Source organism: Archocentrus centrarchus, chromosome 2, assembly GCF_007364275.1.
Source record: "Archocentrus centrarchus isolate MPI-CPG fArcCen1 chromosome 2, fArcCen1, whole genome shotgun sequence".
NCBI lineage: Eukaryota > Metazoa > Chordata > Actinopteri > Cichliformes > Cichlidae > Archocentrus > Archocentrus centrarchus.
Genome location: NC_044347.1, coordinates 16,834,974 through 16,944,069, shown reverse-complemented (window position 1 = coordinate 16,944,069; position 109,096 = coordinate 16,834,974). Strand labels below are relative to the sequence as shown.

The window sequence follows — 109,096 nt, the reverse complement described above, 5'->3', positions numbered from 1 at the left end:
ACGGGAATTTTTGGTCAAAACGAAGCCCAACTTCAGGGGCCTAGTGTGACAAGACCATTGAATTGAATACGAAGCCTTCGATAACTTTAGATGCCCTATGTCTCTAAATGATGCTGAGCCATTTTGGTGTTTGTGGGTCAAATGCTGTAGGAGAAGTTCGCGCAAATACAAGGTGAGCGAAATTGCTGACTCGGCGAAAGCCAAATTTCAAGTCAACCTGGTGGATTTCCTGTGGGTCATGGAGGGGTGCCTCAAGAGGATTTATTGTTTGTCCAGACATGCTCTATGTGTGACGAGAATTTCATGACTCTAGGGCAAACTTGAATGTGGCCTCTCGCATAAGGGCCCCGAAAAATGAAATTTCCAGGGGGCGCTGTGGAGCCGTGTTTTGGAGTTAGTTTGTGGCGACATTAAAATACGTAATTTTTCGCCAGAACTGACCACCATGCAAAAAATGGTGACTTTTCGCGGATGTTCAGGGGGTCAAATTTAGGTTCAAAGAGAGAGAAAGTATAATAATAATAAAGAAAAATAATAATAAAGAATAATGGAGAATTCGAGCAAAAACAATTAGGCGTTTTCCCAGTCACCCCGACGCATACCTTTTCGGAAACGTCTCGACCTGACCCACGTCCCTATGAGGTCGGGGGTCACTGGCGACCGCGTCCCATGCGACCGTGGGGATTTTAACGCATTTTGGGGTATGTGGCATAGTGAATCCAATAGGCTCCTCGCCGAGACTTCGTCGGCTCGGGCCTAATAATAATAAAGAATAATGGAGAATTCGAGCAAAAACAATTAGGCGTTTTCCCAGTCACCCGGACGCATACCTTTTCGGAAACGTCTCGACCTGACCCACGTCCCTATGAGGTCAGGGGTCACTGGCGACCGCGTCCCATGCGACCGTGGGGATTTTAACGCATTTTGGGGTATGTGGCATAGTGAATCCAATAGGCTCCTCGCCGAGACTTCGTCGGCTCGGGCCTAATAATAAAATTAAAACCGCAAGCGGTGATATCGGGCCCTCGCACTCCGCGCGCGTCGACCTGTGGCGCTCGTCGACCCGTGCCGCACTCGGAGGTTTTGTGATCGTGATGGGTCTCTAGAAAGTTGAATTCTTTTATAGGAAAAGGTATCTTTTGCTCTCGGCATAGACGCAATGGAATATTTGGGGGTGTGGTCACGGCTCCAGCATGCAAAATAGGGCATGGGTCTGATTGACTTTTTTGATGGGCTGTTTGTCTAGATGATGTGGAGCCAATTTGGTCTCACTGGGTGAAATGCCCTAGGAGGAGTTCATTCAAATAGCAGGCCTGAAAATGGCAAAAATTGACACTTTCAATTGAAGATGCTGGACTTCCTGTAGGGTTTGGAGTATGGCTCCAAGAGACTTTTTTGTATGTCTTAGGATGTTACATGAGTGTGCAAAATTTCAGAGCTGTAGATAAAATGTAACTCAGGGGCTAGCTAAAAAACATGGTATATTATGATATTTAAAGCTGCCAGTAGGGGGCGCTCTAACGTTTATGGACTTTATGCATATCAATGTGTTCAGGGCAGGAGGCTTATCAAATAGATGAGGATTTTGTAAGGAATGGTGAAAGATATTTCATGTATTTCAGAGCAAAACTAATTCTGTGGACGGTCATACAAATTTTCATTTGCTTCTGTAGGGGGCGCTATTGCGCCTACAGTCTTGAATCTGTAGTTATGGATTCAGCCTGGGTGTGTACATGAGTGATTAAATTTTCAGCCTGATCAGACAAAGCATGTGCGAACAAGTGCACAAACAATTTTGGTGGTGAGGGAGAAAAACAAAGGCCAAATTTAATGGCCTGGTGTGACAAGGCCGTTTAATATTTTGTAAAGATTTCCACAATATTTGATGGGCTACTTGTGTAGATGATCTGGAGCCAATTTGGTGTCAGTGGGTGAAATGCCCTAGGACGAGTTCGTTCAAATAGCAGGCGTGGAAATCGCAAAAATTGACACCTTCAATTGAAGATGGCCGACTTCCTGTAGGGTTTGGGGTATGGGTCCAAGAGACTTTTTTGTACGTCTTAGTATGTTACATGAGCCTGTACATTTTCATACATGTAGATAAAACGTAGCTCCGGGGCTACTCAAAAAACATGCTATTTTAAGATATTCCGAGCTGCCACTAGGCGGCGCTCTAACGTTTATGGACTTTATGCATATGAATGTGTTCAGGGCAGCATGCTTATCACACCACTGAAGTTTGAGCCAGATTGGGCAAGTTGGCTTTGAGTTACAGCCATTTTTGTGTTCATGGCGAATCATCGAACTTTGCCGTCCCATAAGGGTCACGCCCTTTTGTCAAAAAGTCACAGTTTTGAAAACACAGTAAGTCCAACTTCTTAAGGCTTTCCAGGTGAAATTTGAGATGGTTCTGCTAAACCACCTTGGAGCTGGACCTCCAAGTGTAAAATATGACATTTCCTGTTCCCACTAGGTGGCGCTGCGACTGATATTAAATATTGTCATATGTATGTGTTCAGGGGGGCACCCTCATCCTACTGGAGAAGTTTGATGCACATTGGATCATGTAGGTATGAATGAGAGGCAATCAAATTTCATGGCGAATGATCAAAGTTCAAAGGGGCATAAGGACCCCTCCCCCTTGGCAAAAACTCACCAATTTCGAGATTTAGATTCCCCTGGGGGTGTAGGTTAGACAAACCAAATATGAAGATGATAACGTCTAAAACCTCTGAGTTATTAGAAAAAGTGTGAGGGCTGCAAATCGCCAAATTTGCATAATTAATTCAAAATGGCGGACTTCCTGTTGGGTTTAGGGCATGGCTCCAAGAGGATTTTTTGTGCGCCTGGACATGATATACATGTGTATGAAGTTTCATTCATGTACGTGAAACACAGCGGTGGGGCTCCAGTTTAGGGGGCGCTAGCGAGCCATTTGGGCGCGCCCTTGCCCGAGCCCATTAAAATACTTAAATTTTCACCAGGTGTGACGCATGTGCAAAGTTTCATGAGTTTTTGAATATGATAAAGCCCCCAAAAAGCCAATTCATTTGCCTGAATAATAAAAATAATAATAATTAAAGCCGCAAGCGGCGATGAGCGGGCCCTCGCACCCGGCGCGCGTCGACCCCTGGCGCGCTCCAGCCAAGCCGCGCGTCGACCCGTGGCACGCTCCAGCCGAACCGCGCTCGGAGGTTCTCGCAGACGAGAGAGTAGCTGGCTCACCCGGCTGCTGACGGCTCAGCAGGCTAGCCGTACTTCGCGTCGATCGTCTCCCGCTTCCACTAGGTGGCGTCGGTGAGTGCCCACTAATTAATATGTCACAATGCTCTATGTAATGCCTGCAGCCATCAATGAAACTGTAATGACCATAGGATGATGAGTATCAGTGTCCTACTGATTTCCTGTTGCCACTAGGTGGCGTTATGAGTGTGAAACAAAGCTGATAGAGGGGTGTGTCCGGTCTCCCTTACCCTCCCATTAAGCCTGTGAAGTTTGAGGCAGATCGGACAATGTATGTCAGAGATGTAACAATTTGGTGCACTGTGGTATATGAGTAAAATCCCACATTTAGAGGGTTGCTACGGCAACACCGTTCAATATTCTACAAAACCATGAATATCTTTTGATGGGCTACTTGTGTAGATGATCTGGAGCCATTTTGGTGTGACTGGATGAAAAGCTGTAGTAGAAGATGATTCAAATAGCAGGCCTGAAAAATGTGAAAAATGCTGCAAAAATGACACCTTAATTAGAACATGTCAGGCTTCCTGTTGGATTTCGGCTATCGGTCCAAGAGACTTTTTTGTACGTCTTAGGATGTTACTTCAGCATGCACGATTTCAGGTACACAGACCAAGCACTGCCCTGGGGCTGATGTTTAGAACCTATCTGGGCCTGAAATGGAAAAAAAGTCCAAATTCAGAGGGTTGCTACGGCAACACCGTTCAATATTCTACAAAACCATGAATATCTTTTGATGGGCTACTTGTGTGGATGATCTGGAGCCATTTTGGTCTCACTGGGTCAAATGCCCTAGGAGGAGTTGAGGCAAAAAGGCCTGGAAAAGGCGAAAAATGCTGCAAAAATGACACTTTAAAGTGAACGTGGCTGACTTCCTGTTGTGTTTCGGCTATCGGTCCAAGAGACTTTTTTGTAGATGTTAGCATTTTACATCAGCAGGCACATTTTCAGGTACATAGAGAAAGCACAGCCCAGGGGCTGATGTTTAGAATCTCTGTGAATTTGAAATTGAAAAAAGTCCAAATTCAGAGGGTTGCCATGGCAACACCGTTCAATATTCTACAAAACCCTGAATAACTTTTGATGGGCTACTTGTGTAGATGATCTGGAGCCAATTTGGTGTCACTGGGTGAAATGCCCTAGGACAAGTTCGTTCAAATAGCAGGCGTGGAAATCGCAAAAATTGACACCTTCAATTGAAGATGGCCGACTTCCTGTAGGGTTTGGGGTATGGGTCCAAGAGACTTTTTTGTACGTCTTAGTATGTTACATGAGCATGTACATTTTCATACATGTAGATAAAACGTAGCTCCGGGGCTACTCAAAAAACTTGCTATTTTAAGATATTCCGAGCTGCCACTAGGCGGCGCTCTAACGTTTATGGACTTTATGCATATGAGTGTGTTCAGGGCAGCAGGCGTATCACACCACTGAAGTTTGAGCCAGATTGGGCAAGTTGGCTTTGAGTTACAGCCATTTTTGTGTTCATGGCGAATCATCGAACTTTGCCGTCCCATAAGGGTCACGCCCTTTTGTCAAAAACTCACAGTTTTGAAAACACAGTAAGTCCAACTTCTTAAGGCTTTCCAGGTGAAATTTGAGATGGTTCTGCTAAACCACCTTGGAGCTGGACCTCCAAGTGTAAAATATGACATTTCCTGTTCCCACTAGGTGGCGCTGCGACTGATATTAAATATTGTCATATGTATGTGTTCAGGGGGGCACCCTCATCCTACTGGAGAAGTTTGATGCACATTGGATCATGTAGGTATGAATGAGAGGCAATCAAAATTTCATGGCGAATGATCAAAGTTCAAAGGGGCATAAGGACCCCTCCCCCTTGGCAAAAACTCACCATTTTCGAGATTTAGATTCCCCTGGGGGTGTAGGTTAGACAAACCAAATATGAAGATGATAACGTCTAAAACCTCTGAGTTATTAGAAAAAGTGTGAGGGCTGCAAATCGCCAAATTTGCATAATTAATTCAAAATGGCGGACTTCCTGTTGGGTTTAGGGCATGGCTCCAAGAGGATTTTTTGTGCGCCTGGACATGATATACATGTGTATGAAGTTTCATTCATGTACGTGAAACACAGCGGTGGGGCTCCAGTTTAGGGGGCGCTAGCGAGCCATTTGGGCGCGCCCTTGCCCGAGCCCATTAAAATACTTAAATTTTCACCAGGTGTGACGCATGTGCAAAGTTTCATGAGTTTTTGAATATGATAAAGCCCCCAAAAAGCCAATTCATTTGCCTGAATAATAATAATAATAATAATAATAATAATAATAATAATAATAATAAACGAAGCAATTACAATAGGGCCTTCGCACAGTTCGTGCTCGGGCCCTAAAAATTAAAGCCGCAAGCGGCGTTTTACGGCCCTCGCTGCGTGCGCGACCGCCAAACCCAGCGCGAGCCGCAAGTGAGCCCCCGCGAACCCCCAGCGAGCCACCTACGAGCTCCGCAAATCTCCAGCCAGCCACCTGCGAGCCCCGCAAACCCCACTGCATGCCGCCTGAGAGCCGCTGCTCCTGCAACCTGCGACCTGCCTTCCCTGCGAACAACCTGCCCTGCAAACAGCCTGCAACCCACCTGCGAGCCACCTGAGATCCCCCTTCAAGCTGTCAGAGAGCCACCTGTTCTGCCAAATGTAATCCCCACTGGCAAAAGATGAAAATCTTGGCAAGGATGGACATGATAACACTGTTGAATCTATCTATTTGACTGTCGCGAAGTTGTCTACCTTTTTTCATGCATTTCAGAAAACCTAAATGTGATTCCCACCATCTAATGCTTTTGTTCCATCTGTAGGGGGCACTAGTGCACTTGTTGCTCTGAATCCACAAATCTAAATTAAGTCTTGTCCAGTACATAAGGGAAAGGAAATGGCAAGCAAAGTGCAGAAAGAGTGCGTGAGTGATTGCGCAATACGTGTGACAAGGTTGTGGTTTCTCCATAGTGACGTCATGTTGACATTGGGGTGGTGGTCACGGCTGCAGCGTGCAAAATAGGGCATAGGTCTGATTGACTTTTCTGATCAGGAGTATCTGACGAACATGTAAAAAAATTTTCATGCATTTCAAAGAAAGTAATGCGGTGGACCTCCATACAAAATTGCAGTTTCTTCTGCAGGGGGCGCTATTGCAGCAATCGCCATTGTTTCTCCACTTATGGATTCAGTGTAGGTGTGTTCATAAATGATTCCATTTTGGGGCAGATCGGGCAAAGCACGTGCGATTGATGGCAGGAAAGAGGACGGGAATTTTTGGTCAAACGAACGCCAAATTCAGGGGCCTCGTGTGACAAGCCCGTTGAATTGAATACGAAGCCTTCGATAACTTTGGATGCCCTATGTCTCTAGATGATGCTGAGCCATTTTGGTGTTAGCGCGTCAAATGCCCTAGGAGAAGTTCGAGCAAATATGAGGTGTCCAACAGTGCAAAATTGGCAAAAACAGAATTTCAAGCCAAGCTAGCGGATTTCCTGTGGGAATGTGGGCATGGGTCTCATTGACTTTTTTGATCGTGCTGGGGTACAGAATGTTTGTCTCGAATTGCATGCATGTCTGAGAAAGTAAATTGTTGGCTCCCCATATAAACGCAACGCACATTTGCGCTGTGGTGGCGCGTGTGGCGTGCAAAATTGGGCATAGGTCTGATTGCCTTTTCTGACCAGGAGGATCTGAAGATTGTGTAAAAAAATTTTCATGCATACCAGAGAAACTAATTTTGTGGACCCCCATACAAATTTTCATTTTGTTCTGTAGGGGGCGCTATGGCATCAATCGACGTGGTTTCTGCACTTATGGATTCAGTGTAGGTGTGTTCATAAATGATTCCATTTTGGGGCAGATCGGGCAAAGCATGTGCGATTGATGGCAGGAAAGAGGACCGGAATTTTTGGTCAAACGAAGGCCAACTTCAGGGGCCTAGTGTGACAAGACCATTGAATTGAATACGAAGCCTTCGATAACTTTAGATGCCCTATGTCTCTAAATGATGCTGAGCCATTTTGGTGTTTGTGGGTCAAATGCTCTAGGAGAAGTTCGCGCAAATACAAGGTGAGCGAAATTGCTGACTCGGCGAAAGCCAAATTTCAAGTCAACCTGGTGGATTTCCTGTGGGTCATGCAGGGGTGCCTCAAGAGGATTTTTTGTTTGTCCTGACATGATCTATGTGTGACGAGAATTTCATGAATCTAGGGCAAACTTGAATTTGGCCTCTCCCATAGGGGCCCGAAAAATGAAATTTCCAGGGGGCGCAGTGTAGCCGTGTTTTTGAGTTAGTTTGTGGCGACATTAAAATACGTAATTTTTCGCCAGACCTGACCACCATGCAAAAAATGGTGACTTTTCGCGCATGTTCAGGGGGTCAAAATTGGGTTCAAAGAGAGAGAAAGTATAATAATAATAATAAAGAATAATAATAAAGAATTAAAGCCGCAAGCGGCGTTTTACGGCCCTCGCTGCCTGCGCGACCGCCAAACCCAGCGCGAGCCGCAAGTGAGCCCCCGCGAACCCCCAGCGAGCCACCTACGAGCTCCGCAAATCTCCAGCCAGCCACCTGCGAGCCCCGCAAACCCCACTGCATGCCGCCTGAGAGCCGCTGCTCCTGCAACCTGCGACCTGCCTTCCCTGCGAACAACCTGCCCTGCAAACAGCCTGCAACCCACCTGCGAGCCACCTGAGATCCCCCTTCAAGCTGTCAGAGAGCCACCTGTTCTGCCAAATGTAATCCCCACTGGCAAAAGATGAAAATCTTGGCAAGGATGGACATGATAACACTGTTGAATCTATCTATTTGACTGTCGCGAAGTTGTCTACCTTTTTTCATGCATTTCAGAAAACCTAAATGTGATTCCCACCATCTAATGCTTTTGTTCCATCTGTAGGGGGCACTAGTGCACTTGTTGCTCTGAATCCACAAATCTAAATTAAGTCTTGTCCAGTACATAAGGGAAAGGAAATGGCAAGCAAAGTGCAGAAAGAGTGCGTGAGTGATTGCGCAATACGTGTGACAAGGTTGTGGTTTCTCCATAGTGACGTCATGTTGACATTGGGGTGGTGGTCACGGCTGCAGCGTGCAAAAAAGGGCATAGGTCTGATTGACTTTTCTGATCAGGAGTATCTGAAGAACATGTAAAAAAATTTTCATGCATTTCAAAGAAAGTAATGCGGTGGACCTCCATACAAAATTGCAGTTTCTTCTGTAGGGGGCGCTATTGCAGCAATCGCCATTGTTTCTCCACTTATGGATTCAGTGTAGGTGTGTTCATAAATGATTCCATTTTGGGGCAGATCGGGCAAAGCACGTGCGATTGATGGCAGGAAAGAGGACAGAAATTTTTGGTCAAACGAACGCCAAATTCAGGGGCCTCGTGTGACAAGCCCGTTGAATTGAATACGAAGCCTTCGATAACTTTGGATGCCCCATGTCTCTAGATAATGCTGAGCCATTTTGGGTTTAGTGGGTCAAATGCCCTAGGAGAAGTTCGCGCAAATACGAGGTGTCCAACAGTGCAAAATTGGCAAAAACAGAATTTCAAGCCAAGCTAGCGGATTTCCTGTGGGAATGTGGACATGGGTGTCATTGACTTTTTTGATCGTGCTGGGGTAAAGAATGTTTGTCTCGAATTGCATGCATGTCTGAGAAAGTAAATTGTTGGCTCCCCATATAAACGCAACGCACATTTGCGGTGTGGTGGCGCGTGTGGCGTGCAAAATTGGGCATAGGTCTGATTGCCTTTTCTGACCAGGAGGATCTGAGGATTGTGTACAAAAATTTTCATGCATACCAGAGAAACTAATTTTGTGGACCCCCATACAAATTTTCATTTTGTTCTGTAGGGGGCGCTATGGCATCAATCGACGTGGTTTCTGCACTTATGGATTCAGTGTAGGTGTGTTCATAAATGATTCCATTTTGGGGCAGATCGGGCAAAGCATGTGCGATTGATGGCAGGAAAGAGGACCGGAATTATTGGTCAAACGAAGGCCAACTTCAGGGGCCTAGTGTGACAAGACAATTGAAATGAATACGAAGCCTTCGATAACTTTAGATGCCCTATGTCTCTAAATGATGCTGAGCCATTTTGGTGTTTGTGGGTCAAATGCTGTAGGAGAAGTTCGCGCAAATACAAGGTGAGCGAAATTGCTGACTCGGCAAAAGCCAAATTTCAAGTGAACCTGGTGGATTTCCTGTGGGTCATGCAGGGGTGCCTCAAGAGGATTTTTTGTTTGTCCTGACATGATCTATGTGTGACGAGAATTTCATGAATCTAGGGCAAACTTGAATTTGGCCTCTCCCATAGGGGCCCGAAAAATGAAATTTCCAGGGGGCGCAGTGTAGCCGTGTTTTTGAGTTAGTTTGTGGCGACATTAAAATACGTAATTTTTCGCCAGACCTGACCACCATGCAAAAAATGGTGACTTTTCGCGCATGTTCAGGGGGTCAAAATTGGGTTCAAAGAGAGAGAAAGTATAATAATAATAAAAAAAATAATAATAATAAAGAATAATGGAGAATTCGAGCAAAAACAATTAGGCGTTTTCCCAGTCACCCCGACGCATACCTTTTCGGAAACGTCTCGACCTGACCCACGTCCCTATGAGGTCGGGGGTCACTGGCGACCGCGTCCCATGCGACCGTGGGGATTTTAACGCATTTTGGGGTATGTGGCATAGTGAATCCAATAGGCTCCTCGCCGAGACTTCGTCGGCTCGGGCCTAATAATAATAAAGAATAATGGAGAATTCGAGCAAAAACAATTAGGCGTTTTCCCAGTCACCCCGACGCATACCTTTTCGGAAACGTCTCGACCTGACCCACGTCCCTATGAGGTCAGGGGTCACTGGCGACCGCGTCCCATGCGACCGTGGGGATTTGAACGCATTTTGTGGTATGTGGCATAGTGAATCCAATAGGCTCCTCGCCGAGACTTCGTCGGCTCGGGCCTAATTAAAGCCGCAAGCGGCGATGAGCGGGCCCTCGCACCCGGCGCGCGTCGACCCGTGGCGCGCTCCAGCCAAGCCGCGCGTCGACCCGTGGCACGCTCCAGCCGAGCCGCGCTCGGAGGTTCTCGCAGACGAGAGAGTAGCGGGCTCACCCGGCTGCTGACAGCTCAGCAGGCTAGCCGTACTTCGCGTCGTTCCTCTCCCGCTTCCACTAGGTGGCATCGGTGAGTGCCCACTAATGAAAGTATCACAATGGTCTATGTAATGCCTGCAGCCATCAAATGAAATTGCTAATGATCATAGGATGAATATTATTAGCGTACTTCTGATTTCCTGTTGCCACTAGGTGGCGTTATGAGTGTGAAACAAAGCTGATAGATGGGTGTGTCCAGTCTCCCTTACCCTCCCATTAAGCCTGTGAAGTTTGAGGCACATCGGACAATGTATGTCAGAGATGTAACAATTTGGTGCACTGTGGTATATGAGTAAAATCCCACATTTAGAGGGTTGCTACGGCAACACCGTTCAATATTCTACAAAACCATGAATATCTTTTGATGGGCTACTTGTGTAGATGATCTGGAGCCATTTTGGTGTGACTGGATGAAAAGCTGTAGTAGAAGATGATTCAAATAGCAGGCCTGAAAAATGTGAAAAATGCTGCAAAAATGACACCTTAATTAGAACATGTCAGGCTTCCTGTTGGATTTCGGCTATCGGTCCAAGAGACTTTTTTGTACGTGTTAGGATGTTACTTCAGCATGCACGATTTCAGGTACACAGACCAAGCACTGCCCTGGGGCTGATGTTTAGAACCTATCTGGGCCTGAAATGGAAAAAAAGTCCAAATTCAGAGGGTTGCTACGGCAACACCGTTCAATATTCTACAAAACCATGAATATCTTTTGATGGGCTACTTGTGTGGATGATCTGGAGCCATTTTGGTCTCACTGGGTCAAATGCCCTAGGAGGAGTTGAGGCAAAAAGGCCTGAAAAAGGCGAAAAATGCTGCAAAAATGACACTTTAAAGTGAACGTGGCTGACTTCCTGTTGGGTTTCGGCTATCGGTCCAAGAGACTTTTTTGTAGATGTTAGCATCTTACATCAGCAGGCACATTTTCAGGTACATAGAGAAAGCACAGCCCAGGGGCTGATGTTTAGAATCTCTGTGAATTTGAAATTGAAAAAAGTCCAAATTCAGAGGGTTGCCATGGCAACACCGTTCAATATTCTACAAAACCCTGAATAACTTTTGATGGGCTACTTGTGTAGATGATCTGGAGCCAATTTGGTGTCACTGGGTGAAATGCCCTAGGACAAGTTCGTTCAAATAGCAGGCGTGGAAATCGCAAAAATTGACACCTTCAATTGAAGATGGCCGACTTCCTGTAGGGTTTAGGGTATGGGTCCAAGAGACTTTTTTGTACGTCTTAGTATGTTACATGAGCATGTACATTTTCATACATGTAGATAAAACGTAGCTCCGGGGCTACTCAAAAAACTTGCTATTTTAAGATATTCCGAGCTGCCACTAGGCGGCGCTCTAACGTTTATGGACTTTATGCATATGAGTGTGTTCAGGGCAGCATGCTTATCACACCACTGAAGTTTGAGCCAGATTGGGCAAGTTGGCTTTGAGTTACAGCCATTTTTGTGTTCATGGCGAATCATCGAACTTTGCCGTCCCATAAGGGTCACGCCCTTTTGTCAAAAACTCACAGTTTTGAAAACACAGTAAGTCCAACTTCTTAAGGCTTTCCAGGTGAAATTTGAGATGGTTCTGCTAAACCACCTTGGAGCTGGACCTCCAAGTGTAAAATATGACATTTCCTGTTCCCACTAGGTGGCGCTGCGACTGATATTAAATATTGTCATATGTATGTGTTCAGGGGGGCACCCTCATCCTACTGGAGAAGTTTGATGCACATTGGATCATGTAGGTATGAATGAGAGGCAATCAAAATTTCATGGCGAATGATCAAAGTTCAAAGGGGCATAAGGACCCCTCCCCCTTGGCAAAAACTCACCATTTTCGAGATTTAGATTCCCCTGGGGGTGTAGGTTAGACAAACCAAATATGAAGATGATAACGTCTAAAACCTCTGAGTTATTAGAAAAAGTGTGAGGGCTGCAAATCGCCAAATTTGCATAATTAATTCAAAATGGCGGACTTCCTGTTGGGTTTAGGGCATGGCTCCAAGAGGATTTTTTGTGCGCCTGGACATGATATACATGTGTATGAAGTTTCATTCATGTACGTGAAACACAGCGGTGGGGCTCCAGTTTAGGGGGCGCTAGCGAGCCATTTGGGCGCGCCCTTGCCCGAGCCCATTAAAATACTTAAATTTTCACCAGGTGTGACGCATGTGCAAAGTTTCATGAGTTTTTGAATATGATAAAGCCCCCAAAAAGCCAATTCATTTGCCTGAATAATAAAAAAAAAAAAAAAAAAAAAAATAATAATAATTAAAACCGCAAGCGGTGATATCGGGCCCTCGCACTCCGCGCGCGTCGACCTGTGGCGCTCGTCGACCCGTGCCGCACTCGGAGGTTTTGTGATCGTGATGGGTCTCTAGAAAGTTGAATTCTTTTATAGGAAAAGGTATCTTTTGCTCTCGGCATAGACGCAATGGAATATTTGGGGGTGTGGTCACGGCTCCAGCATGCAAAATAGGGCATGGGTCTGATTGACTTTTTTGATGGGCTGTTTGTCTAGATGATGTGGAGCCAATTTGGTCTCACTGGGTGAAATGCCCTAGGAAGAGTTCATTCAAATAGCAGGCCTGAAAATGGCAAAAATTGACACTTTCAATTGAAGATGCTGGACTTCCTGTAGGGTTTGGAGTATGGCTCCAAGAGACTTTTTTGTATGTCTTAGGATGTTACATGAGTGTGCAAAATTTCAGAGCTGTAGATATAATGTAGCTCTGGGGCTAGCTAAAAAACATGCTATTTTATGATATTTCAAGCTGCCAGTAGGTGGCGCTGTAACATTTATGGACTTTATGCATATCAATGTGTTCAGGGCAGGAGGCTTATCAAATTGATGAGGATTTCGTAAGGAATGGTGAAAGATAGTTTCATGCATTTCAGAGCAAAACTAATTCTGTGGACGGTCATACAAATTTTCATTTGCTTCTGTAGGGGGCGCTATTGCGCCTACAGTCTTGAATCTGTAGTTATGGATTCAGCCTGGGTGTGTACATGAGTGATTAAATTTTCAGCCTGATCAGACAAAGCATGTGCGAACAAGTGCACAAACAATTTTGGTGGTGAGGGAGAAAAACGAAGGCCAACTTCAATGGCCTGGTGTGATAAGGCCATTTAATATTTTGTAAAGATTTCCACAATATTTGATGGGCTCCTTGTCTAGATGATGTGGAGCAAATTTGGTCTCACTGGGTCAAATGCCCTAGGACAAGTTCGTTCAAATAGCAGGCGTGGAAATGGCAAAAATTGACACCTTCAATTGAAGATGGCCGACTTCCTGTAGGGTTTGGGGTATGGGTCCAAGAGACTTTTTTGTACGTCTTAGGATGTTACATGAGCCTGTACATTTTCATACATGTAGATAAAACGTAGCTCCGGGGCTACTCAAAAAACTTGCTATTTTAAGATATTCCGAGCTGCCACTAGGCGGCGCTCTACCGTTTATGGACTTTATGCATATGAGTGTGTTCAGGGCAGCATGCTTATCACACCACTGAAGTTTGAGCCAGATTGGGCAAGTTGGCTTTGAGTTACAGCCATTTTTGTGTTCATGGCGAATCATCGAACTTTGCCGTCCCATAAGGGTCACGCCCTTTTGTCAAAAAGTCACAGTTTTGAAAACACAGTAAGTCCAACTTCTTAAGGCTTTCCAGGTGAAATTTGAGATGGTTCTGCTAAACCACCTTGGAGCTGGACCTCCAAGTGTAAAATATGACATTTCCTGTTCCCACTAGGTGGCGCTGCGACTGATATTAAATATTGTCATATGTATGTGTTCAGGGGGGCACCCTCATCCTACTGGAGAAGTTTGATGCACATTGGATCATGTAGGTATGAATGAGAGGCAATCAAAATTTCATGGCGAATGATCAAAGTTCAAAGGGGCATAAGGACCCCTCCCCCTTGGCAAAAACTCACCATTTTCGAGATTTAGATTCCCCTGGGGGTGTAGGTTAGACAAACCAAATATGAAGATGATAACGTCTAAAACCTCTGAGTTATTAGAAAAAGTGTGAGGGCTGCAAATCGCCAAATTTGCATAATTAATTCAAAATGGCGGACTTCCTGTTGGGTTTAGGGCATGGCTCCAAGAGGATTTTTTGTGCGCCTGGACATGATATACATGTGTATGAAGTTTCATTCATGTACGTGAAACACAGCGGTGGGGCTCCAGTTTAGGGGGCGCTAGCGAGCCATTTGGGCGCGCCCTTGCCCGAGCCCATTAAAATACTTAAATTTTCACCAGGTGTGACGCATGTGCAAAGTTTCATGAGTTTTTGAATATGATAAAGCCCCCAAAAAGCCAATTCATTTGCCTGAATAATAATAATAATAAAAAAAAAAAAAAAAAAAAAAAAAAAAAAAAAAAAAATAATAATAAACGAAGCAATTACAATAGGGCCTTCGCACAGTTCGTGCTCGGGCCCTAATAATAAACGAAGCAATTACAATAGGGCCTTCGCACAGTTCGTGCTCGGGCCCTAATTAAAGCCGCAAGCGGCGATGAGCGGGCCCTCGCACCCGGCGCGCGTCGACCCCTGGCGCGCTCCAGCCAAGCCGCGCGTCGACCCGTGGCACGCTCCAGCCGAACCGCGCTCGGAGGTTCTCGCAGACGAGAGAGTAGCTGGCTCACCCGGCTGCTGACGGCTCAGCAGGCTAGCCGTACTTCGCGTCGATCGTCTCCCGCTCCCACTAGGTGGCGTCGGTGAGTGCCCACTAATTAATATGTCACAATGCTCTATGTAATGCCTGCAGCCATCAATGAAACTGTAATGACCATAGGATGATGAGTATCAGTGTCCTACTGATTTCCTGTTGCCACTAGGTGGCGTTATGAGTGTGAAACAAAGCTGATAGAGGGGTGTGTCCAGTCTCCCTTACCCTCCCATTAAGCCTGTGAAGTTTGAGGCACATCGGACAATGTATGTCAGAGATGTAACAATTTGGTGCACTGTGGTATATGAGTAAAATCCCACATTTAGAGGGTTGCTACGGCAACAGCGTTCAATATTCTACAAAACCATGAATATCTTTTGATGGGCTACTTGTGTAGATGATCTGGAGCCATTTTGGTGTGACTGGATGAAAAGCTGTAGTAGAAGATGATTCAAATAGCAGGCCTGAAAAATGTGAGAAATGCTGCAAAAATGAAACCTTAATTAGAACATGTCAGGCTTCCTGTTGGATTTCGGCTATCGGTCCAAGAGACTTTTTTGTACGTCTTAGGATGTTACTTCAGCATGCACGATTTCAGGTACACAGACCAAGCACTGCCCTGGGGCTGATGTTTAGAACCTATCTGGGCCTGAAATGGAAAAAAAGTCCAAATTCAGAGGGTTGCTACGGCAACACCGTTCAATATTCTACAAAATCATGAATATCTTTTGATGGGCTACTTGTGTGGATGATCTGGAGCCATTTTGGTCTCACTGGGTCAAATGCCCTAGGAGGAGTTGAGGCAAAAAGGCCTGGAAAAGGCGAAAAATGCTGCAAAAATGACACTTTAAAGTGAACGTGGCTGACTTCCTGTTGTGTTTCGGCTATCGGTCCAAGAGACTTTTTTGTAGATGTTAGCATTTTACATCAGCAGGCACATTTTCAGGTACATAGAGAAAGCACAGCCCAGGGGCTGATGTTTAGAATCTCTGTGAATTTGAAATTGAAAAAAGTCCAAATTCAGAGGGTTGCCATGGCAACACCGTTCAATATTCTACAAAACCCTGAATAACTTTTGATGGGCTACTTGTGTAGATGATCTGGAGCCAATTTGGTGTCACTGGGTAAAATGCCCTAGGACAAGTTCGTTCAAATAGCAGGCGTGGAAATCGCAAAAATTGACACCTTCAATTGAAGATGGCCGACTTCCTGTAGGGTTTGGGGTATGGGTCCAAGAGACTTTTTTGTACGTCTTAGTATGTTACACGAGCATGTACATTTTCATACATGTAGAGAAAACGTAGCTCCGGGGCTACTCAAAAAACTTGCTATTTTAAGATATTCCGAGCTGCCACTAGGCGGCGCTCTAACGTTTATGGACTTTATGCATATGAGTGTGTTCAGGGCAGCATGCTTATCACACCACTGAAGTTTGAGCCAGATTGGGCAAGTTGGCTTTGAGTTACAGCCATTTTTGTGTTCATGGCGAATCATCGAACTTTGCCGTCCCATAAGGGTCACGCCCTTTTGCCAAAAACTCACAGTTTTGAAAACACAGTAAGTCCAACTTCTTAAGGCTTTCCAGGTGAAATTTGAGATGGTTCTGCTAAACCACCTTGGAGCTGGACCTCCAAGTGTAAAATATGACATTTCCTGTTCCCACTAGGTGGCGCTGCGACTGATATTAAATATTGTCATATGTATGTGTTCAGGGGGGCACCCTCATCCTACTGGAGAAGTTTGATGCACATTGGATCATGTAGGTATGAATGAGAGGCAATCAAAATTTCATGGCGAATGATCAAAGTTCAAAGGGGCATAAGGACCCCTCCCCCTTGGCAAAAACTCACCATTTTCGAGATTTAGATTCCCCTGGGGGTGTAGGTTAGACAAACCAAATATGAAGATGATAACGTCTAAAAGCTCTGAGTTATTAGAAAAAGTGTGAGGGCTGCAAATCGCCAAATTTGCATAATTAATTCAAAATGGCGGACTTCCTGTTGGGTTTAGGGCATGGCTCCAAGAGGATTTTTTGTGCGCCTGGACATGATATACATGTGTATGAAGTTTCATTCATGTACGTGAAACACAGCGGTGGGGCTCCAGTTTAGGGGGCGCTAGCGAGCCATTTGGGCGCGCCCTTGCCCGAGCCCATTAAAATACTTAAATTTTCACCAGGTGTGATGCATGTGCAAAGTTTCATGAGTTTTTGAATATGATAAAGCCCCCAAAAAGCCAATTCATTTGCCTGAATAATAATAATAAAAATAATAAAAAAAAAAATAATAAAAAAAATAATAAACGAAGCAATTACAATAGGGCCTTCGCACAGTTCGTGCTCGGGCCCTAATAAACGAAGCAATTACAATAGGGCCTTCGCACAGTTCGTGCTCGGGCCCTAAAAAAAAAAAAAAAAAAAATAATAATAATAATAATAAACGAAGCAATTACAATAGGGCCTTCGCACAGTTCGTGCTCGGGCCCTAATAAACGAAGCAATTACAATAGGGCCTTCGCACAGTTCGTGCTCGGGCCCTAATAAGACAGCTTGAAAAAGACGAGGGATAAATAAAGCTTAAAGCCTGTTTGTGTTTGAACAGGAAGTATGTAGTATTTTTCATGTGTGCACTTCATTTTTATTGCCAATGTGAGAATGGATTGTAACATAACTTGAAAAAAATGAGACCCTCTCCGACTCTCGTCTCCTGCTGCCAGTAGACTGATTTCTACATGAGAGATTCGAGACAGATTTTCTACAGAAATCCCAAGGAGGTGATTCTTACAAGTATCTTGCGAGCCTTCCTCTCTTCCACTCCCTTAAAATGCTAAACCTTGACTATAGGGTTGTGCCATATCATATATCATCTGCAATAATATACTGTATAAGTTTTTACGTGATATACAAATGTCATATTGCAATATCTCAAGAACTTGAAAACAAGGCGACTGGACTTTAAGTTTTTGAAGATGTTTCACCTCTCATCCAAGAGGATTCTGCAGTTCTAAAACCAAAAAGGTGAAGAGTCCCAGATATTTAAACCCTAGTGAGGGTTGTCCCCTTTGTAGGTGATTGCTGACCCCACTATTAATCATGTGCATCGTCACATGAGCTGAGGTGTGAAAAAGGTGTGGGTCTTTACCACCAGGGGTTTCAAGTGAAACCACTGTGAGCCCTTGCCCCACCCTTTTCATGTGACCTCTTGAGGTCACCTGAAGTAAGATGTGAGTGGGGGTTGAGGCGCCTGGGAAGGGATCTCAAGACTGTATCGTAGGTGGCTGACAGCTGGTGTCGTAAGCCTCCACCTCTGCTCAGTGATGGTGATGGTTGTTCACAGTGGACGTAGATGGTCTCTTTCAATCCAATTCTATCTTCTTGGTCCAAAATGTGAACATTGGCATCCTCGAAAGAGTGTCCTTTATCCTTTAGGTGCAGACGTATAGCTGAGTCTTGTTCTATCGAGGTGGCTCTTCAGTGTTGTGCCATGCTTTTGTGGAGTGGAGTTGGGTTTCTCCAATGTAGAGGTCGAAGCGTTTGCATTGGCACAGTGTGCAACAAGATAAGCCCAGGCATGTCTGAGAGCTGCAAGAATCCACCCACATGTCCTCCTCCAAGGACAATTTAGTACCTAAAATGGGAGCTACTTTAACAACATCCAGGAAAACATAGTACTTAAAATATGCAAGAAAACTGTTCCTGCTGGAAGTGGAAACAAGTTTGTTTTGCCACTTGAAGTAAAAAACACAGCGTCCAACCAGGCTACGAAGGAGGACATGCTAGCAGCTGGTAAGTATGCGACCAAAACGTCAACAGATGACTTCACTGCACTACTGGAGCACTCGTTACTTGCACTCTATGTGGCAGGAAGAGCAAACAGTGGATGGAAATTACTGATGCAGTAACATGGTGGCAAAGCAGGACTTCAAGCAGCTGCATAAAAAAAGATCAATCCAAGATAAAACATCCCACTTTCATCCCACTTTGACTATACTTTCTGCATCAGCAAGTCAGCTAGGATCCACTTTGATCTGAGTAATGCCAATTTAGTCATCAGATACTAAGCGCAAGGGTTCATATAGATGTCTACATGTTGCTAACTAGGACCACGTGTTTGCAGAGAGTTTACAATAAACCAGCTGTACATGTGAATAGACAGAGGACTTGAAATAAGTCTAACAGAAACAGACTTCTCAGTCATTGTGCCTGTCCACGTCCACAGCACAGTATAATGAAGCCTTAAGAGAGAGCAAGAGTTGCTAACATTAAGTTAGAAATAAAGTTTCTTCATCAGTAATGACCAGCTCCTGGCACAACCATGGCTCCAAGACCAAAGAAGCAAGCTAAGGTTAGCCTGCCAGCTGCTACACTACGAAGTTAGCAATTCATCTTTGTTAGCAGTTAAAACAATGTTAGCTAACAAGCAGCATGTGATGCATCTATCATTGGTAGCTTTGTTATATCCAGTTGCCCAAAGAGGTTTTGGCCTTCCACTAAAGTAAAAACAAGTGGATTGTCAGGAAAAAAATTTAAGAATTGTTCTTTAGTCAAGCATGAAATACATTTATTTGTCAACAAATGGCCAAAAATGGCAGTAAAATGCACACATCTTTTTCAAGTAACAGCCTAATTTGCAGGACACTCTTGTATGTACCAAATGACTGTTTGAGTTCATGCTTAGGTGCATAAACACCAACAACATAATGCTGACCTGCTGTTCACCTACAGTAATGGTAGTGGCTGTCATTAATAATGGGTTTCTAGAGCTTAGGCAGGGAAGCTTTAAGTTTGTATTACCTCTTTTGGCACGTGCGATCTTATTGAGGCAGACTGAGGGGACATGCTGCTGTTAGACAGGATCTTACTGTGCTTCCTGAAAAAAGGAGGGGAAACAGATCATTTTAAATCATGTGCAACTATAATCAGCAAACCTATAAATCTGATTATGGTTTTTTTAACTACAGTAGCTTGCGTCAGTCTTGTAAAATGAGGAATCCAAACATGGACGGACACTTCACCTTTCAAACGGAACTTTCTTGGGCTCGGAGTCTTTAACATAATCAATGATTTGCTTCTGGGTTCGACCACTGCAGGTAGAGGACGCAGAGAGATGAGTACTTGATATCAAACCAACAGAATTGGAATGGAGAGGTTTACGCTCCTTTGCTTTTTTCCTCTTCTTACCTGAACCGGAATGAGGATCCCCGGGTGAAGAGGATGGGCTTGGGTTTGGGTTTGGGCTCCTCAAAGAGCCTAAAGAAGGCGTGATACTCGACGCAGATCTTCCAGAAAACCTTACAGCAATCCCTGCTGCCCATGGCAAACTCCAGTGTGTCATGGTGGGCATTCTGCTGGAGGACACAGCCGCAAATATAAGTATGGAAAGCAGAATGAAAAAAGGCAAGGGAAGAAAAAAAAAAATGAAGCATCACATGGACTTACAGTGGGGTCGGCTCTCAGCTTGATTAGGAACCTTTTACGTTTGAAGCTGAGCTTACGGATCTTAGACCAGTTGAATGAGTTAATTTTTGTGTGCCCCTGAATACAGAAAAATCAGAGTCAGATAAGACAGCACATTTGGACAGGGGGAAAAAAAACCCCAAAAAAAACCACCTAGCACAAGCAAAAAATACCATCCAGTGATTTCTTCCCTGGAAGAATTGGGTGGAGGGTTACAACAAAACCTCAGGAACCAATTAACCGATTTGTCATATCAGCTAAATTTTAAAGATCCCAGCACTCTTTGAAGATGTGGCAGAAAAATCAGGGCAGAGAAACAGTGCAGACTGGACTTAATTGGGGTCAGCTCGGTCAAAAGAGAGTGCATCTTCTGTTCTGTGGCATGTTTTGTGTGTTTCAGAGCGTCAGATCAGAGTGCCAGGAAGAAGGCACGGCCTTCATCAAACCATCAAGTGCTGGCTGAACTGAAGCTGAACAGCAGTAACCATCAGTCAAATACCTCTAAGTTATCTTGGTGTATTCACTGGAGAAAACCTTCCATCTTGATTTGGGGATACTAAGATAGTCGAAGACTCCCTTCCCCCTTTTTTCTAAAAAAAATATCTAAAGAAATTTACACCTCATACGTAACCTGTTTCTCAGCCTTGTTAATGCCTGTGGAAAAACCCACATTTCAGAAAAACAGTTGACAACAGATGAACACATGGTTTGTGTTCACCTAGAAAATACCCATTTTTAGCCAGAAAAAAAAACAAAAACAAAAACAAAAACTTGGTCCCAGTTATTGAAGGTTTTACCTGGAAAACAAGCACCCCACTGTGTGCCACAGCCAGGCTGAGTTTAGTACCCTCTCGGTCCTTCGCTGGGTGTAAGCGAACACCGTACATCTCCAACCGGCGTGCGATTTCAAGGAGCTGATAGTCTGACTCTGCTGGAGTCTGCCCGCTGTGGTGGGGAGACATACATCATGCTATCAGCAATCCATCAGCAGCTCATTTATGTCATTCATCTTAGTTAGCGTTCTCACACCAGATGTAGGCATGCGGTCAGCGTGCGAGAAAATCAATACCTCTAACCAAGAGGTTGTGAGTCATTGCTTTAACTGTGCATATCAGGAGTTAGACAAGTTTTTATTTCAGGTATACTGAGAATTTCAAAACACGAGTCAGTCTTAAAATAGACTGCGGTGCCCACAGTGGGGAGGAAGAAATCAGCCACAAAAGCCACAAGAAGTTTGTTTCCTCACAAAATCTGAAAATAACTTCCTGTTTCCTGTATAAGCCGCTGAATTGGCCACCTCCTTCCTGCGTCGGCTAAGGAGAGGTTGAGAGATTGAAGGAGAGGGGAGGGAAGAAGAGAACGGGTGTGTGGTTCATGGTGTGACCGTGACAGATAATAAACAAGTTTGTTTTTCAGCTCTTATCTGTGGTTAAGGGAGGGTTTTTGCATGTCCAGAAAATGAAGAAAAGCACTTCTAATTTATTTGCTACCAGCAGCAAGGAAAGCACAGCTGTACTGCAAATGACAAAAGAGACGCGCGTGCGTGTGTGTCTGCGTGTGTGTCGTCCCAGGGGCACATTAGGAGTGCCAAGTGGTATGTTTGCAGATAGCCAGCTCTGCAGGGGAGAGATTTAGAAGTGTGCGAATGCGAGTGTGTGCTGGCCGTTGTGGTTAAAAGATAAACCTCTCCGCAGGGGGGGGGGTCTTATGGGTTGGGCATAATTGTGTAATGGGTGTGCGTTTGGGGGTGCACATTTGACTAAACAGATAAATATCTTTGCGTTTCAGACTGGAATTACGTGTGTGCTCTGTGTGCGTGTTTATGTGACAAACAATGTCCTCTGACACCTCTGAGCTTGTCACCTAGAAACTGATCTCTAGTCAGACTAAAGCTCAGCTCAGTATTGTTTTCTAAGCAAGGATAATCTTGCTGTTTGCAGGTAAACAGTGTTGCTTCAGTATTTCTAGAATGACCTCAATTGTTAATACCCTCTTGACATTAATGCTAACATGCTGTGAAATCAGTGGAGTTTATATTTGTGATTACTAAAGACAACCTCCCCCCATGAATCATGTACGAGCTGTTTTCACTTAACCCAGCAAAGCTGTAGAGCAAATTTAAAGCCTGTATATTCATTACAGAAATTGCTACTAGTTTGGGAGCTGATTGTGATCTGATATAAAACTTACAGAAGTGTCAAAGGGAAATATTAAAGCACCATGGCAGCATGTTGTAACTCAAATAGTCTGATGTTCTAGACTCTGCTTTCAGGATCCAGTAAAATTAACGATTCATATGAAACCTGAACCTTAACCGGCTCCGGAGGAGGTTATGTTCCAGATAAGAGCTCATCAGGTATGAAATCACCACCTACTGACTAATCAGCTCACTCGAAAACAGCGTCACCATTCTTGGAAGATCCCTAAGACCTCTGGCATGGACAGGAGGAGGGTCTTAAGTTTTTCAGTAGTATCTAATGGCTTTGTGTTTCCCTGATGAGGAACAGCAGTAATAAATACAGATTCTTAGATGCAATTTTATTCCTAAAATGGGGCATCTATTTGTAGTTGTGGACCCAAATCTGCATGTAGGCTATGGTTGAATTCTGCTCGCAGATGCATGTTTGGGATTGGTCAGATTCTTATCCAGCTGATAACCACTTTTGTGTGTTTGCTTAGCCTGATTGCTGATAAGTGAAGCCACGTAACAGGAAGATATTTTGCATATGCTGAACTTCCTTCGTAGCACAGAGCCATACTATGATTTTGCCTGTGTGCGCTGCATGCCATGTGTTGGGCTCTCTCCTGACTCCAATCAACAATTAGGCAAGAGTACTTCAGACCAGGGAGAGCAGACCTCCAGTGCCAGACTTGCCTTCGTAGTGTGGTGGCTGCTTATTCCTGCTCTGACGAGAGAAGCGTGTTTGGAGTTCACCTTTTGAGATACTCTTTCATTGTTTTGACCCACTTCCAGGTTTTGTTGCATTTCTTTGTTTTTGTTGGTGACAGAAGCTTCTCTGCCAGTTTTAGTTTAATTGATACTTTTTTTTGGTTCCTAAGTTTAACTCCTTGTCTCCTTTTCAATTTGGGCACTTTTATAGTTACTTTCCTACATCTCCTGGACTTGTTGGGGAATATAACATGTATAGAGTGTGATTTAAGTAACACATGGGAGAGGGGTTTGAATTCTGTGTTAAGCTTAAAGTTAATGCAGATTTATTTTAAGTTAGTGAGAGGGGCTTAGAACAAGTAGATATGAAGATTTAATGGTTTTCCTTTATTTTATGATTTATGTGTATTAATATCATGAGCTTTTTGGCATGTTGGTCAAACAAAATTTGTAGTGCTCTGAAAAACTTTTTCTGACTCTTTGTAGACTAAAGCCTTGCTGCTTACCACAAAATAGAAAAATGAATTCATCTGAACCCACAACCACCATATGCATGTGTAGACACGCATAGGAGATAACTCACACATGCTCGCGGTGGCAGTCCATGATCTCGTCTCTAATGGCGTCCTGGTCGGGCAAGTACTTATTGTGAAGGAGGTGCTGCCAGCTCTGGGTCTCATCGAAGTCTCCGATCTCAGCTGGTGGAGGGAAAAAAAATGAATATTTGGAGTGAAGATACGGAAGGTTATGAGCTGATTAAATAAATACGCAGACTTTTGAGGCAAAAAGAGTTTAAAAAAATAAAATAGAAAAAGAGCAAGACACAAATGATGGGAATGCAGATAAAGGTAATTTCCTTGTTCACACACCATCCTTGTCCACTGTATTGTAGATTGAGTGTGCTGATGCATGTGTTTCCATCTGTTCTATACCAGCAACAATAACCACCACATACTGCACCACCCGCAGGTGCACATACAGGCTCAGTACTGGCAGTTGCTATGACAACTGAGTGATATCCTTCAGTATACAGCGCCGTATCTCTTGTGGCGGCTGAAAGACTGAGTCCAGATTCTATATCCTCCATATATGGTGCTGAATTACAATAGTCGCTGATGAAGCCGACAGTAAAGTCTGCGTGCTGTACAAGAGACACTCCCACACACTGCTCATTTCATTCAAATATAATGGATACAATGATAAATGACAGGTGATACAAATGTTTAGAGGGCAACTGGGATTATGATGCTATGCTGGCGAGTCCGTCTTCCCATTGGTATCACTGTAACTGTTGCAAGAGGCAGCTTCATATTGAATCGTTATTTTTGTCATTTGTTAGATACAAAACCACAATAAGTGATGCTGAAATACTGCCATAGGGAATATGTGTTTGTTGATTTATGGTCAGTCATCTACATAAGCAAAGCATTTACATTATAATAGTGCCCATGCAGAGACTAAAGACCTTTTCAGGCAAAGAAACTGTAATAACTATTAAAAGCTATCTGCATATGAATATGGAGAATCTGCAGGCATGTTTGTAGTCTGAGTTCAAATGACACATTAGATTTGAGTAAGCTTAGGCTGCATGCAGGTAAAGAGTCCATGAGAAGTGGAACAGAGGGGACATAATCTGCTGAAATGCAATCAGCTATTGTCTGATAAAGAGTTTGTTTTCCAGTGGGCAGAGCAGCAAGTCTTGAATTGAGCATCTGCTGACAAATGACAATGAAAGCCCCAAAATATCAGTCGCCCCAGAGGCTCAGTCAAAGGATGTCTGACTTCAGACATGGTGAAAAATCCAACATCCCTCAGACATGAAAGACATTTTACAGGGAGCCACAATGCCCTTTAGCCTGGCATTTGTCATGTGAAGCACAAAAGGAAGCTGTGAGCAAAAAAAGAAAGTTTTCTCCTCCCTTGAAAGGCTCCATCACTTATACCCACTTTGCTGCTGAAGCTTGAATGAATAACCAGAGAAACCAGTGTGTGGGAATCCAATAATTCAGGATCATTTTTCTCTTATATTAGAGATGTCTGCCTTCTTATGTCCGATAGCAATCAGACATAAAATTATGTTCAGACTCAAGTTGAATTTATTCTCATTTAATTTGCGCACACGTTTTATGCAGAGCAATTTTGTGGTTTATAATTTATTCATTCCTTTAGTGCTCCATACTGTTACAAATTAAAAGATACAAAGCGAGACAATTGGTGTGATTAATAACTATTTCCCTGTGAAGACAAAAAGGAACCTGCTCAACAATCTCTGCATATTTTCATGTATTTATACATTTATTTTTATCCACTGACTGCTGCTATAATCTGACGACATTCACGGCGTGTTAAAAACATCCAAAAAAAAAGGACTCATTTTGTGATTCACACCTCCTGCCACACAGCACCTTCCGAGCGTTGGATTCTTAAATACCTTACGTTAAAACTCACACTGAATAATGTGGGAAACCATGAGAGCAGCGCTGGTGTCGTTGCAGGTGAGTCGACCGCAGGCCAGGTCGCGTTTAATCTGCAGAGCAAACAGATACCTGGAGAAAGAAGAGCACAGAGAGAGGAAGGGGGAAAGGAAGTTGAAAAATGGAAGTCGGAAAGGGAGAGGTTACAGGGTTAATGCCCGCTCCATAAATGCAGCAGCCTTTAATGTTAGAGGCAATCCCATTACCATTAAAGTGTTGGCATTTATAGACACTGAACCCTGTGTATGGCTGCTGCTTTCCATCTGCCGCCTTCAAACTGACCCCTTATTGAGGGGTCTGTTAATCATTATATAGGCAGCTACCTCGAGCATGATAAGGACTTAATGAGAGTCACAGGCACAAACATGTGCACCTGTGCATGCACATGTTGCTGGGCCATGATGTTGCATTTTATTTAAGAAAGAGTAGAAACAACCCCGTAAAGCTGTCCCTGCTGCACTCACATACACGAATTTTAGGCATCAGTGCTTCTTTTTCAGTTTGACTGAGTGATTTGGGGTGGACAGCGTCAAAGAAGGCCTGCAGCTCTTCCAAATGGGTCCATCCAAGACAAGAAAAAAAAAATAAATAAAAAAGGACAAGAGGCAACATCAGCCCTGTAAGAGCACACTAGGACCCAGGTGAACGCCATCACCAGAAGAGTTATTCAAGACTCCCTTTTTGATTTGTGAAGTGGATTTCAAGAATCCAGAATAGTTTATAAGTAAAAATGAACAAACATTCACTTTTTCCCCCACGAGTGCTTTTAAGCTTAAGTCCTGGCCAATTCACCGGCTTTCTATTTACTGTATGTGGACAAACAGCTGACAGCATTCAGAGTGCATCCATGTGAGTGTGCGATCAATGATCCGCAGCGCCGTTTAATGTGAAATCCAATTTAACGGTTTTGCTGCATGATTACCTCGCTAATAAAATTAATCACGCTTTCGGTGCAGAAATTTATTATATGAGAACACTGCACTAATTTAGACTGAAATACATCATGTCAATTCATACATTTTAAAAGGCACCCTAACCCCTCTTTGACCATACTGCAGTAACACTGTGATAACGGGGTTGGGTACCATTTGTAATCAAAGGCTAATAACAACTTCATATACCCACGAAGAAGAAATCTATTCTTCAATCTGTCTACATATTTGGTCCATCTGTGCTTACATGGCCCATCAAAGGAAACACTGACAGCAGCAACACTGTGAGAGCTAAACAAAGGGGGGGACGGCTATGTGCCCACTTCCTGTTAGTCTGCTGGCACAATCTGAGATGATGAGATCAGTGGAATAAATTCTCCATCAGTCTGAGAGAACACATCTACAGTGAGCTGGTGATTTAGAAGCTGTAGGATTTCGCTAAGGCGAGCATTGCAAATTGAGATCTAGAGATACTCTTAGTGCTTCCTGTTCGACTGTCATCTCAAAGTTTAGCCCATCTGGGTGGCTGTGAGAGCGTCAGCACCATGGGAAAAATGTGAAAGGTCAGCTAATTCTGCTATTTATGTTTTGGTCAAGTGACGGAGAATTTCGGCTGTAGGGTGCGTCCTGAATCAGCTCAGACAAACACAAACAGTGCAGCAGGGTCCTGCTAGACTCTGTCAGACTAAACTCAACAAGAAGGCAGACAAGATGGTCAGCAGATAATTTTACGCTGTCTAAACAAGTAAGGTGAAAAGAACAGAGGGAATAGGTGGGAACATTTGTCTACCTAATCTAATCTAATCTAATCAGAATGCTAGTGCGGGAGAAAAAAAAAAAAGGACCAGTCTGAAGATAAAAAGTGTCTTCCAGGGTTAAACTATGAATAAAAGGCCTGAAGTTGTCAGACAGGTCTCCTTTCATTTCCCTTCAGCTGGCTTGGAATAACAAGTGGTTTCATGAGCCCTGTTTTCCAGATGACAAAAATGTGTTTGGGTCCAGAAAAGACAAAACAGCTTGTCTGATGTTAGGCATATAAATGTGTTATAAATGCTAAGGGTCTGACCAAAAACAAGTTCAAAAAGGGAAGAAAGCGAGGCTTCTGCTTCACGTTTGGATACAGCTGTAAATCCTAAATGATTATCCTTAAAAATCCTTCTGAAGGACTGAAATCACTCCGGCCAGACAGAAAACCAAATGCAAAACAGCATGTCTTTTAATTTAGGAGGTTCTTCTTCAGATAGGCGTCATTTCTGTGCGGGAAAGACCTACCGAGTCAGTTCCTCCAAGAGCTGCGTGTGGTCAGGAGGGAAGAACTTCACCACAAAACGAAGGATGGTGTTTTTAGGCCCTGGAGGAGGTGAAATAATGGGATGTGGTTAGGAAGAACGAGGCGGAGAGGAGAGATGCAGAAATGCTGCAGAGGAAATATCCTTTTACCACTATAAGTGGGAGTGTCTAATGTTTGATTTAGGAAATTTGATCCTTTTGTGTGTAAGTCTGAAGCACAGAGGGGTTTGAAGGATGAAAGAAGTGGTGGCATCTGTGAGCGACTTACGTCTGATCTGCTTCAGTGTCGGCTTCAAAAGATCCAGCCACACCTGCGGGGATCAGAGCACAGCTTTACTTTCATTACAGTGTCTTAAAGACAGATACTAAAGGATTATCTCCACCTACAAAAAGTGAATCATTTTCAACTAATGTGCACATTTGTTCCAGCTGTGAGGAAGAGAGATCATGTTACTTCTGAAAATATTAAAGGCTCTTTTTGTGTAACCTGAGGGTATCTTTACAGCAGATCATTTTCAGTCTTTAACATTCCTGGTTTTGTTTATTTATCTTATGTATAATCCTTCCAATGGTTCAGTTTCATGGGTTCACAGTTCATAATAATTTCCAAACCTGCTGGATGCTTTCTAAAAAAAAAAAAGAGCTAATTTTAGCTGTAATTTGGTAGTACTCAGAAGGAAAAGAGGAATTTCTTTCAAAGAAAACAAGTTTAAAATACTATTATGTCAATTATCTATTAAAATAACATAAATTGAGTGATTAACAATAAAAAAAAATACTAAACTCCACATTTGCCTGTAGACAGTTTATTTATTTGTACTTACTAAATGGCAGTAATGAATTTAAACTATTGGCGTATGTCCATACTGTAGTATTAAGCATGGGCATACAGTGGCTGCCAGGCAACATGATGATGTCGTAATGAACCATCCATAATTCAGATTTTGTGAATATAAGTTCAATTTCAATTCAATTAAATTTCATTTATATAGCACCAAATCACAACAAACAGTTGTTTCAAGGCGCTTCATATTATAGAAGACCCTAAACTAATTACAGAGAAAACCAAACAAAACGACCTTCTATGGGCAGCACTTGACAACAGCGCAAAGGAAAAACTTCCTTTTAGCAGGAAGAAACCTCGAGCAGAACCAGGCTCAGGGAGGGGCAGTCATCTGCCGTGAACAGCTGAGGCTGAGGGGAAAGATACAGGACAAAGGACATGTTGTGGAACAGAGCCAGAGATTATTAATAACTAATGATTAAATGCAGAGTGGGGTATAAACAGTGTAAAAAAGAGGTGAATGAAAAGAAATACTCAGTGCATCATGGGAACCCCTCATCAGCCTACGTCTATAGCAGCATAACTATGAGATATAAGAGAGATGTTAATGTCATGAAACTGAAATTACATGAATCTTTTCCAAGGCAAATACTCAGAATGATAACAAGATCCCAGAGATGCATTAAATGGTACAAATGGCTGCTATGTAACAAGATGACATCAAAATGTCTGATACAGATAAGAACCTTCAGGTGCCCAAGATGTACCTGTGTGCCAGTTTTGGCTGCACAGCTCCTGATTATGTAGGAGAGATTTTGTGTTATGGTGAGATACTGGGTAAAACCTGTCTAAATTTGCATAACAAATGCCAAAAGAAAACAAAGTGAAAGACTCAGGAAATGCTTTATCCAGGGTTTAGCAGCAAATGAAGCTCACAGCTCTATTAGCACAAAAATACCACTGAACATAATGGCAGTGTTGTAATGACTACACTGTGAGCAGATTCAGTATAAATGCAGCGATGTTTCAACTCGGGTGATCTGCTTGATGTACAGTATCATATGCGCATGAGCGTCTGCTTTCTGAGTATCTGTCTTGACAATGTTGTAATTATTTCTTCAGCACTGCATCATTTGTTCCATTGATCCACTTCAAAACAACTGCTCTCACACCTGAGGCACTAGTAAGCACAGCGACTGTCTATGTTCAAATACATTAAAGCATTTGAGTTTGTATGTATTGACTGAATGGGTCTGTCCATCTGAGGTACAGACTGAGTGTGGTCTTCCAGCCAGATTCTCCTTTATTACAAGTTTTTTTTTTTTTTATGCACTAATGGACAGCGAAGAAAATAAAAGTCAAACTACAGACAGACCCAGGAACATAAAGCGAGTCTGCAAAATATTACAGCCAACTGCTCTTTCTTGCATAGAAAAGCTAAAATCCAGCTTTAGTTAAATCTGAAACACTACCTGTACAAAAAATTGATTTAAAAAAAAAAAAAATAGTTGTTTTTCTTTCATTTATAGTCACGCTAGTTTCTCTCCCTTGCTCTCTGTTTTACTGTGTCCTCAGCCTCCCTACACACACACACACACACACACACACACACACACACACACACACACACACACACACACACACACACACACACAGCAAGTGTTTGTTAGTGTAAAACTGAAGAGCATGACTGTCTTTCACATTTGTCTTTAGCAAACCAAAGAGAGCAAAGGGAAAACAGAATGAGAAATTTGTTGTAAAGTTTCCCTAAGGCACCTCAAGCACCTCCATTATATGTGACTAAATACAACCTCTGAGCACACACTGTGTACTCGTGCAATTAAAGCTAAAGTTAACTTGTGGGAAAGTGAGAAGGAAATTTCACTATGAGGACTTACAGTACCAGTCAAATGTTTGGACACACTCAACCATTCATATGAAAAAAATTGGAAGGCTTTCCTAGCTAGCACAGAGAAAAAAATGTTTCAAACCTAACAAATATGAGTTAAAATTATTTAAATCTATCCTCCATGCTTCAGGAAAATTTTTTTTATAAGATATGCATCTTACTGTCATCTTCCGCTGGTCCTGGTACTCCAGTCCAAAATAGTCTCCCTCCACCAGGTTGAGATGGGCACAAACAAGGTCAAACAGCACTTTGCCTGGTGAACGTTGCTAGAAGAGAGAAAAAAGAAGCAAACAAATTAGATGAGAATGAAAGGAAACTGAAGAAAACGGCAGGCAAGAAGAGGAAAGCGGAGCAATGCAGGGGCTTAGACATGAGGAGAGTGCTGATAATGGAACTGAATTTTCAACTTTAAAAGTGCTTTAATATCAGAAGTCTCCACATTTGTCATTGATCTTTCAATGTGTGTGTGTGTGTGTGTGTGTGTGTGTGTGTGTGTGTGTGTGTGTGTGTTGCAACACAACAGTATCAGATGTGTTCTGTTTAATGATGTAGCTGCACCTGATCTGACAGTGCAGAGGAAGCACCGTTTTAGACATATTCAATTTGTTTGTTTCTCCAATTGCATACGCCTCAAGAATTTGAGATTCACTGGATTCCACCATAAAACACAAGAGCCAAAAAGTGGGGCTAAAATAGACAGACATGGAAACCCAAAATTAGCCCAGAATAATTTTTTCTGAGCAGTTCAAGCTAAATGGCACCACCCTGCCAGTCTGCATAGCTGTTGAAAAGTTACAGCATACTATTATACATTCTTAGGTTGCTCTAGTTAAGTTAATATGTACTTAGAAAGGCACAAATTCCTTACTTTGACAGGCACACACAAGCAACAACACAGATTCATCTGAATCCTGAGAGCTGCATTGGAAGCCAACACTTCATGCTTCACTGGAAAACAAAATATGCATTTTAGACACACTTAAGATCAGGAGAACCTAGTGCACGTGTGTCTCTAATTTCCATTTGTCTCTGCTATGATGGAGAGATTATCTTCCTATCACAAGAAACAAATATTCCCAAGCAAAAAAAGGGAAGGGGAAGAAACAAAATCCAAAGCAAACACCAAAATTCAGACATTTATTTTCAGACAAAGAACCAAAAAATATAAATTCAAAGCTTATAATTTGTACCCAACACAGGTATATAATTTATTAATTATTGACTGCTGTATATCTAATTGCTCAGTCACGCTAGAATAAAAATAGGATGGAACCTCCCTTGCAACTTGGGGAAAAACAAAAACAGTAAATGCCCAGGGACTGCACTTTTCAGATTCAGCAGCCAATTGCAAGTAGTTGCCTTGACCAACTGGTTACTCGGAGACTGCACATGCAACTCACACGACTACTTGCTCACCTGGTGGGAGGCAACCCGTCTCCACATAATCGTGACCAACTCTAATCACTCAGACAGATTAGTGAAGGTTTGCAAATAACTGCCATCTAATTTATGAATGCAGATCGATTGATTGAATGTAAATAGTTATTGTGAATTTGTTTATTGTGAATTAGGCTGTTGCCATCTGTTGCAACAGATTTGCGATTTTCACCAATGTATCACCGTTAATTGCTGTATTATCACAAACGATCGCAGGTAGAAGGAAAATTTACCCCATTCAATTGCATACTGATAGACTGACTCCACTTTATTGCTGTTTGATCACCATCTTCAGGCACCAAAGTATGGCAACTGACCTGATTTCCATCTTCAAAGCAGCCATTGCATAGTTAATTGCACACGGTCGCAATAATTTTGGTCATGTTGCAGTTTCCAACCACTGTTTTCCCTTGTGTTATTGCAGCATGAGTCACAGACTTATTTAAATATGGTCAATGCACTATTTACCTATAAAATAAACTCTTTGTGCACACATTTGACTGAAATTTGCCTTTGACCTAGTATCACATTTATGCTGGTCTCTATAGTACTCTCAAAACATATCTTATGCAAGGACATTAAATAATGTATACAGGACGTCCTGCTAAATACTGAATTTGGGTAGCAACTGGGGCTGAGCCATTAATCCAATCTAATTTGTTATGATTTTTGCTTCCAACAATAATGAAAACAACATAATACGGCTAAAAGGATGACTGTGCTAGATTCATTTACCAATTATGCAATGTTTTGCCATGTGTTTTAAATCGGATCCATTTCTTTACAGCAGTGCACTTTTGTCCCTCTCTGAAAGCTGAAACCCAATCAGTGTTTAGTTCAGCCTGACCCAGGACATTTAGAGAAGAGCCTTTAGAGAAGAGAGCCTTTGACCAACAGATTTATTTCAGGGCCTTAAAGCACTAAATCGTTGTAGGTGAACCAGTGGAAACCCTAGTCGCTCTCCCTGTGGCTTCTGTGGAGGTCATCTGAGGAAAGTGAGCTCGCTGCCACCTGGGCCTCCATCTGCGCCCTGCAGATCTCCCATGGTGGAAGCAATGCCCAGCAGTGGCCGGCAGGTGCACTTGCAAGATGAGCTTCAAGGTCAGAAACACTCAGACTGAACAAATGGCTCATTTGAAGCCATCCCACCTCCAACACTTTTTCCCCACATCTATATATTTGGTTTGTGACTGAATTCTGTCTAAAGTTAAAATATACCGACTGTTGAAGAGAGTTCAGTAATGCATCGATGTTCTAAAGTCGAATAATGACTAATCATGTTAAATAAGTATGACCTCAATAGTGAACAAAATAATCAGGATTAACATTTTTTGGCACAATGAGGTGGTCCCTGTGGCATTTTTAACCATTTATAAAAACAGATTTATTTCAAGCATTTTCTTCATAGTATTTTTTCTTATTCTTAGTATTTGGGGCTCTGGACAATGAATGCGTACTGCTAAAAGGACTGCCTGATATAAATAATAGCAATGCACAATAAAACTGCACAGCAGAGGCTTGGTACTCTGTTTAAAAAGCATGTGCAAAGCATATATATATATATATATATATATATATATATATATATATATATATATATATATATATATATATATATATATATATATATATATATATATATATATATATAAAAAAACACATTTATTATGCTGTAGGTGGAAAGGAAAATAGAGGAGGAGTCAGAGCTGTGAAGGTCAATATGTGAGCCAAGTCTGTCACCATCTGGCTACAGCATGTGTCCAACCTGGCTGCGGGGACACACCCACATACTGTAGTTACCACCAAACATGTCAGTTCTGCACATGGACACTGTCTGCCGTTGGATAATGAGGATTCAAAGTGAAAGGCATCCTGCATCAATGTTTTCACAGAGAGTGACAGATGTCATAGTCATGTATAGAGCTCATGGATTTCTGAGGTTTGGAGAGGATCCAGGCATGTTCAGCGGTAATCTTGGTTTAAGATGGGGTGGGGGTAAGAGGGGAGTGAGGAGGAGGAAGCAGGAGAACAAGTTTGGAGAGAAAAATCCACCCTTTCTTTCTCCTTCTTCTCAAAATGTAGCCAGAAATATGTTTCTCTTCTTCACTCTGTTGATTGATCTTAACAACTTAGCATGGCCTGTTTGGTTTGTCTGCAGCTGGATTTGTGAAACAGCCATTTTACTTTAATTTGACTGATTTCTTCTTGTTCTCATTGTTATTTTCTCCAGTGTGCTCCATTAACTAAAAATTTGCATGGAATCTCCTGCACAAAATTTCAGTGCAAGGCAATGTTGGGTTTGGAGACAACACAGGAGTTTTATCATGTGATCCAAAAAACACTCAGCACAGTGAGCCAGATACTGGTTATATGGAGTTGGAGATTTAGACTTCACCGAGGATTTTGAGCCTTTGGAAACAGGGTGCAGCTGGTCCTCTTAGTGCAAAGATCTAAATTAAATCAAGACTGAATTCCAAGTATGTTTTGGGAAAAAGCAATTTCCTCCAATATCAGCAAACCCCTCTCCAATAACTATTGTAAACCAGTGTGCATGCACTGGGGAGATACCCCATATTTTATTCGTGTAATGTAACACGCCGGAATGCAGATGGGAATGTCGCTGGGGGGGAACAGAGGTGAAATCTTTATATATCACTACCAGTTATAACAACAGGGTTCACATCTGTAATCTGTATTTTTACAGATTTTAAGTTTCATTAACCAGTTTGAGTTCAGTTTGATGCCAAAACAGTAAGCCAGAACTCACAAAAACCTAAATGTAACAAACTGTGAAAAAAGAAAAGCTGGAATGTAAAGGTGATAGCTGAAGTGCTGGGAAGCGAGGAAAGCAGGATGCCAAACCCGATAGGCGCGGTCAGACTGAGCTCTTTTTGGGCACTGAGGCAAACCTCTAAAAACAACATGCAGTAGCTGGCAAACTTTACTGAACCTGGTTCACAGAGTGCTGAAAGAAGCTGGTTTCAGACTTCAAAGTTGTGTGTAGAGAATGACCGTGCAGAGGGGGAAACGTTGAGAGCTTTGGGAACTGTTCACAACATCCAATTTGAATCTAAGCTCATCAAGCCTTTTTTTTTTTCTTTTTACTGTATATTTTCATGGTGTTTTACTTTCACTCATTCGTTTCCAACGTGGGAAGTGAAAGAAGGAAGTGGGATACTTCAAAACAAAACTTTGAGGGAAATAATTGTCAGTGTGAAGGGTGACAAAAGGTTTAAAATGACAATTGATTGCTGCATTTTTTATGAGACAAGACTGTACATAAAAGATGAACACAGCCACTGATTTGATGACTGCAGCCATCTGGGCTTTTCTGAAACTGGACGTGACCACCATATTTGGGCGCAAGGGGAGTTTCACCATCTTTGCAAAGTTAGCCAAATTGCATCTGTACTTCACTGTATTGAAGTTTCTCATGTGACGCCACGCTCACATTGCTCAGGAGCTGTCTGCCATATCGAACACGATACAACCACCCGTTGCTAGGGAAAAATGTGTGTTTCCTGGCTCGTTGGCAGTGATTCCTGGAGGTTTCTGGTGAAATTGATTGTAAAGAATGTGCTGCACAAGTAACCTAATGATTCTTTGGCCATGTTTAGCTGTAGTTTTTCATGTTTGCCTTCAAACACTTGCTAACTGCCAGCCAAGTGGTAGTAAAACCTTGAAAAAGTGCAAAGGTGGAGAAGGTTGACTTTTGAGGTAAAAACCTCACTGCTGCAGCAGACATGTTTCAAAAGGCACAACTTTTATTATGAAGGCGAACCTTCTCAGTTTCTGGTTTTCATCACACTTTTCACAGTCTCACTACAGCTTGGAGAGTAGTTGGACAGTGTTTGTAGACAAGTTTGTCACTTCCATTCAAACTACAACCACAGCAAAATACTAGCCATCAAAGCAATCACAAAGAGGTTTTTGCCAACCGGTTAGGGAATTATATAGCACATTTTTCTCGAGCAAAGGTGGCTCCCAGGGGGTCACAGACTGGTCTGTAGGGCTGTGTGACTGAGGCTTTAGCAATCATTTTCCCTGTGACTGCTATCAACCTCCAGGAACTACTCCCAGCCAGTTGGGTAATAGTAATTTTTTTTCCCTAATGATCGGTGGTTACCAGTGACTGGGGCCTTATTCACTTCATGGTCACACATTAAAAATGGCGTACAAATTATAGTCATGTGGTTAGTGGTCATGTGTTTGCAAAACCTCAATCTTAAATTGGCTGCTAATTTTGGCCAGCAAAAAAACAGACTTAAAACAAAATAAATGCACCTACATTGCGTCCACAGAGAAACCGAACAGCTAGCTTGAAGTGGCTTTATTACAACTAAACACTGAACAAGACAAAAACTAACCTATCAATGTGGCCACTGCCCAAAAGATGCATATTTCTAACCTTTGATATAATTTAAACAGGTAAGTTAAAAAATTTAAAATAAAAAAACTCAATCCCTGTACAGTCATGAGAGGGAAAATCAACAGAGTTCAGGTTTATGTACAGGTTTACAAACAGATCTGCTCTAAATCTGAGAATCTTTTTGTTTGTTTTAAGGGAAATTTTGTGTTTCAAAATAATACTCCTACATATAAGAAAAGGAGAAACTCTGAAAGCACTATGAAAGCCTCACGCAGTGTTAAATGATAAATTCTAGTACTACTTCCCATTTCAGTATTAAAATTTTACACTTAGTTCTTGCAATTAATAAGATGCACAAGTGCAAGTTCTTTAGGAGGTTTCAACTCTAGAAAGTGGTAGTTAAAAATTTAATAGTGCAGCCAGTTCTCATGACCTTATCTGATCTTGGCAACAGTCTCACCAACGGAAATGATCATCCAGCTGAGGTCAAACATGATATATATATAGGTTAAAGCAAGAGAACAAAAATGGGCATTGTGTCACACTTACTGAGTATTGAACAGAGATAGTAAGGATGATAATGACAGAACACCTCCAGGCAAATCTCTTGAGACATTTCACCAAGTTCATTTGGAGGGGGAAGGGGGGGGGGGGGGGGTGTCTAAAAATAAGTAGTGGTGCATGTGTGTTGAAATCCTCCAACTGAAGAGAGTGGATCGGCCCCTGCAGAGCTCAGACTGAGGTCTTTTCACTTCAAATCACAATCGCTCCATTCAGCGACTTCCATCAATGGGGCATTCTTAGTGAGCCAAAAACACTTGTACATACAAAGAAACACATTTTTATCATACTTCATCTTGGGCTGTAATTCTGTTCTGATCTATCAGATACAGAATGATGTAAACCCAGAAATATTTAATCCATTAACGAGTATAAATATCCTCCAACTCCAGACTGAACCTGTGAAGGCCAGCATCATGTTGCTTAAACTCGGAGTCTAGTTTCACTCAGCTGTCCTTTGGGGGGCTTACATCAACATGACTCTTCTCATTTAAGCAAATTAGAGGTCTAGCAGTGAGCCTCAACAACTTAACTGTCCATCAGTGAGCTGTGCTGGAATCTGGCTTCAAGTCCGACAGCTATCATCCAACCATCCAAGCAAAAAAAGAAAGACAGACAGAAAGACGCATAGAAGCCTTGAGAAGTCATCACAAGATGCATTGCAAACATTATGGAGCTATTTTGTGTGTCAAAATGCAGATAATGAGGAAAAATATGTTTTTTTTTTTATTAATGAGAAGCAGAAAAAAAAATTCCATCAAGTGTGTGTCATAAGCAAAGGTCAGAGGCCCATCTGCAGCCATCTGCCAACTGCTTCCTTTTTCTGTTCACCTTTCTTAAGATGACTCAGGCCCTTGTTTTGCAACACACTACACACAAATTATAGAGGCGCCCCTCAAAAAAAAGAAAAAAAAGATGTGTGTTAGGGGTTTGTGTGTCACAGCCTAGTATAAAAATATCCATTATGCTCAGTTTGCAGGTTGATTGTGGTGAATCCCATTCAGTGAGGGAGTATAAACAAGGCTGGAATAGCCAGAGTCAGCAAAAAGTACCTTGAATCCAAAGCCAGACACTTAAAACTTACTAGTTTAAACTGAAAACAATTTGCTTGGAAAGTGGGCTTACTCCTGTGTCTTTTGGATTTCCTTTGGAGTCACTCCATCACTTGTCTAGTGTCCAGACTTCAGTTAGGTTCTCTGCCTATCAGGGACACTTGCCAGTAAGCTGTCAGCATGCCTGTCTGAGAACTTCCAGCTAAAAAGACACCCTCACTGTTACCCAGCAAAGTCGACCGCCAGCTAAAATGAACTTCCTCCATGACTCCCTCGCTCCATTTAAACCAAGACTCCTCATGCCACAAGGTCAGAGCCTGGCTAAACTAGGATGTGGTATATCAAAATAATTGCTCTCTCTTTTATACTATCCAGTCATCCTTTAGTTCCTCAAGGCCAATAGCTGAGAAAACCTCCATATATTTCACCAGATTGTTTTCTGTGCAGTCTTTATTCCCTTTTTATTTTTACTGCCCCTTCTTGGCCAAAGCTCTCTTTGTTACAGATAAAGAGCTAATGTGAAGTCAAAGAACAAAAAAAGAGGCAGACCACTAAATTAGCCAAGTGGAATGGCAAATCACAAAAAAAGTACTCTAAACAACTCTGTAACATAACTCAGCCAGTAACCAATTGCTGAAAACATGACTTTAGCTAACTGTCCAGTGAGTATCTCACTCTCGGCTTCTCTGAAATATGAAGTCAGCCTTCCATTCATCATGCAGAATTCTACAGAGACATTTAACCAGCTGATCATTTCATTTATTTTCCCATTTTCCCTTCACTCTTTTTTTCAGCCTTTTTCAAATACCCTGCACCTCACAGCCAAGACAAATATTCTCACCATCTGCCATGGCGTGCTCAGGGTTTACAGAGAATCCCACAGCACCACAGATGCAAATGACCTATGAAATCCAGAAAAAAATAAAAGGGAAAAAAAAAAAAGTATGGTCACAGGTTTTGTTGTGTTCATACCTTTGGCTGAGATACATTGTAATTTCTGCAGAACAATTGCTTTACTTAGAAGGTTTAAACTGAAACTTGCCAAGGGAGTTTATAACATTTTAAAACTTATCAGGCTTTCCGGGAATTAAAAATGAAGATACCCCATTATACTGAAATACTCCAACTCATAATTGCACATATGCACAAACCTAATGAAAAAGTCTCGGAGCAAATTGGCATAAATTAAGGGAATGTTTGAAAGTTCCTCTTCTATGTAGTCCTACTCTGGTCTGCAGCAGTCTGACTAATGTCAACAGGGATGGAAACCAGATGGGTGAGAGCGACGATAAGAGCTCTGCAGGGGGAAAGATGGAGGGGGAGGGGGGGGGGGGGGTTCCAGTTCAAAGTCGTTCAGTTTCTTCCTTTAGTCCCCTGCTATGAATTCCAGCAGCGATCTTTCAAGCCATGTGCTTTGAAAGGTAAGAGAGAAAAACTGTTCATATTGGTTTGAAATTTTCTGTAAAAGTGTCTTTTTTCTGTAAAAGTGCCAGAGAATTACCTGAACCTCAACTAACACTGCTTTCTAGCTCTGAGTGTACATACTGTACAGATATTTGAGCAAGAATCTGTGTTTTTCTTTTTTTTCTTCATGGTCAGCGTTACCATGAAACTTTGGAGGCTTCATACCAGAAAGCATGCTATGTCCTGCTGCTACACTGCATGTCACTGGACCAAAAAAAAAAAAAAAAAAAAAAAATCAACAGAAGACAGAGCTTGAGTTACAGTAATGTGTTGTACAGCACAGTGTTGGAGTAATGACAGAAATTACTCCAACACTCAAGGGAAGTTTGAATCTAAAAGTGTTTATTTGCACACCATTTTTCTCTGCCAGTACGCATGCCAGCATTTTGTCCTACCCCCAGACAAGCTATTAGGACCATTATAAATTAGACTGGATTTGTTCCCCTAAAGCTCCAAATAATGTAATGCTTAATAGCCTGCACACAATTTGTGAAAGGACAAAGCACAGAGCTCCATAAACTCTGCCTCTCAAATGAGAAGACAAACCACAAAGATCCCCTGCAGGTGTTCTTCATCCCACTGTGCACTGTACGCTGGTTAACCCAGCGGCCTCTGAGCGTATGTCAGAGCACGGAAAATGTCAGAGTCTTCCCTGTAGGCTGGTGGGATTGGCTAATTACAGATATTTAAAGTGTCACAGCCTTTCAGAAGAACATGTTATTTTGGATGCATTTGAGATGTCCTTTTGATGGGGTTTTCTTGAGCTGTCAATCATTTTAAGAAGTTTATCAGGTTTAGCGGTTACACATTTTGTCGTACAGCCCTTGAGCCTCTTGGTGCCCATTTACTTTGCACAATACACCAACATATAGGGTATTCTGTGAGATAAAGTTACATTTTCATAAGTAAAGAACCTGGAAATATATTGGGGCTTCACAAGCAAGCTTGGATCAAACTCATTACACCACATATGGAACTGAAAATAGACTATAAATAGACTATAAAAGCTTTTTATAGTCTTACTGACCGCTCAAAGCACTTTATTCTACACACTTTAGATGCCAGTCACACAGACCTAGAGACCGGTTGGCAACCACAAGAGAGGCTTTTCCCCATCCCCAACCAGTTGGCAAACAGTTGCTGGCAGATTTTCAGAAAACTTGACCTCTGACCTTCATCTTGAGGTCAAGGTCACCAAGATTAAATCTTTTCTGAGATTTTTAGTAGATGCATATATGGTGTGAATTTGAACAACACATACCACATCGTTCTTGAGTTATGGTCAGTGTTAATGTTTTTATGGAACAGACGCCAACACTGAATTGTCTGCTTTGGCTATGGCAATACCTTGACTTTTTCTTTGAAACAGCAGAGTTAAAATTGTTGTTCTCTGCACCTTCATATGATGTACGTATAACTACACTTTCTTGGACAGCAGCTTACTTGCTACACTGCTATGCATAAAGTAAACTTCCCTTTCAGCTACACCTGGAAGATACTCAGTCTTATTTATCTGCCCCATGGCAGTTAAAAGTATCAGCATTATGTTTCCACAGATATCACATTTCACATCCCATTATACAGTTTCTACACACACACACACACACACACACACACACACACACACACACACACCTTTTTGTTCTGGCAAGAGCAGATCACAAAGAAGAAGCTGGAGCATGCTTATGTTAACAGGTCTTTTAGTATTTGTGTTACATCCAATATCAGCCCACTACAAGGCTGAAAAATGTATACTCCAAGCCAGTGTCAATTTCCCCTCGAGACAAAAAAAATGAAAGAAAACAATGAACAGTAGGACAGCTGGGAGAGGCTTCCTCCCTCCTCGACTGTCCACCAATCACATTCTCTCACTCAGATTAGGTTAAACAGCTTAACCTACTGGAAAGATGTCACAGCCAGTTCTTCAGCATGGCCAGAAGGGAAAGGACTCTAGTTCCATGCAGAAATAGACAGACACACATGCAGACACATGTTCAAGCTTAACTGGACGGTTGAATAAACAGCATGTTGCCAAATACCTGCCTGCACTGTTAGCAGTAACAGCAAGGCACTGCGGGAAATGAAACTGGCAACAACCCTGATGGGGGGTTGATGAAAATGCCTACAGGGCACGAAGACAGGTCTGTGTCTCTTTGTGCACTAAATGTGTTTCTGTGTGAGTGTGTGTTTTACGGCTCACAACACACTTCAAGCAGACAATTAAATTGAACAGCAGAGGGGAATACACGCACAATGCTGTACCATTAAAAAAAGCAATTAGTTTCTTGTGTAGTATGGCAGTTGGTTCATTTGTACTACGCCTTGTACAATAATGAGGTCTTTAAATCTTGCAACAGGGCTGCTTCGGTCCCTAAAATCCTCTGGAGCTCCATACAAAATCATAAACTTAACATGGAAACAAGCAGACCAGCGTTACTGTCTTTCATTCAAAGTGTCATAACACAATTGAATTGGAAAGAACAGTTATGATACAAATACTGAGCTGAAAAATTATTCCGCTGCAAAAGTACCTCATATGGCAGCTTGATGCTGGCTCCAAAAGTGAGTCAGTCTCAATAGACTCCCATTTTAAAATGCCCAACTTCACAGCAGAAATAAGGATGTTTTACAGCCTGGGTCCCTGTGGCCCATTGCATTGGGGGGGGTTTAAGCTGGGTTTAAGGCTTAAAGCTATGCATGACAAATAGTGTGGCCCCTTAGAGTGACAGATGGCTAGGTGTCACCTCAGCTAAATTGATCAAAATGGACCTCTTGACCATGTTTGTGATGCGTAAAAGCAAAGTTGTCAATCTATGGTCCTACCCTCTGCGATGGCCAAAAACTCAGGTTAATGACTGAAAGAATGAGACAGAGGATGCAAATGGTGGAAATGAACTTCCTCTAAAGGGTGCCTGGGCTCAGAGTAAAGCTGCAATTCCTCTACATCGAAAGGAGTCAGTTGAGGTGGTTCAGATATGTTCCACTGGGAGGAGTCCCTTGGGCAGACCCAGGAAAAGCTGGAGAGACTCTGCTGGCTTGGGAACACCTCGGTGTCCCTGGAAGTGCTGGAGGAGGTGGATGGGGAGAGGTAGGTCTAGGCATCTCTTCTTAGATTGCTACTCCTATGACCCGGACTTGGATAAGTAGCAGAAAATAGTTGGATGGAATTTTAGTTGTATTTTATTTATAGTTTTGGTCTATAAATGTACTTTGCTAACCAAACTAGCTTATATTACCTGATAACTTAACACTCCACCTTCCAGTTCAAATATGGTCACTTCTAGCTCCACATAGAAATTGACACAATATCAAACACAAGACTTCAAAACAGTAGCCCAGTGGGTAATGTCATGGTGGATAGTCTATGAGTATGCATGCATTTGTTGGAGATATTTTGATCTAGCATGTTCATCCAAAAAGAAAGAAAAAGACCATAAATCTGCATAGAGCTCACAGGATTAAAACATTTCTTATTACTGAAGAATCTGCCCGACTTTCATGAGTGTCAGAGTAAACAAGCAGTCTCCATAGATTTACTGCTAACAGAAATGGCTAACAAAGGCATTTTTGCATACCGTATTTTCCGGAGTATAAGTCGCACTTTTTTTCATAGTTTGGCTGGGGGTGTGACCTATACTCCGGAGCGACGTATATGTGACATTTATAACACATGAACCAAAATACTCCAGCCACTTGACATCTCCGTGAACTGCAGCTTTAAGGCAGTCTTGCGTAACCTGTGGGCACAGTGGATGATGGATGGAGAGCACAGCTTAACGGCAACTGGGAGAATGCGCCACCCAACTTTCCTGGAAGTCATTGGATGGATCAAGAAAACATGGGCTTCAGTGACAAACCATCCTGTTGGGATTCAGAAAGGCTGGAATAATTGGAACTGCAGCTGACGACGAGTCTGACTAACGCGACACAGAAGAGGAAGCGGCGCTTCGTCTACGGAGTGTACGGAATTGTTTAGAAGTGACACCGAGGATGAAGAATTCAATGGATTGATGGTTTGGTTAACTTGTTAGTATGTTCTTTATGCTATGGTTATCTGAATAACTTAATGTTACGTTAACATACCGAACACGTGTTCGTTGTGCGTCATTTAGCTGAATGTGCTACGTTAGCATAACGTAGGCGTAACCGTGTTCGTCCTGTTCTTTAATCCATTATTATTTTAAATTGCCGTTCAAGATGGAATTTCTGAATTCCCCCCCCCCCCAAAGTGCGACTTATAGTCCAGTGCGACCTATATATGTTTTTTTCTTCTTTATTATGCATTTTTTGGCTGGTGCGACCTATACTCCGGAGCGACGTATAGTCCGAAAAATACGGTACTTGTAATGGTGCTGATCTTCCAGTATGTAAGTGAATGAGAGCCTAAAAACAAAGGGAACTGTATTCTTCCTGTTAATATCACTGGTAGCTTCAAAACTCAAAGCTTGAGTACTTTCCACACTGAAGACAAAAGTTAAAAAATAGAGATGGCAAAATGCTTTTTTTTTTTTTTTTTTTAAAGGTTAGGCAACAGCCTCATTACAACTGGGGTTGCTTTAAAAGCTCTAGGATCTTCACCCCATTTAACCGCACTGCACACTAGCCTTTAAAAACAATCACAGATGCCTGAGCTTGTGTGTGTTTGCATCTACTGTATGCACATGTAGCTAAAACAGCTGATTTACAAGGAATAAAAGGGTGTGGAAACCCACCAGAATAATTAACGGAGGCCTGCGGCAAACATAAATCTGCAGTGGTATGAGCATCCACAGATGCAAGCACTTACATTCGTTATTAAAGCTCAGCAATATTACAAAATGTCAGTGAATATGATAAAAAACCACCCAAAAGATTGAAAATCCACTTGAAAACAGGAGAAAAAAGCACTTCAATCAAATAAATTAATCACAGCCAAAGCCAAATGAGATGAATCACCCAGAAATACAAAGATGGATATTTCCAACTGCAGGTGTAAAAGAATGGTGTTTAAATATAACCGGAGCGCCTTAAAAGCAGCACAAATGATGAGACTTCAGCATGACGAAACGACTTGGCAGAGAGAAGAGACAGAAAAACGCGAGAAGAGGTAAAAAACAAAACTGCTTTTTCTCTCAATCATCACATTTCAGGGTACATTCCTTTCAAGAGTTTCTCAGAGAAAACAAACGTCTGGAAACTCGGGGACCAGCAGGGGAGACGCCATTAAATTCCTCAGAGGCTTCTGGAAAGCGTCCCAACAGAGACGAGGAGGGTGCAAGGAAAGAGATTAAGCAACACTTCACCTATTGAAAGCAGTGTAACGTGCTCCCCACGCATACACACCCTCTTAATAATGTCCAAGGACACAGGACTGGAAGTTGCAGGGCCTGGTCCAGATCTGCGACAGAGATTGAGAGCGGCAGGTCTGTAGCCTTTGAAAGGTTTAATGAGGAGCCATGGTTAACACTTAGTATGGGGGAGAAATCTCATTTAGGATATTGAAGCTGACACTTAAGAGTTTTAGCTGCAGGCTAAACTCTCGGCATGCCAGACTGTCATATTGAGGAATCGCTTTGTTTCAGCATTGATTTAACTCTACAAATAGAGACAAGTTAACTGCATATGAACACGCTGAATCAGTTTTAGTCCCTTTATCACGGACAAATGGCCACAAAATTTGCTTTCAGTGCTCTTGTTTGATTCTCTGAAAGGCAGCCCTCCTTCCCCAGCACAATCTCCCTCACTGGTGACTTTTAATGACCTACACCAAGGGGACACCTTGAGTCTTGCTAACCATTCTCCCCAATCATTGAGCGATGATTTACAACAGCAGACACAGCCAGAACAAGAAGCCACATACCCTAATAAGTCCACACATAAACCTGTCTAGCTCGCAAGTTCAGTTACATTCGACTTTTTTTTTTTTATTTATTGCCGTGCTTCATCATGTGAGGTTGTACTTTTCCTGTGTTGGACAGAAAAAAAAAAAAGTCAGGCCTCACAATGCAGCTTCTGATTAGGAAAAACAGGCCTGGTGCCTGATTACATCAGAGCCTGAAGCAAACTCCTGTGTCCAACAACAACACGTGTCACCCAAAACACCTACTGCAATCTCATCCAGTCATTTTTCAAATACAACAAAAGGTCGAAATGAGTTTTGGCTTCCCTCCAGTGCTCCTGCTGCTGACAATAATCCTACCAGGACTCGTCTAGCAGCAGCATCATGATGAAGCCAAACTGGAAGCTGAGATATTTTTACAGCATGTCGGGAATCAAAATGCCACTCCTGTCAAATACAGGATACAATTAATCTCCCATTTTACAGCATAAAATGACCAGATAAACTTGTAAAAACAGCAGTGAAAATTTCACCACAAGCCCACCTCAACAGCTATGGCTGGCTGCTCCAAACCAATCCAGGAAAGCTACAAAATTGGTGGTTTTGTACAGCACAGTGATGCGAGGGTGCTGTGATTACCCTAAATGGGGCCCAGCTCCTCCATCACTGGCTTTACTAGCGTCCTCACAGGGGACCTCATTCACTGCAATTACAAAACGGGATATAATCTGCAGCCAAGCAGAGCAGGACAGTGTTTGCTCATTCACTGGCTCCCGGCATAATGCGAAAGGCTTCTGTGGGAGACGGATGTGTGCCTGTGTTCATCTTTCTCTCTCTCAGTGCTGCAGTCTCTCACAGTGAGTGCAACACCACGTCTCCTTTCCGTCCCCCAGTGGGGCCCTGTTTATTTCTTTTCTACCCCCATCCTGTTCCCTTTCAGAAACAATCTCTCAGTGATTGTCTCTGCACCAGAAGGAGTATGCTAGTCACCAGCAATAATGTCTCTGTCTCACACACCCACTCACTCCCTCCTTCCTAGCTTAGAGGCAGCTTTGTCTGTGGCCCCATCTTTGAACTCTGCAGTTTTAAATGCTTCCACGTGGATCCACGTGCACAAGCCCACCTTAATAGCAAAGTAACACAATGTGTGGCTCCAGTGAAACTACTTGTTCAAGTCTTACGCTGAACGTTTGAAGAGCAGCAGGAAAACTGACTAAAATCCAATCTTATCACCTCTTTCAACCTGAAAAAGGTGAATCTTCACTGGTCCTCGCTCTGCATTTGCTCTGCTGGCAGGTTAAACCTTGGGGACAGCTCAAGAAAGAAGAAGAAACTGAAAGGAAAGTCAATCCACAGTCAGAAGCCTCTTATTGAGATCTCTGACCACAGGAATGAAACAGTGAATGCCAATCATTACATAATACAGCACAGTTCCTCGGTTGGAGACTCATGCAAGCATGCTGCAGCCACATTTTCCCCCAACTTGGGTCACTTCATATACCCATGCAGAAAAAAGATTGATGCATTTGTGCTTGCTTGATACTTTATATGTATCCTAACTTTTTGCTTAAGTCCTGCTATCCTTAGCTGCTTCTCCAACAATTAATACTATGCTTATTGTGTGTATTTTCCAATGACGCCTAGACAGATGTACCACATATTTCTGAATCAATGGGTCATTCATTAATATGGCTAAATAAAAACACGCTTCTTCTTTCAGCTATAATCATGGTTTAATGAAGAGCTGTAGCCAACTGTTAATATAGCTAATATGACCATATTAAGATGTCAGTTGTTTGAATATTTCATTTCTAGTGACATTTCAATATTTCAAGCTGATACTCTATAGCTTTTTAGAAATGATTATGATGATTAATTGTATACCATTTTCTAAAAGATTTTGGTGATTAATTTTTTTTAAAAAATGCTGAAAATGAACTTAAATTATAAAAAGTATGTGAAGAAACTCTTGTATTTGATTGCAGATATATTGTCCTGTAAAAAAAGTTTTCATAGGATGCTTTGCAGTCCTGTGAAAACTAGGTACACCCCATGATTCATTGGCTTATAGAACCACCTTTAGCAACAATAACAAAATAATTGTTTTCTGTATGACTTTATCAGTGTCTCACATTATTGTGGAGGAATTTTAGCACATTTTTCTTTAAAACATTAGTTTAGTTCATTGGTTAGTTGGTAAGCATTTGGTAATTCACAGCTCTCTTAAGGTCCCACCACAGCATTTCCATCAGTTTGAGGTTTAGACTTTGACTGTGTCATTGCAAAACTTTGATTTTTGCCCCTTTTTTGCTATAGATTTGCTGCTGTGCTTGGGATCATTGTGTTGTTGCATCACTTAATTACAGCCAAGCTTTAGCTGTCACACAGATGGCCTCACATTTGACTCTAGAATACTTTGGTATACGGTCATTGAGTTGACAGGAGTTCATGGTCAACTCAATGACTGCAAGGTGCCCACGTCCTATGGTTGCAAAACAAGCTTAAATCATCACCCATCCCACCAGCGTGTTGGACAACTGTTTGTGCTTATATGCTGTGTTTGGTTTTCTCCAAACATGACGCTTTGAATGATGGCCAAACATTTCCACTTTGGTCTCATCTGTCAAAAAGTCATTGTTCAGAAGAGAAAAGGCTTTCTCTTGGCAGCCCTTCCAAAAAAGCCGCACCTGTTCAGTCTTCTTCTTGTACTGTCATGAACTTTAACATTAAACATGCTAACTAAGGCCTGTAGCGTTTGAAATGTAGCTCTTCGGTCTTTTGAAGTTTCTATGAGTATTGCACAGTCTGACCTTGGAGTGAACTTGCTGGGACGTCCACTCCTGGGAAAATTAGCAACTATCTTGTCATGGTAAAAACTCTCTTTTTCACAACTGTATCTAGTGACGTTAGCATGCTATCAAGCTAACATCTGCCTTTAATCTCATAATACCGCTTGCACCTCTAGATGGGATAGTGAGTCATGGTAGTGTCAGAACATCATGAGAGGAAGAAGAAGCACTGCCCAGGGATAATTTACTTGTATAAACTCTTTGGTTCTGCCCTCTTATCAATCAAGAATAAACAAACCTGCAGGCTACGGGTTTCTTTTTTAGCCTCCCCCTCTTTTGCCACACCTTCATATCGTGATGCTGGAGGCCTTGATCCTACAGCTAACCAAGATGGCATACCTTATCAGGCATGTTAGATAATTAATGCTGTTGTATGGTCTGGAGATTCAAGTACCATTTGAGACAGTATTGACACACGAACATGCATATATCTTGATGAAAGTAGCTTCAGCATATTTCACAGAAAAATCAGCAATCCCATACCTCACAACATTTCCTACACATTGCACCTTTAAACTTTGTTTGCATTTATGTCACATTTTGGAAACTGGACCATTCAGAGAAACAGTGCAACTGACGGCCAATTTCAGGACTATATGTCACATGTAGTGTCGATATTTCTGTGTACCATTGTGGTCATGACATTATATATGTTCATGTTCATTCCTCACTCCCATCTGTGTAATAGTCATTAAAAGGAAGATATTACATCCACAAATCTAATCAAATATTTAGTTAAATAGGGTTAATCTCAGGAGACTGGACTGCAGGGCGGGTGGCAGCATGCACACGTGTACACATGCCTGTAAAGTCAAATACGAGCCCATATAGCATGGTTTAATGTGGTCTGTGTGAGCCCAGGGAACCTGCATCAGTATGGGTTTAATATGTTACAATACTAGATTGAGCAGGGACTAGTAACACACACACACACACATCTCTGCAAATGATGATGAATGATACCTGCCAACCTGCTGCAGTTATTTCTGTAAGCACTTGAGAAGAGAAGAGAAGAGAAGAATAAGAGAAGAGAAGAGAAGAGAAGAGAAGAGAAGAGAAGAGAAGAGAATATAAGAGAAGAGAAGAGAAGAGAAGAGAAGAGAAGAGAAGAGAAGAGAAGAGAAGAGAAGAGAAGAGAAGAGAAGAGAAGAGAAGAGAAGGAGAATTTACTGTCTTTAACCATCACCTTATCGTGATTTCTCCCACACACTCAAACCACTGCCAGAAACTTCTGCCAACTTAAAAGACAAAGAAACATTACTAGGGTTTGGCTCCAAACTCCAAAACTCATTTTCTCATCTCTTATCACTTTGTGCTTCTCTCTCTCTAAATGAATTTTAGCTGAGTTAAAATATGCTTTGGGGCAGTAGAGGACATGCAAATATCTACAAATTAAAAACAAAAAACATGCCGCTGGGCAAGCCAGACTTTAAAAATATCTGGCAATGCACAATATTTTAACTGTCTGGTTCTCTGCATAGTAATGGACAAATGGAAAGTTAATTAAAACTAATTTCCTCTTCTCAGAGACAAATATCTGAGTGGCAACACAAGGAGGCAGTCACCTCTGTTATTGAAGATCAACCCACAAACATGTTTTTAGCAGAGTAGCGAGGTCTGGATTTTCTAAGCTTTGGATCGCACGATACCAAGACGCTGTGGACGTCATTTTAAGGTCAGTGAATCTAATAATAATTCCTGTGTGTCTAAAGCTCAGGCTTCAGACTGCTGTGAACATTCACTTTCAGACATTTTTTTTCCTTCTATGATTGAGAGAGGATATCCCTACTATGGTGATCTCGCGCACCAACCACCAACCTGCTCTTAAATCCTTCTGTTTGAACAGCAAGTTGGTGGGCAGCCAATCAGAAGAAACTTGGCTTAAAAAGGGATAGGAGCTCGTTTCAGGCAATGGATGGACAGAGGAGCTGCACCGAGGCCCAGCATAAGATGAATAAGGATTATTTTAACTGTGAATCATGCAAAGTGACTCTAGTATAGTCCAAGAATAAAATACTGGAGCTGGAAATCAGTATATTAGCGCTCTTTTAAAATCATTATGATCTATGCATCCGGACCAGTAAGAAAACCTCAAGTTGCCACAGTGTCATTACAATTTTCAGCAACTTTATTGCTCCTTCTGCCCTTTAAGAGCTGTCCTTTGATATCTGTTCCTTTCACGTGGCTCTTTCATGCCCAAGGCAGCAGACAGCACAAAGGCCCATCCATTTGAAATGTCAACAGCTTCACATTGGAGCTAAGGAGTGAGCCTGTGTGTGTGTTCCTGCATAATTTGGCGGGGGACTTGTAGCTCATTTATCACGGGCCTTGGGGGACTGCTAGTCTATCAAATGATGTGGTCTATAAAGCGCTTCCATCACCCTAATCCTCATAACCATCCCCCCTGGAGTCCTGTATCTTCCCCCAGCTCTCTTTTAGATAAAAACAAACACTCACATAAGGTCAGGAGCTGAAGTAGATCATAAAGCCACGATCCAATCATGCAACAAAAAAACTTTATAGACAGCTGATTGCAACAGAACACACACACACACACACACACAAAAAAATCCTCCACTATCCAGTCACTCCTGCTATTGGTATTGAAGAAATCTAAAGTCGGTTTTAATGTGGCTATATTGGAGGGACTTACAGGGATTAAAGATCACAAGAGCAGCATGCTAGACAAGACAATACAGGAAAAATCTAAACAGAAACCACTAATCAAGAGATAAGAGGAATAATGCAAACTCAGTATTAAATCATCTGAGACCAACTAAATGGGATGCAAGAGTGAAAGCTCCAGCAGGGTACATGTGGCTCCATATGTGCAGGTCTTAACCACCTGAGGCATTATAAAGGCATCATCTGAGCCAATGATATTTCTTAGTGAGGGCAGGTCCATGGGGGACAGGCTTAATGGAGCTCTACAGCGTTCCTGCAAATCAGCAGGACTTCATCTTTTTCAACCTAATGCAGAGATCTCAAGTATGAAAGCACTGCAGATGCCTGACAAATCAAGGGAACAGCTGCAGGTGCCATCACGAAGCACCACAAGGGAGTAAGATGCGTGCAAATTGTGGCTAAATGTGAAAAACACCGGGCTGTATATAGTATAAACATGACTGTGATGAGGACCTTCTGTCGTTTTCACAGAAGAAAACATGTATTTTTAGTATTTCATGAGCCTCTTCGTACTCTCACATCTAGTTAAAGTGATATAATGTTTTTTTTCACATTTGACTAGAGGAGGTGCCCTATGAAGCAAGTTCAACATAATCAGGTTTCTCTGTGTTAGCTGGCTAGATAAAACCTAAAAGCCCCGTCCATTTTCTTAACCAGTTGTCCAATTCAGAATGGCAGGTGTGTGAACCTATCCAGGCAGTCATAAGAGGGACCCACCTAAAAAGATGAAAGACGATAGACCTATCTAAGACCCCAATCAGACATAATGGGGTATCATGACAGTGGTTAGCAACCTTCTTTATTAACCCATGCTTTCTTCATAAGTCTCTGTGCATTCACATAAAAGTCACTGCCCCTAAAACAAAACAACGAAGTACCACCTACATTATAAAACCTGGTCATGAAGAGTGACAAAGAAAGTTGGAGGAACAAGCAACACCAGGGCTCCAAATGTGACAAGAGAGACTTATCAGAGACAAGATTTATAAGAGACTTATAAATCCATAAATAAATGTACCTACTTTACCACTCTGAATGTTATTTCTAACATGACAGCTGCACATTAGAGCTTTTAAACTCTTTAACATGAGTCTTAAAAAGTGCATTTGGGTCCTTAACTGTCCCATAATGAAGGATATGTGGAAATCTCTTCACCTATATGGACCGATTTTATCAACTATTTCCTGCGATAAATGCCAATAATCTGTGATTAACTGCATTACCAGCAGTAAAAGGCAAGCATGTTAAGGAAAAATATCAGGACAAAGCATAAAAAAAACAACCTAAGCATTTTCTGCATCACCAAATAAATGCATGTAAATTCACATGGAGGTGTGCTACTGTACTGCACGCTTTCATTCGATGGCATTTCTAATGGCTCCACAGCTTTCCATATAAAATGCATCCCCTTTAACAGTTGCTGTTAATCCTCAACTCTGAAAATAACCTCCCGTGCAGGTTAAGCCTGCTGCACCAGTTACTATGCAAGTTGAAAGTCATCAGTGAAAACTCTGGCTTAAGGGTCACCATAACTCATTTAATCTCACATTACAGTACACACCTCAGCTTCCCCAAACCTGTTTGTTCATTATGAACACAGATCTAAAAATGAAATTTATGAGGCTACTCTCTGTGGTTTTTGGAAACTGATGCTCGAGGAGGAACAAACAGGGCATTTGTTGGGGATTATTTTGAGCTATGGATTAATAACAGTGCTCTGGTGGTTATTTCCATCAGTGAGCTGGTGTAGGTTGCACTGAATTTAAAAAAAAGAAAAAAGAAAATGTGTTTTTTCAGACAACAATAGAGTCCTGTGGTGCACAGGAATAGGACAGGCTGCATTTTCCCCTTAGTAAGATAAATCTGTTGCTTTTATAGCATCTTTTAAGGTGGTAGTATAATTCCTTAAAAACTAATGAATTATTCTTTGTATTTCTTCCCACTACCATTGGATGTTACTGTTTATCATTGTTATTACAGTTTTTGGTTGGTTGGTTATTTGATTCCCTTTAATAAATGATCCTGAGACCTCATGTTAGCCTAAGAGAATGTGGAACAGTTTTACTTCAGAGTCACGCGGCAAACTTTCTCTTTGCCAAGCAACAAAAACAATCAGAGGAGGAGGTCAAAAGTTTAAACATTTGTGGATACGTGAATTCTTCTGTTTTGAAAGCTATACTGTTAGTGTATGCTCTATTCAGCATGTATGCAAACACAAACACACACACACACGCACATCCTGTCTATATTTAATTATTAACCAGCTGGGCGTTTGCTCCACCAGTACCTCTATCCCTGCCTCCTTTACACATTAATAATGAAGACTGAGTGTGTGTGTGTGTGTGGTCACTAATGCAGTGTGTGCCTATGTCATGTCCCGATGTTTTATTAATGCAACGTACACTCAAACAATATACATTTCTCAAAATCAGCTCAGGAAAAAAAAAAAAAAAAAAAAAAAAAACATTACTATAATAAATAATAAAATGTTAACGATCCATAAACAATGTGCTGCATGCAGAAGATGAATTGCCCGGTTTTCCCTGCAATTCCATGAGACGATTTTAATGACATTTAGCTTCTGAGCCTCTAAAAGCAGCAGAGTCCAGTTAAAAACTCTGCAGGGTCTCATTTGGATCTAATGGATTCCACGTTACCTCTCACGGGAAATGTGAGTGACTGAGTCTGTTCACGGTGCTGAAGTGGTTCCAGACTGAAAGCCTGGGGATACAGCTGACTTTATAAACACCAGAAATATCATAAAAATCAAAAGACGTTTGAGGAGAGAAAGCCAGAGAGGTCCCTATCAACCACCTGCATCTTTGAAATGAGTGTTTATAAAACACAAATGTGGCAACAGAACCTTTTCTGAGGGTTTTTTTTTTTTTTTTTTTGGTGACCCCTGCAGCACATAGACAAAGTTTCCCCCATGACAGAAGTCCTGAATTTATTCTCCATGACAAACCAATTCAATGAAGACCCTGTTTGTCCTGGTCAGAAGAGAAATATTCTGCAGTCAGCGTCACAAAAATAGTTTAGATACAGCCTGTGGGATTAAATCAGTCTTAATTTTGATCTTACATCACCACAATACTAGTGAGACTGATTAATTTAAAGCTACATAGGCCAACTCATCTCTAAGACTGATGTTACGGTAAAAATGAACAAGAGCAGCAAAAACAAACAAACAAACCACAGTTCAGAATTTGCGGTTTGCCACCGTTGCTTTGGTGAAAGCACTCAGACAGCGAAGCAAACCAGTGGAAATACACAGCAGTGAGGTCATTGTCGGCCATTTTTTGTTTGCCCTGGCCACATTAACGAGATCAAAACTCTAATACAGATTTGCATTGTGTTGAGATTTTATACAAACAGAAGGTTTTCTACACTGTTTCCACTGTCTGCTGTTGCTGTAAAGTAAAACATCCTTGAATTTGTATAGATTGCAAGATAAGCCAATGATTCAGCTGCTTTGCTCACCATTTATCTGAAGTCTGATTATTTGGTTTATCTAAGTGGAAGTGAAACTGGCCAGAGAACAAAAGGTGGACACAGACACAAGCTTCAAGGGATGGTACCAGCACGATCCCTATGTTAAGTGGACTGGGTATCACCCACATGCGACAGCTAACATTCCTAAAATAATTATAAATCATGGCTCTCGTAAATGGACATTTCATGATCATCTTGAGACTGCATATAGAGCCCGACCACAACCAGCTCAGCAATGATGCTACTCTGCTACATGTGCTGCAGATAGTGCTTTGTATATTGTAAACAATGCTGCTGTAGCCACTGATTAAACTGCGGAAAACAGCAGCATAAATCCTTTAAACACCTTTTTGCAGAAACTTGCGTAAAAGAACACTTCACAGGATCTATGTGAAGTTAAAGTCAGGCTTAGTTGAGTGAAAAAAAATTCCACTTCTGTGTGCAGGTAAGACTGAAATGTTGTGTTTTTTTGTTTAAACGAACTAAATTAATGTGTACCCCAAACCAACTATGCATAGGTTTAAAAAAAAAAAAAAAAAAAAAAAAAAAAAAATCTATTCATTTCCTTATAATTTGTCTCAAAAGTGGTTTAAAATAAAGAAGAATGAAGCCTGAAATTCAAGAAATCAACCCCAGGAAGCTTTAATCAACATTACAACAATACTATAGTATGTCAACATTATTCTTCATGTGTTTAAAAAAGAAAACATTAAAATTTATTGCCCCTCTCCTGCAGCTGCCTGGCTGGACTTTGTAGATAACAAGGTGGTTAATGAGCTACTTCTACTTTACCTCTACACAGTGAGAAAATGCCCAATCATGTGCCAGCACTAGTGTAAGCTGCAGGCTTATCTCCTGATTCACACATTAGACTACACCTACTGCACAAATACACTGGAGGCTATTGTAACAGGAAAAGACAGATTAGGTGAGTCAGGCTTGATACACAATGTCTCCATTATTAGACTGAATTTGTAAGAAGCACCCAAAACAACTGTCATTAATTTGGTTGGTGCACTTCCATGCTCTCCTGCTCCTTCATTAGCAGTTATCCTGTTTACAGTGGCTTGTAAACAGCAAACGAAAATTTACTTAATATTTCAGTCTTGTGCTGCTGTTTTTCAGCTAATACATCTGCTCTCTGTGGCCTCATGAGTGATGCAGAAACATGCTCCAAGAGATGGACAGACTCACACATGTGTGTGAGAGGCTTGTGAAAGGGGTTGAGGACAGGAAATAGATAGGGAGAAGAGCACACTGACATGAAGAGGGCTGCTGCTTTGTGGAGAGCATCAGCTGGAGGAGATGTTAATTTGGATTTGAAAAATAGACACAGATGACATCCCTGACACGGGACACCAGATCCCAGGGCCTCTGTCAACTGTCCACTCATCCACATCCTGAGGCACTTTCACTCCGACAACCACATGCATTCTTGGCATTTTCACAAGGACCAAATACAGCCGGACCGGCAGCTCTGAATGTTGAGAAGCAGCTGGAGAGTGATTTTTTTCGAGTTTCTCTCCTGATTATCATCACAAAGACACCCTAAAAATGAAGCTCAAATACAGCAGCTGTTTTTTCTAAAGACATGCAAATCGCCAAGGAGGGCTTGAAACCATACTCGTGTCAGCCTGCGGCAGACATTAATTCAGAAATTTGAGGATACTCCCAATCTGAGATGACATACCACAGCTCACCACAGCAGCAGCAGCAGCAGTGTCATAAAACTGCTGGCTGCACCGCCTCTCACAGGACGTTTTTTCTGAAAAACAGCATTAGGAAGTCAGGGAGACGCACAAGGACATACTGGAGCTAACAAGGAGATTCAAAACACATGCAAATACTTATGAAGTCTGATAATACCGACTACAATAATATACAGTTATCTATGTTTGGATGGAGTAAATGAGAGAAGAGGCAGGCTTAAGGTTAAATAATAAGCAAAGAAGAAAATGGAAAGACAGCAACACAGGGGACAAATGAGAACTACACAACACACACACCACACACACACACACACACAACACACACACACACACACACCTAGAGCACCCACTTTTAGAATAAGAGGTGGGGGCTTGGTGTCAGAATTCAATCAGAGCTGAGAAACAGTGGAAAAAAAATAGAAACAGAATAAAGCCTGCCTCTGTCTGCAAGGCCAGATCAGTGGTCTGTAGGTGTGGCATGCTCAGACAGGAAGCTGGCTCCTGTCCCACTTCCTGTGTATCACCAGGAAGTGGAGATTTAAGATAAGACTCAAGGTGGATGGAACAAAATGAGCTGTCCTTATGGAGAGAAAAAAAAAAATATGTTTCCCCCCCTCCTTTTCAGATTTCATCAGTTATTAAGTGACAGAGCAGCAGGAGGGTGATAAATAAATGACAGACGCGTGCTTAGATAAAAAGAAAATGGAGAGAGGCACAAAGAAACAAATATCTTGTCTGAGCCTTGAAGGCAACAATGTCACTCTGCAAGCGCTTCTTTTACATGATGCCAAAACTTCAGTGCCAAACAGGTTTTAGAAGAGTTGCATCACACTATGTTTAACACAAACAACACAAACTTTATTTACCACAACAGATTAACATCACCACTGCTTTCCTATTTGGCATTACATCAATAGCCAACATCTAATAAACTGTACCTCTTAGTTATCATCAGTTCCAAATATGAATTTTAAAGCATATTTGGGGTTATTATTTTCCTACATGATACTTATTATATTGTTTTAGGTTTTACTGTTTAACATGATATTCCTTTCTGAAATGCATTTTGAAATAGACTCCAAATCTGAATTACTGAATAGGAGGTTCTGTGAGGTTTCTGTCCTAAATGAGAGCAGCAATGATTTTATAACAGACTCTTAGGTAATAAATAAACTAGAGGGCACTCGACACTCCTCCACCAAGGTTAGTTCAACACAGTTTTAAAGAAGGTTATTGTGAACTGCAGTTGAATATGATGGTTTTATATTTTGCCCATGCTCTACCTCTCCACCAAATTTTGTATAGTCTTTCTAAAAATAGAATAAAAGTGTTCTCTTTTTATCTATTCTATTTAGCACTTGCTCGAGTGCTAAATCTGTTTGGGTTTAGTCCAGTAAAACTGTGGGTCAGAAGGTGTCAGTGGGCCATCCACCAATAGGACCAATAAAACTGATTGTCGCCTCCTCCAGCTGCATGTTGAAGTGCCCCTCGGCAAGATATTGAACCCCAATTGCCCCTGATGCATCCATGCATGCGTTGAATGTTGTGTGCAGTAAAAAGTGTGTTGAGTGCTCAGATATTACAGTGCTAATTAAGTCCCAGTCTATTTACCAAGTGAAAAGAAAGCATGTAAATAGCACCATAACCACCAAATATGAAAAATATAATGGAAAACAATTAAACTCACACACTGCTCATTTGAAATAACAACACACGAGAAGGTGCTACTACCAAGTTGATCGATTGTTTTGCTCACATCATGACCACTGCTGTGGAGATTTTCACTGGCACCAAGATGGACTAAGTAAAAATCCAACGACACGTCACTCACCGATATCTGGAAGACTTCCTGTGTGTCATCAAGCATCTGCACCCTTATGGAGACTTGGCGGCCTGGAGGCTGGGTGGGAGGGCGCAGACCTGGCTCCAGAGTAGACACACCAAAGCTTTCAGGGGCGCCCAGCCTCTGCCCAGCTGTGGACGACCTGTCGGCCGGCTCAACCATAGTGACAGACCTTACAGTAAAGGGCTGTCAAGCTGCAGCGTCCTCTATTCACGTCTAGTGGAGAAAAAAAAAAGAGAATTTTCTAAAAATGTGGCGTTGTAGTTTGCATCTGCCCTCATAAACAACACAGCTGCATCACATCCTGTGCATTTGTAAATTTGTATACACAATTTCCTTTCCTTTCTTAGCAACTGCAATTCCCTTTTATGGGTATTTTGCTGGACTAAAACTTGCATTAGCATTTTAATAAACCCAGGCGAACTGCATGAATGTGAAACTGAGATGTCTCTGAGTAAGAGAAGGTGAAGGACTGCAGGAAATGCAGAAATAAACGTGGCTTTTGCCTTATTTAAAAAGGGAGTAAGAGGTTCTGCCGTGGCACTTTGCTTGAAGGGAAACACCAAAGTTTAATTAGTTCAAGAAATGTGTGAAACTTCTTCCCATATTTATTCAATCTTTGGTTTAAATTGGCCTTGCACAATGTACAAACCGCAAGACATTTAGTCAGTGAGTTTTTCAGCTGAGATTCTTTAATTGGCTGAATGATGAAATGAGCACATAAACCACAGACTAGCAGCACCACAAAGACACAGACTTAGAGTTTGGCCAGACGTACAAATGAATTACACAGAAATGTCTCACACCTAGCTAGACACTCGCTTATTCTTATTCAGCTGCAGTGCACACAGGTGGGATTTCCTACAAGCCATTCTTAGAGCTCATTTTAAGGCCAGTTCAGACTTGAATAAAGCATCACAAGTAGGGCAGATGAGATACGGTCTGAGTACACACAAAGACACTCAATCTGCCCCCCCCCCCCCTCTCTTTCTTTCAATTACACAACACCCCCACCTCCATCCCACACTTGATAAACCTCAACCTCAGACAGTAAATAACCCCTCAGGACCGATGGTGATATCACAGCTGAGGAATGTTTTAGAAGACAATCGGGGGGGGGGGGGGGGGGGGGGGGGTCAAGGGACGACGGTTACACACTTCTATGCTGCCCCAACACACACAGAGGATCATTATCCAGAGTTTCAAGCATTCCTCAGTAGCCTTGGAGGTTTTGTGCATCTGGAGAAAAATTAAGTGTTTAAAAAAAAAAAAAATTAGTTACATCATGTGCAGACACATTTCTTGTCAACAAATCATCAGTTCAACGTCCACCTCTTCCTGCTAGCAAATATCAATTAGAAAACACAGCTTCTTGTATGAGGCCAACAAAATTGATCTTTCTTATCACACAGCAGATTTACTGTAACTATGAACTATGAGTCAACCATTAAGCTACAGTGAAAAAAAATAGTCTGTTTCCTCTTCACCAACAACTCTGCTTCCTGATAAACAGATTGTTGTAAATATTTGGGGACAAATGGGTGGTGCAGTGAGCGGGGAGACTCCACGATGGCAAGCATCCACCCTGAATATGTGTGCTTCGCTCTCCATATCCAATGCCGTGTCCATAATTCAGGAGCAAATACAGTGTGTCATAGGGTTGATGGGAGCTGTCCTATTCCAAAGACTCCTATAAATGTGCCTGAAAAATACAGCTTTCCTTTGCCCAAATCTTGAGAATCAAACTGATGTATAATTTGTGGTCTTACGAGGACAGGACACAGTGGTGAAGCCACAGTGATGAGTATCTAGTTTGGGGATAAAGTGCAGGTTGAGCCTACAGAGTGAATTTTGGGAGCCAGATGTTAAAGTATTTCGGCAAGAGGGTATCACACAGACAAAATCCTTGATGCTTACTCACAAAGACCAGAGCACAGCACTATTATTAGATAACCACATTAAAAATGCTACAAAAGGCACCAACATCACAAACATGGTTGAGAAGTCCAGGTAAGTGACTCCAATTAGTCTACCTGACACCTACGGTCTACAGCTGTCTTTACTGGGATCAGTGTTCCTGTCAGTTAACACAGACAGGCCCCTAACTTTATTAATAAAGTTTTAACAGGTGAGCTATAATCAACTTGAACCCCCCATACAGTTGTTACAAAGGGGTAGGTTAGTTGTAGAGGGCAAAACCATATTCTGTGCTATAAGATGCTGCAAAGTTAGGCATTTTGACACAGAAGTCTATGACTGACTCACTTTTGGCAACAGTTTCAAGTGGCCACTAGAGGAACTGCAGTTAGTAGCACTTCCTTTTTTGGCTGTTACATATAAATATCTTCACATTTTGAACTGTTGGTCAAAAGAAAGCAACTTCAGGACATTGTTTTAGTTTATTAGTGTATTGTGGTAATCAAAAAAGCCAGATAGGTTTCTGAAGTAAGGTGTGAACTATGCAGAACAGAAGTGAAAGCCTGAAAACTCTAGGGAACATGATCTGTAGCTGACCTCTGACCTCAGAGAAGTTTGAATCTGTCCTATTTCTTCCTATGATCATTCGCAGCTCATCAAACTTTTATTTCAAAATTGACCAAAGAACAGGGAACCCTGTTTTCTCCCCAGAAATAACCAGAGTAATAACACTACACTACATTAGAAAAAAGAAAAAAACCCAACAATATCCTTAGTAATCCCTCCACATGCACACACAGGTTATTACCTCTTTTCACCTCAGTGACAAAACCTGAAACTGGAGACCTACCAAGGAAGTGACCTGACAATAAAAGGGACCTGACATTCAAGTTACTCATTACACCTGTGGGAACATTCATTTGTTTTTCTGAGCTACTTCTGCACTGAAATAAAAGCTCAACCCAGTTGTTTACTGGTAGCAGGGAAACTGCTCCAAAAAAACACCCCCAAAACAGAGAGCGACCAAAGCTATACTAAAACCACCATGCTACTGTCCTGCTTGGCAAAAAAGTGTTTAATTTCTAAAAACTACTCAAATATTTTGCTCATAAAACCCAACACAGGCTGATCCAGGACAGCATACTTAAATATCCCTTAGTCACCCTTCAAAGCCAATCAAAGACAAGTTTTATAGCTCTAATAATTCACCAACGATGACGGGCCAATTGCCCCGACGAACATCAGCAGCTCATATTCTGCAGGAAGTGCTGATTTTTTTGCCTGCATATCTTCAGTATTTCAAGAAAAACTTAAATAATGAATCTACTGGGTGCTAAAAAAAAAAAAAAAAAGATAATCACTTCCACTACACTGGTTTCATTGACTTCACCATCATAAACAAAAGCATAAATGTTAACCTTGATAATAACACACCACGTGTTGATCAAACTCACCACTAATTAAATCTAGAAAAAGGGAATTTGGAAGCTGGAGTTTCATCATCTCCTCAGTAGAGCCTGGAAGAATTATACATGGAGTTTGTTGTGCAAGAGAGGAATACAAAACAAGCTGCTCATGCAGGCACAAAGGAAGCTACTGTGGGAGCTTCCAGCAGTGGGGCTTTAACTCAGAGGGACCGAGGCCTCTCAACCACGCTTTGAACTGGCTGAAAGTTTCCCAAGAGTTTGTCAGAGGGAAGCCAGGGCCTGGGAATCGGATGTGAGTGCAAGTGCATCAGAGAAAGCTTTATGTCACACGGGCATAAACGTTACCAATTTGGTTGTGATCGTTTTGATATGAAGGATTAGCAACCCTGACCCTAATCTGTTAAAAATAAGATTATGCTTTGTAATTTCTGAAGTGAAAAAAATCCAACATTACATAATCTGTGGAAGCTTGCACAATGGGCAACATTAGTCGGCTGCAAAACAGGTCTGGCAATCAACACTTTGGTAAAAAAAAATTTCCAAGGCCAAATGAGATGCAAGAACCTGGGAGACTGTGCACAGACTGATGAGTGTGCTGGTTAAAAAACTCCTAAATTATTGAGCATGACAAGAGAAGCAGCAGAAACTGTGCTGTGAAAGAGGATCAGTGGTCACAAGATGAAACTAACTAAAAAGGGATGTGATGGGCATACTGTGTGACATAATGGGTTTCACAGCTGAACTGCTAAGCTAACGAAGGGAAGTTTGTAGCCATATTTCAATCAGTTTCTGTTAGCAAACAGCACTGTTTTAGGGCCACTATAGGATAGAAAACAGCAAGGTAGAGCTGGGGTAAGGAGTTAATAGTCTGAGAAAAACATTACTTCACATAATTTGCAAGAAAAACAGACCTCAGAAAGTCTTTGAATAAAGACAAACACTTTCAGAAAAAAAAAAAAATTCAGAAAAAAATTTTTTTATTTTTTTTTTTCAAGGAACCACGTTGCTTCACCTCAAAAGTTTGGATCAACATAGTCACAGCACAATTATTATATTATGTCATGAATAAAATATTAGAATATGTTAAAAAAAAAAAAAAAAAAGGGTCTGCTACACATTCCTGGAGATTTCTGTGGTCAGTGATGAATGTCTCGGTTTGGCAAACAATCCAAAACCTGAAAATATTCACTTCAGTACTGCCCACACAAATGTGAAAGATAAAGAAAAAAAAATGAATTCACTAATTCGCAACCTCAGGCCTCAGCAATTCTTGCATTTTCTTAAAATTTAGCTTTAATGCAATTTTACACAAAGAAATGGATCAATTACATGTAAATAAGCCAGAACGAGTGCTTGAAAGAACGCAGCCTTGTTTCACACCTTGCTTGTGTAATGACCCACATGATTAACAGCGGGTCAACGACCCTATGGCCCACCTCCAAGAGGGCAACCCAACTATATTTAATAATTAATGTAGTAATTAAAATTAATGATTCTCCTGCCACTGTACCAGGGTTTTTCTTGGATCAGAAGAGGTGACTTCCATGTTGGAACCTCTGAGCACTGAAAAAGAAGCCAAAGTTTAAGTACCAAAAACTGCAGATCTTCTAATGACCATCTGAAGCTGTCTGCAAAAGCGAGTTAATCCCCATAGACTCCAGTATTAACATACCCAAATTTACAGAATTAAAAAGCAAATTAACAGCCTGGTACAAATGTAATTGTTTACACGCTCACCTAATAAGCAAAAGATCCTCGGTTCAATCCTGGGAGGAGACACAAACCCCTTAGGGGGTTGCATCAAGAAGGACATCTGGCATAAAAATCTGCCAAATAAAATATGCAGAGCAACCTGCTGTGGTGACCCTCTGTGAATAAAGTAGCAGCCTAAAGTATCTTTTAATAACAGTCTAGTACCAAAAACAGTATTGGCCTGTGTGGATAGCTTCCCCATTCATATACAATGATTAAGGAGGGTGATTATTTTAAAAAACTCATCCATCTTGATGGGGTGACAACTGTCAAAGTAACTGAATTGTAGTCACTGATCTGGACTTCTCCATCACGTTTGTTGCTGGTCTGGAGCTTTTTTTTTTTTTTTTTTTTAATTAAGTTATCTGACAAATGACATGGCTTGCTGTGTGGGACACTCAGCTGAAGAAGACTGCACATCAGTTTTGGTGAGATCGGTTGCTTAGCACTGATTAGCAGGTGTATGATAAACCTCTAAAACTTATGGATGCAGCTTGATAACCAAGCTAGTAACTTAACTTAGCTCCTAAAAGGGCCAAATAACTAACATTCCCAACAATGCTGAGGCTTTAAAAAACAAACAAACAAACAAACAAAAAAAACAATGCTGGTGACTGAAACTGAAACCTAAAATATGTTAGGTGTACACCAAACATTGCTCTGTGCAGGAATAATCCTGTGTGTTGTGGAGAGGAACTCCTGAGCAGGGCCATATGGTTGGAAGATCTGAACAAGGCTAAGTGAGCTGACCTTGCTTCTAGATTATGTCCCATACATTTACCCCTCCAACACTCAAACAATAAAACCAATGCGACAAGCTTTGTGCCAGTCAAATACAATCAAATAACATTTACGCAGCTAAGGAACACAAAGGGAATCCATTACCCAACTGTGTTAGTTGTGTACATTTTGACTGAGTGTGTTCTACATGAGTCAAGTGAAAAATGACACCCAGACCCATCAGCTACAAGGCGACAAGCATCGGCGAGGGTGAGATCAAGGCTACGACACAGCGAGCCTGCTACACCTGTGCTCCTTGACAGATCAGTGGCTGCGCTTGATTCCACCAAGGTGACACCATCCAGCCGCTGAGCCATTAAGCTGCTCTACTGCCCTCAGGAGAGCTTGCGAGGGTGTGTGTGCAGGAAATAGAGTGCAACATCAATACCACATGGTAATCAATACCACGTGGCATCGATTGTAAAATTAAATAGGCAGCATTTCCACCAGAGCACCCAACTATTGTCAAAAAAGAAGTGCCTATGAGCAAGACGTGTGCTGACCCCACGACCTCACACTGAAAGGGAAGGGGTTGGGGATGCAAGAAGAGCATGTGTGCCTCAGAAATCAATAAAGGGAAGGGATGTGTTTGTCAGATTGTGACAGTTAAACGGTGAACCCTATGGAGGGGGTGGGAGGTTTGTCTCTGACAATACCAAAGATCTAGGAGCAGCTTTGTCAGGTGAAATAAAGTGTGCACAAACACACACACTCGGAAGAGGCATATTTAGAGACGTACTGGTACAGTACAGAGTACAGTTGGCAGAGAGCGAGCCCTACAATGTAGGTTAGCAGAGTAATCCTTTAGGCCAGGGCAAAGATGTCAGTAGGCCAATGCAACCTGCTCAGTCAAGAGACTGAGCTGGTGTGTGCATGCGTGTGTGTAAATCCAGACTGTTGGTTGTGGTTTGGTGGAAACGCATTATTAATACAAGACTCTGGAATAACTAATGAGCTGAATAAAATCGATTAAACAGTTAAAACTATAATATGTTAAGTTTTCTAAAGGTATGTAGCAGTTATTGGAGAAGACTATCCTTGTCTGTCTTTAAGCTGACAGTAACAGAAGCTCTGCTGGACCTCCTGAAGCTCAGCCGATTAGGAAAATGAACAGACTGGTGGCTGCAATCGAAGCGAGCTTAGACTTAAGATACCGGACTCATCACGCTTAACACACTGTTGCATTAAAAAACCGTGACTCCTTTTCTTAGAAACTGGTCTACACGTTGCAATAAAACTGTCTGAATCTGCACCCACTGTGCTCGGAATACCAGAAAGGGTGCGCTTAACCTCGCTTAACAATCCGGATGGCACGGTTTCCTTACCCCCGCTTCCTCCAGGATCCACAGATTGCGCGTCCGTAAGAGCTTTTTATGTCCAATGCGGACGGTAAAATCCACACACGCACACACAGTGCAGTCCTGCAGCTATAAGTTTTGAACGTGGGGGTCCTCTCGCTCGCAGCTGAGCCGCTCCCTCTCAGGTGGGACGTGGTCTGTGCGCGGCAGCCATTGAAACAAATGTGGGAAGCCGCGCATTGAGCTCTCTACTGGAACAATAAAGAGCAGCACTCACCGCCTCAAGCGATCTGTGCGCCCCGGCGCTGGTGGTGGCGGTGTCAGGCGGAGAGAAAGTGCGACGTGGGCAGCTCAGCAGCGCCACCGCACGGCGTGAGAAGGGGTCGGGTTTTGGTTTATTGCGCCTAATGAGCTATTTATCTTAAAATAAATTAAAATTATTCAATTATAATACCCAACAAACAGACTATATCAGAAATATTTACAACAATAGCCTTTTTATGGGGACTAGCGTATTAATTGTAATTGGAAGGTTTATTTAAATATATAGTAAAGCAAATGTTGCTGAGATTGAAACGTTTGAATGCAGTAATCTTAATAATATATAATATATGTAGGCCTAGTTATATATAATATATGTAGGCCTAGTATATGAACACTTGTGAGGACATTTTCCTTTCCTTCTGAATTCGGTGTCCTTTCATGCTGGAAAACTTATGGATATTTTGCTGCCAACATGTATGGAAATTATATTTTTTAAAATTTATTTATCTATATTTGTTGGATAATTCTTAGCTGTATTTAAGTATTTTGTGAATGCAGTATTGCTGCCGTGACTAGACTCGGTTATGTGAGCATAGGCTATAATGTGCACACAAAATATGTATGTTTGTAGTTCACGTTTTTGTGCATGTTTCCTCTTAGGATCTTTTCATAGGCAATTATGTTTACGAAAGTACTTGTCAAATTTTTCTGGGATAAATACATATGAACACGGGTGATAATTTGCACTATTCTTCTCAGATAAGGTGTATTGCTTTGCCAATAACTATTTTGTTATAGGTTACATGAAAAACAGCTATTCCTTGGGACTTTTTTTTTTTTTAGCAAAATTTGTTATTGGCCCGTACGGGGATCGAACCCGCGACCTTGGCGTTATTAGCACCACGCTCTAACCAACTGAGCTAACCGGCCTTGCTCAGAGGGTGTTGGACCCCCACTTTTTTTGATTCCTACAGAGGGCTTCTTTCCACTGACAATGGATGAATGGATTTCGTATGACCATTCACATATTCTTCTGGCTGATTCTCTTTTACTTTCACGCTGCACTTTGTCTAGCAACGTTCCTGGATAACCGCTAAAAGCACCTTTTAATTTGATGACGCGAAAAGCAAACTGTGACCTCGTCTTTCTTCGACACGAAAGCAGCATCAGCGAGGTCTGTTGCCATAGTTACGAGAAAGCGAGAGAGAGCGCGACAGAGAGAGAGAGAGAGAGAGGGAGAGGGAGAAAGGGCGAGACTGCTCACGTGACCCAGCAAGATGGCGACTGTAATGTAGAATGGGGATGTGAGTACCACGTCTTATTGGCTAACCTTTAGGCTCTGAAACCAGCGTGTGTTCTCGCATTGTTGGGAGTCGTGGTTGGTGCGCTTTTATTTTACTACGACGCAAATCCTGTTTTTACAGTGTAACTTTAAAAAAGAAAAAATGGTCCATCAGCGCCGCTCAGTCCTCCAGGACTGCCTACCAACTAAAGTGAATCCGCTAACGTTAGCTTTCTTATACACCGTGCTTTTCAGTTATTGTGTGTCGTTACTCAGCTGGTTCTACTTTGGCCGGGCTGTCTTACCTACAGCTGGGGTTGCACACTTTCACCTTGCGCTGCTTTTGTGTCTTTTTGTCTTTCAGGATTTAAATTGAGAGAGTGGAAATCTGGATCTGCTGCCTAATTGTTCATCATCATTATCTTAGAATCAAGATGGCCCTAAATGTCTTTGGTAAGCAGCAACTCACACTACATGATTGCCACTGGAGCTTCTTATGGGTCAAAAATGTTGCGTCATTTTATTATTATTAACTTACAATCTGTTTTTTTTTTTTTTGGTTTTTTTTTTGACAACTGAAAGAGGACAGTGGGTGCAGAAGCTGGCGTATTTAAATAAGTTTTAAACCGTGGACATGATTTAATGTTGCAAGAAACACCCAGATCCTTTACCTAAGAAAAAATAGTAACACATCATTGTTTAAATATACTGCATGATGAGTAAAATTAACGTCAAAAGTAAGGATTTTTTTTTAGTGATTTTATATATTTGTAAATATTACTTATTTTTTTTATCATCACCACTGATGTGTGTCCGTCTCTGGTGGGTGCCAAGAGGTGAAGGCTAGTTTCAAATAATTGATAGTATTTTAATGATACCATAGAAATAAATGGTTCTGTTTATAGTTCTCATTCTTTATAACACGTCTTATTGACTCCTGATCAGTTTTCCCTGTGGAAACAATTTCAATGGATTTTCAATGCCCATCCTTCATGAGGAGGGTTTACTTTAACCCTTATTTGTGCAGCAAACAGGCCAGTGGTTCTTATGTGTGTTATGAAAAAGGAAAAGTGACCATTTGGTGTTGCAGATGCTGGGAGTGTGAAAAGCTTGTGTGTTTTGTCTGGTTTTGTGTTAGTTTATGTATCTTTGAGCCTGTGTTGCCTCAAGAAAAGGAGGGTGAGACGATTGCCCGGGGAGGATTTGGAGTTATTTTGAAGACAGGATACCGAGACAACAAGTGTTGAATAGATAAGGCTTGTAGAGTGAACTCAGTACACCAGGGCAGGAAATGGACTGTTAGTTTTGCCCATGCAGAGAAGATGGAAGACCAAATATACTTCTGAATTTGCCAGATGGCTTACAAAAATATATTTTAAGAGGCCTGGGTTAAAGGGGGCTTGACATGCTGATTTCCAGCTCTGTATTTTTGATTTTTGATTCTACTAAAATAGCTTTGCATGATTCATTGTTCTAAAATAAACCTTATTTATCTTAATATGTGCCTTGGCACAGCCCCTCAGTCCATCTCACGTCTAAAACAAGCCGTCTTAGTTCTTCTCCCTTTTAAGGCCACCCTCCCCTTTAAGCCACCTTTTTGCTGATTGGCTGCTGGACAAAAACAGCAGGTGAGTGAGGCTTTTGTATTCACAGCCAGAGCTGAAGACATTAAGGACATCTCCTCTCACTGACATCATACATCGACTGAAAAACTGTGTTTAGAGCAGTCTGAAGCCTGAGCTTTTGGCTCTCAGGGATTACTATACACATACTGACCTCATTATTTGAAACTCTGCAACAGCTGAACTGTATATGTGACACAAAATAGGGGTCAACTGTAAAATGTTATAGTTTATTTGTTCAGTTCAGTGTAGGATTTCTTAGTTAATTACAAATATACATTACGTTTTTTATATATATATATTATATATAATATATATATATATATATAATATATATATATATATTTATTTATTTTTTTGAACTCTTTCTTTTGTTTTTCAACATATAAATATGTGAAATGTGCAGTCCTGTGTCTGTTTATTTGCTTTTGGGTTCATGGATACATAAAAGTACATTTGCATGTATAGATAAATGCATTCTGCTACCGTACCTTATTGTAAACTATTTGTTTTTTACAAAGGGCAGGTTTATCCTGCACCTGTGCATTCACCTTGGTATATGTGTATAAGTTCTTAAACTCCAGAAATATTCCTCTGAAAATGGTCAGCTACAAGAACTGGACTGAAAATGAGTGAAAAAGCAGCCAGTATTCAAAGAACAATTTTGAAAGCCCTTCAGAAAGCCTGGAGGACTATTGCTCATGACCCATTTGAATTATTGCAAGAGTCTGGATCCTTGGAAGCAAAGTATAAAGAGAGGAGGGGTAAAACACAAAACTTTTGCACAGTACTATAAATACATGAAGAAACACAAAACCCAGAACATAGGATCTAAACAGACTATTATGCTGCAGTTTCTATACAAAGTATCAACTCTCATTAAAAAACAGTTTTATAGTTAACAGCATGTAAAGAAAGAACAAATAAACATGTCATACTGACCAATACCACCTTTGTCATGGTTATGTAACAAATCTCTCTTTCTCCAAATTTAAGCAGCAGTGTTAAATCTAATTTCTGTTGGGCATTGGGATCATTGTAGCAGTGATGTGACTTTGCACAAATGCAGCAGATATGAAGTGCAGAATGTTAAATTTGTACCTGGAAGGCTTTTGCAGGAACCACAATGGATGTCTTTGACTGGAAATGTTCAGCAGCTCCTCCAGAGTTCAACCAAACTCCAAACCAGCGCCTGAGGCTAAACTGTTTTGGTTTTAATCATGTTTGCTAATATTAATGTCAGCATTGTTTAAGGTCTGTTACAGCTGAACAAACTACAGGGAAATGCTGCCACAATGTTGATATCCATCTACAATTAATTTCACACGAGTCGGCCCTGGGCGGGTGGGGGGATGGCTGACAGTGAAAGCTAGTCTGAGCGTAACAAAGATAAACACTGCACAGCTCATTTAAAAGCGACTGCAGTATAAATGAATCTTTCACAGAATTTTATGCTTCACGGAGTAGATTTATTCATTAAGCCACTTAAACATGAGTTATGCTCAGTGCGGTTTCTGCTGTGGAAAAAGACGTAATCCATCAATTTCATATCCCAAGGTAATTGCATACATACTAGAAAATGAAGGAGTCATGCTGTCAGTGTCGGAGCGTAGATTTCGCTGTTTGTTTGGTTTGTTTCCTTCAGCAGTTTCAACACCCAGCCATGAAATTCATGCAAGTGCCCTAAAATCCTGGTGCTTTTACCTGACCTCTCAGCCAACATTTCACTGTAAACTGTTTGATTTTTGTGTGTATATTAAATTATCTGCTTTATGCTGGGTTAACATCAGGGAGATGGTGAACGATCAAACAAGCACATTCTGATGTCGTCCTATCCATTTGATGGATCATATCAAAATTTAGACACAGAGCTGATGGGGTGGGGGGGTCACTGTCATATTTTCTCCACTTGGGGGCACCGAAGCAAAGGAATTAAGTTTGAGCGGTGGTGAAATACATTGCTATACTTTCTGTGTCCTCAGATCATGATGAATACAGGCCACCAGTGTGGAAATCCTACTGTAAGTATCAATATGACATTTTTCCTGCTCACACATTGAGTTTTTAGAAACTTTTAGAACAGCAGTTTACTTTAAAAGTGTATCTGATGAAAGATTTTGTACTCTTTGTTTTGGGATGGTTGTTTAATGATTTTTATACATGGCCCGTTTTCTGTCATAGTATATCAGCTCCAGCAGGAGGCACCTCACCCACGCAGAGTCACCTGCACCTCTGAGGTGAGAAAACACTTCTTATTTATCAATCACCCGTTCTAGCACATCTCATCTTTTGAAAGCCACTTTTTATCCATGTGGTGTTGTAGTGAAATAGCATAAATCTACTACATACACAAGAGGCAAAGTAATAGTAATCATCTATGAACTAGTCTTCAAATGCAAAAATAATTTCTCTTTTGTGATTAATTTTCCTTGGTCATCTCGATGAGACCGTTCATCTTGGAGTTCAGATGTTTTTATGTTTTTATCGCATTTTTTTTGGTGCAATAGTTCATGACACTGCTTCACAATAACTTTACCTGGAAAATGTTGCTTCTTTAAATGTTAAATTTTCTGAGTGAGATTCTGAATGTTAATATAGCAGCAGAAAACTATTTGCTGTGTAAAAATACAGTTCCTGTTCCTGTTTGAGTAAGCAGTGTGTGCATGCTAGTGCATTGGCCATCCCCAGAGTTTATAAAGAACATAAAAGTTAGTCAGACGTTCAGTCGATTCCCCCCCAAAAAACAAAGCTCTCTGCCTCTCTGTGTTTGTGTGTCTGTTTCTGTATGTGTGTGTGTATTTTCTATGGGCTGCAGAGCAGATACACAACCATGGTGAAACAGAGAGCAGAGGAGAGCAGCTTGGACCCTTATCATGATGGCAGGACAGTGTTTCCCCACACATAGACTTTACTTGGGCAGGCCATCCAGGTACATTAAACACCCAGTACTTGTACTTTGCGATCCCTAGCCCTTCCTGTCTTGTTGGGTTTGTTTTTTTCCTTTACTAGCTGGTTGACCAGTTCACTGTTGTGGCAGTCATTGATCATTTGATCATTTCTATGCCTCTCCTGATTCTTTTGTCACATGGTCGTACAGTCTCCATTTTGGTCTGCAGCTGGTTACAGTAATCCTTGTTTTGCATTGGTGATCTGCTGCAAGCTGAGCAGCCCCTCTAACCATACCGTGCAGCAGGTGGAGAAATGGTTCATGTATCGCTGTGCCAGGCTTACCAAGACTGCAGAACAGAACAAGGACTACTGATACAAACTCCAGTTCAAGACAGTAAAGTTATAGTACATGTACAGGATTAGGAACCAACTAGATTGCTCTGTTATTTACTTCCAAAAACTGTATATATATAGTGATATTTATTCATTTATTTTAGAAAATGACCTGCTACCACCACTAATTCAGTTCAATTAAATTTTATTTATATCCTGCCACAACAAACAGTCATCTCAAGGTGCTTTAAAGTAAAGTAAAGACCATACAATAATTACAGAGAAATTACAGAGAAAATCCAAATGTCAAACAACCCCCTATGAGCAACCACTTGGTGATAGTGTGAAGGAAAAACTCGCTTTTAACAGGAAGAAACCTCTCGCAAACCCAGGCTCAGGTCAACTGCTGTGACCAGTTGGGCCAGTTAGCCTGGGGGGAGGAGGCCTGGCAATGAGCTGGGCACTGGCAGTGACTGTCCCCCAGTGTGACATCTAGTGGTTCTGAATGTATATAGCACTGTGAAGTCTACATATGGACATGCTGTTACTCAGAATCTACCGCTTTGCATGCTATGGAAACAATCGGTTCTGCTAAAACAATTTTAGAGAGTATGGGCATGTACCCTAATAGATTTTTCATGTGAAATAAACTGAAAGCATCCAATTTCAGCCATAAGCATCAGATGCTGTTTCAGTTGTTGGTTTCAACAACAAGTTAATGTGTGATTAAAAACCAACAACAGAAACAGAATAGTATGGATGAAGTCTGGAGTAAAGCAGGTTTCTCTCCTCAGAGAGACTGCTGACTCCGCTTGTAGCAAGACTGATTATTTTTCTGTTGCACTTCACCAGTCTGTTGTTTTCAGGGGTGACATTTGTCAAGCTGTCTTTAATCTACAAATGTTAGCCGACAGTATATCATGCCCTTATTATGTTAGCAGAAAAAGGTTTGTATTATTGAGGCAATCTAACAGGATTTTTCACACTCTGTCCTTGCTGTATTTAAAGCTGTTCTGCTTCGTTAGCAGAGGAACAAGCGTAACAGGATAGATGAGAGAGATCAGAGATGGTGTTGCGCTAAAGGTCACATGCTACACTAATCCTGAGCTACACAAAGGACATGAAAAATCTCTTAGCGTTATGTTGGAGCTGATGCTCGTTCCCTGAAAATGCAGGACTGGTGCTTCATTTGTGAAAGTAGTAGAAGTGATGACTTTATTAAGGAAACATTCAATTATTCCAGCAGGTGAATTCACTTAGAACAGCTTATTTTATTATTACAGCGAACTGAAGTATGTTTGTCTTATGTTGGAACGGTTTAGTTAGAAGAGGGCTCATCCTAGCCGAGGGCATGCAGGTGGTTTGGCATGTTGCTGATGTCCACTAAATGCCACGCAGCAGCGCATCTGCTCAGTGTGGTTTGGAGAAATCCAGGGGGATTAATAAAGATTTGGGGGGGGCATTGTACATCTGGCTTTTGTGTGTAAAGATAGTCATCTTATGGTATGATGGGAGGGTGTGTGTTGTGTGTGTGTGTGTGTGTGTGTGTGTGTGTGTGTGTGTGTGTGTGTGTGGTGTGTGTGCGCGCGCTCTAAATGAGCAGCTGTTGTGTTCAATGCCCTGGCCTTGGTTTGCTAGTCAGTGCTGACCCAGTTAAAGCGAGCAGACCGGCAGGCAGACAGGGTGGAGGAGCCCCCCCCCCCCCCCCCCCCGCCACCAGCAGCCCCACTTTGTCTGTTGGGAGTGTAGCCATATGTGATTTCATGATGCACCAATAAGCACTTTTCTGCTGCTGGTTATTTTTAATTTGGCATGTAAGAGTAGCATAAAGGAGACGAGAGAGAGAGTGTGTCTTTTAGCTGAAAACCTGAGGTTACACTGTCTTCTGGCTATAGCAATAACATTTTTAAAGCAGGGCAATCAAACAATCAAATTACACGACATTTAAAAAAAAAAAAAACAAGCACACCCTGCAGTAGATTTAAGTGACTTAGTGCTGAAAAGATTAATCGGTTTATTGATATCACTTCACTTTAATGGACAGACAGAGAAGAGTCTTGGAATATTTATTGCAGCATGAAAAACTCTGTTCTTTATCGGGTTCGTTTAGTGGACAAAACCCAATAACACCTCCCTGAAAGAAAAAGGTGAACTAGATATAATAATCACAAACATTTACTGGTTCAACGCTTCTCTTATATTATTAGAAATGCAGTAAGGGGTCAGGTTGAACAGCTTAAAGACGTTGAATTAATCGTGATCATGTTTTTTTTGGTCTGGTTCAATATTATAAGTCTCCCACTTTCTTTACAAGTTGGTTCCCACAATAGTTCTCACATGTTGTGATATTTTAAAACTATAATGTTAAAGTTGGTTGCCACTTGATATTAACTGAAGGGTTAACATTTGTTTCAGCTGACAGTCAGCTGAAATGTTAGGCCTTGCCGATCTTTTATCACTTCTTCTGGTTGCTTTATTTATTTTTCCATGGAGCATAGTTACTCTTGTTTTGATTTTGCTTTTTTGTAGTTTTGGTTTCAGGCACTTTGTCCACCTCCATACACTCATAATTTGAGTGTGATGGAGGTGAGTATTTTTGCCATAAATTAATAAATAAAAATTATTATAAGGTTTTTGGATAACAAAAATTGTGTTGAGAAATGTGATATAGTATAATTCTGCTATAACTGGTTAATCCTTTCTCTCTTAAAGAGGACTTTTTTAAATTTTAATTTAGTAGCTGTTGTAAATGCTAAAACAGATTAAATTAGCAAATGGCTAATACTGGCTAATGTCAACCCTCTGATAAATCAGCTGGGTTTTAGTTAGATGTGACTCACTTTTGAAGTTGACCTAGATTCGGGTCTGGATCTATATCATTGGAAAAGAAGGTCCATATTTAGACATTTTGCACTATGTTTTAACAAATGCATATCAAACAAATAAGAAATTGGTAGATATCATCTTGAGATCCTTCTTGAAGTATGCAGGCTCTGACTGCCCCATTTGAAACTTTTTCCTTGTTTAATATGAACATTTACCATTGTAATAGCATATACAATGTTAAACAAAAATTAAAAGAACACTACGAAAACACATCAGATCTCAATGGGGAAAAAAATCATGCTGGATATCAATACTGATACAGACTAGGTAATGAGTTAGGAATGAAAGGATGCCACATCATTGGATGGAAATGAAAAGTATCAGTCTACAGAGGGCTAACTTCAAAGACACTCCAAAAACCAAAGTGTAAAATTCATTTTGCCTGAAATTTCATTGCAGCATCTCATAATGGTACTCAGTAGTTTATATGACCCCCTCGTGCTTGTTTGCATGCCTGACAACAGTGGTGCATGCTCCTGGTGTCCTGGGGGATTTCCTCCCAGATCTGGATCAGGGCATCACTGGGCTCCTGGGGAGTCCGAGGTGCAACCTGGCAGCATCGGATGGACCGGAACATTAATGTCCCAGAGGTGTTTTGTTGGATTTAGGTCAGGTGAGGGTGGGAGCCATTTAATGGTATCAATTCCTTCATTCTCCAGGAACTGCCTCCATGCTCTCGCCACATGAGGCCAGGCATTGTCATGCACCAGGTGAAACCCAGGACACAGTGCACCAGTGTAGTCCTGCCCAGTGGCATTAAGGGTGCTGTTGCCTAGCCTGTAGAGGTCTGTGCGTCCCTCCATGGATATGGCGCCTCAGACCATCACTGATTCACCAAAAACCGATCACATTGAACGATGTTACAGGTAGCATAACATTCTCCACGAGTTCTCCAGATCCTTTCATGTATGTCACATGTGCACAGGGTGAACCTGCACTCATCTGTGAAAATAACAGGTTGCTAGTGGTGGACCCGCCAATTCTGGTATTCTATGGCAATTGTCAATTGGCTCCACCATGCTGGGCAGTGAGCACGGGGCTTACAAGAGGACGTCGGGGCCTCAGGCCACCCTCATGAAGTCTGATTGTTTCATCAGAGACATTCACACCAGTGGCCTGCTGGAAGTCATTCTGTAGCTCTGGCAGTGTTCATCCTGGTTCTTCTTGCACAATGGAGCAGATACTGGTCCTGCTGAGGGGTTAAGGACCTTCCTTGGCCCCGTCCAGCTCTCCTAGAGTAACTGCCCATCTCCTGGAATCTCCTCTATGTGCTTGACACTGTGCTGGGAGACACGGCAAACTTTTTTGCAATGGCACATATTGATAGGACATCCTGGAGGAGTTTGACTACCCATGTAACCTCTGTAGGGTCCAGATATCGCCTCATGCTTCCAGTAGTGACACTGACCCTAGACAAATGCAAAACTAGTAGGAAAACAGTCAGAAAAGATGAGGACGGGAAAAAATATAAGTGGCCCCAACCTGTAAAACCATTCCTGCTTTAGGGGTTGTCTCATTGTTGCCCCTCTAGTGCACCTACACCAAAGCAGCTGAAACTGATTAACAATGTCCCAGAAGTTTAACTGACTCAATGTTATGCTCTGATTTAAAAAGTGTTCCTTTTAATTTTTTTGAGTAGTCTATATGAGTGAAAATGGGGAATGTGTCCTCTTTAGGTTCACTTCTACAGTATTTCACATCTTTGCTTACCGGCTCTGTCTGGCACACTAAAAAGAATCTTTCTATTTCACTCTGTGGCCCTTTATTTCATCATTTCATTCAAAAGACAATAAAAGGACTGAAGATAAGCTTCCTTTTTGGTTCTTTCCCCCAGCTTGGCACTCAACAGTGTGTCCATTGCATGCATGGCTTACTGACAGGCCTCAGAGCAGATTTGGAAGCTGTTCAGAGGTGCACGTGCATGACTGACAGCAAAGAGATTGCATGTCTCCTCTCTCCTTATCAGAATATGTCTGTAAGATCCTCTCTGGATTTTACCAGCTTGACCATTTTTCTTTTTTTTTTTTTTTGCATTTGAGTCAGTAGGCATTTAGTTAGTGCTCCTGACTTCCACTTTGTTCTAAAAATAAAAGCTGGTTTCCATCATGGATCCATGTACAAGGTCTTGATTTTCTTTCCCTGATGGCTTCTTATCTGCGTCTTATGGTGATTGAGTCTCTTTTTCACACACACATATACCCCCACACCTGCTCCCACTCACACACACACACGCACCCAGCATTTAAGTTAATATTCACCATTGTTGTTAGGCCCTGGTTGATTTATTGGCTTGACAGCAGTTTTGTTGAGAACACGATGTTCAGCTTTTTATCTGACTCATGCAATATTCTCTGTGCCCACACACTCACGAACTCTCTGTCTCTCACACACACACACTCAAACTCACACACGCGCACTCACACACATACACGGTTTACATTTGAGTGCTGAAAATGTTCCAAATTTTTTTAACATATTTCATAAGAGCACACAAGTTGTGTGGCGTTAAAGCATTTTTATACACTGCATTTTAGTGTTATTATTGGGGTTTTTTTAATGAATGATCTCCAAGCAGCATATGACATGGCTGAATATTACCATTAGTTTGTTTCGAGCCTTAACTTTTGTTTGAAAATCCCACCTGTTGTTTTTTCTTTTTGCAGATTGGTTCATTCTTCTGCTTGACATTTGATGTTTGTTTGTTGTTGGGTTTTTTTCACAATCACCTTTTCTCTTTTCTGCAGGTTGAAAACCGACCTAAATACTATGGCAGAGAGTAAGTTGGCTTTCTCTGTATTAGTGACTCATTTTAGAATGAGGATGCTTTTCAACCAGTATCTGGATTTTTCTTCATTAGATTCTTCAGTTTATCCAGTAAACTTACGTTTTGCTCCTTTTGCATCCAGGTTCCATGGGATGATCTCAAGAGAAGAGGCCGACCAGCTACTGAGTCAGGCCGAAGGCAGCTACCTCATCAGAGAGAGTCAGAGGCAGCCGGGCACATACACACTGGCTCTAAGGTATGCTAATTTGGAGAGACTCATATAGTCAAGAGCTTAGTGGTGCCACTAGATTTTTCCAGAAAACAGAGCTAATTTCCACCTACAGTGCCTGTTCAGGTATACACAATATTTAATGATCTGTAAAATACAAATACATATCGAAGATGCAAGATAAAAGTAATAATATAATAAAAACTATATTTGATATAAATGTTGTTCATGTATTGGTCACAGTGGATTTTCTTTCCTAAATTGCTTGTACTTTTAGAGCAGTGACAGTTTTTAAATGTTTTTCCCCTTATCTGTGTGACTGTGTGATTGACAGCTATATCAATACAGTATCCAGTGCCAGAGTGAGAAGTAGTACAGCCACAGAAAGCAAATGTAGCCATAGAAAATCACAATGTTTTAAGGTATTCTGCTTTGCCCTAACTTAAAAACTATCAATAATACACACCTCTGTCTTGGATGCATTTGTTTGACAGGAAAAGAGTGAGTGCTGCTGTGTAAAGCATCTCTACTTGTGTGTCCAGGTGCTGTGAGGTGTAAGGGTTTATCTCTCCAGTAAAGTCAGGAGTTGAACTTTGAGCAGCTCAGGTTTACCTGCATGTTTCCTCACACTAATCCTTGTAAAAGAATGAGGAGGGGTGATCTTATGCAAGTGTTCAGAAGCCGGCTGTGAATCTGAACTTTGCTCCATGTTGCACCTTATTTTCTTTCAGTTGACCCTGCTACCCACAATTTACTGTGAGCTTTACTTGACTGTGAGCTATAGTTTTCTCAGAGTAGGTGTCACACTTTTAAATGGGTGCATGGCTTAATTTGAATTTAGTTTTGGGTCAGTTCGGGCTATTCATAGCCGTGTCATTTTTCCACCTGCGCAGCTGTTCTCACTCATTTACTGTCCCTCTTACCCCTGTGGTTATAATTACCTTCCATAAATACCCTTTCATAAACTGGAGTCCCAGTCTGGGTGGCAGAAAAGGAAAGGTTGGGTTTTGGGTTAATGATCTAATAGTGCTGGTTTATCTCACAGTGGTTTCATTGTGATACACTGAGGAGGAAATAACAGCGTGAGTGTGGTGGCCCAGTTCAAAGTCTGTCTGTTGATTAGAGTTTGTGCCATTCTTTTCTGACTTTATTTTAGCAGAAAGTAGAGCAGCAGTATTTTAAATTAGGATTTCAAATGGAGAATGGCAGCATTAGAGATGAAGATATGCAGATAACCTCAGTTTTTGGCCCCTGCAATCACAAAACTGATAAATTCAAGGTTATTGCTAATTTGGGCCCTTATTTAACAAAGTCTCTGAGGTTTGACTCAAACCTTTAGGACACATTCACTGACAAATAATTACAAAGAAAACATAAAATGAATCTTGATTTTTTTTTTTTGAATACTAAATAACTGACTTTGCTTGTTTATGTGTGTGTTTGTCCCTTTTCCTCTGTAGGTTTGGGAACCAGACGAGAAACTTCCGTCTCTACCATGATGGGAAGCACTTTGTTGGGGAGAAAAGGTTTGAGTCCATCCACGACCTCGTCACAGATGGCCTCATCACACTCTACATTGAGACGAAGGTATGGGTTTGCGTTGGTGATCTCTTCCTCCTCCTTTTTTCATTTACATCAGTACTATAGGGCTGAGAGACACAAAAGCTGTGATATCTCAGTATAAATTATGGATGGGTATTTGCCAGAATAGCAGCATTTAAAAGAAACTTGCAATGAGTTTGACAGGTAGAAACCAGTCAGTTTGGCTCACGTTTATTCACCCTCTTTGGTTGATCGTGCAAACCCTTAAATTCCTTAAAAAAAAAAGAAAGACAGAAGGAAATTTCAAATATTTCTGATTCAAAAGACATTGCTCCCCATTCAGTATCATTTGCTTATTCAACTATAGAAAAGTAATACAAGATACAAAACAGTGTTGGAATAGCCATAAATAACCTAAACCTGTGTCTGAAGAAGTGAATAAATATAAAACCCCAACTACAGTCAACTACAACAAAAGATACCTGAATAAGAATATACCAAACCTGTAGGTAAGAAGCAGGACTTTTTGCACCAGAAGCTTAAAAAATTGGCTGTTGTCTCTAGTCTTGGCACATTGTTTCCAGGTTGTACTTAGAGTGATTTAATTTTCCTCTCAGGCAGCGGAGTACATCGCTAAGATGACCATAAACCCTATCTATGAGCATGTAGGCTACACCACTCTGAATCAGGAGCCCACCCTGAAAAAACACCTGCCTCACAGCCAGGAGGAACCCGACGGACTGACTCCAGCCAAAGATGACCGCAACGCAGAGGAGAGGGTGAGAATAATCAGTGATCCAGACATATCCTATGTACTGTGAGAAGCAGTGAGTTTCATGCCATCATTATTGTTCAAACCTGAAATCCAAAACCTTAGAGTGCGTCATTCAGAGGATGTATACTCAACTTTAGAAGTTGCATAATAATAATGAACCTTAGTTTGTAACCGCAGTGAATAAAAGTTAACATTTTTCAAACTCATCAGTCCCTGCAAAAAATGTGGATTTTTAAGATGGAAACTGTATCGACACTCAGGCTGAGATCCTTCCTGGAGCTGAAGGCCGGGGGGATCTTAGCCTGAGATTTGTCCTAGTTTGTTTGGTCCTTCCTTTTTTCTTTTTTTTTTCTTTTCTTTTTAATCAAATGGCAAGGGATGAGGACATTGGCATCAACAAGACATGGAATATCTAAAAAAAAGGCTTGACATTTGAATATTTTGGTCATTTGTATGTATATATGTACCATATCTCCTCCTTAAGGGGTTGAACGAAGCTTTGCATGAACATCGTCTTACATAAGGAAATTATTAACATCTAACGGTCATCAAAATGCATATCTAGACCCCTGAAGGTGTGCTGTGGTATCTGCACCAAGATGTTAACAACAGGTCCTTTAAGTCCTGTAAGTTGCGAGGTGGGGCCTCCATGGGTTGGACCTGTTTGTCCAGCACATCCCACAGATGCTCAGCTGGACCGAGATCTGGGAAATTTGGAGGCCAAGTCAACACCTCAAACTTGGTTTTTTTTGCTCCTCAAACCATTCCTGAAAATAACATCCACATGGATGGCAGGGCCCAAGGCTTCCCAGCAGAACATTGCCCAAAGCATCACACTGCTTCTGCTGGCTTGTCTTTTTTCCCATAGTGCATCCTGGTGCCAGGTGTCCCCTTCTTCTGTTGCTCCATGGTCCAGCTCTCACATGCCGCTTTTCCACCAACGGGGTGCTGGTGCCAGTATTTGAACCGTTCAGCGGTTTTTCCACCACGAACACACTTAGTGCTCAGCTGAAAAATGAGTTCAACTCGGGCCCCGCAAGCTAGCTGATCTGGAACCAAGAACGCGTGACAAAAGCGGCAGAAGGGCGTGACTCTGCCGTCTCAACATAACCTTTTCTACCATATTACACGTGTATCACATGAGAAAAGCAAAGCGATTTTCACGGCTGTGAATTAGGTTGGGCTCTAAGGCTGAACTTGCTGCTTTATATCAGTTCATATCACAGATAAAAGGGCACAAAGTGCGTACTTGTCGTCTTGCTCGTATTTTCTGTCTGTGTTTACCTCTGTGCTGCACACAGATGCTACAGTAGTTTTGTTTGGACCGTAAAATGTGTTCGTAGCACAAGAAAGGGGAGCGTGTTCTCCCACGTTTGCGCTCTTCGGCGTTCGTGTCCAGACGAGGACCCGCCCACACTCATACGTAAAAGAGCGGTTCGCAAGCGTCACATTCAATGGAATTTTGTTTGAGTCAGCACTAAATACAGAGTGAATAATTGGAAAAAGCACCACAGGCCTTGCTAATTTAACCATTTAGGGTTACAGTGTAGACAGCATAGTTATGAAGAGTTACACATTTCTGTTTCAGTCTAACCAGCAATATATGGTATAAATGTAGTAATTTCTTAAAGTCCCTGAACCTTGCTGTTCCATAATGTAGTACACAAAGTATCAAGAAATCATAAATGTGTACCTAAAAATTAGGTCTTAAAATCTTAAGAAACCATCTAGAGAATTCAAATAAGCTGAGGAAAGTTGGTGTAAATGCAGCAGCAGGATGGAAGGATGAGAGATGAGGAACGTGGAGAAAGAAGGTGAAGAAGAAGGAGGCGGAGGATGGATGCAGAGGAGAGATGGCCTCCAGCCAAGGGCTCTGCAGTAAAATTACATAACAGCGGTTTGCCTGCAGAAACCTGCTATCTCCCAAAAGCTACTAAGCATTCAGGAATCAAGTTTGTTGTCGGCTTATTAATTTTCATTCAGATGTGATGTAATTAGTTTTAAAGCAGGGATGGAAGGGTAACTTTTTTTCTGTAGGTGGAGGTTTTTTGTTTTGTGTATAAGCCGAGGATTAATGAAGCTGATTATCTGGTGATGCTAATCACTGGGCAACTTTTAATGCAAATGTCAGTTCTGCAGCTGTGAGTTTGTGCTGATAAGTGCATGCACCTGCATTCAGTCAACTGCTATAAAACCCCCAAGACTCCTGCATACACACACACACAAACACTTGTGAGTATAATACAGTCCAGTTTCCACACACTCACTCACACCAACAGGCACAGTGCAGTATGTTTATCTGCTAAACCACTGCTCAGCCTCATGAGGCCTTGTGTGACCTGCAGTGCATGACCACCTGCACTGCACCTCATACATCACTGTCTGTGTGTGTGTGTCTGTGTGATGGGGGTGGTCCACTGTACGTGTGTGCCTTCATAATTGGGTGGATTTGCAGACAAAGCAGTACATACGCCTGTGACATTGAGACCAGAGGCAGCTCCCTGTAGGGAAGACAAACACGAGGGGAAAATCATATTTCCCATTCTCATTCAGCTAATCACCTTTTATTATGAGGGTAAACTTCATTTTATGGCACCTGTGAGGGTGATACAGATGTTTGTTTTTAAAAATTAATTGTTAAGGCCCTGTTATGAAATTGAATTCACTAGACAGTAACATGAAACGTGGCAGTGAAAGAGAACTGCACCTTTGATCTTCCACAGAAAGTGGCATTCAGAAGGAAATATTTGATTTATTTTATTATATATATATATATATATATATAAATAATTATTTAGGACCATAGATTTTATCCACAGCTGTTTTGCTTGTTCTGCTTTTTTCCCCCCCTTTTCTGTCTCACTGTGATTAAGGTGCTCTTTTACGAGCCAACCTGCACCCTGCTGCATTCAGCAGGGTGCAGGTTGACAAAAGTCATTAAATATCCATGAGCAGTCATACAATTTCAGTGTTGTGTGTGTGTATAAGCCGAGGATTAATGAAGCTGATTATCTGGTAGCTTGTTTTAATTGGATTTGTGATGAAAAATCCAAAGATTTTTTGGTTATATCTATTTGTAAGTCCACATTTTCCATCGAAGACACAGAGCATGTAAATCTCACCTCTTGTTTGCCCAAAACAAGTTAAAAGAGAGAACCCCCCCCCCCACCCCCACCCCAGAGGCGGTACTTTATGAATGTACTTCTTCTAAAGTGCACTTAAGTGAAAATCCAGCCCTAAACTGCTCTTACATAATGTCTCTTGTATGATATGAGACAATGGATTCAACCCAAGAGCAATCTAAGGACATGAGGTTTGTTTTTATCTGTTACAGCCTGGGTTTGTTTGCAGCAGCTGCTAGCTGTCATAAATATTGGAAGCGTTAGAGGAAAAGCGGAGCAATGTGCAGGTAGAATGACAAAAGAGAAAGAGGGGAAACAAAGAGGAAGAAAAAGTGTGAAAGAATGAATGAAATAAACAGATTGTTTCTCAGCTCATTCTCCCTCCTTTTCTCCATCTCTCTTGGGACAATCGAGGTGGCAGAATTGGTGACGAACAACAAGAAAATGCAGCGTCCTGATTGGCTCCTTCCCCTCTCATTGTGACCTGTTAAATTCATCCATTGCTGCACCGTAGCTCAGCCTACCCCCCCCCCCCCCCCCCCCCCCCCCCCCCTTCTGGCTTTCTCTCCGCCTCCATCCATCCCTCCCTCCCTCCTCAGCGCTGCTTCTGCCTGGTGTAGAGGATGGGGAAAGCGGATTAACACACACACAGCCATGTGGGCTGAAGCGCTCACCTACACGAGACCAAGACACAGGAATTCTGTCGCATCAGGATTTCACAAACATCTTCCAAGAAGTCGAGATTTATTGAGTTTTATTAGCTGCAGTTTTTAAGACAGATTTCATGTTTTCTGCCTGGCTGCCTGGCTTTTGTTTGTTGTTTTTTTTTTTGTTTGTTTGTTTTTTTGTTATGAACTGGAATTGCACCATGCAACCCTATCACTATGCAGCACTAATCTGATTGGTTGAGCTTTGTGGTACTAAGACAGCAGGATTGGTCACGTGCTGGCTCCTCAGTTTGGGATGTTGTCAGATAGACCTTTGAAATTATTTGACTCTTAGTTGTTTTGCTGTTTTCTACTCATAAATTATTCTGGGATTTTTTTTTTTTTTTTTTTTTTTTTAAACAACCTTTAAGAATAATTTCTTTTTCAGCAGTCTTATTGTTTTAATCGGTGGGACTCTGACTTTGTTTTCTTTCATAAGTCTCAATTCCTACTGGTCCCACAATGCCGAGCCAAGAGTCGTATGTTGTTAAGAGAGGTAAAAAGAAGTCGCGCAGGCGAGGCGAGAAGGAAACAAGTCAGAAGGGTTCTTTGTTTACCGCCGCATTCGCCTTGAATGCCAGTGCTGGTTCAATTCCCTCCTTGCCACTCTCCAGCAGCTCCTCGGACCCCGGTGCAGGAGCCAACTGGGCACCAGCCCCCTCCAAACCCACCTCCCCTGCTTCCACTTTCTGGCAACCAATCCGATCTTTTGCCCTTTCACAGCTCACATCACTGGTGCGGCGGGCCACCCTGAGGGAGAGCGACTTGGCACCCAAGTATGAGAAGGTCCACAACTTCAAGGTGAGATGCTCCTTCGCTCGCTAAGTCCTGTTTGTGTATGTGGGACTGAGTGTATGCGTGAGTGTGTGCTGCCAGGACTGCTGATTCAGCTCATGGGGACTTATTCAAATTCACCTCAGAAAGCTCAGACTGTTAGGAAACACACACATTTCTGCTTTTATGTTTCATGCTTTCAGCCTTTGTTTACTTTTATATTTCCATATCACCATTAGTGAGGGACACATGATGTCCTGGGCTCAAAAGAAATGTGGTTTGTCCACATTGACTGAGACACACATACACACACACACACACACACACACACACATACACACACAGACACACACACAAAGAGCACTGCAATGTGATGGAGGTTATTAGCATTTCATTATACAGAGCCAATTTGTGCAATAAATGAGCAGATTAAAACTCTGCTCTCACTATAATTTGTCTCTGAGTACCCTTTCAGCACCCCTATTGTGTCTCCATCAGTCTTTTGTCATTCCATAATAAAGGTTACTGCTGGTATTCAGGTATTACTTGACCCAGTCTGGACTATATGAATAATTTTCCTTTTTCCTCTGTATAGCTGGTCAAGTGCACAATTATTGGCTGTTTTAACTAATGTATTTCACTTTTTATTATTTCTATGACCAGATCTTCTATTTTAATAATTATTGTGGTAAATTTACCATTTAAACACATCAATTCTTCTTTTTTTTGTCTCTTTAACCAGGTTCATACATTCAGGGGCCCTCACTGGTGTGAGTACTGTGCCAACTTCATGTGGGGTCTCATTGCTCAGGGAGTGAAATGTGCAGGTAAATCACCAACAAACAAACAAACACATACATCCCTTCTCCCTGTTAATGCCAGTAATCTTCCTCTTCCAAATATGATTCAGTTTCCGCCTCTTCCACTCGTACTTTCTGTTTTAAAGCATGACTCAAAAGTGGGACAGCAGGCTCAAGTTAGTCACTTTTGCGGTTGACTCATCTGCTGTGTTTTGTGGATTTTAAAATGTTAAAAGACTGGTTTTGGTGCCAAAGAACATGCTGTCAGTGTGATCATTACTGCATGTGTGGGTGATTGAACTGGGCCTCTGCAATGCCTACATTTAAATACAACTTTTACCATCCATTCTAGTAATTATCCTTAAGTATCCTCACAAGTACACTGATTTTGCTGGTGGATTACTTACGTAAAAAATGAGAGATACCTAAAAATGGGCATAAAGTGACATAAACACATCTCTGTGTGTTTTTCTGTCAGACTGTGGGTTGAACGTCCATAAGCAGTGCTCCAAAGTCGTCCCGAATGACTGCCAGCCGGACCTTCGGCACGTCAAGAAGGTGTACAGCTGTGACCTGACCACGCTGGTCAAAGCCCACAACACCAAGAGGCCCATGGTGGTCGACATGTGCATACAGGAAATTGAGGCCAGAGGTGAGAGAAAGAGAGTGCAAATGTGTGACTCAGAGATTTATATAACAGAAAAATCCTTTTAAGTATTGTTTGCAGCAAGGTTAAGAGAGGGGGGGAGGAAGGGAGAACGCCCACGAGGCTGGCGTGCATACGCAAGATGCTTTTGCTTTTGTGTGTCAGCCCACCCACTCGATGCTAAAAAGATGTACGCAGGCAGATTAATCTGTGAATCTAGGTGTGTGTGAGGAGTGACAGTTTTCGCCTCGAGAGGGCTGCCGCAGACAGGACTTTATTGATGACTTGAGTGAAACTAATGCGTAAAAATCAATAAAGGCTTGAAATGATTGAACTCGACTGGAGCGAGAGAGACAGTCGACGTCTTCCCCCACACTTTCTTTTTTCCCTTCTACCTTCACTCATCTTCTCTCTGTGTATGTTTGTTTTAGAATAACTCCTATATCCATAGAACAGTAAAGAAACACTCCATTTTATCATAGCTTTAAGACAGAAATAGCAAAAATTCTCATTAGAAAGGCTGCACATGGTGATTTTTTTTTTTCTTTTTCTTTTTTTTAGTCACTTATACAGAATTTAAGCTCATTTGATACATCAAATTAATGTTAGTATGATTTAAACCTTCCAGGTCTTCAGTCAGAAGGTTTGTACAGAATATCAGGCTTCAGCGAGCTGATTGAAGACGTCAAGCTGGCCTTTGATAGAGGTGAGTGTCGCCCCCTGCTGTTCCTTAAGGCTTCTCTTATAGGATCAATGAAATGTCATGTGTTCGATTGCTCCTCAACAGATGGTGAGAAAGCAGATATTTCCTCAAATGCTTACGAGGACATCAACATCATCACCGGAGCCCTCAAACTCTACTTCAGAGAGCTGCCTATTCCCCTCATCACATACGATGCCTACCCACGCTTCATAGAAGCTGCAAGTAGGTCTTCACACTTTCTTTGCCTTCATAGTAAAATGCTGTCTTAACTGGTTCTTCTCAGAAATAAGCTGAACCAGCTTCTTAACCAGACTTGTTCCACAGTACAACAAAGAAAAGCGAGAGAAGAGTTACTTATAACAAACCACACCAAGGAAGCAAACCTAGCAGAGAAATACCCTAAAATATAGGGAAATAAGCAAAAAAAAAGCAGTCCTAGACAAGCCTTTATCTGCTTATAACCCTGACTTGGGGTAACCACACAAAATGTGATAAACCAAGTTTTGAATGTATTAAGACAATGAATTAAAAAGAACAGAAATGTGCTGTGGGAAGCCTATCCACTGGCAGAGCCTGCTGGCTGAGAGTGTGGAAACGTGGGTTCGAGGTCATCTTTGGTTTATACCACAGAAGGAAATTTGTTCTGCAGCAACAGTTTGCATAATATCAGAATACACATTACCAGATAAGCTAATGCAGAAAATTCATAAGCAAAAGTGCACAATAACATTTATTATTAAGCATGTCAGTGGCACTAGGTAAGGAGGAGGCACACAGTCTTTTAGCCCTGCAAACAAGTGTCTCAAAGTGAACAGTTCAGACACTCCAGTACACCATTCGCCTTCAAAAGACTGACAAGACTCCTGAGCTTCCCACTGGACAAATTTAGGTTTCTGAACCAAGCAACAATAGTAAAAGTTTAAACGGATTCAATTAAACTTCAATAAAAGTGAGTCATCGTCTGTGTGACGGATGAGGTCTGACTGTTATCGGGTGCAGGTGAGCTCACCGTCATGAGGAGGTGGTTCATAGATTACATGAAATTCTTCACAGAAAACAAAATTTAGTGCATAACAGTACCACATGTTGCTTAGGTATAGAGTATCCTGTAATTAGACTTCCTGAAAACAGCTTGTATATAAAAGATGGATGTTTGTGAAGTCCTGTTTGTTTGAAGCCTCAACTTTAGCATTATGGAATTACCATCTTGGTTTTCAAGGGGCAATAATGTACGTTAGCACAGTTGGTTGGTTTATAGCTAAACCAAAGAGTATCTATTACCTTCCTTAACAGAAGTCCATGCCTTTTTGTTTGATAATTCTGGCCATTTCATGAATAGAAAAGGGTTTATCCATGTGTAAATTAAACTATACTTAGTAAAAATACTGATCTGATGATTTTCCTTTGAAAGGCCAAAATCTCTATAATGGGCCTCCAAAATAGTTTAAAAAAAAAAAAAAACTTTTTAAGTACCCACGCTCTAAAATCATATCTTGCTTTATTGTCTATTTTACTTTAAAAGTGTTTATAATTTACAAAATTACCATCAACTTTTATTAAATAATACTTAAAATGTGTGACAAAGGCCATAGACTCATTTGGAAAATGTTTGCTGCATTATATCAAATGAGAATTGGTCTTTTCTCGATGGCTTCTATACAATCTGACTTCTTTTTTTTGCCTTCTGAGGGGTCGCCCCCTGCTGGCTGCTGACCTGGAGGCTAAATCCATCACTTGTATAGATACATTATCTCAATGTTTGTGTGTGACAGAGATAACGGACCCAGAGAAACGCCTGGAGGCCCTCCATGAGGCCTTGAAGCTGCTGCCACCAGCTCACTGCGAGACGCTGCGATGCCTCATGGCTCACCTCAAGAGGTCAGACACACACGAGCTGTTGTTTCACTGTGTTACATACTTCTGTGGTAGCTGAGTTATTATTTAACTATTGTTTTTACATTGTATACAAACTTACCCCTCTCTCTTCATTCAGAGTGACGCAGTATGAGAAGGAGAACCTCATGTCCAGCGAGAATCTAGGCATCGTCTTTGGCCCGACACTTATGAGGGCACCCGAGCTGGATGCCATGACGGCGCTCAATGATATCCGATACCAGAGACTGGTGGTGGAAAGTCTCATTACCAATGAAGATGTGTTGTTTTGAGATACAAGTGGAGATGAACAGAGAGACTGGGGAAGATGCCTGAATACTTTTAAAGATAAAAAGATGACTTCCCACGAGAAAATGAAGGAGAAACATGCAAGATACTCGTGTCTGGCTAGCAAGGATAAAAAGTACACTACCTGCTTGTGTGAGGAGTGGAGAAATGGAGAAATGAAGGAAGTGACTTCAAAGAAGCAATTTAAATAAAAACTGTCTCAAGTCACAGTAGCTTTGAGTGTAGAAGTGGATGGAAGGATGAAGTGTTTCCCTACATTTTAATGAAAACCTGAGCAAAGCTTAAGTCACTGAGCCCTACTCCATCGTCACAAGTTGGCATTAGAAACCTATTATTTATCAGAAGGATAATGAACATGTGTAGTAGAAACACTTCAGGATCCATCTTTATGTTCTTGTGTTTTCTCCCTTAAAAGCATACCTTGACATTTTTGGAGTATTGAAAATGTTAGTTTGGTTTATCATTGAAATCAGATGTTATTGCTAGCCAATAATGGTTTCCAACTGTCAATGCAAGCGCTTCTGATTCTGCCTACTTTCTTAGTGTCAAGGTGTCTGATTTAATTCTCCACAACAGAAGCAGCAGCAGCAGCACTGGCTTCCTATCAGTTGACAGCTGGATTGATGGATGGATGAATGAGTGGAAAAAGTGTATTGCTCACCCTTGGCGCATCCTCATTCCTCCAGATGGAACTAAAGTGATTTGGACCTATTGTCTTTTTTTTTTTTTTTTTTTTTTTCTTTTTTCATTCCTCTTCTTTTGCATTGCTTTACAGCTCCCCCTTCTGCCCTGTCACTGAATTATAACCACACAGCAACCAGAAAACGGCAACTAAGTCTTTTTTGTTTTTTCTTTTTTTTTTTTTAAAGGTGTGATGCTGTGTAATTACTCCAAGTGATAGAACGGGCAGAGCTGTAAATTAACAATCCTCTGTTCTCTCACTTTTCCACTTGCCTCGGGTTGAAAACCTGACAGGAAATGACACTTAAAATTCAGCGAGAGTCTATTTAAAGGAAGCATATTTCCAGTTATCTCTACGCTGGAAGATGTCGTGCATCTACCCAAATGAAATGTTGCTCCTGACTGAACATATACACATAGAATAACAAAGATTGTGCCAGACCATCTGCCAGACAATGACACACAGTCTTTACCAGTATTTGTCAGGCAGCTCTAGCTGTTAAACTTCACTGTAGTGGCAGGTGCTGAAGTGTGTGTGTGGGGGGGGGGGGCTTGAAACGCAAATATGTAAGCCGGTGCTTTCTGATGTTTTTGCTTTGGTTTGTCATTTGTATAAAGCAGCGTTGTAATTAAGCAGTGTTTGTTATGAAGCAGATTTTCCGATGAAAGTACTAATTGAAATTCATGATCACTCGCCCGGCCGCAATTCAACAAAATGAAGCACGCTGATAATTTCGAGGCCTGTCTGTATTATTGGCCTGAGCGGGATAATTGGAGAAGTTTTAATATCAAATCCAATCCCAATTGCTTTGCATCTGTGCTTTGCTTCTCTTTCTGTAAACATGTTTGGAAATCATGCATCTGTCACTTGTGTTGATGCCACTTAATCTAACTGTGAAACTGTGGGAAGTGATGATAATTACACGCCCGAAGGCCAGTCTGTAGTTCATACCTTTCTCCTCTTAAGGTCTGCCTTCTGCAGTGAAAATGAGATTTTGCCTGACTACAGCAGGTGACAGATAACAGAGGTTATTGAGCTTGCTGTAATGTTTTGATGCCATGAAAGCAGTATTAATAATGAAACTTGTCTGCAATACTTCTCTTGGTATTTTTTTGAAACTAGTGCCATTGTAAAGGGTGGAGGTGTAGAATGGAGGCTTTATGCATGTACCCCCACCTCCACTAACTCACCTTGACTCATTCCTACCCCCATTTTTGTCGGGGGTCACTGAGTAGTGACGACCCACCAGTCATGGATACTTTTTGTTTGTTAAATGGAGCGTACCCATGCAGAGCTGGGAGTAAATCACATGGATGTAACATAAAAATAACATCAGCAGTTTTCTAACTGATTATGTTTTAGGTTTTTATGTTATGTTTATTTACATTGTCTAACCATGAACTAACTCTTATCTGACTAACCTGATGACAACTTGTGAGCCTTCAGTGATCTGTGATAGCTGCTTTTTAGCTTCATGATTAAAATGTCCTTTTTCTTTTTATTAATGTCTTTGCTGTAAAGAATTTTCTATATGGTTTATGCATGGTGAAATTAAATTATTAAATATAACTTTAAGTTGGTGGTCTGAATTTTATATTTTACTTAAAAGCTCTAAAAGTTATTTACACTCAGCTGGCACTTTGTTGGGTACACCTGTTCAAGCGCTTGTTAATGCAATTATCTAATCAGCCAGTCACACGGCAGCAACTCAGTGCATTTAGGCATGTAGACATGGTCAAGGTGACCTGCTCAAGTTCAAACTGAGCATCAGAATGGTGAAGTAAGGTGATTTAAGTGACTTTGAATGTAACATATCAGATGGACTGGTCTGAGTATTTTAGAAACGGCTGATCTGCTGAGATTTACAGAGAATGGTCTGAAAAATAGGAAATATCCAGTGAGCAGCAAACCTCTGGGTGAAAATGCCTTGTTGATGTCAGAGGAGATAATAGGAACTCAACAGAAACTTAACTCATTTGTTTTAGATTATTTAATTGGGGCAGTACAGTTTCACATAGTACAGAGCTTGAAACTAATGTGCTGCTTGGAGTTTATAGTTCTTTTCCATGTTCAGCCCTAGTCCCTAGTTGGGCTTTTACAGCCACAATACACAATTTATAGCATTCAGTTGCATAAAGCCACAATACACTGTAAATACAAAACTACAACAGAGACGCATAACTAAGGAAAAATACAGAAATACAATGTAAGAAAGATACAATAAGACGAAATCACAAAATCTGAAGAAAAAAAAATTAAAATTGTAGTATAAAAACTGGTGTAAACACCATGGAAGCATTGTCTGTAGGTTTTCAGTCATCCAGACCATGGTAGGCAACTGGACTTCTTTAAGTTTCTTGAAGACATTTCACCTCTCATCCAAAAGGCTTCTTCAGTTCTCAAACCATATCATGGTGAGTCCTAGGTATTTAAACCCTGACCTCCCATTCCAGGCCCCTCAGCCCCGACTCACACCTTTCATATCATGGGTTGTGCAGCAACTGTGTGATACCATCATGTCAGCATTGACCAAAATCTCTGAGGAATGTTTGTAACACCTTGTTGGATCTGTGCCGTGAAGAATTAAGGCAGCTCTGAAGGCAAAAAGGGATCCAACTATGTGTTAGCAAGTTGTTCCTGATAAAGTGGCTGATTAAACTTTGCATTGTCTTTAGAAACAGTGAATCAGTGTGATCAGAGTAACCAGCCCCGTTAATAACGATTAAACCTCATTTTGTAACAATGCTGTTGAGATTAGTGTTTTAAAAGTTGTAAGTCTGACTTTTATGCAAGGCCTTATAGTTCAATAGATCCCTTGTTTCTACAGAATTCCTGATGACTTTTTGAATTTCCCCTTTAATATAGCCAGTGTATTGTTTCAGTGTTAATTACTATCAGTGACAACATCCAGAAAATTTGCTGCTTGAACTTTTTCTTTAGTTCAATATACCCTTTAGTTTAATTTTGATTTCAAAAAACAATAAACATAATTTTATTAATAATGACATACAGTTTATGAAGGTTAAGCTACATCTTCAAGACTTCCAAATCTCTTTTAATAACATACAAAGTTCAAACTTTATTTTATCACAGTTTTTGCTAATTATTTTTTTAAAAAATGATTGAGGCTGGTTTTAGAAGACAGTGTTTAAATAAAAAAACAAAAAAAAAAAAGCCAAACATTTAAATATGTCAGATAAAATAATGGACGCTGGTGGGGTAGTTCCACTTCATTATGATTAGGTAATGTTTATTAATAGTTCCGTAAGACTTCATGTTTGGCCACACCTTGCAGGTTTTAACACCGCCTGGTCACGGCTTTGCTGCATTTGACCGTGATACAGGCTTGTACTCGGTAACACTGTTGCTGGTCTCGCTTACTTTTATGTAGTTTAATAAATTCAGGTTTACGAGAAGTAGAAACACTCGTTATTGTTATTATTTTTAAGCAAGCTTCTGAGGAAATAGGGGCCAGACAGGTGGAGTTTGCTAGCCGGTGACTGCGGGGGTCTTTCGGACATGTACGCAGGATGGTCGACGAAATTTGTGCAAAAGTTGTTAAACTTCTCAAGGTGAGTCACTGTCGATGTTGACGATGTTTGTATTGTTTTTGTGAGTTTTCTCCATTAACTTTTAAAGCAACGTGTGCAATGTTTTTGTGCTAGCTTGAGCGCAACTGTGTTGGGAGAGCTAACAACTAGCTGATAAAACTAGCCCGTTACCTGCTCATAACACCCAGTACGACGCTTAAACTGGACTATTACTTGCTCATTAACACCAGTGAAAATTCTTTCTTTTTTTTCCTTTTTTTTTCTTTTTTGTAAACTGCTGAAATGTGACTTAAAAAAATTTAAATAGCGAAATGTTAAAGTGTGTTGTTTGGTGTGCTAGCCATTAGCAGGTTTAGCTTTTCAAGTATGAGTGGTTTGAAGGTCACACCGATTTTCATATGAAGATATTGATTAATTTGCAAAGCAAGTTGACTAAAGATGAACGATTTCAACGCTACATTTTGTGTGTGTGTGTGTGTGTGTGTGTGTGTGTGTTTTAGTGTTCGAATTAACAAAATTCACTTTAAACCTTAAGCAAGAGTGGGCACTTTTAGGTATGAGGTACCGCCTCTACCATTTTAAATGAAATTAGTTTAAAAAAAAATTAGGATTAAAAATAGTCAATTTTTAAAAAGAAAACGTCTATATCAAGGTTATGGGCAGTTTACGGAAAGTTGAGTAGGGTGAGATATTGCCATGATTGAGTAAGCAAGTTTTGCTGCCCCCCTGTGAAAAATAAAAGGAACTACAAGTGAGAAATACCAGTTGTGCTGTATGTTTGTGTAGGTTTTCAGTCATCCAGGTCACAGTAATCTCTGGAGCTTAAAAAAAGGTGACTGGACTTTCTACCAGTGGGGGTAGCCAGAGCTGATTAATTTCCACATTCAGAAAGTCATCAAAGCGATCAGAGGAGCAAATTTATTTACTGACGTTTGTTTTTGCAAGCACTGAATTCCCAGTTAGATGTTCATTATTTTTTGTACGGAACATGAGCACTTCAACAGGCTGTAAGGACAGAGACAGCAATGATGTAACAGATTTATAATCAGCATCTCTGCTGTGGTGGTCAGAGTCATCATCTATCAGTGAAGCTGACATAGGGTTCTAGACAAAAAAAAATTTAAGCCTGGGGTGCGTGTGTCGGTGGGGGCTAATTAGCATTAGCTTGCTAATGCTCGTTCGCTTGCTAATGCTAAACGCTAACTGCCATGCCAGCTTGCTACTTCAGTGACAGTGAACACTTGGAGGTCAGGTTGCAGCTGAGTTACTTAGGTGTCACTTAACGTTATTGTCAATTGCATATATTTCCTTCTGCTATGTGTAAAAACGCTGCTTGTTGGCTGGTGCACCATGCCTCGTTGGCGCAGTAGGCAGCGCGTCAGTCTCATAATCTGAAGGTCGTGAGTTCGAGCCTCACACGGGGCAGGTGTTTTTAGAATGTCTCTTTGGTTAGCTTTTCCCATACACATCTTTAGTATACTTGGTGTTTGTAACCGTTGCTCTCTTTCAACGTTGACTGTAGTCTCTGTTAGACAATTATAATTGAATGAAATTAAACACAAGTTGGCTTCTTTAGTTAAGTTACAAATTTTTAGTCTGTTTAGGTGCCGTTTACACGAGACCGTTTTCATTTTGAAACGGTGTCGTTTTGATGCGTTTCGGCCTTGCGTTTACACGACAACGGTGTCGTTTTGATGCGTTTCGCCCTTCTGTTTACACGACAACAGAGTGAAAACGATGTGTTTCAGAAACGGGGTTCAGAGTGGAGCGTTTCAGAAACGCACCGGCTTGCGTTTTCGTGTAAACACTTGAAACCGGGGTGATTTGAAAACGCTCGACTCGCACATGCGCACTATGGTTGCGACGGCCAGTTTTTCGCGCACGCGCAAACTGATAAACAGTACTCGCGGATTCACGAGTGCTTCTTATGCTTTTCCTGTGTTTTTACCGTTTTGTAATTCAGCGTTGTGTGCAGCAGCGATCCAACCTCATCATCGGTCCACACAAAACCTCTCACATTGGCCGTTTTGTAAGTAATGAACAATTTGCCGCACTACCTACTGTGTCACTCCACGCATGCGCGTCTTGCGTAAACAAACTGCAAAGAGAAAACCAACGCCAACTTGTGGCCTGGCATGGGAACTACATCGTTTTCATCGTTTCACATGTCCTCGTGTAAACGCGGATCGTTTCTGAAACGCCATCGTGTAAACGAAAGGCTGAAACGCATCAAAACGACACCGTTTCCAGTGAAAACGGCTTCGTGTAAACGGCACCGTAGTCTAACAATCCTGGTTCTTGCATTTTACAGTATAAATAGATCTGTGTACTGTTTTAAAAATTACAGTTTGGACTTAAATCACAGGCCCGGCTAGCTCAGTCGGTAGAGCATGAGACTCTTAATCTCAGGGTCGTGGGTTCGAGCCCCACGTTGGGCGTTCATTTTTTGTTTTGTTTTTTTTTTTTTATTTATTATGCAAATGTACTGTTGATAAGGTTTGCTGTTTTGTATGCTATTTTTGTGAATCCCAATTATGTGCTGAATCTTAATTGGAGTAGCAGATGAGTGATAAATGTGAGCATTGGTGGTTCAGTGGTAGAATTCTCGCCTGCCACGCGGGAGGCCCGGGTTCGATTCCCGGCCAATGCAATACGCTTTTAAATTTTGTTGGTTTCAATGAGTGCTTGATGTGATCTCGTGAATCTTGGCTCACCCTTAGGCCTAAGTTAGACTTCCATTGGGTCTTTGCAGGGCTCAAGGATTTTACATGTGGTGCCAGCCTAATCTAGTCTAATTCAGGCCCAGAGTCGGGGGAGGGCCTTAGTTGTCAGCAACCTCTTACTGCTTGTAGAGACGAGGTATGTCTGACTATATACCAGATTTTCTAGTAACATTTGCAACTTGAGGAAGGAGGCCTTTGCTTCATACAGTTTTTTTTCTTTTCTTAATTGCCAGAGTTCCTTGGAGTACTTGACAAATGTTTTAGTTGATCAGAGATAATTTGTCTTTTGTTACTCAAGGATCTTCTGAAGTTATGGGCCTCGTTGGCGCAGTAGGCAGCGCGTCAGTCTCATAATCTGAAGGTCGTGAGTTCGAGCCTCACACGGGGCATGATATTTTACAAAGACATTTGTTATTTAATGTTTGAGCATGCATAGAGTACAATAGAATAGAATGTCTTTATTTGTCATTATGCAGAATGTACAATGGGATGGGAAGGCCACTCCTGTTCAGTGCCATGCAGTAGAAAGTCACACTTTCTTACTTTCATAAACTTCTCTGCTTCCTTGGCATCATGAAAGGTTTTCTTTTGTCCGTTCCACGTAAAGATAAGCGTTGCAGGGTACACCACTCTGAATAGAATAGAATAGAATAGAATAGAATAGAATAGAATGCCTTTATTGTCATTATTCAGTATGTACAATGAGATTGGAGGGCCACTCCTGTTCAGTGCCATGTAACAGAAAATCAAACTCTCTAAAATAAAAATATTATAATCTAGTATAATCAATATAATCAAGAGATATACAGAAATAAACAATGTGTAAAATATACAAAAAATAGAATGTATAAAAATATATACATACATTGGTGCATCTGTACATTGTAAGAAAAGTAAATATGTGTATACATATAATAATGAAGATGATGAATATTGCACTTGGTGAATGAATATTGCACTAGTGAATGAATACTGGATATTACACAATATAGGAATGTTAGATATTGTTCAGTATGAATAATATAATATTGCACAGAGATGTGGGTGTTGCACAGTTACGGTGGGTGAGTGTGTGAGTTCAGGGTGGTGATTGCTCTGGCGAAGAAACTGTTCTTGAGCCTGTTTGTTCTGGCTTTGATGCACCTGTAGCGCCTGCCAGAGGGCAGCAGGTCAAACAGGTCAAAGCCAGGGTGTGAGCTGTCCTTGTTTCACCTTTAGCTCTTGGAGGCGTCTCTTCACTGGAACAAATGCTCTCCTTCTCTCCGCGAGCTCTCTGGTCACATCCTCAAAGTCCCACTAGGCGAACATTATTTCTCCGACTGCGATTTTCCAGGTCTTCTACACGAGCCCACAATGTCTCCAGCCGCTTGTCGCATCTCTCCACACTGTCCCCCCTCTCCACACTGTCCCCCATCCGTGCGCCTGCATCCTTCACCTTAGCTATGCGCTGTTCCGCTTCGTCCAGCTGTCCCTTGATCTGTTCCACAGCATCTTTCAGCTCTTTAGTTGCGTCTTTAATGGCGATTTCCTTGGGATTTTGATCGTTCTCGCATGTCGCTTTTGGTGTGGTAATTTCGGGTGGTGGGCTATTCCTAGCCACTTGCTTACTCCTCGTTCCGGTACCTTTGAAAAAGTTTACCCTGTTGTTGCTTGACATACCTTCTGTTCTGGTTCTGGTCTCGCACTGTAACTTGTATTTATCTGGCCGGTGTTTAGCAATCTTGAAGTTAAATGTGTCTCAAATTTGAAGAATTAGCTGAGGCTTCAACTGTGCACACATTTTGTGTAGGGAGCCTCCTGGTGTAATGATAATGCATGTAAATGCATGTAAATGTTCCAGTCCTGCCCCCCCCCACCCGGCTGCACCCCACTCACTGTCCAGGAGCATGAGGTACGGCGCGTGCTCCTGGCAGTGAACCCCAGGAAGGCTGCCGGACCAGACGGGGAGTACCTGGCAAGGTGATCAGAGCGTGTGCCCACCAGCTCACCCTGATTCTCACCAGGATTTTCAACCTCTCCCTGGCCCAAGCAGTCATCCCCCCCTGCCTAAAAACAGCCACAATCATCCCCGTGCCCAAAAGGTCATCTGTCACCAGCCTAAATGATTACCGCCCTGTGGCCCTCACACCGGTAATCATGAAGTGCTTTGAGAGGCTGGTTCTCCAGCACATCAAAGACCATCTGCCCCCCACTTTCGACACCCATCAGTTTGCATATCGTGCAAACAGATCCACAGAGGACGCCATCGCTGTAGCTCTCCAATCTGTGTTGAGCCACTTGAAGCAGCAGCAGAGCTACGCTCGCATGCTCTTTGTGGATTACAGCTCAGCGTTCAACACAATCATCCCGGACATTCTCACCACCAAACTGCACACCCTGGGCCTCCCCCCTGTCACATGTTCCTGGATCAAGGACTTCTTAACCAACCGGCCCCAGACTGTGAGACTTGGCCCCCATCTCTCCTCCACCCGCACACTGAGCACTGGCTTCCCACAGGGCTGTGTGCTGAGCCCCCTCCTGTACTGCCTCTACACCCATGACTGCAGTCCGGCCCACAATAACAACCTCATCGTCAAATTTGCTGACGACACCACAGTGGTCGGACTCATCTCAAAGGGAGATGAGGCAGCTTACAGAGAGGAGGTCCTGAAGTTGACAGCCTGGTGTTCAGAGAACAACCTGGTACTGAACACCATGAAAACCAAAGAGATCATCATCGACTTCAGGAAGCACAGGACTGACCCAGCTCCCCTCTACATCAACGGCGAGCGTGTGGAGAGGGTCCACACCTTCAGGTTTCTCGGTGTCCTCATCTCTGCTGATCTCTCTTGGTCAGATAACATCCCAGCTGTTATCAAGAAGGCTCAGCAGCGACTTCACTTCCTGAGGGTCCTCAGGAAGAACAACTTGAACTCAAACCTGCTGCTGACCTTCTACCGCTCATCCATTGAGAGCCTGCTGACGTACTGTATCACAGTATGGTACGGCAGCTGCACTGAGGCAGACAGGGTCAGGCTTCAGAGGGTAGTCAAGACAGCACAAAGAATCGTTGGCTGCCCTCTCCCCTCCCTGATGGATATCTACACCTCCCGCTGCATCAGCAGAGCCAGGAACATCATCAAGGACAGCTCACACCCTGGCTTTGACCTGTTTGACCTGCTGCCCTCTGGCAGGCGCTACAGGTGCATCAAAGCCAGAACAAACAGACTCAGGAACAGTTTCTTCGCCAGAGCAATCACCACCCTGAACTCACACACTCACCCACTGTAACTGTGCAACACCCACATCTCTGTGCAATATTATATCATTCATACTGAACAATATCTAACATTCCTATATTGTGTAATATCCAGTATTCATTCACTAGTGCAATATTCATCATCTTCATTATTATATGTTAAGATAAAATAGTGTTTATTTGTCACATGCACAGTTATACACAGTACAATGCACAGTGAAATGTATTTTGTACCTGCAACCATATATACACACACATATAAATAAGAAGAATAAAAATAAAAAAAGTAATTCACACTATACACTATACTCTATATACTATACACTATACACACTTTTTAAATTATAATATTTACATTGTGCAATAATAGTCCAGTTAGGGCTCAGAGTTGAGCAGACGGATGGCTTGTGGGTAAAAACTCTTCTTCAACCTTTCAGTCTTAATCCTCAGGCAGCGGTAACGCCGGCCTGATGGGAGCAGGGAGAAGAGAGAGTGTCCGGGGTGGCTGGGCTGTTTTAGGATCTTCATGGCCCTCAGCCTGCACTGCTTGGTGTAAATGTCCTGCAGGTTGGGGAGGGTGGTTCTGATGGTCCGTTCAGCTGAACGAACCACCCTTTTTAGGGCCATGAAGTCCTGCTTGGTGCAGTTTCCCATCCAGGTGGTGATGCTCCCACGCATGATGCTCTCGATGGTGCAGGTGTAAAAGTTCCTGAGCACCTTGAGTGGGAGCTTGAAGTCTCTCAGCCGCCTGAGGAGGTAGAGACGCTGTCTGGCCTTCTTCACAGTGATGTTTATGTGATGAGTCCAGGACAGGTCCTGTGAGATGGTCACTCCCAGGTATTTGAAAGTGTCCACTCTTTCCACCTCAGCACCACTGATGACAAGTGGATGGTAGTCCCTCTGCTGCTTCCTGCTGAAGTCCACAATCAGTTCCTTTGTTTTGCTGACGTTGAGCAGGAGGTGGTTCTCCTGGCACCAGTTCTCCAGGCGGGAGACCTCTCTCCTGTAGGCTGTCTCCTCATTGTGAGAGATTAGTCCCACAACAGCAGTGTCGTCAGCAAACTTGATGATGACGTTGGACTCTGACGTGGCCTCGCAGTCATGGGTGTACAGTGAGTACAGCAGAGGGCTGAGCACACAGCCTTGGGGGGATCCAGTGTTGAGGGTGAGGGAGGATGAGGTGAGGTGACCCACTCGTACCACCTGTGGTCTGCTGGTCAGGAAGCTGTGAACCCACCTGCACAGGGATGGGCCCAGGCCCAGGTCCAGCAGCTTAGAGACCAGCCTGGAGGGAACTATGGTGTTGAATGCTGAGCTGTAATCTACAAACAGCACTCTCACATAGTTCCCCTTACCAGTGTCTATGTGTGAAAGGGTCTTGTGGAGGAGGAAGGATATGGCGTCATCTGTGGATCTGTCTGGCCGGTATGCAAACTGTAGTGGGTCGAGGGTGGTGGGCAGTGAGGAGGTGATGAATGTCTTGATGAGTCTTTCAAAACACTTCATCACCACAGAGGTGAGTGCTATGGGCCTGAAGTCATTGGGGCTGCTGGGGTGTGGTTTCTTTGGGACAGGGACTATGATGGAGACCCTTATGAGTGAAAAAACAAGGGAACAGTTTACCCTGCCCGGGATAGGGTTACCGGGGCCCCCCCCTGGAGCCAGGCCTGGGGAGGGAGCTCGAGGGAGAGCGTCTGGTGGCCAGGCATTAGCCCGTGGTGCTTGGCCGGGCGCAGCCCGAAGAGGTTACATGGGCCCGCCCTCCTGCAGGCCCACCACCCGCAGGAGGTGTCGTAGGGGTTGGGTGCAGTGTGTGGCGGGCGGTGGCCGAGGGCGGAGGCCCTGGCGGACCGATCCCCGGCTATCGAAACTGGCTATTGGGACATGGAATGTCACCTCTCTGGTGGGGAAGGAGCCTGAGCTAGTGCGTGAGGTTGAGAGATACCAGCTAGATATAGTTGGGCTCACCTCAACGCATGGCCTGGGCTCTGGAACCAGTCTCCTGGAGAAGGGCTGGACTCTGTTCCAGTCTGGAGTTGCCCTCGGTGAGAGGCGGCGAGCTGGGGTGGGTATTCTTGTATCCCCCCGGCTTGCTGCCTGTACGTCGGAGTTTTCCCCGGTGGACGAGAGGGTAGTTTCCCTGCGCCTTCGGGCTGGGGAACGGGTCCTGACTGTTGTTTGCGCTTATGCGCCGAATGACAGTTCAGGGTACCCACCGTTTTTGGAGTTGCTGGGTGGGGTGCTGGAGAGTGCTCCATCTGGTGACTCAATAGTCTTGCTGGGAGACTTCAACGCTCACGTGGGCAATGACAGTGAGACCTGGAGGGGCGTGATTGGGAGGAACGGCCTGCCCGATCTGAACCCGAATGGTGTTTTGTTATTGGACTTCTGTGCAAACCACAGTTTGTCCATAACAAACACCGTGTTCGAACACAAGGATGTCCATAAGTGCACATGGCACCAGGACACCCTAGGTCGCAGGTCGATGATCGATTTTGTAATCGTATCATCAGATCTGCGGCCGTATGTTCTGGACACTCGGGTGAAGAGAGGAGCTGAGCTGTCAACTGATCACCACCTGGTGGTGAGTTGGATCAGGTGGCGGGGGAAGATGCTGGACAGACCTGGCGCACCTAAACGTATTGTGAGGGTGAGCTGGGAACGCCTGGCAGAAGCCCCAGTCCGGGAGATCTTCAACTCCCACCTCCGGCAGAACTTCGACAGCATTCCGAGGGAGGCTGAGGACATTGAGTCCGAATGGACCATGTTCCGCACCTCCATTGTTGAGGCTGCTGCTCAGAGCTGTGGCTGCAAGGTGGTTGGTGCCTGTCGTGGTGGTAACCCCCGAACCAGATGGTGGTCACCGGAGGTGAAGGGAGCCATCAAGCTGAAGAAAGAGTCTTATCGGGCTTGGTTAGCCTGTGGGACTCCGGAGGCAGCTGACAGGTATCGACAGGCCAAGCAGAATGCAGCTCGGGTAGTGGCCAAAGCAAAAACTCGAGTGTGGGAGGAGTTCGGTGAGGCTATGGAAAAAGACTTTCGGACGGCATCGAAGCGATTCTGGCAAACCGTCAGGCGACTCAGGAGGGGAAAGCAGTGCTTCACTCACACTGTTTATAGTGCGGGGGGGGTGCTGCTGACTTCAACTGAGGCTATAGTCGGACGGTGGAAGGAATACTTCGAGGACCTTCTGAATCCCACTGACACGCCTTCTGTAGTGGAAGCAGAGTCTGGGGATGAGGGGGATGACTTGACCATCACTGGGGGTGAGGTCACTGAGGTAGTTAAACAACTCCTTGGTGGCAGAGCCCCTGGGGTGGACGAGATTTGCCCTGAGTTCCTGAAGGCTCTGGATGTTGTAGGACTGTCTTGGTTGACACGCCTCTGCAACATCGCGTGGAGATCTGGGGCAGTGCCATTGGATTGGCAGACCGGGGTGGTGGTCCCCATCTTTAAGAAGGGAGACCGGAGGGTGTGCTCCAACTTTCGGGGTATCACACTACTCAGCCTCCCCGGTAAGGTCTATGCCAGGGTGCTGGAAAGGAGGGTGCGTCCGTTAGTCGAATCTCGGATTCAGGAGGAACAATGCGGTTTTCGTCCTGGTCGTGGAACGCTGGACTAGCTCTTTATCCTCTCAAGGATATTCGAGTGTGCGTGGGAGTTTGCCCAACCAGTCTACATGTGCTTTGTGGACTTGGAGAAGGCATTCGACCGTGTTCCTCGGGGTGTTCTTTGGGAGGTTCTGCGGGAGTATGGGGTGTCTGGCCCATTGTTGCGGGCCATTCAGTCCTTGTACAACCACAGTGAGAGCTTGGTCCGTATAGCCGGTAATAAGTCGGATTTGTTTCCTGTGGGTGTTGGACTCCGTCAGGGCTGCCCTTTGTCACCGATTCTGTTCATAATTTTTATGGACAGAATTTCTAGGCGTAGCCAGGTGGCGGAAGGCTTCTTCCTTGGTGGCCTCAGAGTCTCATCTCTGCTTTTTGCAGATGATGCGGTTCTGTTGGCTTCATCAGGGGGGGGCCTCCAGCTCGCAGTGGAACGGTTCGCAGCCGAGTGTGAAGCGGCTGGCATGAGAATCAGCACCTCTAAGTCTGAGGCCATGGTCCTCAGCCGGAAAAGGGTGGAGTGCCCTCTCCGGCTCAGGAACGAGTTCTTGCCTCAAGTGGAGGAGTTTAAGTATCTCGGGGTCTTGTTCACGAGTGATGGGAGAAGGGAACGGGAGATCGACAGGCGGATCGGGGCTGCTTCTACAGTGATGCGGACGCTGCACCGGTCCGTCGTGGTGAAGAGGGAGCTTAGCGTAAAAGCGAAGCTCTCGATTTACCGGTCGATCTACGTTCCTACCCTCACCTATGGTCACGAGCTTTGGGTAGTGACCGAAAGAATAAGATCGCGAATACAAGCGGCAGAAATGAGTTTCCTTCGAAGGGTGGCTGGCCTTTCCCTTAGAGATAAGGTGAGGAGTGCGGCCATCCGGGAGGGGCTCAGAGTAGAGCCGCTGCTCCTCCACATCGAAAGGAGCCAGTTGAGGTGGCTCGGGCATCTGATTAGGATGCCTCCTGGCCGCCTCCTGGGTGAGGTGTTCCGGGCATGTCCCACCGGGAAGAGGCCCCGTGGTAGACCCAGGACACGCTGGAGAGATTATGTATCTCGGCTGGCCTGGGAACGCCTTGGGGTCCCTCCGGATGAGCTGGAGGAGGTGGCTGGGGAGAGGGAAGCCTGGGCTTCTCTGCTTAGGCTTCTGCCCCCGCGACCCGGCCCCGGATAAGCGGAAGAAAATGGATGGATGGATGGATGGACTATGATGGACTTTTTAAAGCAGGTGGGAATCACACACAGTTTCAGTGAGAGGTTGAATATCAGTGTAAACACAGGTGCCAGCTGGTCAGCGCAGGTCTTAAGGACACGTCCGCTAATACCGTCTGGTCCAGCCGCTTTCCTGGTGTTTACACGTCTAAACGCCCTCCTCACGTCGCGCTCCGTCACAGTGCGGCCTCTGTTTGATCAGACCACCGTGTCACTTCTCTCACAGCAGGGGGTTCCTGCCTGAGCCGTTGTTTGTATTTCGGCATGAGAAGCACAGAGGTGTGGTCAGACTTCCCAAAAGGCGGAAGACGCTTTGCTTTGTAGCCATCTTTGAATGGAGAATAGCAGTGGTCTAGGGTCCTCTCTCCTCTGGTGGGGCAGTCGATGTGTTGAATCAATTCCGGTATCAGCTTTTTCAAGTTTGCACTGTTAAAGTCCCCGGCTACGATGAGAGCCGCATCACGCTGGTTAGCCTGATAGGTGGAAATAGCCTCATGTAGCTCGGATAGGGCAGTGTTTGTGTCCGCCTGAGGTGGAATATAGACGGCGCTGAAGATGACCGAAGTGAACTCGCGGGGCAGGTAGTGGGGACGGCATTTCAGGGTTAGGAGCTCCAGGTTAGGTGAACATGATTGTTTCAGAAGGACAACATTCCTACTGTCACACCAGTTGTTATTAATCATTAGGCACACACCTCCTCTTGATTTTCCAGACTCACTCGTTCTGTCCGTGCGATGAACACTGAAGAACTCCGACGGCTGTACGGCGTGGTCCGGTATGAGGGGAGTCAGCCATGTCTCCGTGAGACAGATGATTTTGCAGTCCCTTATGTCCCTCTGAAACTGTATCCTGGCCCTGAGTTCGTCCAGCTTGTTATCCAGTGACTGGACATTAGCCAACAGGATGCTCGGCAGTGGCGTTTGGTGCGCGCTGCGCCTCAGCCTCTCTCTTACGCCGGCTCTTTTCCCTCGGGGCCTTGTCCGTGACCTGGGTCCTTTGTTTGAGCTGGCCCACTGGAAACGCTGGATCTCCCGAGGCCAAGTCGGGTCGGGAGAAAAAGGTGTCAGAATACAGCCAGAGTGCTGTATTCTGATATTAAAAAGAGTCTGTCTGTCATACGTGATATGACACAGAGCAGGCGGAGTTATAAAGTCCAAAATTAGAGCTAAACCTAATATATACAAACAAAGCGTAGGAGCAGGTACGACGGCTGCTGACCTCACCAGCGCCATCTTGGATAATCATGTATACACGCATTTACTTTCTTACAATGTACAGATGCACCAATGTAGGTATGTATGTATATATTTTTATACATTCTATTTTTTGTATATTTTACACATTGTTTATTTTCTGTATATCTCTTGATCATATTGATTATACTAGACTATAATATTTTTTAATATTTTTGTTTTCATTTAGAGAGTTTGATTTTCTGTTACATGGCACTGAACAGGAGTGGCCCTCCAAGCTCATTGTACATCCTGTATAATGACAATAAAGGCATTCTATTCTATTCTATTATAAATATTGTGACCCAAAAGAAAAAAAAAAAAAGTGTTACACTCCCCGTCGGGGAATCGAACCCCGGTCTCCCGCGTGACAGGCGGGGATACTCACCACTATACTAACGAGGAGATGGTGTTTCTCATCAGCCCTTCCTTTTTTAAAGAACAAGGACAGGGATAGTATAATGATCCTGTCTCAACGCAAACTGTTCTTCTGTGATGTAGATAGGAATTAAAAATGGGGTGGAATTAGGTGAAACATGATTTTCCTGCCCTTTTGACTGTGTACCCTCCTGTTGCACTTCTGGATGGTGAGGGTGGTAGCGCTATGTGAGCATTGGTGGTTCAGTGGTAGAATTCTCGCCTGCCACGCGGGAGGCCCGGGTTCGATTCCCGGCCAATGCAGTATATTTATTTTTTCCATCTTTTCTAACTTATTTGAAAACCCTTAATCCTTCTCAGGCTCAGGCCAGTGCTGAATAGTGGTCAAAATAATCCAAAAATTAAAGTGAAAAGAAATCTTTCACTCCCCGTCGGGGAATCGAACCCCGGTCTCCCGCGTGACAGGCGGGGATACTCACCACTATACTAACGAGGAGATGATGTGTGAGTGTTCAATGTTTCACAGTTTCTCTGGAGTCTGCTGGAAGACATCTAAATGTGCAGGCTAGAAAAAAAGATAAGGAATGCATTGGCCGGGAATCGAACCCGGGCCTCCCGCGTGGCAGGCGAGAATTCTACCACTGAACCACCAATGCATGTCCTCCTGAGACACGGTAATTCATTTTTGTGCACTGTAGTACACATAGTATTATACGTGCCACTCTTCTACATCCTGATGTTTCTTAAGGAGGACCACTGTAGCTGTACTTCCAACAGTACATTGACCAAAAACTAATTCAGGACCTGTCCTTCTTCACCAATCAGCGTATGGTACAGGATTCAGGGTCTAGTTTAAACACAACATCAGAAGAGATCAAAACCTTTTTAGGAATTTCCATGTATATGGCATGCCTTGGATATCCAAGAATCAAAACGTACTGGGCTGCCAAAACAAGAGTCGCAGTTATAGCGGATCCCATGACACGTGATCGTTTCTACAAGATCAGGTCTTTGCTGGAAGTGGTATGTTTTGGTATTCTGCTCACAATGATTTCAGTGGAGCTTTCAATTTTCATAATCAGCCAGTGCTTGAACTACAGATGATTTCAAGCTGTATCATCTAACACTGAGGTAGGCAAGGCAGAGTATAATATGAGTCTTTCAAAACACTTCATCACCACAGAGGTGAGTGCTATGGGCCTGAAGTCATTGGGGCTGCTGGGGTGTGGTTTCTTTGGGACAGGGACTATGATGGAGACCCTTATGAGTGAAAAAACAAGGGAACAGTTTACCCTGCCCGGGATAGGGTTACCGGGGCCCCACCCTGGAGCCAGGCCTGGGGAGGGAGCTCGAGGGAGAGCGTCTGGTGGCCAGGCATTAGCCCGTGGTGCTTGGCCGGGCGCAGCCCGAAGAGGTTACATGGGCCCGCCCTCCTGCAGGCCCACCACCCGCAGGAGGTGTCGTAGGGGTCGGGTGCAGTGTGTGTCGGGCGGTGGCCGAGGGCGGAGGCCCTGGCGGACCGATCCCCGGCTATCGAAACTGGCTATTGGGACATGGAATGTCACCTCTCTGGTGGGGAAGGAGCCTGAGCTAGTGCGTGAGGTTGAGAGATACCAGCTAGATATAGTTGGGCTCACCTCAACGCATGGCCTGGGCTCTGGAACCAGTCTCCTGGAGAAGGGCTGGACTCTGTTCCAGTCTGGAGTTGCCCTCGGTGAGAGGCGGCGAGCTGGGGTGGGTATTCTTGTATCCCCCCGGCTTGCTGCCTGTACGTCGGAGTTTTCACCGGTGGACGAGAGGGTAGTTTCCCTGCGCCTTCGGGCTGGGGAACGGGTCCTGACTGTTGTTTGCGCTTATGCGCCGAATGACAGTTCAGGGTACCCACCGTTTTTGGAGTTGCTGGGTGGGGTGCTGGAGAGTGCTCCATCTGGTGACTCAATAGTCTTGCTGGGAGACTTCAACGCTCACGTGGGCAATGACAGTGAGACCTGGAGGGGCGTGATTGGGAGGAACGGCCTGCCCGATCTGAACCCGAATGGTGTTTTGTTATTGGACTTCTGTGCAAACCACAGTTTGTCCATAACAAACACCGTGTTCGAACACAAGGATGTCCATAAGTGCACATGGCACCAGGACACCCTAGGTCGCAGGTCGATGATCGATTTTGTAATCGTATCATCAGATCTGCGGCCGTATGTTCTGGACACTCGGGTGAAGAGAGGAGCTGAGCTGTCAACTGATCACCACCTGGTGGTGAGTTGGATCAGGTGGCGGGGGAAGATGCTGGACAGACCTGGCGCACCTAAACGTATTGTGAGGGTGCGCTGGGAACGCCTGGCAGAAGCCCCAGTCCGGGAGATCTTCAACTCCCACCTCCGGCAGAACTTCGACAGCATTCCGAGGGAGGCTGAGGACATTGAGTCCGAATGGACCATGTTCCGCACCTCCATTGTTGAGGCTGCTGCTCAGAGCTGTGGCTGCAAGGTGGTTGGTGCCTGTCGTGGTGGTAACCCCCGAACCAGATGGTGGTCACCGGAGGTGAAGGGAGCCATCAAGCTGAAGAAAGAGTCTTATCGGGCTTGGTTAGCCTGTGGGACTCCGGAGGCAGCTGACAGGTATCGACAGGCCAAGCAGAATGCAGCTCGGGTAGTGGCCAAAGCAAAAACTCGAGTGTGGGAGGAGTTCGGTGAGGCTATGGAAAAAGACTTTCGGACGGCATCGAAGCGATTCTGGCAAACCGTCAGGCGACTCAGGAGGGGAAAGCAGTGCTTCACTCACACTGTTTATAGTGCGGGGGGGTGCTGCTGACTTCAACTGAGGCTATAGTCGGACGGTGGAAGGAATACTTCGAGGACCTTCTGAATCCCACTGACACGCCTTCTGTAGTGGAAGCAGAGTCTGGGGATGAGGGGGATGACTTGACCATCACTGGGGGTGAGGTCACTGAGGTAGTTAAACAACTCCTTGGTGGCAGAGCCCCTGGGGTGGACGAGATTTGCCCTGAGTTCCTGAAGGCTCTGGATGTTGTAGGACTGTCTTGGTTGACACGCCTCTGCAACATCGCGTGGAGATCTGGGGCAGTGCCATTGGATTGGCAGACCGGGGTGGTGGTCCCCATCTTTAAGAAGGGAGACCGGAGGGTGTGCTCCAACTTTCGGGGTATCACACTACTCAGCCTCCCCGGTAAGGTCTATGCCAGGGTGCTGGAAAGGAGGGTGCGTCCGTTAGTCGAACCTCGGATTCAGGAGGAACAATGCGGTTTTCGTCCTGGTCGTGGAACGCTGGACTAGCTCTTTATCCTCTCAAGGATATTCGAGTGTGCGTGGGAGTTTGCCCAACCAGTCTACATGTGCTTTGTGGACTTGGAGAAGGCATTCGACCGTGTTCCTCGGGGTGTTCTTTGGGAGGTTCTGCGGGAGTATGGGGTGTCTGGCCCATTGTTGCGGGCCATTCAAATCCTTGTACAACCACAGTGAGAGCTTGGTCCGTATAGCCGGTAATAAGTCGGATTTGTTTCCTGTGGGTGTTGGACTCCGTCAGGGCTGCCCTTTGTCACCGATTCTGTTCATAATTTTTATGGACAGAATTTCTAGGCGTAGCCAGGTGGCGGAAGGCTTCTTCCTTGGTGGCCTCAGAGTCTCATCTCTGCTTTTTGCAGATGATGCGGTTCTGTTGGCTTCATCAGGGGGGGGCCTCCAGCTCGCAGTGGAACGG

General features: G+C 42.7%; 2 protein-coding genes and 9 non-coding genes across 14 annotated transcripts; 6 read left to right on the top strand and 5 right to left on the bottom strand.

Annotated features, from left to right (window-relative positions):
* Positions 1 to 19,515: 19,515 nt before the first annotated feature.
* On the bottom strand, positions 19,516 to 65,515 carry LOC115798732 (FERM, ARHGEF and pleckstrin domain-containing protein 1-like). The gene is made up of 13 exons (XM_030755687.1): positions 65,278 to 65,515; positions 58,065 to 58,292; positions 30,959 to 31,063; positions 28,373 to 28,415; positions 28,087 to 28,165; positions 25,857 to 25,954; positions 23,992 to 24,106; positions 21,316 to 21,463; positions 20,501 to 20,596; positions 20,243 to 20,409; positions 20,077 to 20,145; positions 19,856 to 19,931; positions 19,516 to 19,551 (listed from the first exon to the last, which is right to left on the bottom strand). The coding sequence occupies exons 2-13, from the start codon at positions 58,236 to 58,238 to the stop codon at positions 19,516 to 19,518; spliced, it is 1,206 nt and encodes a 401-aa protein (XP_030611547.1). The 5' UTR covers positions 58,239 to 58,292; positions 65,278 to 65,515.
* An 855-nt stretch (positions 65,516 to 66,370) lies between these two features.
* Positions 66,371 to 66,444, bottom strand: trnai-aau (transfer RNA isoleucine (anticodon AAU)). Its single transcript has one exon. It is a non-coding gene; the product is annotated as a tRNA-Ile (tRNA).
* Positions 66,445 to 66,755: 311 nt separating this feature from the next.
* LOC115796089 (N-chimaerin) lies at positions 66,756 to 90,993 on the top strand. Of its 4 annotated transcripts, none has more exons than XM_030752334.1 (15): positions 66,756 to 66,818; positions 67,161 to 67,249; positions 70,401 to 70,439; positions 70,600 to 70,655; positions 77,271 to 77,302; positions 77,433 to 77,546; positions 78,980 to 79,106; positions 79,679 to 79,840; positions 84,389 to 84,466; positions 85,182 to 85,266; positions 85,718 to 85,891; positions 86,514 to 86,591; positions 86,673 to 86,810; positions 88,361 to 88,466; positions 88,582 to 90,993. In XM_030752334.1, exons 2-15 carry the CDS (start codon positions 67,231 to 67,233, stop codon positions 88,751 to 88,753), a joined length of 1,380 nt encoding a protein of 459 aa, XP_030608194.1. In that variant the 5' UTR covers positions 66,756 to 66,818; positions 67,161 to 67,230; the 3' UTR covers positions 88,754 to 90,993. The 4 variants fall into 4 exon arrangements, with proteins under 4 accessions (XP_030608194.1, XP_030608211.1, XP_030608216.1 ...); XM_030752351.1 differs by having other exon boundaries at positions 66,812 to 66,892; XM_030752356.1 differs by lacking the exon at positions 66,756 to 66,818 and adding an exon at positions 66,822 to 66,896.
* A 3,361-nt stretch (positions 90,994 to 94,354) lies between these two features.
* Positions 94,355 to 94,427, top strand: trnam-cau (transfer RNA methionine (anticodon CAU)). Its single transcript has one exon. It is a non-coding gene; the product is annotated as a tRNA-Met (tRNA).
* A 940-nt stretch (positions 94,428 to 95,367) lies between these two features.
* On the top strand, positions 95,368 to 95,440 carry trnak-cuu (transfer RNA lysine (anticodon CUU)). The gene has a single exon. It is a non-coding gene; the product is annotated as a tRNA-Lys (tRNA).
* A 141-nt stretch (positions 95,441 to 95,581) lies between these two features.
* Positions 95,582 to 95,652, top strand: trnag-gcc (transfer RNA glycine (anticodon GCC)). The gene has a single exon. It is a non-coding gene; the product is annotated as a tRNA-Gly (tRNA).
* A 389-nt stretch (positions 95,653 to 96,041) lies between these two features.
* On the top strand, positions 96,042 to 96,114 carry trnam-cau (transfer RNA methionine (anticodon CAU)). The gene has a single exon. It is a non-coding gene; the product is annotated as a tRNA-Met (tRNA).
* Positions 96,115 to 105,337: 9,223 nt separating this feature from the next.
* Positions 105,338 to 105,409, bottom strand: trnad-guc (transfer RNA aspartic acid (anticodon GUC)). The gene has a single exon. It is a non-coding gene; the product is annotated as a tRNA-Asp (tRNA).
* Positions 105,410 to 105,614: 205 nt separating this feature from the next.
* trnag-gcc (transfer RNA glycine (anticodon GCC)) lies at positions 105,615 to 105,685 on the top strand. Its single transcript has one exon. It is a non-coding gene; the product is annotated as a tRNA-Gly (tRNA).
* A 121-nt stretch (positions 105,686 to 105,806) lies between these two features.
* trnad-guc (transfer RNA aspartic acid (anticodon GUC)) lies at positions 105,807 to 105,878 on the bottom strand. The gene has a single exon. It is a non-coding gene; the product is annotated as a tRNA-Asp (tRNA).
* Positions 105,879 to 105,967: 89 nt separating this feature from the next.
* Positions 105,968 to 106,038, bottom strand: trnag-gcc (transfer RNA glycine (anticodon GCC)). The gene has a single exon. It is a non-coding gene; the product is annotated as a tRNA-Gly (tRNA).
* Positions 106,039 to 109,096: the final 3,058 nt, after the last annotated feature.

Bases quoted from the DNA above. Each gene is read 5' to 3' on its own strand.
- LOC115796089 (XM_030752334.1), top strand. The intron at 70,656-77,270 runs GTGAGAAAACAC...TCTTTTCTGCAG, and splicing joins GAGTCACCTGCACCTCTGAG to GTTGAAAACCGACCTAAATA. The intron at 86,811-88,360 runs GTAGGTCTTCAC...TGTGTGTGACAG, and splicing joins ACGCTTCATAGAAGCTGCAA to AGATAACGGACCCAGAGAAA.
- LOC115798732 (XM_030755687.1), bottom strand. From the start codon at position 58,238: ATGGTTGAGCCGGCCGACAGGTCGTCCACAGCTGGGCAGAGGCTGGGC. The intron at 25,955-28,086 runs GTAGGTCTTTCC...TTCTTTCTCCAG, and splicing joins CTCTTGGAGGAACTGACTCG to GTATCTGTTTGCTCTGCAGA. The intron at 24,107-25,856 runs GTGAGTTTTAAC...TCCCTCCACCAG, and splicing joins GGTTTCCCACATTATTCAGT to CTGAGATCGGAGACTTCGAT.